This window comes from Gordionus sp. m RMFG-2023, chromosome 5 (assembly GCF_954871325.1).
Source record: "Gordionus sp. m RMFG-2023 chromosome 5, tfGorSpeb1-WG-v2, whole genome shotgun sequence".
In the NCBI taxonomy this organism is placed as follows: domain Eukaryota; kingdom Metazoa; phylum Nematomorpha; class Gordioida; order Chordodea; family Parachordodidae; genus Gordionus; species Gordionus sp. m RMFG-2023.
Window position 1 is genome coordinate 18,242,638 of NC_088779.1, and position 144,179 is coordinate 18,386,816.

The 144,179-nt window shown below is 27.5% G+C and overlaps 2 protein-coding genes and 1 long non-coding RNA gene across 14 annotated transcripts; 2 read left to right on the top strand and 1 right to left on the bottom strand.

Annotated features, from left to right (window-relative positions):
- The first annotated feature begins 664 nt into the window (after positions 1-664).
- On the top strand, positions 665-36,122 carry LOC135930578 (bromodomain adjacent to zinc finger domain protein 1A-like). 4 transcript variants are annotated; one of them, XM_065467413.1, is made up of 24 exons: positions 665-786; positions 1,226-1,501; positions 1,546-1,623; positions 1,670-1,883; positions 1,936-2,086; positions 13,212-13,360; positions 13,708-13,930; positions 14,244-14,387; positions 15,355-15,544; positions 15,766-15,881; positions 15,950-17,148; positions 17,256-17,371; positions 18,391-18,494; positions 18,547-18,609; positions 20,916-21,229; positions 22,534-22,745; positions 26,239-26,444; positions 26,581-26,784; positions 30,182-30,361; positions 31,385-31,531; positions 32,199-32,365; positions 34,652-34,808; positions 35,243-35,397; positions 35,553-36,122. In XM_065467413.1, exons 2-24 carry the CDS (start codon positions 1,422-1,424, stop codon positions 35,871-35,873), a joined length of 4,890 nt encoding a protein of 1,629 aa, XP_065323485.1. In that variant the 5' UTR covers positions 665-786; positions 1,226-1,421; the 3' UTR covers positions 35,874-36,122. The 4 variants fall into 4 exon arrangements, with proteins under 4 accessions (XP_065323485.1, XP_065323484.1, XP_065323482.1 ...); XM_065467412.1 differs by lacking the exon at positions 665-786 and adding an exon at positions 935-1,185 and having other exon boundaries at positions 13,212-13,345; XM_065467410.1 differs by lacking the exon at positions 665-786 and adding an exon at positions 941-1,185.
- LOC135930580 (uncharacterized) lies at positions 7,286-8,051 on the bottom strand. Its single transcript, XR_010572812.1, has 3 exons — positions 8,019-8,051; positions 7,922-7,976; positions 7,286-7,399 (listed from the first exon to the last, which is right to left on the bottom strand). It is a non-coding gene; the product is annotated as an uncharacterized LOC135930580 (long non-coding RNA).
- A 4,758-nt stretch (positions 36,123-40,880) lies between the features above and the next one.
- On the top strand, positions 40,881-94,002 carry LOC135930579 (polyphosphoinositide phosphatase-like). 9 transcript variants are annotated; one of them, XR_010572810.1, is made up of 19 exons: positions 40,881-40,991; positions 41,030-41,128; positions 41,168-41,291; positions 41,335-41,491; positions 47,487-47,647; positions 47,862-48,038; positions 48,092-48,261; positions 52,337-52,471; positions 52,520-52,653; positions 52,771-53,115; positions 57,235-57,404; positions 79,797-79,970; positions 80,121-80,186; positions 81,609-81,756; positions 82,275-82,497; positions 88,431-88,621; positions 92,961-93,150; positions 93,667-93,857; positions 93,914-94,002. XR_010572810.1 is itself a non-coding variant. In XM_065467418.1 (18 exons), exons 1-17 carry the CDS (start codon positions 40,929-40,931, stop codon positions 93,115-93,117), a joined length of 2,694 nt encoding a protein of 897 aa, XP_065323490.1. In that variant the 5' UTR covers positions 40,881-40,928; the 3' UTR covers positions 93,118-93,150; positions 93,667-93,942. The 9 variants fall into 9 exon arrangements, 7 of the variants coding, with proteins under 7 accessions (XP_065323490.1, XP_065323488.1, XP_065323492.1 ...); XM_065467418.1 differs by having other exon boundaries at positions 93,667-93,942; XM_065467416.1 differs by lacking the exons at positions 92,961-93,150; positions 93,667-93,857; positions 93,914-94,002 and adding an exon at positions 91,031-91,408 and having other exon boundaries at positions 47,862-47,938; positions 47,984-48,038.
- The last annotated feature ends 50,177 nt before the right edge of the window (positions 94,003-144,179 follow it).

Below are 144,179 nucleotides of genomic sequence, written 5' to 3' on the forward strand. Positions count from 1 at the left end.
TAAAAATAATAGTAAATTTTTTAAAATAGTAAAAATAATAGTATTTCTTAATATAGTAAAAATAATATTAATTTTTAACGTTATAAAAATTATATTAATCTTTTTAACGTTATAAAAATTATATTAATTTATAAGTCAGTTTAGTTTATTTAGCGCATTACAAATATTATATTAAAAGTTTTATTAAATATTTTGTAAGAAAAATTTCAAGGGAAGCTATGCTTTCCTTGCTTCTATGGACGCTTCATCACTGCTTTACTTAGCCATTATCCAATTATAGCAATTACACAATCTATATAAAAAGTGTTAATTGATTTTATATATTTTGACTTCAGAATAGGTAGGATAAAAAGATGCTTTTTAATAACAATTATTCATGCTTTTTGGGAACTTGTAGTTCCAATTCCCTTTTTATAGAATGAGTTCTTTTAAATATATTTTTATTACATTATAGTATGATTGGAATATGGATATTATAAAATATATTGATATATTATAGTAGATTCAACTATAAATATATAATTTGAAATAATTAAATATATACTGTAACAAATTTTCTGAACTCATTTAAATTGATCGCAAAACTATGGTAGAAAAATAAATATAAAAGTTATTAGGTGGACACATAAATTAATATATTATTTAATTGACCTATAAATATATAATCTGTTTAGAATTTATCTATAATTTATTATTAGTATAATTATAATATTATTTTTAGTGTCGAAACTATTAATTAAAAATAATTTAAAAAATCAAATACGCAAACCTAGAGAAAGTAGCACGGTATATTCAAAATATAATGATATGATGTTATTAATATTTCGTATAAATAATATTGTTTTCTATACTCCATTCAAATATGGTGTACTTTAACGATTTAAATCTTATCATATCAATAATACATATTTCTACCATGTTGTATTAAATAATTTTTTGAATTATATAGAATCACTAGATTCATAAGGAATTATATGATTTATAATTCAGCTTATATTGAAAATTTGCTATAAAAATGTAAATAATATAAAAATACTTGTCAATTTTTTGAAAATAACTTAAATATAAGTGTATGCCTTTACTAAAAAAACAACCATTTGTTAAAAAAGGAATTCCTCTTGATCTTAAAGAAGATGAAGAAGTATTTTTTTGTCCCTTGACTCAAGAAATATTTAGAGATTATGAGTAATATAAATATTATTAATACAATTATTAAAAATTTTAGAGAATTTTTTGAGAGAATTATTGTTTGTAACAGCCTTGTTTGGACTTGTTCAATATCTGGAAGATTTGGGCTCACTTATCATGAGGCATTAGAGTCAGAACAAAAGGCTTTAAAATGTCTTGAAAGCTTCCCTGAAAGTTTGCAAAAACCAATATTATACCTTGCTTCCTTAACCCAACGTGGAACACTCAATGATATGTGTGATGATGTATTTATATTTGCTAGAGACCGATATTTTGTTGATGAAACAGTTCACATTACTATAAATGGACAAAAGTATGCATATTATAAATTTTTAGAAATTATAATAATTATTTTAGAAAAATATGTCATATAGTTAAAGTTATACCTCCTTCAAAAGAGGAAATCAGCAAAAGTTTAAAAAATTCATTTACATCGTAATCAATATTACTGTTGAATAAAGTTTAAAAATAATTTATTAAGAAATCCCAATGAAATGATTGATCCAAATAAACAATTCCATCCTCTTGCAAATTTGTATAAATACCTAGTCAAAGAAATGAATGCTCCAAATACTAAAAGTTTAATTGTTAAGGCACATAGTATTTGTAGACAAAAAGGCTTATATACAAGAGTCAAAAATAAATTATTTCTCAAACAACATACTACACTTGAGAAAAGGACAAGAGTTGTTAAAGTAAATATAATTTTAATTTATAATTTATAACTTGATTTTATTTAATCTATAGGAGGAATGGGTTAAAAAATATAATCTCAACAATTTAGAATTTTCAAATATATTCACCACAGAACTTCCAGAGTTTAGTAATACTCCATCAAAAAAATTATATACCTTAGATTCTACAGAATCCAAAGGGGATATTGATTCTTCTAGGAATGGTAATCTCAAATTATATCAATTTTTATTTAAAAAATAAAAATTATGCATATAATTATTTTATTACTCATTTATATAGCTAATAGAGCCTTGTATCAGACCTATTTTTTTATCTAACCAAATCCAATCCAAATATTATTTTTTTCTAAGATCCTTACAAAATTTTATTTTGTTATTTTTGAAAATAATATATATAAAAACATTAGGAAAATAAAATAATTTTAAATCAGGTCTAAAATAACATTTAAAACCAAGAGCCAAATCCAACCAAGTATTAAAATGTCAGTTCAAGTTTGAATTTGATCTATAGGCCTTAATAACCAGTATCTCGTGAACCCAGTTTCTTTATCATCTTTAACAATTCTAGCTAATTCCAATCAAAAGCATTCAAATTCTCTATCACCATATCACACCATACTCATTAGTAATTTCATTCTACTACCAAATTTTATAATTTAGAGAAACCAAATAGCTTTCTTTTTATGGTCTTTCATAATGGTTCCAAGAATAAGAGAATTTTGTGAAGTCCACATTCATTCCTTGTAATCAATGTCACTTTTTATTTACAACCTTTTACCTTAACATACTTTTCTTCCAGATTAAGTTCTATACCTTTATATAAAAGTTACTTTTAAAATGTAACTAGTTACAGTTACTAGTAGTATTAGCCCAATATTTTAGCCAAAAATATTATGCAAACCTGGATTGCTCATAGTTATAAGAAAGGATTATACATATTTTAAAGAAATCTCAAAGCATGCACAGTATTATTTTGGTTTATCAAATTTAAAATTAGAAGTGTACAGATAGCCTTTTTGGAGGCCAATTAAATCCATATTATATATATTAAATTGATATTGACCAATTACAGATCTGATATCATATCTGATTATGTATTTTGTAAACATACCAATCGTTTTAATTTTTAATGCATACAGCTAGTGTTACAAAATTGTTCCATTTGAGTTGATTTTTAAAATGGCTAACCCACTATTTAATCCAGAAAAATATTACACAAGTCTGAAGATTTTGCTCACTAGCACAAAGGTTTGGGCATCTATTAATGAAATTTCGAAGCTTAGGTAATATTTTTTGGGCTAAAATATTGAGTGGCTCAAATGAAGCGATTTTGAATCACTACATATACATATTAACTATACCATAACATAAGTCATTTAAATTGATCAGTTATAGTTTATATTCATGGATCTAAAAGTATATAAAATATTTTTATTGATAAATCACTTAATAAAACATTGATCTATTTACATCATAAGTAACATGCAAATATATTATGAAATTTGCAATAAATTTTTTAAAAATTAAGGAGCCATTTTATCGGATCGGAAATTTTTTAATATTGGCCGATAACCGATATTTTAAAAAATGAAATATCGGCCCGATTTTTCTGATAAATAAATATCGATACTACCTTATTTAAAATTGTCTAAACTGAGTCGTTTAACAATACTAGTTACTATTTATATTCTTTAAAAAGTAACTAGTTACATTATAATTTTCTTTATAATTGATAATATAATGTCTTTTTTTTATAAATTTTAATCAAAGGCATTCAAATGAAAATATATAATTTATTTATCAAAAAATAATTGCATTGAAAGAAATACCAAAGAATAGAAATTTTTTAATAAAAATTTGGGCATAATAAATTTTTACTTTCCTTTAATAAACTATTTTCAAAATTTTTGTCTAAGATTGATAATAATTTAATATAAGGAAAATTACGAAGTTTGGATTCATCTAGTAAACAAATTTGGGTCATTATCAAGCTCCTTCTAAAAACAACGCTCTTTCAGAGCTAGTTGAGGAGGCTCTGGAATTGCCAGATAATCTTTATATTTTCAATAATATTGGGAAATTTTTTGAAATAATTTCCACCAGTCTAGTAGATATAAATTCTCAAAAAGGATGGCTTTGTTATTATACTTGCATATTTCTAAGCTATTATTATTATGACTATAACCAACCTCATATATTTTATCAAAAAAAGTCACTTTCTTGGATTTATATTATGCTTCATCCAACGAAATTGTAATAATTATTTATTTTATATGTATTATATTCAACCGTTTATTATTTTTTTTAAATATCAAACAAATATATTTAATTAAATATTTGATTTTATGTTGGTATTGTAAAATAAGAATATATTAGTATTGGTCTCACCTCTACACTACCTTAATGTGACTCGTTATACAGAATTTATTATTATTATGAAATTAATTATGTATAAAATCATACATAATATAACCAAAAATAATAAAAATATTGTATCTGGATATTGGCCCGATCTGACATTTAATATCGGCCCGGTCGTAAATTTTTTAAAAGATAATAATTTAACCCACCACTATCTAATTATCTTTTCATATAGATACCCTCGCTAGTCCTTTTCTTGACAAAAATAAACTTAGATATCCCTAATCCTTAGTAAATCACACTTATAATAATCTTACATTATAGATATTTTAATTATAGTTTGTCGTTCTATAATATTCATTACTTTGGAGATTACTAAGATAGCTGACTCAATTCTTATTATAAGCTGATAATGCTAATGAAAAAATTCACTTTTAGACATCTAAGAATAATTTAATAAATATATTAACAGTATAAAACCTAGAACTTTGATTTGTGTCATATAACTGTTTTGAATTACTTATCTGGGATCTTATGACTTTACCTTTTAAAAAGTGGAACCATTTATAAATTAGAGAAGAAAATTTGGTGTCAATGCTTCCTTCTTTAGATTTCATAGGTTTACCTCTCACCCCACCCCCTGGAAAATTGGAACATACTTATAGTTTATGTTATACTACTACCTTCAAATTTAATATCTATATCAAATGGCTCACTAGAAGAAAAAACTAATCGTATTATTTTAAATTTCTGAACTGGCTATAAAAGCAATCTCTAGGTCAAACCCAGATCTATTGCCTACCACCGAAAATCTTCGTATAACTGTCTTTTTTTAAATTATCAATCTACATGCAACAACTGCTCCAACATTATTGCTATCAAAAACTACCACCCACTACACGGTAAATTTTTTAAAGGATGACATAAGAATACTAACTAATGCCTCCACGCCTTCCTTGGAACTATCCAAGGCATATAAACCATTCTTTATATTTAAAAACTATATTTTTTGGGAAAAAATAAACCTTGTTTTTTATCGTTTTTTAAAAAATTTTATTAATATTTTATTGCAAATTTTTTATTTTCACTATCATTTAAATAAAATTTAAAAATAGGGGAGACTGGGGTAAGGTGAACCGATTTTTACAAAATTGTTTATAGCTCCTGGGTTTTTTTAGATAATATAAAAAGCAATATATGATTGGATACCTAAAACTATACTCTATAAAGGTGCCTTATAAAAAAATTCTAGAATATAATCATTTTTTTGAAATTTTATTTTTTGTAAAAGTCGTAAATTTGCCCAACAAGCCCCAATAGCGGGGTGAGGCAAACCACTTCAAGGGGCTTCCTAAACCAATGGTTTTTTAGGCCATAATAAATTGAAATGTATTTTTTTTATTAATAATGATACATATACTATAATTTTATTCTTTTATTGTTAAAAATATCATAATACATATAAATTGAAGCTAATTATATATAAAAATTGAAACTTAATTTTGGTTAATTTAATACACATTTTGGACATATAAAAAATTTATCAAAATTAACACATGTACCATGTGCCCATTCGGGGCACATTCTGCACTGGTACCACTCTTCACCATTATGATGTTTGATATATTCCATCTTACAACAAACACAAATATCTTTGTGAATAATTTTTTTCTCTATTTTTCTCTTGTTAATATTTTCTTTTTCCATTATTTTCTTTTCTTTCTCAATTATTTTCTTTTCTTTCTCAATTAATTTCTTTTTATAAGGAGATTAATATCTCTGCTCTCCTTTTAACTCTCTTGACTCTTTCCTTTTTGGGATGAGGCAAGGATATTGATAAATTGCACAATGGTCCAGGAATATTATCTAAATGAACATAAGACGTAGATGGAGTATCATTACATATATCTAAGTTTCTATTAGTATTTAAAATATCTTTTAATACCAAAGATACTGAGCTTGATTCTAATAATGGGCTTTTTGGAAGTTCACATATAGAATCTCCATAAACTGAGGCCACATAATCTTCTTTATTGAATATATCTGTATTCAGTGGATATATTCCACATGCTTTAAAACCATTTGATATATTGAGAGGTGATGCTGCTAAAGGCAAGACATCCTTAATAACTGATGGAATATCATAAATTGTAAATAATTTTGAAGTGCATTATTGTAATATTTTTTGAGAGGCCCAAAAACAGACCGATCAAGAGGCTGTAATTTATGGGTGCAATGGGGTGGCAAAGATAATAGAATTATTCTCGTATCTATACAAAATTTGACAGCTGAATAGGAGTGGTGTGATATATGATTGTCAAGGATTAATAAAACTTTGGACTTTGGAGTACACCGAGTGTGTCTAGAGAAATGCTTCAAAAAAATAATAAAACTCTTGCATCCATCCAGAACCATTTGATACCCCTATAGAGCCAGATGGACCATCTCTAACAAAATAGTCATAATATTTTTTTCTGGGAAAAAGAAACATTGGAGGAATTGTATGACCAATTGCATTTACAGCAAGCGCTAATGTTATTAAGGTACTCCTTTCTGCGGAAGTAATAGATCCTACCTGTTTTTGACCCTTTTGTGCAATAATCTTGGATGGGGTTTGAACTGTGGTAAGTGCAGTTTCATCCATGTTGTAAATTGCCATACATTCTAATTTATGTTCATCTAATATTCCTAAATATTAAATGTAAACATTTACTTAACAAGTCATTTAATAAACTTTTATATAAATCAAAAAAGTATAGAACATTTTCTTCATTAAATCCAGTTGCCCTAGCCATACTTGTAGCTTCAGGGGATCTTAAGGAGAGAGTAGGATTTCTTGACATAAATCCTAAATACCAGTCATGGCCAGCCATTTTGTCCTTCCAAGATTTAGGAAATTTTTTCTTCATATTTACTGCCATTTGTGGTAGGCTAATATTTTTATCTACAAAACAATATAAAACAATGAAGAATAAACTATACCTTTTTAATTGAAAGGCCATAAAAAATTTGGCTAGATTGAATCAGATATTTAGTTATATCTCCCTCTCCTTCTTCTGTGAATATCCTCTTTTTATTATTTTGTCCTACACTAGTAAGTATGCCACTTTCTTGATATCTCTTATAATATCTCATAAAGTTTGATCTAGGAATACCTAAAATAAAAATGTCAAGTAAAATATATAATTATTTAATTATAAGTTTAACATTTAAGAACATAAAATTTAAAAATGATAATCTCTTTACCATTGCCATTTAGATTTTAGTAGCATATTCTCTATTATTAAATATTGCTAAAATTTGATTTTAATGTTTAAGAATTACATAAAATTAATACAATAATACTATACTTCATCTAAATTGTAATCAATCTAAAATATAAGATCATTTATAAATTACATTTAATAAAAATATTTACATAATTTCTATTATTAAATATTGCTAAAAATTGATTTTATTGTTTAAGAATTACATAAAATTAATACAATAATACTATATTTCATCTAAATTGTAATCAATCTAAAATATAAGATCAGTTATAAATTACATTTAATAAAAATATTTACATAATTTCTATTATTAAATATTGCTAAAAATTGAATATATTGTTTAAAAATTACATAAAATTATTGTGATTATAATCTTAAAAATAAGACAGATAATGTAGATAAATTTACCTGTAAGTTGGCTAGTCTTCCTTGTTGATTTACAATTTTCATATACCCTATTAGCCTAATTACAATTATAATATTAATTCATTAAATTTTTATATACTTCTAAATAATTATCAATATTAAATGATTCTCCTATATTAATTTTTTTGGATTTATATTTTCGCATCATATCGAATAATGTAAAAACTTTCCCAAATTATAGAAGAGTGTTTAAACTTTGCTATAAAATTTAATTTATATATAAATGAATATATTTTTTAATAAAAATTAAAATTCTAAAATCTTTAGAAAATTTCATCAAAATTTTATTTCTTAAATAAAATTTTTAATAATTAATCATTTCAAAAGATTTTTTTGTCTATAGATGTAAACTAATAAAATCTATATTAGGATAAAATTTTAACCTTCTAGTGTTTATAATTTTAAAATAATATTAAATGGTTTGCCAAGCCCCACGGTTTACCTAACCCCAGTCTCCCCTACAATAAATTTAACAATATAAATAATAGACAATCGAGTATTCTCATGAACATTCTTTAATTGAAATATAAATTGGTTATATTGAATTTTGTGAACAAGATGATAAGGGGCTGGTGCATGCTCATTGTTGATGTTAAAAGTAAAATATCATCATTTTCTGCTTGAGCATTTATCTTGCCTACACAGTTTATATTATGATCCTTTAGAAGGAATTTTTTTTTAAACTGCAACGTTCATCCTATCATTTTACAGATTTACCAGTGGAGTTAAAAAGTTTTTAAACCGTGAACCAATGAACTAAGCTTTGAGGGTATTTTCGTAGAAGTTGTTTGGTGCGTACCAGGCGGGCAATCTTATTACACATCTGTTATAGTGTTATTAAACGGCTCGATTTGAGCCGATTTTTAAAAACGGCTAATTCAATATTTTAGCCATAAAAATATTCTAAGAATCGAGATTCGTTAATAGCTGTTCAAACCATTATGCCAACTGTGAGCAAAATCTTAAGGCTTGCATAATATTTTTCCTAATAAAATATTGAGTTAGCCTTTTTTAAAATTGGCTCAAAATAAGCCGTTTAACAGCACTAATTTATGAGGTCCTGGACTTGTTTCTTTTTTAAACATTTCAGCTAGTTATTTGAGGATAATTTGATATACTAAAGTTTATAAAATGCCAGTTTTCGGGATACTTGTCGAATTGTTCGGCGGGTGCCAGGTCTTCTTGGCTCAATACGAGTGTTCAACAGAATCAACATTTTCCATAGTACGAGCTATAGGTGGTCTACCACCACCCCGTTTTTCTGCTGATCCGATAGCATCAAATTTTGCAATCATTTGATTCAAGGCTGCGATAGACAAGTAACTCATAGTCATCTTTACTCAAAACCATTTTTTTAATCGTCTGCTTAAATGTAAAGTAAAAAAGCTAGAAATAAATTTTTACAAGTCGACGTTATTTCTTTTTAAAGAAATGTTAATGAAATACAATCCAGATTATATTAATTTAATTTGGAATCCTTTAAATATTACATATAATGACAATGTATTTTTTTTAGTACCAATGATATTGAAAAAAATGTTAGTGCACCTCTGTTTAAAAGTCTCGCTCGTAACATTTAATCGATGGATTCGATCAATTTGCAAAACGAAATAATCATTATATGGGCACATAATTATAAAATCGCTTTTTTCAATATGACTAAGCGTATGACACAAACTTACAATCAAAAGTGTGACCATTGTTGATTTATATAAACGAACAAACATCTCACTAATTTAGGCAACGAATTAATCGAATAACGCCGATTGATAAAAAAAACAAATATTTTGAAATAGACATTATAGTTGTACGTTTTTATGATTGCAGGATTATTATAATTTTTAGAAGGGAGAGGCTTGGTATCTGTAATCCTCATGAAATATTTATAAAATTCATGGATGATTTTATTGATAACATGATTGTAATTTATAATAAAAATATTATAAGTAATATAATACTATAATAAAGCTATTTTTTTTAACATAAAATTTTTATAATTCTCTCTACTCTTTGCATGGCATTGGATTTGGTAATCATGTTAATAACTATATAAAATAATCGTTAAATAAATATATATATTTTTGGTTAGCATAATCCTTGACAATTCCAAAACTTTGAAAACGATTACCATGTAATTTATACTTGATTTTATACCACGCCCCAACACTAATAGATGGCAATTTAATGAAAAATAGTTTTGTTTGCCGTAGTTATTTATATGATAATTATAAGTTACAATTATTCAGCGAATCATCTTTTAGGAAAAATTATAAAGTGACAAAAATTTACAACTAATACGAATAAGGATTGATTATTTTTATTCATCAAATTTTTATTTACATATTGTGATTTGAAATTCACGAATCGAATATGAAATATGCAAATCATTTTCGAATGAGCGCGTAACATTAAATCATATCTCATTATGAAAATCTAACATTGCAACTTCTTCAAAAAAATCATAAACAGGGATGCACCCTTTCACATTGTTTTATTTTATTTGATCTGGATGAGTATGCAGAGGGGTCACAGTAGTTTTTAGATTTTCTTTTTTTATGATGTTATAAAACGTTTACGATATATAATTCAAACATTGTGTGTTAGTTAACCAATATAATTTTTATTATAGTGATTTAATTTAATTTAAAAATCTGTTGTTAAAAGTTACTTTGAAATATAACTAGTTACAGTTACTAGTTACATTGGTAAAAATATAACAAGTTACTAGTTACAGTTACTAGGTACATTGGTAAAAAATAACAAGTTACAGTTACTAGTTACAGTTATATTTCAAAAGTAACTAGTTACATAATAAGTTACTTTATACACCATTCATAAACGCATTATTTATTTACTGATAAAAAAATTAGAATATAATAATTATAATCAATTATTTGAAAGATTATACAATTTATTTATATAAAAAAATAATTAAACCGAAAAAAAATATCGGAAAATAGAATATATTTATTAGAGACCTGCAGGCCCGGCCCTAAGACCGGCCCGGGAACACAGGCCGGGGACGTATTTTAATTTTTTTTTAAAAATAAACTCAGGGCGAGCCTGAAATTTTTTTAAAACTAAATATCCTGTCAGGCCGTATATTTTAAAGCCAAATATTTGAAATCGCCATTATTAGCTATAAAAATAAATATAATATATTTAAAAAATCCGTGCCGGGTCTAAAAATTTTTCTTATTAGTAAGTAATGATTACTAATTTAGTAGTTTATTCAAAAATTATTTAATTCTAAAATAATCTAAGTTTTTGTCGTTCCTTATACTAAGTTCTATGATTTAATTTAGTAAAATTAAAAAAAATACATTTATATGAAATTCCATAAATATTATGAGCAACTTGAGGGCAAAAAATATGGAATATATTGTGCTAAATAGGTAAAGAAATATAATATTAAAAAATAGGTTTATTAATTGAATTTGGTTACAAAATTATGAAACCCAGCAATGTAACAATTTAAGAAAATAAAATCTATTTAGACGGGAAATTATATTATTGTTGCATACCCTTTGTGAACACAATCAGACATTTAAACAATTTATTTTAAAATTAATTTATCATACCCTTGAATCGGACTGCCCACCTGAAAATTTTATTGTAATGGACAAAACTAGCTTTACCCATTTAAGTTCACTCATTGGAGGTGAAAGTGCTATATTTCATTTCAGAGATGAATTTCTTGTCAAATTCAATAGAATACCAGTTCATCAGGCTTTTTATTTATTTAAATACCTTTTATTAATTCCTAAAATTTTACATGCCTTTCGTTCATCAACAATTTTCATGTCCCTTGAAATATTATTAGACCTGAGGTTCATTATAAAAATACTCTCGAATCCATTTTAAGTAAAATTCTCTTCATTCTTTAGTATGCAAGCTGCCCTTCCACCAAAGCTAGGTGGTATAGGTATCCATTCCCCCATATCTTTAAGCATTTCAGCCTTTTTATCCTCTGTTGCTTAATTTCCATAGACACTCTCGAAGACTTGGATACTATCGAATCCACATCATATGGCAACATTAAACCTCTGGAGCAAAGGTTCTCCAAGCCGCTCATATCCAAATTTAAGACAAAGAGACTGGATACAGCATTGTTGAATACTTACACTTCAAAGATGCTCAAAGAAAATCTTCATCGCTCTTTCTCCCCTTAAACCCAACCCCGAGTATACAGACAACAATACGACTCTTTTGCTGGATCAAATAATTCTAACCTCAGCCATATGCCATCTTGGCTACGAATGGTTTGAAATTATACCTTCTAATTTAGGCCTGTTTATTAACCAACGAAGAACTTAGAATAGCGATAGGTCTTCGTTTTGTAAAATCGTAACGTCGACATCATGTGTCCCTTGTGAAACTCATATCGATAATCTTAAACACATCCCCCCCCCCCCCCCCCACATACTGTCGTTTTTTAAAAGGCAAATTATCCAGGCACTATGCCATCAATTCGATCATCAATAGAATCTTGAAATCCGCAAATATTCCTTCTACACTGGAACCCTCTGGCTTCAGTCCTGATGGAATGACGCTAGTCCCTTAAAACCAAGGTATACCCCTCGCTTGGGATTATACATGTGGTGTAGATGGTTTTGCCAAATCTTTTATATCAACTCTATCACGAAAGCTGAAAATAAATAAATAAATATAGCCACCTTAATAATCTTTTGTTTGTTCCGGTAGTCTCAGACACCTGTGAATCATTTGGACCCCAAGCCCTAAATTATTCAAAATAATAGGGCAAAGGTTACGTTTAATCACAGATGATAAGGCTTCTACCTACGACAAAGAATATCAATCAAAATTTGTCGATCCAAATGTATATCTTTTACATTGGTCATTAAGCCCCTCCGACCAAACCTAAATACATTATTTTATTTAAGTTCTCTTCTTTTAATTATATATTTTTACATAGAATATAGATATAGTATTATAATTTTAATAAATAGTTATATTATTTAAAAAAAACATGTTAAAAATAAAATTAATTACTGAAATATATTATTTAGATTTATAAAATATATATTAAGTAATTAGTTACTTCTGACAGTTACATTTCAAAAAATATAATAGTTACAGTTACTAGTTACAATTTTTAAAATATAATTAGCTACAGTTATTTTTTTTAGCAAAAATGTAACTAGTTACTTTAACAACATTAATATCTATAGATGATTCTATTTTTTTATAAAAAATAATTTGCATTTGTCTTATATGCATTCAAATAATTTTTAAATAAAACAATTAAAAGCGAATACAAAGGTTTCTAATAAATCGACGCTGTTAGTGTCTTATGAACATAACAATAATGAAATTACAAAAAGAAAATTAAGCCCCGAAGAAGAAGCTGATAATCAGAGACTTTTGGATATGGAACAAAGAAAGGTTGAACGTGAACAAGTTATTTATTTTCTATACAAACGAATAAGTTTAGTTGTTTTATTATAATTATCTCATCAATTATGGAAAATAGTAATTTACCTCATAAGATGGAAGTAAATTTATATATTATTTTTCTTCTTCTAATTTTATGATCATTAATTGTTAAACCTTGTATATATATAATTGTATTCTATGTTTCTGATTCTTTCACTATTTTCTTTGGTGATTTATTGCATCGCTAATTTTTTTATATAAAAATTTTTTGAATATATAATCAGTAAAATATAAATTTATCGTATTTTGCTTATGACTTTGTAAAACTAGCTTATTTTTGAAGCCCCTTATAAAAAAACAATTTTTATCAGAAAAGAGAAGAAGTTAAAGCTAAGGCTGAATATCTCAAGGCCTGGAATAAGCCACGGGATGATTTAGAATGCGACGACCTTAAACCATTACCCCCTTCTTCAAAAATTCCCACCTATCTCACTGGTCAATGCTTTGCCGATGCATTAGTGGTTTTAGAATTTATAGCTTCATTTGGGGAATTGTTAGACGTTAAAGATAATTTTCCTGATGGGCTATCTTTTGGTAAATCAATAAGATCTATTTTTATGATTACTGACTCATAAGGATACAGTATATAGACAGATACAATTATTATCTTATAATAACATCCAAATTTATCTTTTTACTAATTATAATACAAGATATTTTTTGAATATTTATATATAGAATATTTCTTTTTCTAACTCTCTTTAAAATAATGAAGTATCAATTATAATAATATTAATAGAATAATTTATGAAAACATAATAATCTTCATGTCTAATTTAAGTTCTTTAAAATTATTAAACATTGAATGTTATTACTGAAGAATGGCTATGAAATTTATATTTTAAAGATCAAATAGAAAGAGCGCTTTTGTCCGACGAATCTAATGGGCCCTATTTTGAACTTTTACAATTTTTCCTCTCTTCCATATTCCATTTACAATCAGAAGAAGAGCATCCTAACGAATTTCAAAATGAATCAGAAGAAATGACCGGTATTTGTTACTTATTACTTGATAATTTGATTGATTTTTTTGAGACAATTATTTAGTTGAAATACAAAAATTTTAAGTTCACACCAAATATCAATATAACAATGTTTCCCACTCTGAAAAATAAAATGTATAATATCTAATTATTGTTAGATGTTCAATATCTCTATTTTAATTACCATCGACCTACCTCTTTTTGCCTTCCTTCTCTCTATTTTTATAATTATTTTATTTTGTAATCATTTCTTTAGGGCTGTGCCGATATTAAATATCGGATCGAATCGGCACAGATATTTGGCGTTTTCCAAAAATATCGGATCGGGCCGATACCTGGAAAAACCGATCCGATCTTTTTACTTTTCTTTTTTTAGTTATATTATGTTATGTATATTTATTTTACATTATTATAATACTTTCTAAATAATTTTTTTATAAACAATGCAAATGCACAACACCCTCTAGATTTTATTTCTTTTTTAAATAGATTCATATTTTAAAAGTTTTTTTTATAAAAATAGAAAGGAACACCCAAAGTTATATTTATTTTAAATCTTTTTAAATAATGACGCCAATTTTATTATTTATATTTTAAATAAAAGAATTTTCTCATATTTATTTTAAAAAATCAAATATATTAAAATTTTATATATTAAATATTTCAATTTTAATTTGTACCAACATAAAATGGATATATTATTAAATATATATTTTTTAAATTATAGTCTTAATTGTAGAAATAAAAAAAAATTAAATTAAATGTATAATTCGATTTTTTGCATAAAAAATATTGATTTATTAATTACATTTGGTTCAAATGGGGGTGGTGAAAAATCAGTATAAATATCGGAGGTAACGGATCGGTGAAAAATATGTAAATAGGCAAAGCCCTATTTTTTTTGATTGTTATTTTTATGCTCTACTTATTATTTACAGTTGCTAAAAAATTAATATAATTTATTCATTCACCAAGAGGAACTAAAAAATCAAAACGAGCTAGTGAGAAAAGCTACCCTCAGTTCCAACCTTGCTAAAATAAGATACGGTCTTACTCTAAAAGAATTATTGAGACTCGATAGCAATGCCCATAACATGAGCGAGATATTGAGACTACACTTGTTGGCATCTGGAGGATTGGGTCACCACAAAAACGCCCTCTACAGGTTTTATAAAGATATTTTAAACATTGACATTGCTTGCTTATGTATGCGAAAATAAAATACACTCACAAATCACACAATTAGGGTGTTTTCTTATAGAAATTAATTTATTATTGTGAATTGTGACGTGCATAAATTTATTATATTAATTTTTTAAACATTTTATATTTAAATTATGTATAAAATCTTCTCGATGCTTAAATATATTAATTATGTAATAATAGGTATCAACAAAGAGGAGCTTATATACCTAAAGATGATCCTGGGCTCGAGCTTAAACTGATAGATCCTGTTTTAGTCAAACATCTTTCAACCACTTTTGTATTTGAGTTGACACCGGGTAGACTATCAAATACCTAATATGTCTGTTTAAATTAACTAAATATATATTATTTTATTAAATCACAGAACAAAAGGGAAAAATTTTGTGTACCTTGATTAGCCAGCTTCTGACCTTCGTAACCCTTAGAGAATATATTGAAGAGAACTTGGAAAAAGTTAGGAACGTCAAAATTGATATCAGGACTCATAACTCTTTAGTCAACCAAAATAATAGCCCTAATTTAGTCAATGACGAATCATGTGTTGGCGCATTAGAGGGAATCGTGAATGTTACTAATGAGACTTTGGAGAGTGACAAAAATAATTCATCCCTCCCAATGAGCAAAGAAGAATTGTACAACAAGCTAGACTTTCACCAGACGAGAGGTGCACTTTTTCCTTTGGGTAGAGATCGCAGCTATAAAAGGTTTTGGATTCTCAACGTCTTACCAGGCCTCTATATCGAAGATTTTGAACTAGAACCAGGGGAATGTGTTACATACTCACCAACGCCCTTGTACTTCCCATCAAAAGACGTCGATGGTTTTAATGAATCACTAATCCAAAACGATAAAGAAGAAAAATGTGATATCAAAGTTAAGCCAGAATATGTGATGGACAATGGACTGGGATTCGATATAAATAAATTTATGAATCATTTGTTGGTTAGAGTTGATCAGAATGTTAATAATATAATCGACCAGGATAGATGCTTGCCATATATGGTTATTAATCGAAAGTTGGATATTTTGGAAGAATTAAAGTCTAACATAAACAATAACTACACATATAGCAGTGACAATAAATCTCGAATTATTACCAAGGAAGAACCTCTCGATGAAGACCTGCTTAGGTTGGAACGTATATTGTGCACAGGTTTCAAAGCTGTCTGCCCTGTGCATTCAACCAGCGAAATAAGAGAACGGCTTCAAAAATCTCGCTCTGTTCCTCTTTGGAGCTCTTCAAATGATAATGCAAGGTCTATTTGGTCGGTTTTCAGCGATCATGACGCTTACTCATCCTTGCTTAATTGCCTTAACAAACGCGGTTTTCGAGAAAAATATCTGAGAGCCATCTTGTTAGAACGGAAACTCAAGGTTACTGCTTCCATTTCTAAATGTGACGAAACATTTTTGATAAGAAAGGGAGCTATACCTACTTACGATCATCTCGATAACAAAAATGATTATATCGGAAACATAGGCAGAGAGGCAGAAATAGAATTTCGGGATTCTTTATTGGATCTCGAAGAAAGAGTGTTTACCAGTGGTCTAGGCCATATATATGTAAATATATTTTAATTATATTATTTGGATATTAGAATATCATAGTTGTATTTATCTATAATTTTTTATATTATAATAATAATTTACATGATATTTTTCATTACAAGGTTACGAATAGAAATACATGGAGAATAGCTTTAGAGGAAGATAAATATGACGATGAGATATTTAATGAAGTGCAAGATGTTTCCGATTATGATGAGTCATTTAAATACGAAATCGAGTTAGTTAATTTTACATAGTATATTTGATTGTTGATAGTTTAGAAGCATTAAACCAGATGAGTTTGATATCTATCAAAGACCTGTAGAGGTATTATTTGCTGAATATGTAAAATTACCATTATTAGCTATAAAAATAAAAATTATTTTAAAAAGATCCGGACCAGGCTGCTCAAATGGTACCTCTGCAGATCTTTGATTAATAATATCAATTATTATTTTTTTATAAAGGAAACATTTAAGGAAAAAATTTATATAATTATTAAAAATTTTTTTTATTCATTTAAATAATTTAATTAATCTTATTGAGAATGAATAAATTTTAATATTCTTTTCTATTATTGGCTTATATAGTACTTGACTTAATAAGAATTATTTTAGGGGCCTAAGAAAAGCCGATTTTTACACCATTTAAATTTAAAAAGATCGTATTATATTTTTATCTATTAGTATCGCAATAAGGAAACGCCAAATAAATAAATTAAAATTAATATCTTTTGGTACCATTGGTATTGGCACATTTCTGGTTTCAATCTTATAGCAAAGGTGCGATTAATTATGATGCAATAGGGGGTAAATCGCAATCGAAATAATTTGCATTAAGATTAAAAATGTTAAGCAAAATAATAATTTTATTTTATTTCTTTTAAAATTCAAATATATGCTTGTATATATAATACAGTCATATATTCTTGGTCAAATAAATTAATCGATAATATGTTAAATTGACGCCTCAAAATAAAAAACATTTAAATGGACATGTAAAATCAAAATAAAATGTGAAATTAACGCCTTAGACGGTAAAAAATAAAGATTTACATATCAATTGAAAATTGCAATATATTATTTTACAATAATATAACAAATTAAAATTTAATTTATAAAATTTATATTGATTAAACTTTAAAAACCAAATTTTATGTGCTAATTTACATTTCTTCAGAATCAATTTACTTGAACACTCTAGCTTTCTTTTATATTATATATAATATTAAAATTTACTGAAATTAATTTATAACAGAAATCCTATCGAAGTGGATGAGAATCATAAATTAAAATGTTTTGCTAACTGCCTTCTTCAAATATCCAAGGGAATAGACACCAGATTTCTTCAATGCCCTTTGGGTTAGTTATTTATATATAAACATCATTAATTTTATAATTTCTTTATTGATAGGGGAAGATGAAAAAACAAAACAAAATAGGGTGAAAAACGTTCTTGATGCCAATGCTAAAAATGGTAAAAAGTTTTTAATTTATTTTTTATAAAAATTTAAAATTTATTTCATTTATTTTTATATATTTATACAATGATTCATATGGGAAAACCCTGCATCTCCGAAAAAAATATATCCCCCCCCCCCCCACTATAAAGTCATAAATATAGTAACTAATATGGTTAGGGTCCACCCCTTCATATAAACATTATGAAAAAAAATCAAGTGACCTAAAATGGCCACATATATATTTGAAGCGATTATATTATTTTGAAACGATGTGATAGATTAGACAAATAAATTAAAATATACTTTTTATTTTTTAAAAAATTTAAATATAAATAAATTGCTAAATTAATTTTAAATTAAATATAAAAGAATATAATATTAATAAAGAAAATTTATAATATAAATCAATCAATTGAGAATAAATTTATTATGATTCAGAAATAAGAAAATTTATATTATATTACAATGCAAAATTATATTTACAATATTTTAGCAAACTTTTAATACTCTAGCTCTATTAATATATATAATAGACAGCAATTTTATTTGAATTAATAATTAAAAATACAATCATTTTTTGCATAATAAAGTATTAATTGAATTAAAATTAATTTGATAACTCATTTTCATTAATAATATCTAATGATTTTTAGATATTATGTAGTAAAATATTTTATAATAAATTAAGGAGCTTTTATTTTGTAATCTAATAACAGAAAGGTTCACAGATTTAGAATAACCAGCTAGACTTTGAGAGTCATCTTTTTAAACTGGAGTTTTAATTTGAAAATTTGAATATTTAAGATTAATTATTAATTACAATTATTTACCTTGAACAGGGAGGTTCACAGATTGAATTTGAAAATAACTAGCTACACTTTGAGAAATATCTATCTAAATTTGAGTTTGATTTTATAATATGTGGTAAAATATTTATACCTAAAATTTGAGTATTTAAGATTAATTTTAATCACAAATATTTACTTTGGATTGATTTACAAGTTTCGAAATGTTTATACTTTAATTTCTAATTATCTAAGTTTTGATATTTATATATGATTTCCCTCCTACCTCTTGAATCTTCATAGTTACCTCAGTTAACTAACATATGGGTAATCCAATCTTTGGTTTGGCTATTTTTTTGGGAATCTAGTGGCCATTTATGGGAAATTTATCAATACAACAAAAACACCTATTCCATAATTAAAATACGAACTAGAGGGACGATACTACTAACATTGATCGATATCTACATATAAATATTTTTATGAAAAAAACATACTTAATTACTTATCCACCTTTTCTAAATCCGTAATTTTTTATTATTTTGAAGGAAATTTATCTTTCTCTTGAATTATTAATATTATAAATCTTTGCTGATTATGTGTTGGGATATCATGGTGTCTACCAATTATAAAATAAAAATTATAACTTCGAGATTTTTCTTTTCGGATTTTTATTAGTTTCTCTTATTTTTTTTAGATTGGGGCTAGTCAAATGAAAAATATAAAATTTTCAATTCTCTTAAATGTGAACGAAAAGTAATAAAAACATTTTAAAAAAAATATCACTCAGAAAAAACGGGAAAGCATGAGTAAGCAATTTTTATTTTCTTTTTGTGTTAAATAAAAATGGTCTAAAAAAATCACAGTTTTATAAAAAAATAGATTGTTGCAATAAATAAATTTCAAAATGGAATCAAATAGTTATTCAACCAACGTTTAGAGGGCTAAATAATTTGTTATTGTCTGATACTGGTCGATATTCATTATTGATGCATCCTGACTAAAACTTATTCAAATACGAATTGAATAATTTACCTATATAATTATCCGAATTGAATGTGAATAGTAAATTTTTGTTAATCTTGACTAAAAACTACCATGAAAATTAATAATAATTACGAAATAATTAAATCTATAATTTTTTAAAATCTATTTATTTGTTGTAAAGGAAATTTAGAAATAACATTTAATTTTTTTATATGGGCTTCATCTTTTGGAATTTTTATTTGTCATTTAAAAATTATATCTAAAGTGCTTATAGAATCCAATTTAAAAAGGAGGCTATGGGCAAATGTTGAATTATTTAACTTTCAGTTTAAACAAAATTTTATATGGCAAATTTTTAAAATCAGCTCCTCATGAAAAGTGTCAAGTCTTGAGTGTGAGCACACAAATCCTGATTTGTAAAAATATGCCCTGTCAACATCCAAAGCATGACAAAATATAATAGGGCTATATTTGATTAGTAGAAAACATACCTATTTTTGTTTGTTTTAAATACTATAATGAAAACTTATTATATTAAAAAAAAATAGAAGCCAATGTTTTTACTCAAGTAAACGATACTAAACTAGACTCATCTATCTTTAATATCAAAGAACAAACCCTTTTAATACCCCCGATGACTCAATTCCACAGGAAATGGGAACACTCTCTGCATCAACGATTCCAAAATTTATCTCAACTATTTTTGCATTTAATGGTGCTCGACAAAAGCATAACATGGTCTAAATCTCTCCTTAAAGTCAGATGCAAGATTTGTCGCAAGAAAAATAACCCTGAGCAGCTACTTTTATGTGACGGTTGTAACAAAGGTCATCACACCTACTGTGTCAAACCAAAAATCAAAGTTAGTTTTTTTAAATAATACTGTATATCGTCAGTCTGACTGCAAAACTATCTATCTAACTTATTAGAGATGAATAGTGCTATTGAAATTTACTTTTTAAATAACTAGTTACTAGTTATATTCTTAAAAAGGTACTAGTTGCAGTTAAATTTCAAAAGTAATTAGTTACTTTGTAATTAATTTATATAACAATAAAATTTTTACAATAATGAAAATTACTTAGAGAAATAAATAACTACACTGAAAAAAAAATATGCCACAATTCGTATTGAAAAAAATATATGAATAAAACACGATAAATAATTTATTTTTGACAAAAATTTAAGATTAATAATTTTTCAAGTGACTTTAATAAACTATTATCAAGATTTTTGTCCAAACATTCTACAGGAGCGCTTTATATAAATGGGACTAAGATTAATTTAGAATTTGAGAAATCATAAATTATTAAATGATATATATATATTTTTTTAACATAATTAGGGTGCGAATCTATTAGTATAACAGTTCAGTTCCATTCCAAATTTTAGTTTTAAATTTAAAAATGGATTTTGGTTATTTTTGAATATTTATACAGGTTCTTTTTGGGTTAACAAGAAAAAGAAAATAAGTTGAATTTCTTAATTTTATAAAACATTTCAAAAATTGGTATGAACCGATAAATATTTATAACGGTAAATTTCTCTCCTCGCGAAACTTTATAAGGTTTATTTTAATTTTGCAATTCAATTCAGTTCGACACTTGTAGAATTAGATTAATTACTAAATATTGCTCACTCTTGTCTTATTCCGATTTTTCTTATAATTTATATATATTTAATATTGGAAAGGATATAAATTTTAATCCAGCAACTATCAATAAAATCTATATTATTACTGACAGTGGACCAGTCACCAAATCCATAACTAAATTTTTTTAATAATACGATTATTTACAAATAATTTTATGAATATGTTTTATTATTCGCCATTTCGAATACGAATATTCAATAATTTTTGGATAGGCCTAAAGTAATTAGAAGCCAAAAACAGCAATATATGAAATGATGATTATAAATACTTTATTTGTTAGTATTTGGATAGTCGATATTTAGGTTTTGTGAAATAATTATGATAAACTATATTTGACCAATTTATTTGAAATTTTTTGATATAGATAGAAAGTTTTCTCTTTTAATCTGTAGGAATTACCTTAAATTATATATAAAATTTGTATGTTGTTTTTTAATATAAAATCCTTACTTGATTATTAAACATAATACTAAAATATTTATCCATATATATATATATATAATCCATAATAGAAAATTCCAGATGGTGACTGGTTCTGCCCTTCTTGCAAAAAATCCCTTTTACCATCAACAAACAAAAAAATCAGGCAATACAATCATATTATGACCACAAACCAATCCTCAAATTACGAATTAGTCGACGACAATAGCGACGCTTCTAGTACTTTAACCAACAATACTCAATTCACGCCTCATTACAATAGTGAAGATGACAATTATAAAAAGTTATTGTAATGCTAAATTTGTCATTATTTTTACACCTTTGCTACCAAGCGTCTTCCTTTTTTTGGTCTATAGAACAGAATTAATATATAGTGCTGTAAACTTTACTACAAAAAGGAAACGCGTTACCGTTACTCGTTACCATTTTACAAAAGGAACGCGCGTTACCGACTTGTCAAAAAAGTAACGGGCTACGTTACTTAAAAAAATTAAATGTTATATATAATGCAAAAAAATATTTATTTTTTTCCGACAATATATAATAAAATAAAACTATACAAAAAGAACATATAAGATAAGATCTTTTTATAATAAAATTTTCATATATAATTATAATATGAATAAAATTATATTAAAATAACATATTATAAGATAACATTTTTATGTAACAATTTTTTATTTATTTTTAACAATTGATTTTCAAAATTTTGTTCAGATACATGAGCGCTTAGTACTCAACACAACTTTCACCGTGCTAAACACACGTTCAATTGGCGCAGAGGATGGGAGTGTGGTGTTATATTTAATAAACAAAAATTTCAATTCGGGGAATTTATTAAAAATATTTAAGGAAATATCTTTAATTTGAAAAAAGCTTGAAAGATAATCTTCACAGAGTCATTCATTTCCTCATTAAAAATTTTTTTATCATTATCTGAAAATATTCTAGTGTGTGTGTGTTGGATAAAGGAATCAAGCCTGTTCTTTCTTTATCAATATCTTTTCTCAAACAGGAAATAAGTTCCAGCATTCTTCCTTTATTGACCTCTAATTTCATCCAGGGCCAATCCAGTTTAAATAGTGGGTGAATTATTGCCGATAGTATATAATCATCATCATAGATGTGTTTGAATCTATTGAAAATATGATAGTCAAAATATAAATTATAAGCAATATCTATGGCTTCCAGGATTGAATCAATAAGCAGCTTACAAAACTTAAAATTAAGCCAATTTTTTAAGTTTTGATATTATAATGGTTATAGTGGGAGTGAGATATCCCAAAATGCATATTTTCTTCGCTCTCTAAAATTGAAAGAGCCGTAGCTATCGGTTCCATAACCTATAAAATCATATATATACATATCATATTTTAATTAACACTAATCATACAATATTTATCTATGAACGACTTGTTGTTATCTAAAAATCTCTGTAATCCAGATTTCTCGCAAAATTCATCAAATTTTTGGTAATTCACCTTAAGACTATTTATTAATTTTACAGAGTTATAGAAAGAATTCCATCTTGTTATAACAGGTTTAATCAAATATCTTCCCATATTTTCCTTAAAAATGGCTGCACAGTTAGAAGATTGCTCATGTTTATTAGCTTACATTTAGGAAATGTAATTTTTTAAATAGTTTTTAATGGACATCGTTGAGTGCCTTTTCAGTGTCAATATATAAGATTTAAAGTGTGTGCTAAACAGGAATGATGCTTAGGTAAGTATACAATACTATCATTAATATTTTGATCTTCAAATAGATCAAATAATGGCAGTAGAACTATTTCATCATCCGATTCCTCTCCTTGTTCATATACTCTAATAAATTTTTAATAAATATATTATATAATTTTTTTTACTTGAGGGCTTTTAAATAATTTCTAGCATTATAATAAAATAACAATATGATTATAATATGTTCTTTTAATTAAAATTTTTAAAAGCAAAACTTAATTATAATAAATTCTTAGTCATAATATTTATATGTTTTTTATAAAGGTATTGCATTTGCAAAAAAAGTTATTTATATTTTGATAATATACTCATTTGTATTAATTATAAATATAATTATTAAATTATATATATTTTTTTAAATACCATTAAGAGTATCAAGAATACTTAAATTTTATTGTAATCTTATTTTTAAAAAAATATTTATGTATAATAAATTTTTAATATAATAATCTGTATAAAATTTATACATTTCAAATTTATTTTATTGTGTACTATCATTAAAATAAATATATGGTTAAATAATAAGATGCTATATATATAGTATTTTAATAATAAAATCTATAATGAAATTTAAATAAATTTTTTTAAAATCATTTCATGATTAAGTTTTTATATGTTTAAAATAATTATATATTAATTCATTCTATACCTTCAAATGTTTTTTCAAGTTTGAGCTACTTGACATTGACGTTGAAATATTTGCGTTGGGACATAATATACATTTACAAAGTGTAGACTTGGTGCCATTGATTTTCTTAATTGGTTTAAAATATAATTCAAATTGGGGCCATGGAAGGGTTAAATCTTCTTCATCTGAAGAAGTAAGTATTGTGGACATAATATTCTTTTAAAATAAATTATAAATTAATTAATAATATCATTATATTTACTTTGAATTTTGATTGAATATTAATTTCGACTGATAATTTAACAACTAGAATTTAAAAAAAATGTTGGAAGTGGTTGATATGAATTAAAACTCGGCTTAAATTATTAATATTAAGAATTAAAAATAAATTAAAATAATTTTATAATACAATGTTTTTCTTTTTATTGATATTTTTTAAGAAAAAATATAAAGTAACGAGTAAAATAACGTTTTGCGTTACCGTTACTCAAAAAAAAGAAATGCGTTACCGTTACTCGTTACCTTTAGATAAAGGTAACGAATGGCGTTCCTTTTCTTCAAAAAACGACGTTACTTTTTTGACGTTACTTCACAGCACTATTAATATAAGAACATGTATTTTTATTTTAAAACTTACATTAGGCAATTGATATGAATTGTTTTGCAGATTTATTAACAATATTGAATGAATTAGAATTCCTTTATATTCTAAAATTAACTTTAATTCTATTTAAGGATTATATAATTTTAGGTATAAGTGTATTAATGTTCATATAATAATTTATTTTTAAAATAGACCTAAATCGGTATATCTTTGCCATCTATTATTTATTAAACGATTACTATATATTAATTTCAAATTCAAAATAATTAATGATATATATGTAGATTAATTATTTTATATTATGATATGCTGTACAACCATCCCATGATTAAACATTTCTACATTACAGATTTATACAATAAATTGATAATTATCTTTTATTATTGTATTTGTAATAACTTTTAATATTCACACTCATTTATTATTCAAATGTAAATTCAATTTTTTAAAAAAGTTTTCTTTTCTATTACTCATTTTCAGAAGATGAATGATATTAATTAAGGTGACATAGATGGTTTAAATAAACATGCTATGAAATTTTTTAAGATATGCCCTCCAAAAAATTAATGAATATTATCTTCTAAAAAAAAGAACATAACTTATCCAATTCTATGAATTCAGCCTGAAAAATGACGCGTTCAGTTTTCGACTAAATTGGAACCTAACAGAACTTTTTTTTTTACCACAAATTTGAGATTGATTTACTAATTTATCCAATATCAAATTTATATTTTTCATTTAAAAAAAATATAGTAAGGCCATTTTTTTAAAAAAGCAAATAATTTTTTTTAAACGGTTTTAGAAATCTCGTGACCCTTAAAAAGAATAACCTTAACACCGTGGCTGCCAATTATCCATTCTATTGTTGTATATGTGGTGGCGATGAAAATTTGACCCAATGTTATAAATGCCCCACATTAGTTCATCATCCTCAGTGCTCTGTTTCAATAGACGCTAAAAACATAAATAAAGATACTTTCTTATGCCATAAATGTAGCATAGACAAAGGTTTTTTTTATCAATGATTGTCATTTCTTGTTTTTCCTGTGTATTTTATATATTAATTTTTTTAAAACTTAAAATTAATTATTTTAACATTGTTTATCATTCGATTTGTTTGTCATATCCATAAATAAAATACCAGATAGTATGCTATCAAAATCATCCTTCGAAGAAATGGATATAGGAATACTATCTAATCAAAGTTCCTCCCAAATTTCCTTGAATGATGCGTCCGATACCACTTTTTCTATCACTCAGACCACCAATAACTTAGTCCTGAATAAAAGGGGCAGAGGTAGGGGGAGGGGGAGAAGCAACCTTAAAAGAGGCGCGTCTGGCGATATAGGTTCGTTTATATTATATATTATATTTGTCATGATTAATGTTGGAAATATTAATGTTCCTGTCTAATTACACTGTGTGACACGAAAAATGGGAGAAAATAAAAACAATTTTTGGTGCAGAATTTGACGCTGAGTTCGAATCCGTTTTCCAAATTTTCCCTACACGTTAAGTTTTAAAAATTACCGTAAAAAATGGTATAATTTAGGTCTTTATACGGATATATTTTAAAAAGTATCGAATAAAAATCCCTGAAAATTGGTGATAGTGTTAAACTTATATTTCTTTATAAATTTACTAATTTTTATAATTTTTTATTGATTGGTTTTTGAGAAAAATGGTAAAGAATTTCGTTTTGGGTCTTAAGTTTTCAATTTAAATTACTATCAAAATTATTAACTTTAGAAGATAAATTTTATATAATTTTGCTTCAAATATGCTCAAGATTATATATTAATTCTAATTATGTTTCAAAAGTACTCTATGCCATGAAAATTCAACCAAAATCTATAAATTAAAAAAGTTGGTAGATATTTTCGAACTTTTTAATTTGTACACTTTTATTAAATTTTCTCTGCATAAAGCATTTTTAAAGCAAAATTAAGGTAATATTTATCTTTTTTAGTTGTATTTAGTAATATTTTATGCATTTATGATCAATTTATACCAAAATCAGATATCTGTACCCACTTTTTTAATTTGTAATCGAACCTTTTTGAGCAAAATTCATTTAAATGCAATAATTGGTAATTTTTTCATATTATTTTTTAATATTTATCTTTTTTAGATGTATTTAAGAATATTTGTTTTTTTAATCAATTTATATCAAAATATATGATTTTCCAATGGAGTACCTTGAACCCATAGTATGGGCAATAAATAATAATACCAAATAACAAGTAGGAAGAAAGGAGAAGAATTATTTTTTTTCGTGCTTAATTTTCATTAACATTTAATTTCTTTCATTAATTTTTTTTTTAAATTGGATTTTAAATATTATTCAAATTCCCTCCTTATATAATATTCTACAAAAAATTAATGCCGAGGTCCCCTTGTTTAAAGTGTGTCTCTAAATTTTGTTACATCTCTACGAGCTATATATTGCCCGCACAAAAATGTCCAATTTCTCCAATCATTCAAAGGATTTATGGAATTTATTACAATATTCCACTCTACGATTTGATAAACCATTTTGCCCCTAATTACATATTTAAAACATGTTATAATTCTTTTAATTCATGGGTAAATGGAAAACGGTCATATTTGCCTTATTCGAAACCTGCATTTTGGCACGTAGCAAGAAATCGTTTGTGGGATTGTTATTTTTGCTCGATTAGTACATTTGGGTTTAACAAAAAAAAATAAGAAAAAAATTCGTTATCCTGAAATTTCGTCAGTTGTTTATCCGGTAAAATATAATATGCATACAACAGTTCCTTTTTCTAATAGTTCGCAACTGGAAAAATTACGTTGCCAGGACAATGACAATATTGATCTTGAATATCATCCCGAAGAGGATTCGCCATTTATGTCACAAGAGCAACTAAATGACAACCAGAAATTTACAACTTTCAAAAAGAAAGTCCGAATTTTTAGCCTCAAGGCTTTATGATTTTAAAATTTAAAAAAATGGAGTTCGAACTTCATACTGATTCGGTGGAGCATCGTTTAAAAATTTATTCTCTTACGAATTTTTTTTATACTATTCCAACAATCTAGGTCAACTTTTTTTACAACTTAATATTGAATTGGTGCCCGATGAATGGCGCTTGTTCATCTATTCAAGCAAAAACAGTTTGAAAGCAGTTTTGTTTCATAACGGAAATTTTAAGCCATCAATTCCCATCGTCTATTCCAACCAGTTAAATGAATCATATGAAAATATGAAATATTTATTGTATTTAAATATGAGAAATATAACTATTTCATTTGAAATAAATTGTTTGGGAATCGTACCGTGTGCAGTGTAGCGAAGAGAACGAAAGCCACAAATAATAAATATATTAAATATAAGCTATATTAAAAAAGATTTTATAAATAAAGGTAAATTTAAAAAATATAGGTTGTTTAAAAATTGAATAAGGATTTTATAAAAAAAAATGTATAATAATAATAAGGAAGGTTTGCTGCAAAAATTAAGATATGTTTTTAGTTGTAGGGATCAGAACCGAAGTTATAAACCTTCAAAAAGTGCTAAAAATGACCTTTTTGGCCACCTTAACCTAAAATAAATAAAAAACCTGACGTGCTAGAAAAAAACTGACAGCGGATTTAGAATATGCATATAAAAAACTGTCTTAAAACATGTTTATTTTATTTTTTCCCCAAAAATCAAGTCGAAATTGTGCTATTTTTGGATATTGACATTTATATTTAACTCCATAAGCGTTTTTGTTGACTGCTAAGTAAAATCCAACATATTCAAGAAATATTAAATTCAATTCTAAACAGAGACATGGAAAGGAACTTCTGAATACGTTGTTCCGGGAAGGGAACTTGTGGAAAAATTATGGAACGTGAAAGAAATGAGAACGGTGAGCCCAGGAATGTTCCCGGAATAGTTTTAAAAAGTCCCGAAAAATAATTTTAAAAATTTAATTTATTATATATAATGACTCATTCATTAATTTCGTTTTTTATTTTCTTAAGTCCAGTGGCTTGATTTTAAAAATTTAGATTATAAGAAAATTTTTTAAAATCATATTTGAAATAATTTTAACTTTTTTATTATAAAAGTAATGTTAGATAATAATAGTTTAAAATTTCATTACATAATATTGTTACTAGAGATCTGCATCTATTTTTTAAAAATAATTTTTGTTCAGGCTGAGTCGGGCCTAACTTTTTATTAAAAATTCTGGGCCTGGCCAGGTCGGGCCTTTTTTAATATGATATCATTACATTTTGTCAAATAAATTGATATATTTTAAAATCCTTGCAAGAAACAAGGCGCTAATATTTTTTATTTATAGAATATTTGTTTTACAATAAAAATATTAAATTTTTCTATATTTAGATAAATTCGGGTCAGGCCAGACTGGCAGATAATTTCATTTTTATAATTTTTTTTACTAGTGAATGGGTTGGGCCGGACAAATTTAAAAAAAAAAAATTCTGGCCGGTCCTGAGAAATTAGATCCGATGCATACTAATTGTTACTAAGTTGACACTCAAATTTATATTAACACTCCCTCACAAATATAAATAACAATTTTTTATAATTAATATTCCATATTGTAAAAATTCATATAATATATGATAAAGTAGAAATAAAATTAGAAATTTTTAGGAACCAAAACATGGAACAGAATATATTTTTTTGGCTGGAACAGGAACGGAATAAAAATGATATCCTTGGGTTCTTGTTTCTAAAATAAAATTTTAAATAAAATTATTAATAGCAAACCAAAAAAACCTTAGGGGCGGTATGAGTAGGGCCAAAATTACGCCATCCCCAAGACGACTTTTAAAATCTTCAAATGCTGCATCACCTGATAGCTCCGCGACACTTACTAATAATGTAAATCCTATCGACTATAACGATATTGCTAGTACCCATTATCATGAACATGAACTCAATGGTATTTTTTAAAAATGTTTTTATTAATTATTATTTTTGTTTATCTCCCTTTGGTTTGGATAATATGAGTTATGATATTCATAAATTATAAGAAGCACTGATTATATAGAAATATTTAAGCAATTTCAGAGACCTGCAGAGGTACCAAGCCCAGGCTGGTCTTGTAAAAAAATATATATCAATTTGACATAGTAACTTATGAAATTATCTGCTTTATTCTAAAAAGTATTTTTAATTTAATACCAAAGAAAAGGATTACATTTGTGTTCATTGCAAAATATATTTTATTTTATAATGTGGTATTTTTGATTAACTAATAATAAAAATTATAATATTTAGTCTCTAAATTAACTATTATATTTATCTAAGGATATATGCATATTAAAGTATTTGGTTATATTTTAAGTTATTTTTTATGTTTTATAAAATTTGATATCTATATAAAAAATAACCTGTAGTATTATTTCGATTTGGTTATTATATTGTATTTGTTTACGTAATAAATTTTTTCTTTATTATAGCTTATGTAATTTTTGACTAAAAATGAAAATTATAAATTATTTTTGTAAGTATTTTATTTATCTAGTATAGTAGAGTATATATGCACAAATTAAAATTGTTTGATTTGACTAAAATAATTAGTAAATAAACTATTTTACTTCTCCTTTATAAACTAGTAAGTATTTTCTACCTAGAGATATAAATGGCTTTAATGGAAATAGTATATATTAGAAGTGAAGAGAGTGATATATTATTTCTAAGATACAATTTTTAAATATATTATAATAGTAGAGTTTTAAAATATTTGACTTGGCTAGGGTTTATAAAAAAAATTTCAGGCCAGCCTTGCTTGGGTTGTTAAAAAAAAATTTTTGAAGGCATGGCCTGGCTTTATTTTATTTAAAAACTCGAGCCGTGCAGGTATCTGGTCCATATAAAGTGCCTCGATATTTCAAAAACTTAATTTCACCTTTTTCTTAAAAATATTAATAATGCTTAAATGTTCATCTAATTTATTTTTTAGCCTTCTACAGTAGATCTGGTCGTAAAATAAAACGTACATCAAAATACGAGGATTCTATACAAGATCTGATCAGTATAGAAGATCCACAACAACTCCTTCAAATGCCACAAACTTTATCAAATTCTGCTAACTTTCATCACACAAATAGTTTAACTAAACCTTTCGTTTCTATTTAGAATGTTCAAATAATAATATATTTTTAAAACGTTAATGAAAGCAAATTAAATATTTGTTGAATTTCGGTGTTTTTGTTATAATTAGCAAGATAAATATATTCAATATAAATATAATAATACCTTTAAAGATTCAATTTTATTACTCCAATTTTATTAATCCAATCTTGTTAATCCAAATTATGTAAAAAAAAATTAAATATAATGAATGAATTATCGATTCACAAAATACGGGTTTTTATATGTTAATGAAAAAAATTAATATTCAAAAAAAATTTTAAACGCAAAATTAAAATAAACAATAGTATTCTCCGTACATTCAAGTTCGTTAAGGATAATTTTTATATTCATCTCTCATTTTAATATTAAATAATAAAATAAAAAAAAACTATTGTTTTTCATTACTTTAACAATATTGTATCTCTTTTGCCGATTATTTTTTAATTTAACTAAAAATTTTAAAAATATTGTATTTACTCCGATTTTGAGCAGAGTTTTTTTGGTTATTATTATACTGGAAAAATCTCCTTTTCCCCAAGAATTGAAATAATTGGTTATTTTATTATTTAGGACATAATTTTTTATATAATCAATGATTTTAATACTTATTTATCACATTTGTTTAATATGTGGCATTTTCGCAGTAAATTTATCCAGTGGCAAAAGGGGTCGTAAGAGAAAATCAATTAACGATACCTCTGAGAATCCTCTAATTAATAATAAAACCCCTAACCTACCTGATTTTAATGTTCAAGATACGCTTAGAAAACCTTCCATCGTAATTAACTCCATATCATCGTTTCAGCTGGTAAAATCTATTAATTAATTAATTGATTCATAAAAATATTCATAAAATTTTTAATTTTACAATTAGATCAGATTTAAATTACAATTCGTTCAAATTAGTTTTCCTCTAATATTGATTGCTAAGCTCATTTTAAAAAATTCATGCTGAAAAAAATATCTAACCTTATATATTAAAATGGACTAAATATAAATATCAGAGACCTGCAGAGGTACCATTTGCACGGCCCGGCCCGGTATTAAATTTTTTAGGCCTGGCCTGGCCTGGCCCGGATATTTTTTAAAAAATTTTTTACAGCCCGACCTTGAAGGCCCGGCCTGGATTTAAAAATTTAATGCCCGGCCCGGCCCAGATATTTTAAAAAAAAATTTTTTACGACCCGACCCAGCCCGGATTTAAAAAATTAAGTCCCGGCCAGGATATTTTTTAAAAAAAAAATTTTAGGCCCGGCTCGGAATTTTTTAAAATTATATTCGACCTGGTATATACAAAAATTCACCTATGAGGTATTTTACCATATTTTTCAGCGAGTATTATTGCTTATTATTTAAAAAATACATGTAAAAAGCTAATATTTTGAGAATATTATATTGAATTTATAAAAATTATAAAACTGTTATTTATAAAAATGGATATTTTGAGCATATACTATATTTTATATTGCATTTATAAAAATAAAACTAATATTCATAAAAATGGTAATAATATTTTAAGCATATACTATATTTTATATTGCATTTAAAAAAAATAAAACTAATATTTAATTTATAAAAATGGAAAATATTTTGAGAATATAATATATTGTATTTAATTTATAAAATAAAAATAAATACTATTTAAAAAAATGCATGTATAATAAATAGTATTTTGAAAATATAATCTAATTGCACAATATTAATAGAATTTATTTTATAATATAAATTTTTAACAAAAGAAGATAATTGTATTATATAATATTGTAAAAAAGAATAATGAAAAATGTTGGATTAAAAACTTTCATGACTCAAGGTAAATATAATAAATGCAATAAATATTTGACAGTTTGCAAAGTAAACAACCAGCATGATTGACGAAACCCTATATTCAAGAAAGATATTAAAAATTCACAAATTATCATGAAGAAAGAGAAGTATATCTACCTTTTCAGGTTGAAGATTACTTCTTCTTTCTTCAAGAATTCTCGTAGTGGAAAAATTCCGCTCACAGCTTGCACTTGAAGCAGGAATTGCCAATTTTGCTAAAATTGGAAATTCGCTTTAGTGAGCCGCCCACCACTCTAACAAATTATCCACCTTAAATGTTTCATCTATTTTTTTATTTATGTAATTATAATATTCATCATCGGGTATTGACATATTACCAGAATTACCATCGCCCCATTTGTCATAAAACGATTCAGTTTGTTTAACAACAGTCGTAATTTGACTGGTCGATGGTATTTCATTTACTTCCTGAGCCTCTTGTAATTTAATATAATCTTTTATATAGTTTTCCGTCATCTTGCGATCTGTCCCTGACTACATACGTAATTGCTTGAATTTGGGACAGAGAAAAAGAGAAATAAAATGATACTTGTGTAAAACAAATTTTTCAATTAAAAAATGCTTTATATTAAGTAAGATCAATTTTATTTCTCCTTTTTCGCTTTGAAAGGTATTACAAACTTCAAGAAGTGATATTCCTTTATTTGATTGTTTTGGTAAAATATATTCTAAAAATTTAGATATGTATTATAAAAAAATATATTAATAATACTTGAATATTGGGGCTTATTTAAGATATTCCTTTATTTGATTGTTTTGGTAAAATATGTTGTAAAAATTTAGATATGAATTATAAAAAAATATATTAATACTTTGAATAAATTTGCAGGAAATTAATAATTAGATCGATCTGTGGGTGTTAGGTAGTGTTAACCATCACTCAATATATTATTTTAATCATAACTGTAATATAATATAATCTTATAACCATTAACTCATAATGTAAAAATTTTTATAAAAAATATTAAGGCCCGGCCCGGCTCGGCCCGGGTTTAACAATCTTAGGCCCGGCCCGGATATATTAAAAAAAATTTTTTTTAGGCCCAGCCTGGCCCGGATATGTTTATAAAAAAATTTTTTTTAGGCCCGGCCAGGGTATATTTAAAATACGTCCGGGTATAGGGCCGGGCCTGCAGGTCTCTGATAAATTTAAAGTATATATATATTTAAACAAATATTGTTTAAAATTTATTATAGTATAAGCCATCGTTTTAATAAAAAAATATTTTATCAATATTTTTTCCAGATAAATTCATGTGAAACCCAGCACACACCCTCTGATAATTCTCAATCTCGCCTTATTCAAAATACTGAATTTAAAGTCGTTAACGGCATGAATGATGAAGATGTAAGCGATAATGGAGAAGACTTGAATGACGAATCTGATAAACTTGAAAATCGTGGTAAAAAAGGAAGATGAAATATATTGCATTTTAACTATACATGACCTAATTTTCTATATCTTCGAAATTTATTTTGCGTGCCTATATATATTTCTGGAATTTGTGGATATGGAATCTTTTTATCTTAAATCATCTTCGAGAACGATTAAATTAAAAAATATTTTATCCAAAATATATTCCAGCATAAATAGAATATACCCCTCTCCCAGACAATTTTCCCATGAACTTTTGAACTATAAAAATTGTATATCATATGTTGTAATACATTTTTAGCAAAATTAGATTTTTCAAATTTAAATATTAGCCTCAGGTTTTATTAAAAATCAGACGTGTAGATTTATAATTGAAAGATTCATAAACCCTATTGATTCCATATTCTACTATACGACATAATCTACTACAAAAATATATTTATTTACTTTTTCCAACTCAAGACTCGGCTAGCAATGTTAACAGTAATTCCTCGACATTTTCTCGATCACAAACCAATGGATTTAATCGAGAACAAAAACATAGAGAAGAAATCATTCAATCATTAAAAAAACATCCTGATAGTTGGCCTTTTCTCAAACCCGTTAGCAAAATTAAAGTAATGGTTTAATTATATCAGTTAGTAATTGACTTTAAAATCAACTATTATATAAATTTGAAACTGTTTATTTTTTTTATTAATTACTACATTTCATTTTCACAATATTATTTTTAAATATCATCACTATAATTCCTTTTTATTGCCTGAAAAAGGTTCCCGATTACTATGTCATAATCAAGAAGCCCATGGACCTGGGAACTCTCAAATCCAGAGTGGATAGCATTTATTACCAAGATATGGCATCTTTCTTATCCGATTTGCGGCTAGTATTTACGAATTCCTGGCTTTACAATAGCGAAGATGCCCCTGAATACAAAGCGGCTTTAGGATTGGAAAAATTTCTGAAATATCATCTCAAATGTTTATGTCTTATTCAACATTACCCTTCTTCTGAATCAGACATCCACCGAAATGCCACGGATAATTTGAAAGAAAAGATAGAAGATTCATCATTGATTAATGGGAATTTATGATGAGTGCATAGTTGTGTTTTTTTTGGCTTAAGAGTTAATGATAAATAATTATATCGTAAAATGTTGATAAATATTTGTTTCATATTTGCAATCATTATAGTAAATATATATTTAAAGATAAATTGTCATCATATTGAATTACGTTTCAAAAGAATAGTGTTTAAGCACACGTATTATTAATATTTCAATTTTTAAAATACTATTATAATTTTTTTTATTTTTAAATCTAAAATAAAAGGTTTCAATGCATATCAAAAAAATTAAATTCGAAAGATACATATTATGATATGTGAATGTTCGTTAATTTAAATATTACTCTAAATAATCTGGTCCAGATTTTTTTTAAAAAGATTTTCGGTTTTGCTCTGGTTTTATATTTTCAGATCTGGCCCAGTTATTTTTAAAAAAACTTTTCGGCCCTGCCTGGATTTTTAAAAATATACATTTATATTTAATTTTTATAAATAATAATGGCGATTTAAAATATTTACATTTGAAATATATGTCCTTGCCTAGGTATTTTTTTTTTTTAAAAATTTAGGCTGGCCCGGGATTTAAAAAATAATTTCTTAGGCCTGGCCTAGATATATTTAAAATATATAAAATACGGCCCGATCCGTGTTTCTTTATTTTTCTAATTATGATTTAAATATTGAGCCTGGAGTGAGTTAACTTAATCCTACTAATATTTTGATGCTACCTCTTAAATACGGATGGCTGTTAAAAAACTCTCCTAATAAATATGACAAGTTTTTATTTGCATAAGTTTGATAAATTTTTTAATGATTTTCAGAGATGTACCGATACTTTTAATATTTTTATTACATACGGAATATAATACTAGAAAAAGCATATTGATAATGAGAGGGCCTGAGAACTATATCAGAAACAAGGTTAAGAATTTAGGAATTGATAGATGGCGTAGAGGCAGACTCAAATTATTAAACCCACAAAATATACTTTTTCCAATAATATGACTTTGCGATTACCTAATTTCTTCCAAAAATAACGTTATAGCCACTATTTTTTAAATGTAGCATAATCACTAATAAAAATTTTTTTTTTATTAATAATAATAAATAGAACATTATAGTCCTAATTAGAGAACTGCAAAGTAATTTTTTCGCAACCCGAGCCCGAATTTAAAATTTTTTTTGTCCGAGCCCGAGCACACATTTTTTAATCCGACCCGACCCCAGCCCGACCCGAATAAAATTCTGCAATTTAAGTTTTAATATTATAATAACCAAAAAAAAATTTTGACGGCCATAATCTATTCAAGATATATATTAAGTTGCATTTTATTAAATTTGTAAAAAATATTATAAAACGATTAATATACAAGCGAATTTAAAAATTATAACGATTATATAATAAGCATCATTTATGCGAATATAGATATGATGTAAAAGTTAATAAATATATAAAAAATATAATGAACATATTATATTATATATTGACCTCATCAATATCATTATCAAAATTATCACAAAGTGAATAATTATGATATATAAATATAGAGGCGTCCAGTTTATCTGGCTTTAAACGAGTCCTTCTCTCCTCAAAGGTCCTACCAGCAGCTGAAAACGCCCTTTCACTGCTAGCCGACGAAGCAGGGATAGCCAGGAATTTAAGAGCTAAAATACTTAAATTTGGAAACTCTTAATGGTTTGTTTTCCACCATTTTAAAATATTATCGTCATCAACACATAATTTCGGATTTAGATATTTTTTTAGCTCGTCAACTTCGGCGCTAGCATCAGAATACGCATCGTCAGCCTCCCATAGAGAGAAGTCCAAAAACGTATCTACCACCTCTGTAGTTTCTTAAGAAAAAAATATTCAATAATAATATTAAGATATATATTTACATTATTATTTTTTAATAATTTTACATATATGATGATTAATATTTTTTTTGATATATGATATTTTTTTATAAAATTTATGTAATTATCATTATTCAACATTGATTTAATAAAATTTGAATTTTATTTATAAAATAATTAAAGGAAGTACTGAAAAAGAAAATTTTATTTCAGTAATTTTAGGAAAATTTGTCTAACTTTTTTTTGGAAGTAAATATTAATCTAAGATTTTGTATTTATTATCTCCAATATTTTTTAAATATATACTCAAAATTTTAGATCTCAATTTTTAATATGTTTTGAGATATATCTAATCAAAATTTGGGGTAAAATAGACCCCACCTTTGTAGTTAAGGGAGTTTTTTCTACCTTTGTAGTGAAGGGTTAAAACAAATGTTAAAAAAGACAATGTATAGGCTAGATAAATAATAAATAAAACTTACATAAAATATGTCTTATCTTGTAATTTACGAGAAACACAATTTAGTAATAAAATAGTTTGGTATCCGGTTGTTAGGTTTATAAAATAATAATTAATAATGACATGACATGTTAATATGATTGACATTTTAATCCTAAAATGTGATAAATATTAAATAATATGATTTTATAATTAATATTATAAATTATACTAACTATTTAAGATATTAATATTATTATATATATTTTCGGGTCGGGTCGGGTTTTCGGGTCGGACAGCTTTTACAACCCGACCCGAACCCGAGAAATTTTTTTTTGATGTCCGAACCCGACCCGAGCCCGAGGCTCGGGTTGGGTCGGGCTACGGACAGCCCGTGCAGTTCTCTAGTCCTAATTATATATTTTTTCAAATATTTGCAATAGAAATTTTTATTAAAATTTGAAATAAAAATTCTAAAAACAATAAAATTTCATAATAAAGGTTATATAATATGTATATTATTCAAACTTGTACTAGATTTTAAAGGAAGATACCTCGATAAACGTTCTAGATAAGAACATCTTTTCTCCCAAAAACTTCACTCGCCAAACTAAATAGCAGGTGTATCCAGGAGGAGGGTGGAGGTTGGCTGGGAAAAATAACCCCTACGGAAATTTGAATGTTCTAGCAAATATCATTCTAAGCTAATAACCTCAAGGATAAAATATATTACTAATTTGAAAGAAAAATTATAGCCTTTTTATAAAATAAGTGAAAACCAAACTGAAATTCTGACATGTTGTTTTGGTATTGTTAATTATTTAGTTGTAGATTTTCAAGTTGATTCTTGTTGTACTGTAAATGTTACCAATATTTTTTAAATATGATACACGAATCCTTTAAAAAATAGGGTGTTATGCTTAAATATTATTTTAAAATTTTTCAAATAAAAATATATATTGATTGTTATCAATATTTGATCAATATCAGTCCTCTTTAAATTTAAAGAGTCTCATCTATTAGAACTCCTTCTTATAAAATATAATATCTATCTCATCCAGTTCTCCCATTAAAAGCATAAGCGCAGCCAAGATTTTACCAAGGAGAGGGGAGCATCAATATGTAGCCCATAAATTTTTTTGGATAACATTAGTCCGCTTATTGTGCCTTTAGCTCACACATTAAATATATTAATTTAAACTAATATATAATATATTTTAATTTGTAGGATGATTAACACTCATGACAATGAGAAAAGAGATGGTGAAACTTAAATGATAGAAATAAGTTACCCTGTGTTACATTATAGGAATTAATAAATTAAAATATTGGTTATTGAATAGTAATATATTTTAATTTATATTGCATACATTCATTATATTTTTATTTGGTTAGGAATTCGGGAGGGCCTCCTTTGATCGTATTATTTTGATCGTAAAATGGTCCATTTGGTCCATTTTAGGTCAAAATGAACGATTTTTTCATTCATATGAATTTATAGGTTAGGGTTAGGGTATTCATTTCTTCTTTTAACAAATAGTCTTAAATTATCAGCTACAGTATTAAGCATAATGTTTTTAAATGATTTTAATTTACCGCGATTAAATAGACCAATCAGAAAAAAATGGACCAAATTTACGATCAAATGACTTTACGATCAAAGTTAGGCAAATCAGGATTTAAATTCAACTTGTATTACTTTTTATGAATTCAAATTTATCTTTTCAATTCAACTTTTTATTTTTGTAATTCAACTTATATTACTTATTATTTTTCGTAACCTTACTTTTTGTTTTTATATATATTCTAATTTATATTTATAGAAAATATATATATATCTTAAGAAAAGAGAAAGAAGTTAGTTGATAAAATATATTTTCACTGACTCGCACCTAGCGCCATATCGTTAGTGTCCTTATTCTTTTCACCCTGAATCAAATTCAATTTTAAAATTTTAGATGGAATTATTTAATAAATTATCTAGCATAGAAGATTTGAGCTAAAAATGGATCTGCATATTAATTTTCTTGAGAACTTTAGTAATTGTTGTTCAGGGGCGTCACTAGTTTTTACAATCAAGGAGACCCAAAGAAAATATTTTCAAAATGACCTATTTTTTTAAAAAGACTTTTTTTTAAAGATAACCTTTTCAAAATGACTTTCCTTTTTTAAGTACAAAAATGAATTTAAATTTTCAGGGGCCTTCTCAAATTTTTAAGGGGCTCGAGCTCCCCTCCCCTTAAGGAAATTATTGATGGATGTTGGTTTCTTACCTAAAGTATTTAAAAAAAGGATCTCTGAAGATACAATCCTATGCATTTGGACAGAGGCTAATCGGGTTGAGAAATATAGAGCACCTGTATGGCTCTTTTGCATTTTATATAGTTTTTTTGAATATATTTTTTAAAATAGTTTTTACATCACGATTCATTTGCAAGAAACCAAAAATATATTGAGGTAAATTAATTAAATTGCATTTTTATTTTATTCATAATATATCTTATTAGCATTTTTCAGCATATTTAACTAACAAGAAGCCTAAAATTTTCGATTATTCATTATTTAATTTTGATACAAGATCTTCCAAATCATTTTAGCTTAATATTGTATTCTAGATATTAAATAGACAAAATTGCCTTGCTCATAAATTATTCCTCCGTTTTAATTTATAAACCACAAATATTTTCGGTTTTTTATACCATTCAATCAAAATAAAAGCACCTATGTTTATATTAGACACAGTATTATCACGATAACATATCATATGTTAATTTCAAAAAAATCGGAATGTTGCATTATTATCCAATTATATCGGAGATACAAAGAATATATGTCTATGAAACTTATACGGTTGTTATTATAATACTAATTTATAAATAAAACTTTAGAGATTATATTTAATCGGATCCGATTATAAAGAAACCAAATTTCGTATTTTAAAAATTGACAGAACTGAAGAAAAGGATTTAATAATTCATGAGGAGGAGGTTATATATTTATTGAATCATGGAATATTTTATTAATAGGTTTCTTATAATTTTGAAGAGATTAAGGAATTACTTCAGATGGTGGATTTAGGAAATAGAACTAAAGTAGCTCTAAAAAATCAAAACAAACTCTCAAAAAATATATCAGCATTTGGAATTATAGGTTTAATTATATAAAAAAAACCATTAATTTATATGTTTCTTAGGATTTGTGAAATTTCTTTTTGGCTATTATGTTATATTAATAACTAAAAAAAATAAAGTTGGATTTATTGGCCACCACAACATATATAAGATTGAAGATACTTATATGTTGTATATACCTAACAATCAACAACCACTTCAAAATCCAGAAGAACAAAAGTTAATATTTGTAAAGTTTTAAATTAGCCCATTAAGGAGAGAGTATATAGGCCAGCATCAAAATAATAGTTTTAGAGTCTATTTCTACTCATTGCCAACAATCTCAATCATACTTATCAAAAAAAAAAATGTTTATAAAATTTGCATAAAAGTAAAATTACATACCTTAAATCTTATTTAAAATATGTTATGGGTATAAAGAATCCCCATGAACCAAGAATCCTTAAAAATCCACTAGTAAATATGCACATATATAAAAATTTTATGGATTCCTGTTCAGCTCTATAATATGATTTAGAAAATATTTTTTTTAATTTAAAAAAAAACTGATAAATTAAAAACATCTTTTTCATGACTAAAATAAGAATCCTTACTAATTATGGACATATAAAAAAATTAAAATGGATTCAAATTTATCTCTTCAATGTGATTAAGAAAATATAAAAATTATTTTTTAAATTAGTGGAATATTGAAAAAATACTATTTTTTTTGACTAAAAAAAAATCCCCAATTAAAAAGCCTCAAATTTAAAAAATAAAATATAAAATCATATGTAACTCTTTAAGAGGATTAAGAAAATATTAACACTAATTTTTTTTTAAAAATTTAAAATGTTGAAATAATATATATTTTTTTGAATAAAATAAGAATCCCCTATTAAAAAGCCTCAAATTTAAGAAATAAAATAAAATAACTTTTTTTTGACTATAAGAATCCATGATTATAATTTATAAATTTTACATAAGTATTAAAAATATTAATTGAATCATTATTTGAAATAGAAAAAATTATTAATGGAAGGCATATTTGTGAAGAATTTTTCCCAAAAAGGTATCTATTTCATGCATACATTTATTTGATGCATGTGGTTGATCCTGCAGGGCATTTAATCTTTCTTTTACCAGCAGATTTTGTGGCAGATTTATATAAGGCCAATTTAACTTAAATTTTGGGTGAATTAACTGTCATACAGTGAAGTAAATTTATATTAAAAAATGATAATTAATTTATTATTAAATAAGTGTGCATTCATATGAATCAGATATCTGTAAAACTCAGCTCTTTCAAATTTTACAGTCAGGCCTGTCCCATTATCTCTATAGTATATATATTTGGGTCATATCATAAATATTGATTAAATTTAATATTATATTTAGACTTAATATGCAAAGAAATGAGCATATTGTAATTTATTTAAATATATTAATCAAAATATTTGTTTAATAATCAAAAAATCCATTAAACTTTTTATGCCTGTGCTGGCCCATTAAAATTATACCAGATATCAGAGGATTCTGGCCTGCTAAAAATATTTTACTAAATTTGCCAAGATCATTGCAATTTTTTAATAGATATCAATCAATATATATAAAAATTTATTACCTGCTATAGGCCTTAATTTATCTATTAGAATGGTTAGAACTGGGGTTAGATATGTTCTATAATATCTTCCCATTCCAATGTCTTTAATGATGTTGCCAAGGGTTTCATAACTTTAATATTTAAATTCTAGTTATTAAAAATATTGTATTACTGATGCATATTCTTTCATAAAGAAACATTCCTCTTGCCTAAACATTGTTTATTCAATTTGATTACAAAATTCTACTTCTGAAAACTTTTCGGACAGCATCTTATCCATTAATTCCATTGACTGGGATATCATTTTTTTTCCTTCTCTGCATCTGTGGTTGCAACTAGGTTCAGATTATGACAACAACAACATTGATGAGGCTAATAGTAAAATTACGCTGTTAACCCTAGGGTAACTTTTTCTAAATATCAATATAAATCACGTGATTATCGGAATCTATGAGTCGTTTATTTGGGTCACAACAGATTATATGTCATCCTAATAATTAATTTCAAATCCTCACTATCTTTTTCATTTTTTCCATAAACTCTTGAAAAAATATATAATTTATTTTAGATAATTTTTTTGTTAAATATAAATATTACTTAAATGCCTTTACAAAGTTGGTGCCATTGTCAGTCCATAATCATTACCTTATAAATTTTATAAGTCTTGTAAATATTCATAATTTCCTTAGCCAAAACATCATACGTTTGCTTTCCAACTATGCGCCTCAGTGCCAAGGCTGCTGAGCTTCTCTTGAGAGTTAGTAGGTCCAGGCAATGGGCAGTAACTTCGAAAAAGCCCTAAAATAAAACATTATAAAATTAATATAAATATAATATACCATTGATGACCACACCAACAATCAGTAGTGGTGCATACAATGAGACTAGAGACAAATATCTTGTGTGATTTGTGGTCATATCTGTTAAGGCAATAGATATTTTGTTGCTTGGGGAAAATATTTTAATCATTTACTCAAATCAAGGAACATCAACTAGTGATAGTGGTTTGAAGGTGCCAATAATAAATTCCATTATAAACTTGTCAGATGTTTTTTGTGATATTGCTGGCAAGCAATTTAATTTTGTTTGTTTAGATTTGCAATCACTTTGGTTTCGCAGAGATTTTTTTGTTTTTTTAGAGAATTTATTTATGTGTTTGGCAATGTAATTTTTGAATTCACTATGTTTTCTCTTTATAGTATGTATTAATAAATATGTCGACATTTAGATTAACAAATAAAAGAAATTTAGAAATAATTAATTGCTTCTAAATAAATGCCTTTAGAGATTTTAACTACTAACCTTTGAAGAACATTTTCTAAATCATTTCGAAGAGCTGCCCATATTTCTATATTTATAAAATTAGGATATAATTAGTGATAATTTGTTTAGTCACGGGAAAAGGTTTTTTTGATACTTTATTAATTTACCATTTTTAAAAAATAAGTATATAAATAAAATGATAAAACCTACTAATAAATTATTTTCTTTATTGCACTTAGAAAATGTGGTTCCTGTAGTACTAATGCCCATTTTTTAGAAAATATCTTATTGACATTCTTCATGAAATAATCAACAGTCATATCATCAATCTTACCAAAAGAATCTGTTACTCTAGGTATTGCTATATTTAAAAGATTACCATGGAAATTCTTAATATCCAAAATTTATTCTGACATTTTTTTGCTTGGTTGTTCTACTTAATTGGTATTATTAATGACAAAAATACTTTTAATTCTGTGAGGCCTTTCATTATGAATCCCTTGAATTATTTGGGGTTGAATATCTTTTGTGTTTAAATATTATTGTTAAGATTGATATTTGAGATTTTTTTATACCATTAGCTCACATTGTTTTCATTTAATATTATAATTATAGCTCTTTCTTTCTTGATTTAAAAAAATATCTTCTTATTTTTGAACAGGTTAACAAGGATACTTTGCTGATGGAGAGTAAAGTATATATTTAGTACTTTCATCTTATTTGTAGTGTAACTCTTATAAAATAAAGTATTTTAGTATTAAAATAAAATATAGTAAATAATCATATATTTCTCTTTATTTTGATGACGGGTGAATCAGAAATTTCCCCTTTACTTGATAATGGATGAATCAAAAATTAGCTTATTTTATGAGGTGTGAATCAGAAATTCATCGTTACTTTGATTGGTTTATTAAAATTATTATTATTATTTTTATACAATATGTTAATGAAGTGTATATTTAGTACTATCTTCAATATGAACAAATAATTAAAACATATATGTGAATCAGTGTTCGACAAATGGCAAAAATCTCAGGCCCGGCCCAGTGAGAATTTAATGCCCAGTCCGGCCAAATTTTTTCCCGGCCATGCCTAGTTTCAGTTTTTTTTACTAAAGTTTCCCACCGGGTTTTTGAAATTTTTTAAATACAGGGCCTATATTTGTTGTTGAACCAAAATAAACAACTATTTATAACTTGAGGAGGTTAAATTAAAAACATTAAACTTTATGGATTATATTCTATGAAATATCAGAATTCATCATATATATATAAATTTTCTGCATTACCTTGCCAATTTATTTTTTTGCCTGGCTCGGCTCAAAAAAAATTTTCGGGCCCGGTATTGCAGACGATTGATGTGAATATACTTTCTTCAATATATCGATTACATGATATATGAAAATGGCTATAATATTTTTAAATGCATTTTTATAAATTTATATTTAATTATTTATGATCAAATAATTTAATCTTGCTAGATTTGTAGGGCCATACTTCTGTTTAGTATATTTAATTATTTTTGAAAATATGCTTCTTTACATCATTTTGCATCTTATATTCTTTAATTCAATTTTTTATAAATTAAGGCCTTTCCCAAAATACTCTGCAAAAACCCTTATGCAATAATAAATTAAAAATAAAAAGGTAAAAAAATGTAGGCGAAAAGATTTTTTTATTCGGCATATAAATACAAATTTTTTAGATATTATGAAATTGCTAGTCAACATGACCTACCTCTTAATGCTTCATTCCCCTTAATATTTTTAGAAAAAGAAAGAATATATTAAATACTATAAAAATATTGATGACATAATATTTTAAAAATGAATACTGAGTTTGGCATTCAGAGTAGAGAAATTCAGATCTAAGTAATTTGGCAATAAATTTCTACGAAGGTATGCCAATGCGGCTACAAATACGAATGTGTTTAAAATCTATAACCGTTAAGTCATAAAGTATAAACGCTTATTATATATATTTTTTTAGAATTCTTCTTTCATATCTTTGTTTTTTTTAAAATTGTTTCTTCCTTCTATTTCCCTCTTTTTGCTCCCCTAAAATCCATCTCCCACTATCACGCAATGGGAAGCGAACAGCAATGCTGACTAACAGGAACTCTGGGGCTCATATATTTTCGACGATGTATTTTTTTTACCTCATACCTCTGAGCAAAGTGCCATTCTTTCTCTGTATGGACAATGTATAAATATCTCAAGCAGGATTTCCCGGCTAAACCGAAGCATCAGGCAATTCTAATTCTTATATTTTCATTATCTTGGCCTTATATTATAGTTTTTAGATATATAATGAATATTTATATTCTATTAAATATGCAAGTTTTGTAGGGCAATAATAAATTGTCAGGGGTATGCAATAAAAAATATAGTAAGCAAAATTGATATTAAATTTTTTCGGTCATAAATTACAATAAAGAAGTAAGAATGTGTAGACCAAAAATTTCTGATTTATCCATGCAAACAAAGTAGAAATATCTAATTTACCCGCCATTCTTGACGTGTTATCTGCTAGTAAATATTTAAATTTATTGTTCACTTTCTATATGATTTCCTAAATTTAAAATTACTGCTTATTAAATAAAATATAATGTCACATTTATATCAAATACCCTTGTAGAAGTTTAACGAAATCTTGCTAGTATTGAAAATTGTTAATTGTTAAAAAAGTCTTATAAAAATATATTAAATCAAGATTTTTATGAAAAGTATTTTAATTTATATACTTTTGGGTGCAAATAAATATTTTTTTCAATGCAAATAATTTTTTATATTTAACCTTTATTTTAACTTGTAAATGTAACTAGTTAACACTAAAAAATAGATATTAATATTATTTCAGTTAATCAGTTTAACTTTAGTTTATAAATTTAAAAAGTTGACACTAATTTGCTTAAAATTGATAGGATAAGTATTTTACATATAGTAGAAAGCATTTTCGAAAAATCAGATTTTTAAATTTAAAAATGCACATAGCAAATTACTCCTATTTTATAAAAGATATTATACATTTTGCTCAATTTTTCCGATATCACATATTCATATTTAACAAATTTTCAAGGAAAAAGATAATCTAACCATGCGAATGATTATTTTTCTTAATCCTGTCTAATCATGAATTTACTCACTGATCATTAAAATAAGGCCATGCAGGGGACTCCGAGGGGCCCCAAAATCAGTATTTTAAGGAAGATTTGCTCCACTAGTTTATATGCCCAGTATGCTCCAGATTTGCCCTGAAATTTTAGTGGTTTTCACTCAGTTTTTTTTTAAGAAATATATTAATTGTTTAGATGTATATTTTATAAAAATTTTAAGATAAAGTGAAAATGTTATTTAAAATAATAAAATAGATTTGTCAAAATGTTTCAAACAATAGATTTATCTAGCAATTTTTACTTCAGTTACAGCTATGATCTGACACATTCACTTCAATACAATTTTTCAATATTAAAACAAAAAGAATTTTTTGAGAGACTAATTGAAAAAGATGCTGCCAAACTTAATAATAAAAGTAAAGAATTTTAATAGATTAATTTATTCATAATAATTGAAGTTTCAATGGTATTAATAATCTTTAATTTTTTTAAATTTAATTTTGAATTGTGCACTAGATAAGATCGTAATTATTATAATAAGATAGAATCTTGATTTGCAAATTTTATGTTTCTTTCTTCAAACTTTCTTTTTTTTGGCAAACTATTATTTTTATTATTATAAATTAACAGATGTAATTGGATATAAAGTTAAGCCATGTTGGCAATATGTTTGGAATAGACATTTATTAACACCATGGCATCACAAGGTTCATTTTGACTGGTGTATTCATATCATTCATGGGTTTTTAAAGCAAACCATCATATCTGTTTTTGGTCAAGATATTGTTCTAACTCTCCTAGCAAGAAGTTTTATATTCACATCAATTTATTCAATATCTTATATTTCTATTTAAAAAAAGGGTCAAGTTTTTATGCCGGAACTCGATACCTGAAAAGAGGAATATCCTTGATAGGAGGTTACACTGCAAATTCGGTCGAGACTGAACAAATATTAGAAAATTTAGCTGAAAGCATGTCGTACTCATCATACGTGCAATTTCGTGGATCAATACCCACGTTTTGGTGCCAGGTCTACATCGGAAATTATAACATTTTAATATAATTTTTTCTATTCGGGTGATATGCTAAACGCATGCATGATGTACATTCTGCTGTTGTTGCAAGGGTCAGACAGCATGGAAGAAGTTCAGAGAAATGTCTATTTTAACAAATAAAAACGTCTCTGATGTTAAATGAAAAAGTTTACGTAAGCTGTGTGCGGATTTATTTAGTTTATGGTGGCGAAACATCATGGGCTATGAAACAGCCCATGAAGAAGCCAAATTGGAAAAAACAGAGATGCGTATGATTAGATGGATGTGTGGGATATCTCTGAGAGAGAGAAAAACTAGCAAGGAATTGCTAGCAAGAATGGGTATAGAAGTGACTGGAGTGGTAATGCGGAGAAATAGACTAAGATGGTTTGGGTATGTGGAACGGGTAAAGAATGCACCTCGATGGAAGTAGGAGGATCAAAACCTAGAAGACGGTCCAAGATGACGTGGATAAAGGTGATAGCAGCGGATATGAGAAAAATGAATCTTATGAATATTGATGCTCAGGACCGTCAAAATCAGAGGGAAAATTGGCCAACTTTGGTAAACCTGGAAATCGCCATTAAACTGAGAAGATAAATTGATTAATGAAAATCACGGTTGGGGCTGTCCAATTCTCAATTCCTACAATCCGATTTATGTTAATTCTAAAAGTTCTCTTCCTAAATTCTATTTTTTTTTAGAATTCATTATCATATAATATTGATCTCAATCTTACTACAAACAATGTATAATCGAATTAAATCATATTAATAAAGCGTATTAGTAAAAATCGTGGTATTTCGAAAAATAATTTAAAAAAAATTTTTTTTAGTTCAAAATCACATATTTCCAAATTCTTTAATTTATTCAAACATTTAAATATCAATGATTATTATTAGTTCTAAGTCGATTTTGTTCTTTAAATTCTCTTATACTTGTTATAATTATACATGTGGAAATCTCCTTACCAATCATTTACCCAATAAATTTAAACTTATTTAATCTGCAACTCTTTTTTTCAATCTGAAATCCAACCTTATTCAATATGCAATCACATATTTGAAATAATCCTTTTAAAATACCAAATTTTGTTCATGATAATTTCTTTGTTTAACAGATCCATCTACCTAACCGTTTTAAGAATATTACAATAACTCAGTATTATAGCTTCGATTTTCCATTTTTTTATATGATAAAAATAAAGCAATTTAACATTGCATTTATATATACTTAAATAGTAAAGGAAAGTTAAAATTATTATTTAAGTTGATAGCCTTATAAAATAACATAAGTAGAAATTATATTATTAAGATACTTCCTAAGATATAAAACCCAGTATAAAAGAATCATAATTCTTGGGCCACCAAAAATCAATTGTAACTATTCTGGCTTATCATTTGTGTTGCGTTACTTCTCGTAATACTTTCCTAGCAGCAACAACACATAACGGTTTTAAAATTAGAAAAATTTCACTAGATCACACACACACACACCACAAACATCATGATCTAAATTATTTGTAAAATTAAAACCTCCCCATAACCAAATCCAGAATATCTAGAGGAATTAGGATTACATTGGTGAATTCCTGTCATAACATATTACTATTCCAAACAATAACCTAAATACATTGGATAATTGGAAAAATATCCTTTTAGCCATTCATATTTTCCAAACTCCTGTTAAAATTAAACAATTTATCTGCATACAAAAGGGAGAATTGCTGCAAATCCCTTTGCCCCAAAAACATATATCACAGCCCCATATCAGACAAGCAAAACAAAACTGATTTCAAAAAAATTAACACTGAATATTTTTGGACCCTAAAAATTTTATCAGCGATAAAACACTGTGCAAACTTTATCAACATCCTCTTGGTCACCCAAACACATTCATATCTTCCAAAGATAATCCCATTGACTTGACTGAAAAAAGGTACGAAACTCAATACTATTTTAAATATTACAAGTGGCCTTGATGAGATGAGGTCAATATAGCTCTAAAACCTTCTTAAACCCTTACTTTCCTCCGCATCACAAATTTAAATATTTAAAAAAATATTAATACTCCTAAAAGAGTCATTCTCTTTTTGGGAGGGAGCCAGGCTAATAGCTCTTCGGAAAAAGAAGGGGAGGGGTATTGTTGTTAAACGGCTCGATTTGAGCCGATTTTTAAAAACGGCTAACTCAATATTATAGTCCGAAAATATTGAGTATATCAAGATTTCGCAAATAGATGTTCTACCTTTGTGCCATCTATGACCAAAATCTTCAGGCTTTGGTAATATTATTCTGGATATTGACTTTAAAAATCGGCTCAAATCTAGCCGTTTAACAACAGTAGGATGGGGTATTCGCTCAATTGCTATAAGGTCCGTCTTTCAACGTCTTATATTTGCGCGGATTAAAAGTTTACTCAGTTCTACGCTCCAACCTTGATAACTTGAGCTACTTGAATTGTAATTAAAAATGAAACAAATATAAGTATCTTTAAGCTTGACTTCAACAATGCATTCAATGCTATCCATTGCTATCATTTCATTTCTATCTTTATTCAGAAAAATACTCATTCGAAATATATAATAGATAGTTAATCCTCCAACCTCCCTAAGTCTAGATATAATAATACACTCTTAGCAAAGGATTCAGCAAGGAGACCTACTGGGGCCCACTCTTTTTTGCCTGGACTCAAACAATAGTCAATCAAATAGTTGATTTTTACAATCTAACATTAGATATTTGTTATTTAGACGACGGAATTGTTTCTTAAAACCGGCAAGTTACTCAAACTACGGATCATGGACAAACTTGCTATCCTTACAGAGATTTCATTTAACAGGGACAAATGGGAGTTCTATTCATCAGACATTTATTAATCCCGACATGCCATTCGAACTATCAAACACAGCTATCACGCATCTCGGCCCACCTGGAGGCTTCATCGCCATTAATAATTTTTTAAATAACATTAGCACCAAATAGTCACCGGAAACAACTTCTCTCATCTTATCTGCTCGCCAGACTTTCTTATCATTCCAAAGCTTACCCATGCTTTCCATTCGGCTCCAATATTTGCCAATATCTACATACGCAGGGATTTTGAATACCAACTCAAGATTTTGCTGGAAGAAATCTTTAACCTGACATTTCTTCCTCTTGTCAGCTTACCCAGTGATTTTAGGTATCGTTGTTCATTTCCTCTATCATTCTCATTCTGGCTTTATTTCATCAAGACTGACATGTTCTAACTTGAACCCAGTTTCCGTGCTATATAATGGTCTTCAATTGGACAAGGCTTTGATAGCTCAAGACCTAGATTCACTTTCAAATCTTCCTCGCAAAAAGACTAGAACTTGGCATTATAACCCATTCATTGATTATATACTATTGAACGATCTACTTTGACTATGAACAGCCTGTTCATAACAATAAAACGGATATGAATGGGTGCCATACCAAATTAAAACTCAGTCCTGGGTTTATCCCCAAGAACTATGGATACATATAGGGCTCTGAACTAAATGTCCAATAGTTACTCTTTTTTAATGCACTCGTTTTATACCTTTATATATTTTCTTAATGTTGTGATTATTGAATTAACAAAATAATATTTTAAAATATTAATAATATGGATTAAGAAGTTATCATTAAAAATATCAAGGTTTAATATGTCCATGCAATGTAGTTTAAGAGAATATTCATTTATTGATTAATTTGTTTTGACCATTATTTATATTCTCTATAATGATTTGTGTAGCAATAATAGTATGTTAAAGGTATTTAATCACTAACCATTTAAAATTTTTATTATAAATCCTCACGGGTTAGTCCTTAAATTTTTTGCTGGCTAATATTTGCCCGACGTTTTTTTAACTGATCAAATGAACATTTTTGTTGATCAAATAAATTTCTATTCAATACTGCTATTCTCTTATTTATGCTGATTATATATTAATTTTATACTAATAAATTTGGAAAAAATATATATTGATAACATTTCATAAATAATACTTGTAATTATTCGCCAAAATAAATTAGCATTTATTTTTAATTTTACCTGCATTTGTAGGAATCTTCAAAGATGGTCCCCAAGCCTCCTATATTATTAAACAATACCGATCCATTTTGTTTAGCACCTGGGACTCATTTTCATCGTTTAATGAAACGGTATGGAACCCCTATTATTGTCTTGAATTTAGCCAAAGTATTATTCATTCAATTTTTAAAATTCTGAAAAAACTCCTTTTTTTAGAACAGAGAAACTAAAAGGGGAGAAGGAATTTTAACCGAAGAATTCATTAATTCGATATGTTATCTTAATCAGTTTCTACCGCTTCGCCATAAAATTTTATACCAAGGTTTTGATATGGCCAGAATGAACAGGAAGTAAATTTTGATATTAAATATACATCAAATATTATATGAGCGAAGACTATATTTAGATATTATTTAATGAAATATTCGATTCTCAATATTTGATATTCCTCATTTCTCACCGTAAAGCAAATCAATTGACGTTATCAAAAAATTGGAAGAAATTTGTTACGACTACATTATCAAAACCGATATTTTTTTAGCCACCATTTCCTGCTCCCTCTCTACTATCAAATGCATGTCTCGTCAACAAAAGGGGGTCATAAGAAGCAATTGTGTCGATTGCTTGGATCGGACCAATACCGCTCAGTTTGTGATAGGCAAATGCGCCTTGACTCTTCAATTGGAAGCCCTTGGTGTTTTGGATGAACAAGATCTAGAAACTTACTCTGATATTAATTGCGGCGAGATGGATAACCTAACTAGGAATGGTGGGCGATGCCGTAAATTGACCTTTGATAGCGACATTATAAGGTTTGTATTGAATAGGAAAATTATTATTGTTTATCGATAGATGTATATCAGAGTTGTTAAAAGATACTTTTTAAATGGATCTAGATACAGATACATCGTCTGAAAAGTTATATAGATATAGATACAATTTTTATTATACTCTTATATAAGGTTCGCATAAACCTAATATAGGATTTTATTGTGAAAATTCATGAAATGAGCTAAAAAAATTTATTGACTCGATATCACATTTATCAAAATATAATTAAAATGATTTTTAGCAGGGATGCGAACCCGGCTAAATTTTTGCCCAGGTTCGGTTCGGTTTAAGGTAAAATAAAAATAGGTGGGTTCGGGTTCGGTTCAAGGAAATATTTTTGAACCCGAGTTTAAGAATTTTTGAATTGATAAAAAAAATTCTATATTTAAATCATAATTAAAAAACTAGACATAAATTTGGCATAAAAAATAAATTTTTTATTTTATTTATATAGGCAAAATATAGTTAAAAATACAAAGCACAGTCATGTATCAATTTTAAAAATTTAATGACATATTTCCTTAAATTAACAATATCCAATATAATAATTTTTACTTAGACTTGTTCACTTTTATTTTCCCCTAATTAATAATCATTGAGAATAAGTTAAAAATTAAAAATAAATGGCGTAAATGAATTTAATTGTTTAAAATTTATCAACACTCCAATAGGAATTTTTGAGAATAAATTAAATAAGTTTTAAAAATGGCATAAATGAATTAAGTTGTTTAAAATTTATTAACACTTCACTTAATTGGAAATTAGATATTATAAAATCTCAATTAAATTACTAATATTTGTATTTACACAAATATCTTAATATATGATTTTAAACAATAAACTGAACTGAACCTGGATTCAAATAAAATTCACGGATTCGGTTCGGGGTTTTGAAAATTTTATAAAGGGGGTTCAGGTTCGGTTCGGGTTTATTTTTTCCCAAAAACCCGGGTTTTCTTCTCCGGGTTCGGATTCGGTTCGAATCCCTGATTTTTAGAATATAATAAATATATGATTAAATGATAAATAATTATAAAGTTTCAGTAATCAAATATTTTCAAAATTTTGGTCATTAAGGCATCCTCGTTTATCTGTAAAGACATTTTTAGCTACACTAAAAAATCTTTATACCGGGGCGCTTGAAGGGATTATGGTCTTATATTTTATGAATAAAAATTTTCTATCAGAATATTTTTAAATATACTAAAATCTCGACATTCTTTTTGAAAAAATTATTTAAAATTTGATGAGTATAGAAATTTAAATCATTATTAACAATCATATCTCCTGATGTGGAGTACTGAAAATAAATCGGATATTAAATTAATTGTTTTTTTCACAGGTTATTTGTTTGCAATCAGTTGAAGACCTTGATAATTCATCAACTAATCTTTGTATTAATTGTTTTTTTATTAACAGTGTTTGATGTCTTCTCTATAAATTTAAAATTACTATTGTAAACATTTATTTAGTATCTATACCCTTAAATGTTTTACAATGTTGCAAGTTGAGGTAATGCTAATTGAAATTTTCGTATTTTTTGGTAGACATGGCAAACATTTTACTATCAGAGATTTGTTTTCTTTATTTTGAGATATTATTTTAAAATATACTCTATAAATTGGATATGGAAAAACAATGTCTGAACTTTTTGATGCTTCATTGATTGATACTTCTTCCTCTTAATCACTATTAATATTGAATAAAAAATATTTTAAAATTAGTATAATAAAATAAAATTAACCAATTCCATTGAAAATAAAAATGGCAGATTCCTTGAGATGCATTGTAATATCAAAATTTGTCTGGTTTATTGATAAACTCGGGCATAATATTTAATGAATAGGGGAAATGTGCCATGAATGGTCATGTTTTAGCTTTTTTGAAAAAAAGTATTAAAAATTATGTTTAACCAAACAAATTTTAGATCTAGCCTAAATATTAATCTTTAAAATAAAATATGAATCAAAGCTCTATGTATAATACTTTAGGAGCTAAATTAGATTGTGTAAAAGTTGCTTTTCTGGCCAGTCAATACATAGGCCATATACTATGTGTTAACTGGCCATATTTAAGAATTTTATTATAAATATGAAATAATACAATATGAAATGTAAAAGACCTATATTAATATTTTTACATTTCATACTTATATAATTAATTATACACTAATTTAATTAGTATTAAAATCTCAATTTATTACCACATCTATTTAATGATAATATTATAAATTAATATCTTAACTACACATTCTTAAGCTTGTTCATCATTTTATTCCACCAAATGTTGTTTTGCAAGAGCTTTTTATTTTAATATGAATATGTGAATGTGCGAATTGTGGCCAATCAATACATGGCCAGTCCATACTCACCTCTATTATTATTAAGCGCCTTTATATGGCTATTAAATAAAGCTTTCAAAGTCTAATTTTTTGTGTGAATAATGCTAAATGCCTAAGGATAATATTTATATAAAATATCAGTAATCTAAATTAGTAATTTTTTCACCAAACAAAAAAATGTGTAACGTGATTTTTCCAGAAAGAGGTACTAAGAACAGTTTATTTGAAATATTTTTTTATTGAATTGCTCTATTCAATAAATTAACTTAGGTAAGGTACATATCATAAATATACAAAATTTAAACAATTATGGGAGAAATTGGTCCAATAGATAAAAAGTTAAAGGGTGGTAGCCAGTCTTCACACATGGCCATTTATGGCACATTTCCCCATTTATATATATATATTTTTATATATAAGTTTTAATATTTCATACATATATAATTTTTTTATAGTGGTCTTTATATTTTTTAATATATATTATATATTTAAATTATATGCTCATATGAAATAAAATGAATTTTGCATTCAAGTATTTTTATTTATAATATAAAAAAGCGTTAAAGGTATATCAAAATGTATCTTAAAAAATATCTAAAAACAGATACAGATACCTCTAAAATAATATCTAGATACAGATACTTTAAACAGAAATCTATCTAGATACACATTTTTATATACAACTTTGATGGTTAATAAGAGTATTCTATTTTTTTTTAGAAACTTGAAGCGAAACAACCAATTGGAATATTCTTATATAAAAATGCAGTGTAATTTTCAAATATTTATTGCAATATTTCTTGTACGTTTTGAAAGCATATCTAAATTCCTTATTTGTCAAAAGAATGTAATATGAATATTATCAAGAATATCTTTTAGCGCTTATAATATCGAGCTCGACCTATTTCTCTCGAATCGGATTAGTGCCCACTAATTTTTTTCTCATATCGGGTCAGACCTAAAAAAATAGTACAAATACAGGGATCTAATTATCTGTATTTTAGGAAAGAAAAAATGAATACTATTGTGCAATTCTCTGATTCAAATTGGATCGATAATAATTAATAACGAACATTGAATAATGGGAGATGGTTATATAATTAATAAAACTATTTTTATCAATATCTAAAAAATATATAAATTCTTCTGGATCCAATCAGATGTGTTTCCCACTATATTTGATCCAACAGGGCCATCGTGTAAATATAATCTTTGTATGGTTTTCTTTTAAATTGTAGAATACCTTGATAGCATTAATGGCTAAACATATCGTGACTAATGTTCCTCTCTTCTGAAGTTATGGGATAACTATTTGGCTATTTCCTGTGCTATATCCTGCTAATGAGTTTCGATGATGGTAAATTCACTTTAATCTGCATTACAATTATAGGTTCAAAATCAAAGTGATAGCAATTGCAATTCATTAGCTTGAATGCCGTATAGTCTAGCTTTAGGAGTACCAATTGAAAGTTTAGAGTGTTTTTTCCTACATTTTTAATAATTCTCAGTATATTTGTAGGGTTGGTGAGCATTATAAAATTATCAAGTTAAAAAAACAAATAAAGATCAAATATATTTGTCTGACATGGCTCCTATATGCAATATAATTATTTCTTTTAACATTTTTTAATTCGATTGGAAACACCTTTTATTCAACATTTTTTGTTTTAACCTTTTAAAAATTTTCAAAATCCTTTTTTTTATATAATAGGAAAAAAAGTGTAATGATTTAATATTTGTATTACATTATCAATATTAGAATGCTTGAAGATTTATACGAGGAACAAGGGGACGTTTTGGCAATGCAATATGGAGGTTCTCAATTAGTACACAGAGTCGATACCTACAGGAAAATTTCTCCGTCTTGGACCTATCATTCAAGAGACATGATGCAAACATTTTCAAGATATTATAGCAACGCCTTTTCTGGTATGATATAATATTAATATTGAGTTCTTATCTGAATATCGGATCTAAATAATAATCACCATCTTTACCTTTAATACATATATTAAAACCAATCTGATTTATATATTTATATTCTTATAATACAAGATATATAAAAAAAGGCATAACAATTTTTTAAAAGCAGAATATAATTTTTCTTTGTTTCCACTTATTTATTATATGATCTAAGTCTATTGGGGTTAATATTTATTCGATATGGGCGAAGGTTTGACATAAAGAATATTACAAAATTTCCGTTTGACTCATGGATAAATACTTATATCTATTAAAGATTTTATTATTATATATTTGCAGCGTATCTTAGATAAGCTGACATTTTTATTTGTTATATACAATAAAAATAAAATCTTATCAGCCAAGTCCTTTAATAATATTTTACCTTTTTTTTCTTCATTAATTGTATTTATCATGATAAATATCAATCAGGGTTTGAAAAAATATCTTCGCCCAAAATTTTGAGATTTTTTATATTATAATATCACATGGGATTTCTTATGAGATTTTTGTTAAAAAGATCTTTTGGTATTAAATTTCTTAAGATTTTTTGTAGTATTGCTAATCGATTGAGTCGAGTCGACTTAGTCGAAAACTGAGCCTAAGTAACTCGACTCAAGTTGTGAACTCAAGTCATGATTTCAAATTAGTTTTTATTATTAATTAGCAATACAATTATTTTTTTTTACTTTAGACTTACAACTTAAGTCGTGAATATAAGTTACTAGCATTAATTATTATATATTTATTTTTAGTTAAAATAATTTAAAGATTTTATTATATTTTTCTAAAAAAGAATTAACTAACTAAAAAATTATTATAAAAAATTAGTTATATATTTACAAAAACTATTTCAATAAAATTAAGGTTACAGACTAAAATAATCGTAAGTTTCTATCAATATATTAAATTAGATTATATTCAAATAATATCAATTAAAGTTATATAAAATATCTATACAAATTTAATCAATTTCCATTATTTAACATTCTCCCTCTTCTGAGATGTTAGAGCTTGTTGTTCAAATGGTCTGTAATTTTGGCTGTTTTCGTAATAGCACCCATTATGCGTTATCGTTGGCTTGATTCTATCACGTTGGTTTGTTAACATCGTTTTTTTTAGTTGTGCTTTGGTTTGTTTATATCGACTTGAGTACGTTGGCTTGTCGTCGTGCTCCGTCTTTATCATTATCAATTTTCAATATTGTTAATATCATCAGTTGTAAAATTATTATTATAAGTAGGATGTTGGAATATATGAATAATTGGAATGATGTGAATAATTAGATATCGGAATAATAAATCAACAAGATTGTTGTATCATATTTTAATGTTTAATTTATTTTTTTGCGTTTTAGTGTTAATTTTGTTTTTGTTTTTTTTTATATTTTATTTTTATATTTGACTTTCATATGTTAAGTAACATAATCTTTTAAATAATTAGGTTTTCACCTAATTATTGGTTATTGGTGTTACATTCCATTTTTAATACGTCCACATTTCCCTCCTTTAAAGAATTCTTAGGTTGAGAGTCGTGGTATATAAATGTATTATAGCATTTTCTTTTTCTTAACTGGTCCAGATGTCTCCTTGTAATGCCTTTATCTGTATTAACTTGGAACATAGTGTCACTTTCCTTCAATGTGATTGTCCCTTTGTCCCATGTATCATTTCCCTGTACTTTATACTACACAAATCCCCTACTTTAAAAGTTCTAGTAAATTGTAACGTTTTATCAACTCTAAATTTCTTTTCTTCTATCGGTTTAAATAAGTCCCATTTTATTTTATCTATATTTAAATATTTATTGTAATGTGACAATTGTCATGTTATTTTTTAACATATTTGAAATCTTTGACAAAAAAGGGTAAAAATTATATTATAAAGATGCTAAATTATAAATTCAATGATGATTTTTTTTGAAAAAATGACAATTATCATAATCTGTATTTTTAAACATATTAGTTTTTTTTGACACTAATGGCAATATGTATTTTTAACCTGTTAAATTAATTAAGATATGCCATATAATAGTGACAATTGTCATAATCGTTATTTTTAAAGTTTTTAAATATTTTTAAAGTAAATATGTAAAAATATATACTGTAAACTTGTGAAATTAAAATTTCAGTTAAGATGTACCTCAAATAAGTAACAATAGCCATAATCGTTATTTATAATTTTCTAAAGCAAGTAGGTAAAAATATAGGTTGTAAATACATTAAATTAAAATTTCAGTGAAGATGTACCTTAGATGAGTGATAATTATCATAATCGTTATTTCTAGTTTTTTGAATTTTTTTGACGCAAATGGGTAAAAATATATATTGTAAATATGTTAAATTAAAACTTCAGTGAAGATATACCCTAAATAAGTGACAATTTAATTATTTATAAAGTTTTTTTTAATTTTAAACCAAAATTAGCAAAGAGGAGGTTAATTTAAAATTTTACCCCAATATGATTCCAATGGCTACAAATTGATTTTAATAGTAGGGTATAAGTGTTGCGGACAAATATTGTTTTATAAAAATCATAAATTACTTTTACACTTGCATGACGATGTTCATCTTATTTTTATTTGACGTAAAATATAAACTTGCCTGCTCTGAATTATATACAAAAATAAATTATAAAACAAAGATTTTACAAGATTACTAATAAAAATAAGAAATAAAAAATGTTTAAATTTAAATTATAATAAAATATCATCACATTTTGCGATTATATTTATTTATTATTTAAATTCATATATTTTTTAAAATTATTATTTTGGAAAATAAATAACCAATCCCTCCTCCGTCTCTCTCCCATTGTTATTTAAAATTCATTACATTAAAAAAATATAAGCTTATTTTTTTAAACCAAAGTACAGTTGAAGATTTTAGGCTTTCCTTTATTATAATCCGTTGCCTTTTGATTGAGGTTTATAAATTTTTACCATTTTAATATTCTTTTTACTGTTTATATATATTTTTTAAACTTTTTATTATAAAATTGTAGCTTATTATACAATTAGACATTACTCATTATTAAAGAATTTTAAAGAAATTATAATCAAATATTTTATATATTTTATCTTGATGTTTGATTGATCCTTTTATTGTACTTGGGATAATGGGTTGTGTCTTTTCTTGCCTTTTCTCAAATATCTTTATTTGAGCATTATGAATTTTTTTTTTAATTTTATACAATTTGTGAAACCTTAGATAAAAGCTGTTGAAAAGCCTATAATCTTATATTAAATAGATATTTACTACATATCTTCAAAATAATATATAGATTACACAATATTTATTTATTTTGTAAATATATAATAACTTTATCACAATACAATAAATAAGATACAATATATATATAAATAATATATTTTATATTGTAACACTAACATCCCAATTATTTAGACAAATACAATATTTAAGAGTTGTCGTCGACTTCCTATTTCGCTTCTTTCATCAAAGAATCTACGGCTTTGCTGAAGGCTCTATCACTTGGAACGCTTGTCGTTTGTTGTGCAAGGAACTCCTAAGCTATCAGCGATAAGGTTGGGTAAAAATCACTGTTTTTGGCCCACCAATCAAGTATATTGGTTGAAGCTGGTACAACCGGTTTTTTGATGTATTCTATAATTTCATCTTTTCGAAATTCATAAGCTTCCCTAAAATTTATTTATATTTACTTTCTCAATTCGTTATGCATGCAGACCGAATAGGGCTGTGTTTCTATATCATTTAGTGAGAACTCATATACTTTAGCTTTTTGCGATGGCCACCCATAGTCTTTATATAGTGATTTAAATTTTTAATATAATCCTCCTTTGCTATAAAATTAGGCATATATTTTATTTTAGTTTTAGAATCTAACGTTGTAGATATATAATTGTTAGGTGTGCTCATGAAGTTTTTATATCTTCCACATTTTATCAACATTTCACTTGCCGCATTTTTAATATCACTATCAGGATGATTGTTGGAAGCCTTATCATAAATTTTCTCCATCTTTGCCATAAATAAACCGTGGTTCCAATCGTAGTTGTATCTGACGATATTTCCAGCATTATTTTATAAAATGGCTTTAAAAAATTATCAACTTCATTTAAAAATTTGGGCTCACTATCGTTTATATCGAAAGGCTCTGTCATACATTTTTTTTCCTAGCTGTTTAATTGCATCCAAATTCTATACAAATTAAATATATTATTATGCTATGTTATTTCTCAAAGAAGTTCAAAATTGTAAAACTATATTTTTTGAATATTATTGAATTAAATAAATTATGGTTTAAAAAATAGGGAAGACTGTGTAAAAAAATGATTCGGTTAGACCTAGTTCCCTTTATATAAAGTCAAAATTTTGTAAAAATAATTACCATTGACCATATATCTTTTAAAAGAATATGAAAGAGTATAAAAAAATTATCTTATAAATTACTTTGTTCACTGTTGATATCATTATATATTTTGAGTTCCATCTGGTTACCACATCCAACAGAATCCTCGAAATAGTTGCATGTATTTTTGTAAAAGTTTGGGTGAAGAATTTAGCATCTTTACAACGTTAGTTATTTAATGATTTTTTTTATCTAGGTCTGAAAATCCCTCTTTAACTATCAAATTTATAACATGTGCTAAACATCGATAGCTCTATACGCCTGATGTATATTTTTCGTGAAACTTTATGAGAACATTTAGCAATTTATCTATATAATAGATCTAAAACGAAAATGAAATATATCCCAATTTTATAGCAAAGGAGGATTATATTGAAAAAATTGAATCACTATCTAAAGAATAAGAGTGGCCATCGCAAAAAGCAAATGTATATAAGTTCTCTCTAGATGATATGGAAACACAGCCCTATTCGGTCTGCATGCATGACGAATTGAGAAAGTATTATATAATTTTTGGTTATATTAATTTATAAATTTTAAGGAAGCTTATGAATTTCCAGATCTCGCGAGAGATGAAATTATAGAATACACCAAAAAACCGGTTGTACCAGCTTCAACCAATATACTTGATTGGTGGGCCAAAAACAGTGATTTTTACCTAACCTTGTCGCTGATAGCTAGGGATTTCCTTGCACAACAAACGACAAGCTTAGTGAAAGAGCCTTCAGTAAGGCTGTAGATCCTTGACAAAGAAGCGAAATAGGATGTCGGCGACAACATTTAAATATTGTATGTGCCTAAATAATTGGGATGTTAGTGTTACAATATAAAATATATTATTTACATCTATATTGTATCTTATTTAAATATTGTGTTATAAAGTTATTATATATTTACAAAATAAATAAATATTGTGTAATTTTATATATTATTTTGAAGTTATATAATAAAAATCTATATAATATAAGATTATCTTTTTAACAGCTTTTATCTAAGGTTTCACAAATTGTATAAAATCAAAAATAAATTTCATAATGCTCAAATGAAGATATTTGATTATATTTTCTTTAAAATAATTCTTTAGTAATGACTAATTGTATAATAAGCTACAATTTTATAATTAAATAAGGTTTCAAAAATTGTATAAAATCAAAAAAAAATTTCATAGTGCTCAAATGAAGATATATGATTATATTTTTTTAAAAATAATTCTTTAGTAATGAGTAGTGTTGTTAAACGGCTCGATTTGAGCCGATTTTTAAAAATGGCTAACTCAACATTATAGCCAGGAAAATATCGCTTAAGCGTCGAGATTTCGCCAATACATGCTCAATCCTATGTGCCATCAATTAGCAAAATCTATAGGCTTAAATAATATTTTTCTGGATAAAATATTGAGTTAGCCGTTTTTAAAAATAGGCTCAAATTGAGCCGTTTAACAACACTAGTAATGAGTGATGACTAATTGCATAATAAGCTACAATTTTATAATAAAAAGTTTAAAAAAAAATATATAAACCGTAAAAAGAATATTAATAAATTCCTAGATTGGATACTAATCTTTATGTCTTAAAAAATGATAAAAATTTATAAACCTTAATCAAAAGGCAACGGATTATAATAAAGGAAAGTCTAAAATCTTCTACTGTACTTTGGTTTAAAAAAATAAGCTTATATTTTTTTAATGTAATAAATTTTAAGTAACAATGGGAGAGAGGGACGGAGAAGGGATTGGTTATTTATTTTCCAAAATAATAATTTTAAAAAATATACGAATTTAAATAATAAATAAATATAATCGCAAAATGTGATGATATTTTATTATAATTTAAATTTAAACATTTTTCATTTCTTATTTTTATTAGTAATCTTGTAAAATCTTTGTATTATAATTTATTTTTGTATATAATTCAGAGCAGGCAAGTTTATAATATTTTACGTCATATAAAAATAAGATGAACATCGTCATGCAAGTGTAAAAGTAATTTATGAAATTTATAAAACAATATTTGTCCGCAACACTTATACTCTACTGTTAAAATTAATTTATAGCCAATGGAATCATATTGGGAAAATATCAAATTAATCTACTCTTTGCTAATTTTGGTTTAAAATTAAAAAATCTTTAAAAATAACGATTATGACAATTGTCACTTTTCTATGGTACATATTCACTGAGTTTTAATTTAACGTATTTACAATTTATATTTTTACCTATTTGTTTTAAAAAAATTTAAAAATGTTAAAAATTAACATGACAATTGTCACATTAAAATATTATCTTAAAAATATCATTTATAATAACATAAAAAAGTTTAATATAAATATTTAAAAATAAATTATTAAAACCACATCTTTTAATATACTTAAAAAAATAGATAATTTTACAGGAGTTGAATCAACATACTGCAAAAGAGAATATTTAAAGTTATTTGCATAGAGGGGAATTCAATATAATGATAAATATAATAATTGCAGTTATTTATAATAGTACAATAAAACTACGCATACTTTATAAAATATTAATTAATCTTCAACAAAAAAAACGAAAAACATTAAATTGCAACATAAAAGTATAAAAGCATCTTAATTTCGCAGACATTACTGATCCTCACAGCGACAGTACCCACTTGCCACTCTTGAATTGAACCCTAAAGTTAATTTTCTACCATTTATTCTTTTAAAATCCGGACTCACACTTGGTAATGTAGGTGTACCATTATTGCACTTAAGCAAATATTTATTATCCTTATATAAACACAAATTACTAAAAAATAAAAAATTTAATTTATGATCTATCTCTTGCTTATTAACCATGTTTACATCAAAATTGCATTTTATTATATCAAATTCTCTAATCCAATCTTGACCACATAATGGTGGTCCCTCAAAACATATGCTTTACAATTACTGACTTGACCAATGATTGTTATAGGAGAACCTTCATATGAGAACAAATTTCTCGAACAACTTTTCAATTCAAAATTTTCATAATTCGCAAGTTTTTCAAATTCTTTGATGGGTAAGAATGTCACGGAAGAACCAGTATCTATCAAAAATGAAAAATTGAGATTATTTAGTTGCATATCAATAATAAAGTCATTCATAAAATTAATATTATTTCTTGGCCTCAGATGATCAAATAATTAATATTAAAATCAAATGTCGTTTTAAATTGGAACCTTAAGATTTTGACAATATAATACTTTTTGGCCACATTTTACACTTGGCAAGCATTGGATTAGTTCCTTCAATTAGGATGTTAATGTAAAACATTTATCATATTTGACCATGGTAATGATAATTCATCTGATTTTGGATTTTCAGAATCAGATGATGAGGATTAAATAATAATATCATTAAATTAAAATATAAACAATAATATTCAAATTAATAAAATATGTGTTAAAAAATTGAAATGTGAAAAGGAAATACACAGCCGATTAAAAAATATAAATAATACTTTTTTTAAAAAAATTCGGAAATATTAAATTTTTCAAATAAATAAAAATAAATATATTTTTAAAATTGAACGAACGTTAAATTCGAACGCGTTCGTCATAAAAAAGGAACGCGTTCACATTCAAAGTTCGTCAGAAATAAAAGGAACGTCGTTCATCATTTTTTTCAAAAAAACAAACTTCGTTACACTAAAAAGTCTATATGTAAAAAAAATAACTATTTATGGTAATATTCATTTTTTATTTATTTTGTTGCATTTTAAAATAAAATCATTTCTATACTATCAAAGTATAAGTTAAAGTCTATAATTTATGTAATAAAAATAACTATTTATGGTAATATTCATTTTTTATTTATTTTGTTGCATTTTAAAATAAAATCATTTCTATATTATCAAAGTATAAGTTTCGCATTACTAATTAATCTCTCAACACTAGCACTTGAGGGCGGGCAGTATTTAATTTTTTATACATATTTTTAATATAGGGAAAAATCATTTTTTAGATTTAAAAAACGCGTCTAGGGGATTTTCTATTATGTTAGTATCTTTTATTTCAAAAAAATTATCAGATCTGGCAACAAAAAATTGTTGCACTAGGGAATAGAGTTTTAATCATTATGGTAAATGATGTGATTGTATATTAATTTCAGACATTGTAAGATATTAATAATATTTAGATATATGACATTTAATAATCCTAATATAATTGAACTTTTAATTTAAATTTAAATTGGTATTTTTTTATCCCCCCTCTCTTCAATATGTATTATAACGAATTTAAATGCATTTGACATTTTTGTATTATGCCTTTTCCGGATAAAACGGAGATTATTTTTACCTTATAAATATAAATACAGTAAAACCTCTCACTCGAGAACGAATCTATTGTTCACGGTTATAACGATTATTCACTAATCAAGGCCAAAACTGGCTAAATAATAATTTTATTCCGATATATAAAATTATCAAATATATATATACTTATGAGTTCGGAAATTTCCCTGTTTTAATGTATATTACTATAAATAAAAATTTAAAGGGAAGTCAATAATTTTTTTAAATAATGATTATTATTCAAAATTTTAAGAAAAATATAGTATTTTAAATGTTAAAATAAATGAAAAATACATAGCCAAATGCTTGCACTAACTATAAGACCTTCAATAAAAATTATGGAGAAAGGCTACATATTGTGCTTCCCCCCTTAGAAAATTTACACTATGATGAATGGTAGCTCTATTGTTAAAAACTATAATTCAACGATATTTAAAAAAGGCCTTAATAAAGTTAAAATATTGATACCTAATTTTTTTAAATATAATAATTTATTATTAATAATAAATTCAAAATTTATCATATAACTCAAATATAATTAGTATAATTAGTAAACAATTACGAAAAAAAAAATCATAATAACAAAAATAAAAGCGAAAGCAGCAGAAATTATTCCAAACCTCCTTCATCTAATCATCAGGAGAGATCGAATTAATAAAACAAACATAATTAGCCTTAAGAATGGCTATTGCGATCCTCTGCCTTAAGTAAATCCTTCGCGAGGCTTCCCAGAATTTTTCTGATTGGCGGCCAACGTCTTTAAAAAAGTTTTTAGCCAAATCACCATATGTAGTTAAGGTGGAGCAAATGATGGGTATGAATATGTAATTTGAGGAATCAGCACTGTATTTGCTGATCTTAAAATTTTGAGCTCTGTTCAGAGCGTCCTTGTTAAAATTAGAGGGGGAGTTAGTCTAGACAAGAGAAGTACCATATTAAAAACTTTCCTTGAGACCATAGAATACGTGTGACCCCATCAGGACGCCTACTATCGGAAAATAAGCCAGAAGGCTCCATTGAGGTAGGAAAACCAGCTGAAGAGATATAATTTGATTGCATTTCAAATGTCGAGTTTGCCGGCCGGGATTACGATTGCAATGTAAAGGATGAAGCGCCATATTGTCATAAACAGTATGACATTTGCTGCATTTATATGGTAATGAAAAGGGAATGTTGAGCCTGATAGATAAAGCATAACTGAGCTCATGGTTGTCCAATTCGAGTTTGAGATTGGTAGATGGAATAACATCTAAAAATTCATATCCCCGATCTTTGATAAGTTCAATAAATGTGGATCTAGCCAATGGTGAGAGACTCGAAATAAGGTAATCAACGGAGTTTTTTACAAGTGGTAAATCCCAATCCTTCTGCTTCACGGAGATCGGAAATAGAGTTGAGGCTGTGATGGATTTTGCCCATTCTATCTTAGCTGTATTCAAAAAAGGATCGTGAACCGACAGATGTTGGTCAATTAATATACGTGCCTGAAGGTGGCTGTCAATGAAGGCATATATTGAGATCGATAATGGGGATCTTATACCAAGGCCACCATGTTTGGAAGGAAGTGTGGCTTGATGCCAAGCTATGTCTGTAAATTTGATATTTAAGCATTCGCTAAGGATGACTTTTATTCTGGTTTCGAATCTCACTAAATGCTCCCTCTCTAAAAATAATGGGCTCGATCGTAGGGCATAAAGGATTTTAGGTATGTTGAAGAAATTCCGAATTAAAAAAAAGGCCTTGTGAGCCGAAAGACAAGGAAGAATGCGTTTTAAATTTTCAAAGATATCGTCCATATCGCTAAAAAAAGAATTCACTGACTCCTCAACAAAGGGAGAGCCCAAATGTGATAGATTTTTCAAGGGGACATGCTTAAAACCAAAAACGTTTTGCGGAATTGTATTAATATCGCAGTATTCAGTTTTGATTTGATTAATTACGAGTCCGAGGCTGTCAGTAGAAGTCTTAATAATATTGATAGCCTTTATCACCTCTGCAGATTCGCCAGAAATGACCCCATCATCAATATACCATAAGTGTAAGGGTAGCGTGCAGTCATTGTTTATTTTAGTAATCAAATCATGGATACCAAGGCAAAATAATATGGAGCCTAGGGGATCACCTCTGAATACCTTCGGAAGAGGTTATGATATGATGGCCAAATACCAAATGTGATGGTTTCTTATAAGACGAGAGGATATAGATGGTGAAAAGTGGGAAAAGTATTATAAATTGTGAGATTATAACTTGTCTATGAATACTATTGTAAGTATTTGTAAAATCGATCTTTACAAGATGTTGAGCAGCTGTGGTATTTTGAGCATAAATGTGCGTTATACGTGCAGCTGCTTCACAGCCTGAGCTGGTATCAACCCCAATTTGCAATGGAAGAAGTATATTAGATACTTGTGCAGAAATTCTGCCTGCTATTAATTTGAACACAATCTCCTACATAAAGCACCAACAGCAATAGGCCTAATATCACCATTCTTTTTTCTCAGGGCGACAAATTTGGCTCCAAAAAAAAGGGCCCTTGCAAAATCTGGGACCTCACCATTAATTGTTGCATAATTGAGTTATTTTATCCAATAAAGAGGTTTGACTGTTGAGGATGGAAGTAGTTAAATCCAGTGACGAAGCCTCAAGTTTACTACTAGGGAAGCAATCCCTCAAGTTTACTACTAGGGAAGCAATCAAAAAAATTTTTTATTTTATTTATTAGTCAAACCATGAAAAATTAAGATTTATAAATAAGCGGAATTCCTCTTTGTTTTTGAGTAAAATGATCAAGTACTGAATTATAAAAGTTATTACTGATTTTAAATTTTTCAATAATTTTTTTTCAATAGAAATCAAAGCTAGATTCGATAATCGATTTTGACTCATTCTGTTTCTACAATAAGATTTGATTATATTTAAAGATGAAAACCCCCGTTCTGCACTTGTTGTTGTTGCAGCCAAAGTTAAAATGAATTTGCATAATTTAAAAAACTCTTTAAAACTTTTCATCAAATCAGTATTAATTAAAAATCCAAGTATTTCATAAACATTTTTTCTCTTTCTAAATTCATCGTCACGAAACACTACCTTTAATTCGGTTTCCAGCTTGTGTAAGTCGAAAAATTGAGAATAAGTGTCATTTAAATTCTCTAATAAATATTTTGGGAAATTTTGATTAAATATTTGAAATTTACTAATATCTAACAATTCGACGAATTTGATATTTTTTAATGTATTAAACCGAAAATCAATTTCATTGATTATAGTATCTATTATTTTAATTATCAAATTTTTATAAAATTCTCTTGTATTAGACAATCCGGATCTATTACGTTTTTTATCTAAATTGTCTTCAATATTTTCCTTTACATTTAAATTTTTCCAAAAAACATCAAAGTTTTCTATGTTAGATTTAACTGAATTTCTGAAATCGTTAATACTTTTAAGACAATATGATACATCGTTAATTTTAGTTTGAAGTATATCAAATAGTGAATCAGATTCTGGAAAAACTTCTTAAAAAAATATAACAAAATTAGAAAATTTGCATCATTTAATATATTTAAATAGCCACGAGATGTTATTAGAACATCATTATCCCAAACAATATCAGATTCTTCATCAATCATACTTTCAAAAAAAAACGACTAGATACTTCAAATAATTGAAAACTGTTTGAACCAGCCGACCATTGTATTCCCATCTTGTTGTAGCTACTCGTGGTAATCTTTTTTTAACATATTTATCAAATTCTGCTGTACGCTTAGATGATGTACTAAAAAAACTGGCTAAACCAGATAAAGTTGCAAAAAAAACCTTACATTCTTTAATTTTGCTGCAAGATTTTGATAATATAAGATTTAACTTGTAGGCAAAACAATGAATATAAAGTGCAGAAGGATTGACGTCTCTAATTTTTGCTTGCAGTCCATGTGAATCACCTGACATAACAGCTACGCCATCGTAACTTTGACCTATCGATTTTTTCATAATTTTCTTATCATTCAAAAATTTAATGACAAATTTTGATAAAGAATTTTCATTACGATGCATTGTAACATCAAAGAATTCAATAAATCTTTTATATAATGTCCCGTTATTTAAAACATATCGAAGAACTACAGCCAGTTGGGATTTATTATTTATATCAATTGTTTCATCTAATATTATTGTTATAAATTCCGTTTCTTCCAATTCATATTTTTTGGTATAAGACATATGAAATGAAATTAATTATATCATTTTGGATATCACTTGATAGTCCAATAAAAGTTGTACTATTTTCTAAATGATGTTTTAATAGCAAATTTTCTTCCGCGAGTAAATAAATTAATTCAATATAATTTCCTCTATTTACTGAATTAGGTGATTCATCATCACCACGGAATGCGAGCTGCTGAACTCCAAGAAAACATATAGAATTGATTAAAATTTTCAATATTTCTCTATTTGATTTAACTTTCGAATTATGCTGTTCGATTGATATTTTGCGCATCGAATCTATCATATTTTCAATACGAATTTCTCCAAATGTTTTTAATTGAATCATCGACTGCAAATGAGCTGTTGATTCTTCATGTCGTTTAACTGCCTTTGAAAAATTATTCATATCGAAAATCCTCTATCATTCCAAACATATTTTTCCTTTGGAAATAATAAGCATGACCAACAATATAGAGAATTAGAAAATTCACATCCAGTGAGCCATTCATATTTATCGATAGAAAATTACGAATGCAAGATTTTATTTCTTTTTTTAAATTTCTTAAAATTGGCTTTGGTCTTCCTTTTTCAATAATTAATTTTTTGGTATCAAAATTTCTTGAGCTAAATGATAATATTAATAAATTTTCAATAATACAATTACAATTATTAAACATTAATTTAAAGAAAAAAAATTTTTTTTTAAAAAAGTAAGAAAAAAAATTTAATATAAAAAATTTATTTTTCTTTTATAAAAGAATAAGCAATTTTTTATTTGCTTCCCCAATGCTTATTTTTTAATCGTAAAATTAAACAATATCATAACATGATTTTCTATTTATTTATTGAAAAAATAAGCAATAATAGATTTGCTTCCCTCTTGTATATTTTTTTTAACGTAATAAAAAAATTAACCAAAAAAATATCGTATGAATCATGATTTATTAGTATAGGAAAATAAGCAATATTAAATTTGCTTCCATCAGGTATCCCGTCTTTACAGAGAATCTTTTATAGAGAATGCAAATATAGAGAAACCTTTATAGAGAAAACAATTGTAGAGAATGTCGTTTATAAAGAATATCGTTTATAGAGAATGATTTTATAGAGAAACTTTTAAAGAGAAAACAATTATAGAGAATTTATAGAGAATCTCATTTATAGAGAATGATTTTGTAGAGAATCTCGTTTATAGAGAATGATTTTGTAGAGAATCTCGTTTATAGAGAATGATTTTATAGAGAATTTATTTTATAGAGAAACTTTTAAAGAGAAAACAATTATAGAGAATGTCGTTTATAAAGAATCTCATTTACAGAGAATGATTTTATAGAGAATCTCTTTTATAGAGAATGATTTTATAGAGAATATTTTTGCAGAGAATTGTTTTACAGAGAATTATTTTACAGAGAATTGTTTTAGTGCGAATTATTTTATAGGGAAGGATTAATTTTATATTGAAGAATTTTACAGAGAATGATTTTATAGAAAATGAATTATTTTAGAAATAAATTTTCTCAAATATGACCATTTACCGTCTAATTCTTTTTTTTTGGCACTTATTAAATCAGATTTAATCTAATATAATTTATTAAAAATATATTTAAGGATATTTATTTGGAAAATCTACTCATAAGAAGCTAGGGATATTTAATCTGGAAAATCTACTCAATAAGAGGCTTTGAGTTTTTTTTTAATTACAATGTAGAATATTTTATTATTATATATATTTGATGCGAAATATCAAATACATTTAGAAAAGGAAAACATCAAGCTTAAGAAAAATTTCCAAAAAAGCAATGTCCTACACCATCACTTGGAAAGCAATAAATAAGATAAGTTGGAAAAATTAAGTTATTCACAAAAATAATAAAATTAATTCAAAATAGTTCCATAATCCAAAATATATAATTTTTATTCATAACAAATGCATATATACATTGTATATAAATATAAATTTAATTATATAATTTAAAAATATAATTTAAACATTTAAATTAATATTGTGAGACAATGCCCTTAGGTAATCTAACATGGGCCTTGAATAGGAATCTTCGACTATTCTATATACCCGTTGAGCTCTTTCCCGATATTGTTTCTTTGAGAGTGGAGCCAATAGTCCCAAAGAATATTGCTCTAATTTATAGCAATTAAGGCTATCTTCATCTTTGAGAGCTAAAAATTAAATAAGATTTTTAAAATATTTTAATATAATATATATTTCATACTTTTGATAAATTTCCAAATCGTTGGATGATGGGAACTTATATGGGAAGAAAAACTCCGGTGCCAACCTTCTACTGCATTGTTGGTATTTGGAGCTCGCATCAGAGTGGAATCATAGCAATTCCATAATGAAATACTAAACAATGGGATCTCCTCTCCATTGCTATCATTTTGCCTATCCATGTCTCCTCGAAGTATTCTATCAAAGGTTGGAGAATATCCCGCCTTTCTTGATAGAATTCGGAACCAACCAGCACCTCGAATCCATGGATTATGTCATCCACTGGCACATATGCCAGTGATAATAACATCTTAATTTGTAAAGCAAAATTAGGCTCTGTCATATATGACATACAAATTATTGCATTTTTTTGAACGGCGCGCCATATGCATTGAGACATGTGGAAGAAACATCCACGGTTATTAGCCAACGGAAAAGATTGGTTGAAAGCTGATATGGTTGCCAATTCAAAGTCTGTCATTATAGACCTAGGATCAAGATGAATTTCGAAATTTTTAATTTTTTCGAAAATATTTAAATAATTTTGATGGCGACGCGACGCCATAAGGATATAAACGGCAGGAATAATTGTGTCGTATTTCATCCCATGGATGGTATAAATTTGTTGAAAGAGTGGAGGGCATGTTTTGAAGGTGCCATCTGCGTACCATTTGTCGCACGTTGATAGGAACTGTATATTTTTCACTGTTGAAAATATTAGGCATCGATGATCATGGTGACCGCTATCATATAATAAAAATTGTTGCCCGTTATTATTTATTTGATATTCAATAGGGATAATTAGGTCAATTAAATTAACAGGAACAGTAGGCGCCCTTCCTACTATGCGTCGTTTTCTTTGAATTGTTCTTTTGATTAAGGAACAACTTGGCATTCTCCCCATAGCTGCTGTAGATATATTGGTTGTTATATCCGCTATTATATTATTGGGTAGAGTTTGCGAGGTAGTTGCCTTTTCCTTTATTTGATTTATTTCTTTCCTTGCTTCAATTTCGGCAATGTCTGGAACATGATTATGCATTTGATTATGAAATATAACTCCAGATTTTGTCCTTGCCCTTCTATTGCACTCCTCCAAGTGGAATTTAACACAACGCCAATAACTTGTATCGTTAATAAGCTTTTCTCGTTGAAATATAAATGATTCAAAAATTAGTAATTGATTGTTTTGACTGCTTAAAATAAATTCAGCCATTAAAATTTATAAGTTTTTTAAAAAAAATTTAGATTTCAAAATTAATGATAATTTTTCTTAAATCCTATTATATATAAAATAAAACTTAAATAATTGTAAGTTTAAACTTTTATTCAAATATAAATTTTTTTTATTTCCATTTTATTTTTAGATTTTTTTTTCTCAACAAGAATTATATTTGTCCATATTTTCTGTGTTTTATATTTTTACATAAAAAAAAACAAGACAGACACCGTCATATAAATTCTCGGAACCCTTGAATAAAAAAATAGTAAAAAATAATCTTAAAAAAAATTATTCACGTTCCTGATTTGTAATTGCTTATGAATAATTATGATAATATTTTTAAGTTTCCTGTTGTTATTTTTTTTAAAATACGCTGAACAATTAGAAGTAGTAATGTTAAAATTATGAAAATATTTCCTTCTTTATCGCCTCTTATTGAATAGATTTTCCAGATTAAATATCCTTAGCCTCTTATTGAGTAAATTTTCCAGATTAAATATCCTTAGCCTCTTATTGAGTAGATTTTCCAAAACTTTTATTATAATTTTTATTTATTTGTATTTTCATAGAGCAATTCTCAATCAAATATAAATTTTTTTTTATTTCCATTTTATTTTTAGATTTTTTTTTTCTCAACAAGAATTATATTTGTCCATATTTTCTATGTTTTATATTTTTATATAAAAAAAACAAGACAGACGCCGTCATATAAATTCTCGGAACCCTTGAATAAAAAAAAGGAAAAAATAATCTTAAAAAAAATTATTCACGTTCCTGATTTGTAATTGCTTATGAATAATTATGATAATATTTTTAAGTTTCCTGTTGTTATTTTTTTTAAAATACGCTAAACAATTAGAAGTAGTAATGTTAAAATTATGAAAATATTTCCTTCTTTATCGCCTCTTATTGAGTAGATTTTCCAGATTAAATATCCTTAGCCTCTTATTGAGTAGATTTTCCAGATTAAATATCCTTAGCCTCTTATTGAGTAGATTTTCCAGATTAAATATCCTTAAATATATTTTTAATAGAAAGAGCTCAACGGGTGTATAGAATAGTCGAGGATTACTATTCAAGGCCCATGTTAGATTACCTAAGAAGGGCACTCACAATATTAATTTAAATGTTTAAATTATATTTTTAAATTATATAATTAAATTTATATTTATATACAATGTATATATGCATTAGTTTCTATTAGTGCTTTGCTTTAACTAGTAGAGTAGCAATTTAAAAAAAAAACTATTAGCAACAAAGCCAGCCTTACGCCAATTTTTTTAGAAAATTTTGTCAATATTTAGTTGCTTTGTGCATTATTTTAATCTGCATGGCCCGGCCCCGATTTTTTAAAAATATATTATATATTTTTGCCTAGTTAATAATGGTGATTTAAAATATTTGGTTTTAAAATATATGGCCTGGCCCGGGTTTTTTAAAAAAAAGCTTTTTTGACCCGGCCCGTGCATTTAAAAAAATAAAATTTTAGGCTCGGCCCGGGTATATTTAAAAAAATTAAATTACAGCCCAGTCCGTGTATCCTGGCCGGATTTAAAGGGCCTGTAGGTCTCTGATTTATAGTGCGCGTTTCTAATTTCCCTGATAAATCTGATTTTACCAAATCTATTGCGAAGAGAATCTACCCTGGGAATTTCATACGATTTCGCCAAAATTTTTTGTATTTAATAATTTATAATGAAAATCTATATAATTTTGTAAAAATTAAGGTAAGGGCGATAGTTTGATGGGTATTTTGTTCTATTTTTTGCATTTTATTGAGCGCGTTTTATTAAATTTTAAATCTGATTTTGCCGAAAATGCATTCCAATATGTGTAGAATACCCACCCTAGAAATTTCAGAAGATTTTATATTGAACTTCTGAAGAAATTTTGATTTACATTAATCTGAAATTTATAAGTAATGTTAGTAGCCTAAAAATCAGCTATAATTTGGTTTAACCGAAAAATCGCCTAAAACTAATTAGACAAAATGTAGGGATTGGGAGCTAGGCTAATCGCCCATCTGCGTTATGCAGCACTAAGCCTAGCCTTTATTAAAATTATTTTATAAATTTATTATGTAACGATATATGACGAGTGATTAACCGAGCTCCTTAGCCGATGCCTAATTTTTGACTATTCGTTTTCGCCTATTTTTATGCTAAGCCTAATTATGCTTAGCCGATTTTTTGGCCTAAAAACTTGGCTAACCGTTTTGGAATTACCTAAAATTAACCGATTGCGCAACATTAAGGGTGGGTATGTTACACTTATTCAGGTGCATTTCTTGCAAAATCAGATTTTAAATTTAAAAAACGCACTCAATTAATGATTTTAAATGCAAATAACAACAAAAAATAAAACAATACCCATCAAACTATCGCTTTACCAAAATTAAGTTAAGATCACTAGAGTACTGTCTAATATTCACATGGTAGAAGGGAACACTAGGGGGTGGTTAGATCAGTGGCGTAGCTACGAATTTTCCTTAGAGGGGGTCCATACATATAAAAGCTGGGGGGCTTCACCCCCAGACCCCCTTTAACGGGCCTTCGGCCCTTTTGCCCGGCCTTCGGCCGGGTTTATCTTATAAATCATAATCATATCTTCTATAATATATAATAAATATATTTTTTAAATGCATCAATAATATGTTATTATAATTTAGTAGATTATTCTCAATGACTTTATAAACTATCCAGAATAATTTCAATAGTAATATAATATCCTTCCACAAACATCAAAACAGAAAAATATAATTCATATAAAATCACTTTTAAGTCTTTTGAACGTATAATCTAAAAATAATTTTTGCTCTGGGAGGGGTCCAAACCCGAAAACCACCCCCGTAGCTACGCCACTGGGTTGGATCAATTTCTGTCGAAATCATCATAGGTCCGAAAATAGTTGTACTGAATTTACAAAATACAAAATGATAGTTCAAACTCTTACCTAAAAATTATACATCGACAAAATTTAAAATAATACACCTTTTTCTCTAAATTGATTTTAGTAAAATGATAATTTCTTATTACAAGCCGTAAACTCCTTATCAGTTTAGAGAAAGATGAATCAAAAAGTTTAAAATGTTTTTTATAGGTTTTTTGCACTTGTTAAACATAACGGAATTCCAAATACAAACTACCCCTTTTAATTTCAATGTCTAACTTGAATTATAACCCCTTACCCTGTGGTAAAAGGTCCTGTTTAACATTGTTTGAATTGTTAAGTGTCCTTTTATTATTGGTAGATAGATCTGGTTATAAGCAAGTATAATTATCATTAATATTTAAATTTCTTCGTATCATTAGGACTAATTATTTATTCAAACTTTTCTGTTGAAAGGCGGGGGGTGATTTTTTCAAATCCCGCATAAAATTTTTGAACTCTATAATTGTCCCATATATAATATTTCTCTATAAAATCAAGATCTACAAATAATTCTCTACAAAATAATTCTCTACAATGTAATTTTCTACAATATAATTCTCCACAAAATAATTCTCTATAAAAGTAATTCTCTTTAAAATCATTCTCTATAAACAACATTCTCTATAAAATCATTCTCTTTGAAATCATTCTCTATAAAGGACATTCTCTATAAAACCATTCTCTATAAACGGCATTCTCTATAAAATCATTCTCTTTGAAGTCATTCTCTATAAAGGACATTCTCTATAAAATAATTCTCTTTAAAATCATTCTCTATAAATTATATTCTCTATAAAACAATTCTCTATAAATGCATTCTCTATAATTGTTTTCTCTATAAATGTTTCTCTATAAAATACATTCTCTATAATGGTTTCTCTATAAAGACGTGGAACCATTTTATAACATAGTAAATATAATAGTAAATTTTTTAACGTAAATTTTTTATCGTAGTAAAATATTATAAATCGTTTTAACGTTATAAAAAATATATTAATTATTTTAAGGAAGTAATTTTATTTTTTTTTAGCATAGTATAAAGATTATATTAAGTTTATCTAAGAATTTTGTAAAAAAAATTTCAAGGGAAACAATGCTTCCCTTGCTTCTATGGACGCTTCGTCGCTGGTTAAATCATGAAGATATAAAGGTTTGATACCTTCAAATCCAGGAGCCGCGTCTTTCTGAAAAGATCTCACTGATTTAAATACTTCTCCCGATGTGAAAATCGGAGAAGGGTGGTTCTTAGTTTCATTAATCATTATAACTTCCAGTGTCTGGGGATGCTTGTCTAGTAGTCTTTGGTATGACACTGCATCTACTGGAGCAAGTGTGTCAAAAGAGCTACATAATCTGAGAGCACCATTAATGTCCAAATTGTTTATTTTGTTATCGATTAGCTTCACCTTGAAATTTAAATCGTCCTGTTTTTTGTTGCTGGTATGAGTTATGATATTATGTGGTTCATAATTAGCATTATAAGATGCTTTAATATTCCTAGTGAAAGAATTACCATTCGCTGCAGGAATTTGGAAAGATTTGTGACCAAATAAAAGGAAGGCTGACCACGCATCCTTAGAAGAGAAGTTCTTTAATAGCCTATCAATGCATTGGGCATATTTGGAAGAAACCACTTGTCTGGCACCTCTTGGAATTCTGGAGATCAAACGAAGTCAAGGAATTGGTCAATGAAGTAATTAGTGATATGAATGTCAGGATTAGATTCGAGAATGTTTGAAGTTGGATTAGATTCGAGAATGTTTGAAGTTGGATTAGATTCGAGAATGTTTGAAGTTATAATATCATCACAATTTGATGTAGATGGAATAGATAAATGTGTCAAAGGGTTTAAGAGGGAACTGTGAGGGATTGCTAGAAGAGAGGTGGAAGGGACAGAGCCAGGAAGGGGGCATCTTTGTCCATTCACACTATGGGCCCTTAAACGGCCATTTCCAAGTATTAATATAGAATTTCTGCATTGAGAACAGATATTTCTATCCAACATAATATGTGGTCTACTATTGGGTGTCATAGTTTCATCATTTTTGGATGCAGGCATTTAAGAATTATATACATTCATAATTTCAAATTAGCATATGTTGTTTATCATTTGCCATGAAAGCAGGGATTTATCAATATAATTTTATGTATTCAAACTTTCAAATTAGAAGTTGTTGTTCACCATTTGCCATGAAATCAGGGATTTTTAAATATAATTTTATATATTCAAATTTTCAAATTAGAAGATATCAATATTGAATTTCATATATAGATATAAGAATAATCCAAAACTTTCATGATTAATGATATTATAATTGATATTTTGTTGAATAAATAATTCTTGAGTAAATGATTACATTTTGCATATATAGACATAATAATCATAAATCAATGATTCATATTGTTGATATAATTAGATATAATTTCATATATTGATGCATTGTCCAAAACTTTCTTGATTAAAGATATTATATGAGAAAATTTTGTTGAATAAATTCTTTTGAATATTTATCATAATTGTATATTTTGTTGAATGAATAGAACACGAGTTAATTAACTTTCATCTTTCATTTTTTTAATTATGTTGGTGGAAAATTTAAATCATGTCAAAATTTTGTATAAGAATGATCCAAAACTTTTGATTAATAATATTATAATTGGATATTTTGTTGAATAAATAATTCTTGAGTTAATGATTACATTTTACAAATATAGACATAATAATCATAAATCAATGATTCATATTGTTGATATAATTAGATATAATTTCATATATTGATAATTTTTTCTCGCTTTAGATATGGCGGCCATTTGTGGGAGATAGATTAGATTCTGGCAAAATTTTGAAGCTTAGATATTTTTTTTTCTAAAATCTTGATTTAGCCTTTCAATTTGGCTAATCCAGGTTTTTTAACACCTGAGTGGTAGCTTTAATTGCGCGCAATACTCTATCATTAAAAATAATATTTTCCATTAAGTAATACTATATGATCCTTAAATTTCCTGCATTAAATTTTAATCCAAGGTTACAATTAAAGTATTTATTTAATTCTCTAGAAATTTAGACTTATTTTTTAAAAAAAATTTAAAGATGCCGAGAAACAAGACGCCATAAACTTATTTTTAGGAGCCTACGTGCCTTCCATACATTACCCTCCTGCTATATGGGAAATGACCAATGATTTTCATTTGCACAATTCGTCACAGGCCCAATTTATAGATAACTTTGTTAACCTTTCCGAAATTCCGGCCAAAGATTCTAAAGGTTAGTAAGATTGTTATAAATTTTGTTAACACGCGTGTTTAATCATTTTTTTGATTGCATAATTAAATTTTGCATATATTTATTTATTTTTTATTATATATTAATACATTTTTACTCCACCATTTAAAGATATATAATTATGTTTTAAAGATAGATCCTTTTGCAAATGGTATGACAAGTCCGTTTTAGAGTGTCTTCCTATGCCATACGAACAAGGTATAATCAATTTTATTTAAAGTTATTTTTTTTTAAGGTATATTTATTTAAAACCATATTATCTATCTATATTGGAGATCTGCAAACCCCAGCTTGTGTAATTTCGGCTCTTTTTAAGAATTTTTGCGTAAATTCTCCTTACGGTTCAATTTTTTCCCGGTCCGTTAAAATTATTTTCCAAAAATCAGACCCGATCCGTTAATTTTACCCGCCCCAACTTGTTAATTTTTTTGTATCTGGCCATTACATTTTTAATACATATTTCATTCCTAATTTCAATTATGGCTTACATTTATCCTACGTGGCTATCTATATCTTTCTAAAACAGCCGTTTTATCAATCAATTATGTTTCAAATCTATTATGTATTTGTAATATCATAAATAACTTGTTTTTTTGTGAATTAGATTAGACAGCCCTTAAAATACAAAAAATCAAATAGTACTAATCAAAATAATCATGAAATTCTAAAAAGTACATCAAAATTTTAATGCTCTGGCTGACATATTAAAATTTTACGAAAAACAGGGATTTGCGAGGCCCTGCCTAATTTTTTATATATAAATTTAAGATTTTAAATTTTTTGTGCACATTTCCCGGATAATTTTTTGCAAGGTCTGGTCCTGTATAAATTTTTTGAGATTTAGTCGGGCTTTCGGACGGGTCAGGCTTTGCAGATCTTTAGTCAGCATACTTTAATATCTGTAACCAACCACAGAACTTTATTTTTTTTAAACCTTAATACATAACATCCTTAATATTATAGGGTTTTAAAGTCTCTTTTGGTCGAAATTGAATAATGGTCAAGATCATATCCATAGAGGTCTTCCCGCAATCATCTTCATTTTTTTTATTAAGTCCAAAATTGATTTTAAATAGATATTTTAATATTTTTTATTTACTTGAACTCAGTGTTTTAGAAACAAAATTAATGCTAATTACTCTTTCTTCTTTTTTCAAATGATTTTAATTTTGGATAATATTTATCAATTTGATGTTGCACCTAGATTCATAGGAACTGATCTAGATAAAAGTTTGCCCTATTTTTTCATTACCCCTCAAACATAGTTAAGGCGAACTCGCGGCAAAATATATAAAATATGCTTGGTGTATTTTTATATACTTCGCCGCGAATTCGCGCTAGCTCTGAATGAGGGTAATAGGTAAATAGCGGGTTCATTAATTTTTTTCTATAAAATTTTTGCACCTTTTGTTCCCCTAAAAAATTGGCTCATATAAAAATTGATTGATTGAATTGGAACCCTGTAATAATCACGGGACGATTATGATAGTTGTCAGTTTAAAAGGTTAAATATTTAAATGATATTTTTATTTCCAACTTTCTCACTGAGTATCTTAAATTAGAATCTTATTATATGTATTTTTTTTTATTCTTTAATTTTGAAAAAAAAAATATACATAGTAAAACTCGATCCCAATGATATTCAAATCGAATATATGAAAAACTTCCACGAAAATCAAAGAATCGATTCATATTACGATTTTTATAAACCATACGAGTATTCCAGTTTTGAAAGTCTGTTTTTCTTGAATGCAGTTAACACCATAAGGTTATTATTTTCCCTCTTTAAACAAAAATAAAATTAATAATTTAATTAATATATATATGAATATATCCTTTGGAGATGTACTGAAACGGGTGCGAATCTACCCCATGAAAATATATTTATAAATAAAAATTTTTTTTATATCAAATTAACAAAGTACTTACAAACAACACAAAAAAAGGTAAACGCGTAAATTTTTTTTACATAAATTTAAATAAATTTTGAATTAAGTTTACAATATATGTATAAGAGATAATAAATATTTTTTTATAAGCTTCAGTATCTTATACCCTGACATTGAAATAAATAAAAAATTGGGTCTACTAGTGAAAAAATTGAGCAAATACATCTCAAATATTCTCTAACCTTGTTGGAAATTTTCATTGATACCAAAATAATAATTACCCTTAAAACCGATTTATTTATATGATAAAATAAACCAAACCCCCATAGTTGTCTCTTTTAGCTATTAAAACAAGAAATTAACATTTCACATTTTAATGTCCCTCCTTTAAATACAGAGATTACATGCCCACGAATTCTAAACAATATTCTCCCTTCATTTCGAGAAGGCTTATACAACCACACCATTCGTTTTCTTTTGTTGAAATCGGGCCGGCATTAACTGTTATCGCGAAAGATAATCAGGAGACCCTAAATAATAATGAGACAGAATATGTTATCTTGAGTTCAACGGGCAATGATAATAACTTAGCCGTTATTAATGATAAAAAGCTGATTAAGGTATTAATTTATATGTCATTTTTAATATCTGGGGTCAATAAAGATATATCGTCGTTGAATTGTAAATTACTAATTAGATAATTTATTATATATATATATATACAATATTTCACGCGGAATAACTTGTAATAATAATATGAAAACGGTTTAGAATTTATGATGACAAATCGTCTTTATTTAAAGAATTTAATCAATTGGATATAAATATCTGTTACTCCACCATATTGAAAGAATAAAATAGAACGAATATGGATGAGAGTATTTAATAATAATCTCTTTTTATATATAAATATTTTGAAAGAATAATATTTAAAAGAATATATATGGTATTATTAAATAACAAATTTTATGAAGTAAAATATAACTGATATCAAATTATAATCTAAGATAGAATATATAAGGGAAATGTGCCATGAATGGCCATGTTTTTGCTTTTTTGAAAAAAAGGTATTAAAATTTATGTTTAACCAACCAAATTTTATATCAATGTGTAGCCTAAATATTAATCTTTAAAATAAAATTTGAATCAAAGTTCTATGTAAAATACTTTATGAGCTAAATGAGATTTGAAAGTTGTATTTCTGGCCAGTCAATACATACTGTATATTGACGGCCATATACTATGTGTATTATTTAAGAATTTTATTATAAATATGAAATAATACAATGAAATACTTGTAAAAGACCTATGTTAATGTTTCTACATTTTTAGTTTTATAAAAAATTATTTATGCACTAATTTAATTAGTATTGAAATCTCAATTTATTACCACATCTATTTAATGATAATATTATAAATTAATATCTTAATTATCATTTTACTAAACATTCTTAAGCTTGTTCATCATTCCATTTCATCAAATGTTTTGCAAGAGCTTTTCATTTAGTATGAATATGTGAATGTGCTAATTGTGGCCAATCAATACATGGCCAGTCATTACTCACCTCTCTATTATTATTAAGCGCCCTTATATGTCTATTAAATAAAGCTTTTAAAGTCTAATTTTTTGTGTGAATAATGCTAAATGCCTAAGGATAATATTTATATAAAATATCAGTAATCGAAATTAGTAATTTTTTCATCAACAAAAAAATGTGCAAAGTGATTTTTCCAGAAAGAGGTAAACAGTTTTTTATTGAATTGCTCTATTCAGTAAAAGAACTTAAGTAAAGTACATATCATAAATATACACATTTTAACCAATTTTTAGAGAAATTGGTCCAATAGATAAAAAGTTAAAGGGTGGTGGCCATTCTTCACACATGGCCATTTATGGCACATTCCCCCTATATATTATTTTTCGCTTTAAATGAAACATTTGTCAAAAGGTAACATTAAACGTAAATGTAATTGAATCAACACAACTTTAAATATATAATGTAAAATAAAATGAACAATCAAGTTGTATCATTACAACATGCAATATCTTCTGACTAAAATTATTTACGAATCAGATAAAATATGCTCATAATTCTGAAAATTAAAAAATATCAAATTTTACAGTAAAAATACTATTTTTTTAAATGAGAATAAATTGTAATATTTTTAAAAGTAACTACTATATAATTACCAAAAAAATGCAAAGTACCTAAATATGTATCGTTATAAATCCTTTTTAATTTGGGCCAGACTTAAAAACATAAAAATTACTAAAGAAAACCGAACCTGATAAAATACTATTAACCCACACCAAGTTTATTTTTTAAATTACTACTGAAAAAATATTGGATCATTTTCACTTTCATTGGCTTTTCAAATTTTTATAGAGCCCAAATGATCAAAATTTTTAAAATCTGGACCGGGCCTAATAATATGAAAATATGGGCGGGACTGAGTAGTGAAAATAGATAACCAGGGCTAAAAATTTGACATTTGCAGGTCTCAATTATTTATAAACAAAATTATCTAGTTAAGTTTCTTTTTAGGATGTAGTATTATAAAAGATGACCACACGAGTGTGAATTTAAATTAATAAAGATTTCAAATCAGTAAAAAAAATTTTATCGTGTTGATTAAAAAATTAACTCTTCCAGTTCTTAAGGCTTATTTCTTAACAAAAAATCCCAAAATTTTCTATGCCTTAAGATCCACTGCTATCTTAAAATTTACCGGAGAAAATGCCATTTTTTCTATAATTTTGGGTATTTTTAATCATCTTTCTTCTAACCGTTTACGATTTCTCTTATGCCAATTTTTTTTATTTTTCTTCTCTTTTTTAATTATTTTTTTAAAAATATAATTTCATTATTTTAGCCGTTATATTTCTTCAATTCTCTATTTTTTGTCATTTTTTTTAATAATTTCATGTCTTCAATTTTTTTTTACTTTCTTTGACAATCAAATTTGTAATTAATATTTATTAGATCTGTACGCCGATGTATCAATCGACGGCGGCGGTATTTTCTAATTTTTTCATCGGCGTTCGGCGGGGACGATTTCGCCGCCGTTTACTAAATTGTCAGCGGCGGCGTTATTAAAATGAATTCATTTTATAAATCAATGTATTATATTTTTTTATAATTTATTTAGGCGCTCTTTTCTAACTCATAGTTAATATAGTTTAATTCTTAAATTATTTCCAGTCTCACTCCAATTTAAATTTATGTATTTTCTCATTATCAGAAATAGATTAAGGAATTGCATTTTTACTCAGATCAGATAAACAACACATATTAATAATATTCTATTGATTTTTATTATAAATTGGGAAATATAAAGTATGAAATATAATAAATCAGAATTCAGATTTAGCGAAATTATAATTGCCATGAATAAATAGTATAGATTCGTGGAACATCTGATAAAGTAGGCCCAGCCCGAACCCAACCCGGCTTAAATGGGCTTCTGGCCGGCCAATCGGATTCGGGCTGGGTCGGGCCTTCAAAATTTTTTTAAATATATTTAAATTTATCAATTTTATGTTGAATTTTTTATGTAAAATAAAAATATTTGATTTTATTTATAAAAACAAGACGCCATATATCATATATCTTTTATTTTTACTAATTATAAAAATTAATTTCTATATTTAAATAAATTCGGGCTGGGTCGGCAAAACTTTTTTAAAAAAATTTCGGGCCAAGCTTGAAAAATTAGGCCTGATGCAGATCACTAATAAAGAAGTCCTTTTTGCATTAAGTATTAATCCAGCATAGAAAAAATTATTTCGCTGGGTGTTCTGGTTGCAAGTATAAAAAGAACCTGCCTAGATAAATTAGCAAGTCTAGGAAGTTCCATTCGCCTTTTCTTCCAAAAGGTTAATGCATCTTTTTCTGGGATATTATGTTGGCTGAGCAAAATATGACATTCTTGATCTAAATTTATAAACTTTGCTTGGAAGGGAATGTTTAGAGCTATTTTAGCTATATAACAAATGGCTGTTTGCCCATTATCTTCAACTTGAATCTCATTCTGTGCATCTATCATGCTCTAAATGTCTAAATAAAAATTTAGGAATTTTTTTACAGCGAATACTTTCTAGCATAATTAATATGCTGTGCCAGCGGGTAGGGCAAAATTTTAAAGTTTTTGCATTAATTAGATTGGTTGGTGCAATGCCATTTCTATTATCCGTCTCATCAGACATATCAAAATGGTCATCAAGGTATGGATCAGAATCATCAATATCCAAGATATGACCTCTCTTATAAATTTACTGTAGACATTTACGATGCTTAGCCTCAATTTCATATTCCAAATCAGCTACTCGATATCTGAGGACTGAAATAATTTCTTCAATTTTTTAATGAGAATATCAATTCTGGCAACTTTTTTCATCAACTGTAACCAAATTATGAAGTCTATGCCCTAAGCATAAATGATGCTCATTCCCCCAATCTGACTCTTCTTTTTACATTGACCACAGCATCAGTTTCCATTTGTATTATTTTGACTTTAATGGAACTCCTCATCAATACTATCAATCTTAGATAATATGGTTTCCCCAGTATGCTTTTGTGTCACATTTTTAGTTGCCAAGGTAAAATTTAAATCAAAATTTTCATCTAAATGATGAAGACTAAATGTAAATGATCGGTCCATAAATCAAAAGTGATAGAATAGAATTTTGTACCTGAATCAGTCAGATTTAAAACACGCACCTTTAAAAATAAATAAACATCTTCGAGTGCACCCCGACTAATGGTGTCCTATTAGGCAATTCTGACGAGGAATCAATTATCTTTCTATTATTTTTATTAATCATCTTATTTAAATACCTTTAGAAAATCAGTCATCCCTTTATTGTTTATAGAAGGCATCAAAACATAATTTCGCCCTATTCGATTTCATATTTATTTTATACATTAAAAAGATATTTAAAAACATCAAAATTATTAGAGCTGGAATGAAACAATTAAAAAATTTGATTTAGTTTTCTTTTAAAACAAAGTTTTAGATAATTAATTTAATAAATTATATAATAAGTTTATACATTAAAAAGTTCTCAAAATAGAGCTGCCAATAAACAAACTATTAGTTTTGAACTTCAAAAGAGAGCTTAATATAATTAATTTAATAAACAATTTAAAATGAATAATTATAAACATTAATACTAACCTAAGAGCCATTTTTTATCTTTTATATTGTTGCTACAACTTGGTGTTTTGGCTTTAAACATTTTTAAACTTTGATTGATTTATTATTATTAATTTTTTCTGATATTTTATGAACATTAACTAAGTGCAGAGAATGGTTAATTGTTATATTTTTACTAAAACATTTTATTTCATAACTAAAATATAAATTAAGTCTAAAATTAAAATAAATTACTGTGAAAATGGATTATGTTTATCCGAATCTTCCTCATCTTTTTTCCCCCAATTTTAAGCAAGGTTCACAATAAATATAATCAGGCATTATGCTTTTCTTATTTTCATTCCTCAAAATAAGATTTTCAAAGTACCTCCAGACATAACTTGATTTATGATTAGTAGAGAGAGTTGTTATTTCTTCATTGTATATAGGGTTTAAAACGTACAAGTCATACAAATAATCAATATGCATTGTTTGTGGAAATGAAATATGATATAGGAATGAATGTAAATGATACACTATTCTATTATATATAGCAATAGAATTCAATTCATATTTTAATTTTATTAATGTTAATATTCAAATTTAAATAATAATTTAATATATAAATATAATTAAACAGCATTCTAAAAATTAAACACGCCACGCCGCAGCCACAAAAACTCGCCGATGATCTCAATCGGCGGCTGTTCGGCAGGAATAAAATGGCCGGGGGCGCACAGGTCTAATATTTAATATTAAACTATTTTATTATAATTATGATATAAAAACAAAAATAATATTAAGTAAAAATTCTCTCTTTTACATTTACAAATAACACTCTTTTTTCTCCTTTATATTTTACTATTTATAATTTCTAATATCAAATTTATAATCTTCTTTATTCACTTCTCGCTCTCTCTTTTTCTCACTTTCTTTAATCAATTCATCTTCATTATTCTAACTTTGAAGACAAAATCTTTCCATTAAAAATACATTTTCTATTGGATTCCGATATAAGCTATACGGCGTTAAATACTTTATTATATGTCCTTACCTTTCAATTTACCTTTCTCATCACAAAAATCATGTTTATCATATTAAATTAATTTCATTTATAAGATTAAAGTAATAAATTATTTTGAAACTAAAATGAAAAGAAAAAATTGAGAAAGGATAACAAAAATAGACATGAAATTAAAGAGAAATGTGATTGTAAAAAGTTACAAAAAATTAAGAAATTAAAACTAAAAATAACCATAAATTAAAATGGTAATCACATTTCAGGAATATTAAAACGACAAAATTTTAGTTTCCTTATTTGATTAAAAATTTTCTTTTTTTTGATTGGACCTTTTCATTTTTGGGGAAAACCTTGAATCAAAATGGCTTTTTATATACTTGTTTTTTTTTATTCAAGAATGGAGTTGGCCCTTTTTGTCCTTTGCAATCATTAACAAGTGAGGATGAGAATTTATACAAAGCCTATGTTCGGATATTTGAAGAAATTTGTTTTATAAGACAGAAACCAAATAAGATTACGGATTCAATGACAGCTATTGACAACGACCGAATTCCTATTATGCTGAATTCTTTGGTTCCCTCAACCAAGTAGTTACATATTATATCATTTTTTAAAAATATTTCAAAGTCTTTTTAAATAATATTTAAAATGTTAAAGGTTCTCTAATAACTTTTGTATCATATCAAAGGCAATCGGGTATAAAGTTAATAATGCTCTTCTAGATAAAATTAGGAATTTAATAAAAGGGAGATAGATACCAAACGATATAGTTAGCAAATGTATAGTACGAGACATCAGCTAATTTTGGCGAATAGAATGTAAAAAAGGGTATATTCTATCCTTTTAAATAATATATATGGTCAAGTAAGCTGCGAATTCTCCAAAATATGTGAAGCATGATGGCGGACCTGGGAGAAGGCCCTTAGATGGTTATATTACTCCTGATTGCTTGAATGGAAAACCTCATCAGTAGCAATCTTTCATTGAGAATCTGCAAATTTAAAAACTTTAAAATGTAGATATTTTATCAGCTTGGAAAATGATCGAAGATGACTTGTAACCTTCACATCTATTCAAAACAAGGCTTTAGCTACAAGTAAAATAAAAATATTTCTGATTTGTACCAAATTAAATGCAAATCGAATAAGTTGAACAAGAAGGATGTACAGCGATGAGTGCAAATATTAAAGCCTACCGATCTTATTGGCCTCTATACTGTTGAAATATTTCGTCATATAATAGATCATGCATGCTCTACAAATAAAGGTCACACTTGCTACATTAGACTTCCTTTTTTCCTACTACATTTATGCACCCATTTCTGGCAAATGGTGCTGAATTTCTAGCAACGCCTTTCACAAATACACCACAAGGTTGGTCGCCCAGATTCCTCCATCTTTAATCCCCGCCAATTGTCACCTTTGTCTTTATTGCATTCATTTTCAGACCATTTGATTCCTTCCGTAATTTTATCCCTCAATTCTTCCTTGCTGTTTGCCATTAATACAAGGTTATTGCATATAATAGTGCCCATGAAAGTCCTTAATCATCTTTCTATCTACCACATCCATTACTAAGATAAATAAAGATGGACTCAACACTGATCTCTGATGAAGTCCTACCTTCACTTTCACTACCTCTATCATCCATCCATCCATACCGTAGTTGTGTTCACACATACATCACCATCACTACCATAATCAACCATTCTTCCACACCTCATTTTTTCAGTACCTATCTAGTAATCTTACTTGGCACCCTGTCAAACGACGCAGCAGGAATCGGTGGCACCGATGGTCTCTTGGCGTTTCAATACGAGTCTACTCTCCTTCGAGGACACCGATTTTGTAAATGATGCCTGGACTGGCTATGATAGTAGGTGCGAATCGGGTTAGTCCTCATCGGGGTTAAAACGGCTGCATCTTTTACGCACTAATTCAAATCATATTAGGTAGATAGATGAGTTTGTGAATTATCATGTTTAATTTTAATTATACTTTAATATTTTTTCTTTTTTTTTAAAAAAAAGAATTAATCAACACAAAAAAAATTAACAAAGTAATTTACGAGCTTTGTCAAACCAAAAAATTAAAGTGGATATGGGGGGTGTCATGGTATGGTAAGGATCATTAATTATAAAATTGGTGAAAAAGTGATAATTAAAAGTTATTTTTGGAATTATATCAAAAGAAATGTTTTATGGGATGAATTGGTGTAATTATAGAATTATTATTGGTAAAAAAGAAAGGATGAAAAAGTATAAATATCCTTATTTTATTGGGAAAATTTATTTAAAAAATTTGTTTTATTATAATATAATCGTTTTTTGAAAATTGTATATTATTATTGTTTTTTTGACCTTGGGGAAAAGATTTAAAAAATTGCTTTGAATATAATCGATAATTATTAATATTTTATGTTCCGATTAAATAAAAATTAAAAAGAATTTCAAAAACACAACTAAAAAGATTTCGATACTAATAAGAGTTCGATATAACTGTATTTTAAAAAGAAAAAAAAGATCGCATATATATATTAAGAATATAAGGAAGAATCTATAATTATTTCAATTTGTTATTTTTACTTAAATATGTAAAACAATTCTAGTTTATAAAAATTTTACTTTTAATTCTGGATTTATATAAAAATGGAATATTAAAATCAAACATTGTCATATAATTATTCTAAATTACAATGCTTTAAAATTGGAATAAATATGGCAAATATTAAATTTTGATAAAGTATTTTTTTGTCAATTATACTTAAACAAAAGTTTATTAATAAGTTTCACAATAAAATAAATGTTTAATATAATTAGATGAAAATGTTCAATTAACTTCTAAAAATATTATTTTTATTATAAAAAAATGATTTCTGACAAGGTAACGGAAAGCATTTTCCTAATTAATCAACGATTTGAATATTTTAACTTTTTATCCAAATGTTAATATATTTTTGAAATATATTATTTTATTGAATAAATTTTTACACTTTAGATCATATCCAATTTTACACATATCCGACGAGACACCACACAAAAATACTTGTTTAAACGTTGAAATTCAAAATTTATCTCCCTTTTCTTTGTTAACTTATAGCGAATCGACACGATTATGCCAGAATGATGGACTCGTTTTTCTTAATTTACATCCCAGTGTTTCTTCAAAATCTTGTTATGAAGATTATCTGAAAAATATTTATTGTTGAAATAATGTTTTGTTTTACATATATTTTATTTAAAATAGTATATGTTTCGTATATTTATTTATAATAATAATTAGTGTTACCATAAGGAGGGTTCATTAAAAATTCACAAACTTTAATGTTAGAGTATTTGACCTGCCAAATATACTTTCAGTCAATTCATCTTATTTTACTTGCCTTATAAAAAAAATTAACCCTCTGTACAATCGCATTTATTTGTTTCATTTTCCGTGCATCTACTGGTTAAACCTACTTGATTAATTTTAAAAAATATTTTGTAAATACTTGTAAAATATTAATTCTTTAAAGAGATTAGCAATGTAGGATGTATATTTTCATTCTCTTTTAATATGATGTTTAATTTTTTCTTAAAAATGAATATTAGATTCGCTGCAATTTTAGCGAATTCATTCCCTGACATTTTTTACATTTGGTTGAGTTACATACATAACATAAATATCAAAAATATATAAATTTTAATGGAGACGACAAAGCTTTTATAAAATTTAATAATTATTAAATATATATGAATATCTATAATATTTTTCCTCCCCTCTCCACAATGTTTTACTGATATTATTGCTAAAATTAAATAAAAATATTTGTTATTTTTTGAATATTTTATATAAATTATGATATGGATTTTTAATGGTTCAAATCAAATACATGATACACGAATTTAAAGCGTGTAATCCCTCTAATGTTGTGGATATAACAGGATACAAGATAGGCCTCATTTCTATCTAATTAAATTTTTTTTTAAATTTATGGAGAAAAATGATCCCTATACCCATTTGTGCAAACCGTAAGTGCTTTTATGTCCATTGAAATAAATTCGAAATAATAATATAAAGTGATTTAATTAAATGTTTTTCTATTTTGTCTATTATAAAAATAAATTGTAGCTTAAAAGCAAATAAAAATCAATTTATATTAATACATTACAGTTCTACCCTCTATAAATTGAATTCATCATAACAACAATGGGGGTTTCGAAGCTCTTTTTTCTAGAGTTGTATTTTCATTATGTTCTGCAATGTCCAAATACTCAGTTGCTGTTATATGTGTGTTTCCTTAGCTTGTACGTGAGCATCCCTCAGTTGGTCGAGGGGGGGGGGATTTTTCATAGCTTAATGCTTGTTTTTTACAATACCCTTATCGCACTTTTCGTTAAAATACTGTCCCTTCATGCCGTCTCGCAGTCCTTTCGTTTTCTACCCAAACCTTTTGCTTCCCTTCAAATTCACGGGGCTCAACGTTTCTATCTTTATAATATTTTTGTTTCCATAACGCGTTTTCAGTCTTTTCTCTCTTAGATAATTTCCATTGATCTAACGTCGTCCTGAGCGGCCTTCGGGATTTACCGGTAGTTGCATTTGGAGTATTTCGGTAATTATAACATTCGCTAAATTTAAATGGTCCGGAGTCCCACCTCTCCTTCCAGAATAGAAACGCGTCTTCATCATACGTATATAACGCTCAGCCAAACCATTCGATTTGGGGCTATAAGGTGCCGATCTAAAATGTTTTATATTGTTTTTAACTTGAATTCAGATCCAGTAAACTGAATACCGTTATCTGAGACAATGTAACGAGGTAAACCAAATCTAGAGAAATAATTACGCAGATTATTTATTACACTTGTCGAATTAATATGTGTTAAAATTGCAACTTCAACCCATTTGGAGAAAGAATCTACGCAAATTAACTAATACTTTCCAGATATGGAGCCTGTCAAATCAATGTATATTCATTCCCGGTAGGAATGTTCCAATTGTATAACGGCACTTCTCTGGCTCCCGGCCTTCCTTCCGGACAACTCTTGCAGCTTTTGACGAACACTTCAACATCACGATCAAGATTCGTCCAAAAGACATAGTATCTGCATAAAGATTTCATCCCCACTATCCCAGTATGTCCTTGATGGATAACATTCAAAATCTCTTTTTTTAGATTATCAGGAATAATGATTCTATCATTATAAAATAATAACCCTTCGTAAAAAATATTATCTTTAATTAAGATGAATTTTTTTAAACTTTCCGAATAATTATTAATAATGATTTTTTTATTAATTTAATGATCTCTTTTAGATTGCTATCATTGATCTTTTCACATATAACTTTACTTAGTGTGAAAGATAAATCTTCTATTAAATTAATTTTTACTTTTCTAATTTCATCTTCTAATTTTTTTTTAACTTCACTAATTTTTTCTCTCTCTACCCCCCAAACGGGACAGAGCGTCGGTACATCTGTTTTGATTACCCGGCCTATGAATTATCTCATAGTCATAATTTAAAAGCTTCGTCGCCCGCCGTATTAAACGGTTATATTTAGGTCTCTTTTATCACCTAAGATATATTTTATTTATGATCTAACCAAAATAAAATGTCTTCCATAAATATATTGATGAAACTTCTCGATAGCAAACATGATCGCCGAAGCCTCCCGATCAATGGTGGCGTAATTCTTTTCAGCCGCTGAAAGTGTCCTCGATGCGTAAGCAATCGGTTTCTCCTGGCCAGTAAGAAATCGGTGTGCAATAACAGCTCCTAGACCATCTTCAGAAGCGTCACAAGAAATCACGACAGGAATGTTGGCTAAATAAGGAATTATTGTATCTTCTTTTGATAATATTTTTTAAACTCTATTAAATATTTTATTATATTTAAGCTGGCCAAAACCAACTCACATTTTACTCGTTAGTCGGTGTAAAGGCGCTCAAATAGAATGTAAATTTTTATATACGATTCATGATAATTTACCATCCAGAAACGAACGTAATTCTTTAATATTAAACGGTTTTTTACAATTTTTTATAGCATTAATCTTATCTTCTGTCTGGTGAATTCCGAATTCGTCAATAATATCACCTAAATAAGTAACTGACTTTTCTCCAATTTTAATTTTATCTGTCGTCATTGTCAGTCAGCCTTGTCAAATCTTAATACTTCTTCTAGATTAACTATATGATCAAAATTATTCTCGCCTGCAATAATTACATTGTCTAAAAATACACTAACCATAGGAATTCCATTTAATAGGTTTTGCATAAAGCGCTGAAATATTATCGAAGCGCTAGTCGGATTCTTTGGTGTCGGTAATAATCGATATGAGTCGAAATTACTAAAAAGTCCCTATATTCTGGACTAACTCCGAAATGTAAAAATGCATCTATTAAATCGATTGTTGATATTTGTCAGGTCCGATGTTATGTGTATCGTGTTTTAGGTATAGCGTGTCATTTTGTATGATAACCATTTTATTTGTGATTAATATTTGTTGATTTTTTTTGCGCACTCATTCTTTTAATTTTTATTTGTGATTAATATTTTATTTGATTTTTTTTGCACATTCATTCTTTTAATATACTAGTAGAAAGCCCGTCAAAAATGACGGGGAATGAGATTTTTATTCATTTTTTTACGATAGATGTCATGCCAGATCCCTCACAATATTAGGTAGCATATAATTATAAAAGTTTATCCAGCCCAGCTCAACTCTTAATAATTTGTTAAAAATATTCCCATGTCAGGTGCAAGCTAATATAAATTTTGAGGTTCCAAGCCCAGTCGTATCCAATATAATATGAAAATTTTTTCCCATCTAGAAGATAGTTAAATTTTTAATTGATTTATCATCACATGAAGGGGAATTATATGATTTACCAATAAGTTTAAGATGTAAAAAAAAACATGTGAATTCCGTATTAAGGGAAACTGGGAAGGCCTGGGCAAACCACTTATTAGAGAATCATGACAAATAAAATAAAAATAACCGACTCTTATACTTTTTGGTAATTTTTGTTTATTATATAGGGTTATTGTAGCTTTTCAGATAAATTTAATGTTTGTCTTGCATTTCTCAAATTACTTGTCTATATCTTATTTTAAATTAAAAAAAAATGCTATCTATTTAAATAAAAGTGCCATTAAACACTAATGAAACTTATATGCAAATTATATAAAATATAAGATAAAAAAAATAAATAAACCTCCAGAGGAGTTAATTTCAAGTATAGTTTTTTATTATTTTGGCTACCAGTAACTCTAGAACTGGCAAGGCGTTTGTTTATTCGTCATTATTTTCTTAGCTTATCTTTAATAGATTCATCAAGTTTTGTAGCAATGTGAGGGATTAAGGTTGGGTTAGCCTAGACAAATAAAGAAATCAGGCAAAAAATATAAATAAACATTATTATTGAAATAAAACGAAAATTTTTTGGAATAGATATAAAATCATATATAAAATTATTTATAATAAAAATAATGTACTATGTATATTTTTTGTTATACAAAATAATCAGCCGGGATAATAGAGCAATGGTGGATCCGACAAAATGGTAAGCTTTTAAAAAAGTAGGATCCTTAAAAATTGTTATATTAATTTAGTTAAATTTAAAAAATGTACTTTGTATAATTTTCAATTAGACAAAATATTCATCAGAGATAAAAGGGCATATTGTGCGGCCCGACAATAGGATACTTAAATAATATAAAATTGTTTAAATTATAAAATAATATCATGCTAAGTAATGTTCATTCTTCGTATAAACCGGGATTAATCGGATATAACCTCATGATATACCACATTGGTTGTAGTTCTTGTTTTATCATTGGTTATAATCTTTAATTTATGAGGAGAACCGAGACATAGCCACATATAGCTGTCTATGTGGAAAAACAGGATGAGGTAAATAGATGCCAACTTTGTTGAACGTTTGTCCCTGAGCTTTATTAATTGTCATGACAAAAGCAGGTCTCACGGGAAATTGGCGGCGCTTAAAGGAAAATGGCAAGCCAGAATCTGTAGGAATTAAACTTATTCTAGGAATGAGAACTTTAGTACTGAGAAAACTACCAGAAACAAATTCCGCCTCAATTATATTTGGTAGCAAAGAAGTTATAATCAATTTAGTCCCATTATTCAAACCAGAAGCAGAATTTAAGTTACGCATTAATATTATAGGTACCCCGACTTTGAGTAAAAGTTTGTGAGGTGGTAATCCTGATATACTTAAAGAGTTTAAAAATTCAGTGGGATAAAACGTCGCTTCATCCTCGGTTATCATTTCAGCAGCACTTATGTATGTAATTAAATCTCCTGGAATTTTGTTAATCAATTTAATATTTATAGAATCGACATCTACGTTTTTAGGGGTCAGGATTTCATTTTGAGGAAATGATGTTCGGTTTAAAGGACGTATTGTCTTTGTCTATATCGTAAACAAAAGCAATAATATCCTCGATATCATTGGAAGCTATACAACAATCTTCAGGAATTTTTGTTTTATACCTCGAGCCATCAAATGTTTCTTAGCCTTCACCAACTCTTAAAAGAAATTTTGAGTATTTATTATTAATAAGATAATCATTTGCTTCGTGAAATTGTAGAAGTCTCATATTAATACCTAACCTTAATGGCACTATATGCGACCATAAATAGGATCGTTTTAAAGTTGAGTTAACAATGTCGCATCTTCCACCACCGTGAAGTTGGCAGAACGACTTGAGGTGCAAACAAAAATTTTGCCATTATTTGGAGCCTTAATTGCACCTAATGGCACTTCTATCCGGTCATCAGCAGAATGAACCGTTCTTGAGTTATGAGCAAAATAAGGAAAGTGTGAAATTTTGATTCTGGCAGAACGACTTGAGGTGCAATTAACAAAAGTTACGCCATTATTTAGAGTCTTAATTGCACCTAATTGCACTTCTATCCGGACATCAGCAGAATGAACGGTTCGTGAGTTATGAGCAAAATAAGAAAGTGTGGGCATTTTGCCAAAACCGAAAATAAAAGAGATCCTTTTTTGAAACTTAACAATAATGTAGTATTTGATTTACTCTTTAATATTCTCAAACCCGGATATCCGTATGTATAACCGTAACCGAGCTATACCTATTTAAAAAACGTGAAGTTGGCAGAACGACTTGAGGTGCAATTAACAAAAATTATGCCATTATTTAGAGCCTTAATTGCACTTCTATCCGGACATCAGCAGAATCAACCGCTCGTGAGTTATGAGCAAAATAAGAAAGTGTTGGAACTTTGCCAAACCCGAAAATAAATTAGATTACCTTTTGAAACTTGGCAATTAATTAATTTACGCTTTAATATTCTAAAAACGGGATATCCGTATCATTAACCGCAAGCGAATAATATTTATTTATCTGAGAAGAGTGAAGTAGGCGGAATTATTTATAAAAAGTGAGGTGCAATTAAGGATACTTATGCCAATGTGTAGCCCTTAATTGAACATTAAGAACCTATAAACGGCATATCAGCAGAATTAACGGCTAGTGAGTTATGAGCAAAATAAGAAAGTTTTGGCACTTTGCCAAAACCGAAAAAAATTAAGAATAACTTTCGAAACTTGGCAATTATTTAGTATTCAATTTGTGGTTTAATATTCGTAAAACGGGATATCCGTATCATTAACCGTAACCGAGTTATATTTATTTATTTGAGAAGCGGAATTCTTTGTAAATGTGAGGTGCAATTAGCGATACTTATGCCATTGTGTAGCCCTTTATTTGAACATTAAGAATCTTTAAACGGCATATCAGCAGAATTAACGGCTATTGAGTTATGAGCAAAATAAGAAAGTGTTGGCACTTTGCCAAAACCGAAAAAAAATTAAGAATAACTTTCGAAACTTGGTAATTATTTAGTATTCAATTTGTGCTTTAATATTCTCAAAACGTGATATCCGTCTCATTAACCACAATAGAGTAATATTTGCTTATTTGAGAAGCGGAAATAGGCGGAATTATTTATAAAAGGTAAGGTGCAATTAGCGATACATATGCCAATTTGTAGTTTTTTAATTGAACATTAAGATTCTTTAAACGGCATATCAGCAGAATTAACGGCTAGTGAGTTATGAGCAAATTAACAAAGTGTTGACACTTTGCCAAAACTGAAAATAAATAAGAATAACTTACGAAACGAATCTTCTAATTTATAGTTCTTAACATAAACTTATCACCTTACTTTTTATAAATAATTCCGCCTATTTCCTCTCAAATAAGCAAATATTACTCGCTAGCGGTTAATGATACGGTTATCATGTTTTGAGAATATTGCACAAATTGAATAATAAATAATTGCCATGTTTCGAAAGTTATTCTTAATTTTTTTCGGTTTTAGCAAAGTGCCAACACTTTCTTATTTTGCTCATAACTCACTAGCCGTTAATTCTGCTGATATGCCGTTTAAGGATTCTTAATGTTCAATTAAAGGGCTACACATTGGCATAAGTATCGCTAATTGCACCTCACATTTACAAAGAATTCCGCTTATTTCCGCTTCTCAATTAAATAAAAAAAATTTTTTTTTCTCTTTAGCTTTCATCTTTTCTGGTGGTAAGCTCCTTCAACATTTCTCTCCACTTTATGTTATTAATACAATCTCTTTTATCTAATTTATACTTCTTTATATTGGCTCTAACTTTATGGCCCCATTGAAGTTTTGGCCTTCCTCTTTTACGTTTGCCCATCACTTCCAAACTCTTAACTTTATTTCCTATGTTGTTCATAGGCCTTCTCATTGTGTGCCCCTACCACCTAAGTCTGTTTACCATTAACTTAGTCTTAATGGGCACTACCTTTAAACTACTTAATATTCTTGTACTGCGCACTTTATCCTTTCTTGTTACCCCAGCAATCATCCTCAGCATTCTCATCTCCATGGTTTGTAGACTTCTCTCGTCTGATTCTTTGGTTGGCCATGTTTCCGAACTATATAGAATAGTTGGTTGTATTATGGAACTGTAAATTTTTCCCTTTAATTTGTGTGGGATTCTTTTATCAAATAGCACTCCAGATCAGTGGCGTAGCTAGGAATTTTTCTTAGAGGGGGTCCATACATATAAAATCCTGGGGACTTCGCCCCCAGACCCCTTTTAACGGGCCTTCGGCCCTTTTGCCCGGCCTTCGGCCGGGTTTATTTTAAAAATCATAACCACATCTTCGACAATATATAATAAATATATTTTTTAAATGCATGAATAATATGTTATTCTTTATAATAATACTACCCAGAATAATTTCAATAGTAATATAATATCCTTTCACAAACATCAAATCCAGAAAAATATAAATATTAATGGTATTTATTTGATATAACGTCACTTTTAAGTCTTTTGAACGTATAATCTAAAAAAAAAATTTTGCTCTGGGAGGGGTCCAAACCCGAAAACCACCCCCGTAGCTACGCCACTGAATTAATCTATTAACAATTGCCCTTTATTTTCAAGGTTAATGATTCTATTACACTAAGGAAAATATTAAACCCTTTATTACATATGACTACTAATAGTTAAGTGTATTTTTAACCTAACTGGTGTATATTATTTTGGAGTAGAAATTTTAATTGTGTCTTAAAAGTAACATTCTCATTTTATAAAAATCATCTGTTTAAATAAAAATTCTTATATTTATTTCAAGTGCGAGTATTTAATGTTTCCTATATTTCAAAATTGATACTTTTCATAATTTTTAATTACATTTTTTTTTATACAAAATAATGATATTAATATTTAAATAAACATAATATCCTCTTATTTATTTCCGTTTTTCTGGAAAAGGCACTTCATATATCTACCCAATAAATCGAAAAACCTAATTTCAAATTTTGTTACAAGACTTATCACAAAGTTAATGACAAGGCTTACTAAACCTCTATCACAAATGTCTTATACGTCCCATCAACAAAGAGACCTCATTACATGAACAAATAAAATCACACATGGATAATTTTGGCAATATCCAAATGATTAACAACACCCATATCAATAAAAAGCAAGTAGATGATATAACACACAAATGTAATATAATATCAAATAAAATAGATCAAGGTGACTTGGTGATGCGATTGAACTTAGATCTTCAGATAACCATCTTTATCCTATTAATGAAGAAACTAACAACTATTAAAATAACTGCATCCCGAGGCTTCCATAGATAATCTACCCATTCCCCCCAATCTACCAGATTATAATTTTTACAAGTGAAGAAATAGTCAACGTTATCAATTCTTTCAACAAAAACTCAGTAGGTGGTCTTGATGGTTTCAGACCCTCTTATTTTTAATATTTAATTAATTCAAAAAATTCTTCCCATAGTTCTGTCATAACATTTTTAATAAGGACATCCCAGAAACTCACCAAATCCTTTTTAGAGAACGTCTAACTGCTTTATCAAAGCCAATGCTAGTATCTGTCTCATTGCAGTAGGCTCCTTTTCAGAAGATTAATAGTCAAAATCATAATAGAACATATAAAACATGATCCTGTCTTTAAACTCTTATCAACTAGGTTTCTGGATTAAGGGCGAATGTGAAATATTGCGGCTATTATTTTAAGAATATATATATAAAACCCGCTATTCATGAGGCCTTTTTTTTACTATGACATATGCCTGTTAACCATTCCATTGGTTTACATAATAATACTTATTTTCAAAACATATACAAATATTTAATTTATTTTCACGACATATATTCTAATATATCTTAAACTATTAATAATCCCAGCAATATATAATGGTTCCTCCTCTTATATGCCCCCAAATTCTTAAAATAAACCAATCTGGTAGTATAAAATGGTTCCTCCATTTATAGACCCCCATTGTAAAAATAAATAACTTCTATTAATAATGTCTAAGCAATATATAATCATATTTTGTCATTTATTATATTATGCATACAAAATAAACTGGCATATAAATACAAGACATTTCTAAAAATAATATTTTTTGATACAAAATCTATTTATTACAGTATAAACTATATTCGATTGCTGATATAAAAAATTTTGCGTTTAAAGAATTACAATTGATAAAAAAGTTTAATTAATATATATGCCTCAATTGATAATGGTTTTTAAAAACACATAAGGCAATATAATTCTTAGCAACCTACATTGACAAAATGTCATGAAACTAATATAACTCTGTTACCATTTTACACAATCTTTTTTAGAATGGATTAATAAGGAAAATTTTATAAGCCTAACCAAATCAAGTAATTCTCTAAGAAGAGAATATAAACGACTAATCCAAATCAAAAAACTATATGGTGGTTAGAGCTTCCTCTTAGATGTCATGATGGAACCTAGATAAGTAATCAATATAATTATTGTGAGATATTAAATTTCTAAAAGATCATCTTCCATTTTTAATGATATATAAACGACTACAGAACAGACCATTATTGCTTATCTAAAATATGCAATCATATCAGTGGCGTAGTTATGAATTTTCCTTAGAGGGGGTCCATACATATAAAAGCTGGGGAGCTTCGCCCACCAGACCCCCTTTAACGGGTCTTCGGCCCTTTTGCCCGGGGCCTTCGGCCGGGTTTATCTTACAAATCATAACCATATCTTTGATAATATATAACAAATATATTTTTTTAAATGCATCAATAATGTTATTATAATTTAGTAGATTATTCTCAATGACTTTATAATAATACTATCCAGAATAATTTCAATAGTAATATAATATCCTTCGACAAACATCAAAACCAGAAAAATATAATAGATATAAAATCACTTTTAAGTCTTTTGAACGTATAATCTAAAAAAAATTTTTGCTCTGGGAGGGGTCCAAACCCGAAAACCACCCCCGTAGCTACGCCACTGCTCCAGATAAAGATCTCCACTTTAGCCACCCTTGATTAATCTTACTCTTTATCTCTTTTTCTATTGTGCCGTTTGTTTGTATAGTGGAGCCCAAATATTTGCAGCATTGCCGATATCTGCCATTCATTTATAACAATACTCTCTGTTTCATCTCCTCCTATCACCATATACTCCGTCTTTTCTCTATTTACTTTTAATCCGTGCGTTTCTAGGATATTTATCCAACTCACTAGTCTTTCTTTCATTTCATCCTTAGATTCGGCAAGTATCACAATATCATCTGCAAATATCATATTCCACGGGACTGTTTGAGGTATAGACTGTGCTAATACATCTATTACTGTAATGAAGAGAAGTGGGCTGAGAGCCGACCCTTGATGAACTCCTTCGGCTATTGTGAAGCCTGCTGAAGTACCTGTTGTGCTACGGACCATTGTTGTATGGCCCATATACATATCCTGTATTATTCTTATATATTTTTCGGGAACATTTTTGTGGCGTAGCACCCACCAGATAAGTTTTCTTGGGATTTTATCAAAGGCCTTTTTTAGATCGAGAAAGACCATGTGTAGCTTTTTGTTCTTTTCCCTGTATTTTTCACTCATTTGCCTAATTGCGTGGATAGCATCGGTTGTTGATCTTCCAGGCATAAAGCCAAACTGAGTCTCCTATTTCGATTATATCTTTTAATCTTTTTTCTATTATTTTTTCGTATAGTTTTAGACAGTGTGCCATTAGTTTTATGCCCCTGTAATTTTGACAATTATGTGGATCCCCTTTATTTTTGAAAATAGGAACTAGATAGCTCTGCCTCCATTTTTGGGGAACCTCTTCATTTCCAAGTATCTTATTGTATAGATTTGTGAGGAGATGTATTCCATCTCCTAGTGCTTTAAGGCTTTCTATTGGAATATCGTCTCGACCCCTAGCTTTGTTGTTTTTCATATGCTTGAGGCATGTGATTATTTCTTGTTGTATTATAGGTTGTACAAGGTTTTGATAAGGGGAGTGTTCGTCTAGATGCAGTATGTGCTGATTATAGTTGAGAAGCTCCTGAAAATATTCTCTCCATCTACTCGTTATTTCTTTTTCCTTTATTATCGATTTCCCATCTTTATTTTTGATTACTTTCGGAGCTTCGTTTATATCTCTAGAGTTCTTTTCTCGCTGTTTGCCTAATCTGTATATTTTATTTTGCCCTTCTTTGGTATGTAGATCTTCGTACATGTCATCGTATGCCATAGATTTGGCTCTAGCCACCGCCTTTATAGCTAATCTCTTGGATTTTTTGTATCTTGTCTTGTCATCTGCGTTTTTGGATTTGTACCATATTTTATAAAAGGCTTTTTTCTTCTGTATAGTGGTTTGTACCTCTTCATTCCACCACCATAGTTCTTTGTATGATTTGTTGCCTCCTCTTGTCAAGCCTAGTGTCGATTTGGCAGTGTCTATTAATCTGGATGAAAGGTCTGTCCACATTTTTTCACTGACTTGTGAGGAATCTATTGTTTCAATGTTTGCATTGATTGCAAAAACATCTGTCATTGTTTTTAATTTGCCCCATTTGATGCATGGTTCTAGTTTATAAAAAAATTAAATAAATATAACTCGGTTACTATTAATGATACGGATATCCCGTTTTGAGAATATTAAAGCACAAATTGTAAACTAAGTAATTGAAGAACAAGCAATTAGAATTGTAATAAGTTTACGTAAAGAACTATAAATTAGAAGATTCGTTTCCTAAGTTATTCTTATTTATTTTCAGTTTTGGCAAAGTGTCAACACTTTATTAATTTGCTCATAACTCACTAGCCGTTAATTCTGCTGATATGCCGTTTAAAGATTCTTAATGTTCAATTAAAGAGTTACACACTGGCATAAGTATCGCTAATTGCACCTCACATTTACAGAGAATTCCGCTTATTTCCGCTTCTCAAATAAATAAATATAACTCAGTTACGGTTAATGATACGGATATCCCGTTTTACGAATATTAAAGCACAAATTTAATACTAAATAATTGACAAGTTTAGAAAGTTATTCTTAATTTTTTTCGGTTTTGGCAAAGTGTTAACACTTTCTTATTTTGCTCATAACTCACTAGCCGTTAATTCTGCTGATATGCCGTTTAAAGAATCTTAATGTTCAATAAAAGGGCTACATTGGCATATGTATCGCTAATTGCACCTTACTTTTTATAAATAATTCCGCCTATTTCCGCTTCTCAAATAATCAAATATTACTCACTTGCGGTTAATGATACGGATATCTCGTTTTGAGAATATTAAAGCACAAATTGAATACTAAATAATTGCCAAGTTTCTAAAGGTAATCTACTTTATTTTCGGTTTTGGCAAATTACCAACACTTTTTTATTTTGCTCTAAACTCACTAGCCGTAAATTCTGCTGATATGCCGTTTATAGATTCTTAATAGGGCTACACATTGGCATAAGTATCCCTAATCGCACCTCACTTTTTATAAATAATTCCGCCTACTTCACTCTTCTCAGATAAATAAATATTATTCGCTTGCGGTTAATGATACGGATATCCCGTTTTTAGAATATTAAAGCACAAATTGTAAACTAATTAATTGCCAAGTTTCAAAAGGTAATCTAATTTATTTTCGGTTTTGGCAAAGTGATAACACTTTCTTATTTTGCTCATAACTCACGAGCGGTTGATTCTGCTGATGTTCGGATAGAAGTGCAATTAAGGCTCTAAATTGCAAAGAATATGGGTGGTGACGATATGGTGCGAGGTTCGAGTCAGTAAAAATATATTTTATTAACTTTATTGACTAATTTCTTTTTCTTTTCTTAAAGTATTTATACGTTTTTATAAAATATAAATTAGAATATAAACAAATATAAAAAATAAAATAATATAAAAAAAGTAAAGTTAAACCGAAAGTTATATAAATAAGGTTACGCAAAATAATAAGTAATATAAGTTGAATTACAAAAATAAAAAGTTAAGTTGAAAAGATAAATTTGAATTCATAAAATGTAATATAAAAATAAAATTAGATTACAAAAATATATAATTATAATAACGCAACATTCTCCCTCTTCTGATAATTTCATCGGAGAAGTCATAGAGAGTTTGTTGTTCTAGAAGTTTTTCCCGTTTCGATTGTATTCGGTTTCTTCTTGGTTAGCGCATAAGTCTCAAATGTTCTCGTAGGTTTGATGAAATCGTTGAACGTTATCGTTAGCTTGATATCCTTATCGTATTTCTCATATTTCATAATTAATCCAGTCGAATATTGGAATTTGGAATAAATCGGAATATATAATTTGGAATAGTTGATCAAATCAAATATATGAATATGCACGAATAACATTTTGAATTTCGAAACAATAAAATATGTAATAAGGAATGATAATTTAAGGAATAAGGAATAAAATCCAAAATAAGGAATGATAAATGATTATTATATTATTTTTTAGGTGTTAAGTTAATCATAGCGTTTTATACTTTTAGCGTTTTACATTTTTTGCGTTTTACATTTTTTAGCGTTTCAATATTTAATTAGTAGCGTTTTAATATTTAATTTATTTTTATTTATTTTCAATCTCCGAGGTTAAAATATGCAAATAAAATATTATTCACATTTCCCTCTCTTTAAATAAAAAATTTAAATTTAACACCCTAATTTTAATTCAAAAAGTGTTATTTTTAATAAAAATTCTTCATACTTTCAAAAGCTTTATTTCAAAAACATTTTTATCATATTAAGTATTACTTATAAGAATCAATCCCTTTTAATTCATATGTTTTAATTACATTTTAACATATTTAAAATTAAGTTTTATCTTCTTGTTTAGGATTTTTAATGGTTTATTTTTAATTATATCTAAGAATTCATCTTTAGGTTTAGTTAATTTACAACAATTCCATTCAAGAAATCAAAAAATATCAATATTATCCATTATGATTTTACATTTTAGTAATTTTAAAAATTTATAACATGCCTTTATCCTGGCATAAAATTTTAATTTATAATACTTCTTACGTGGATTAGAATAATAAGTAACCATCATTGGTCTCACAAAATAGAATTCATAACCTATCGTTCAACTTCCATATCAGTTCTTCCTAGGTTGTCACATTAGGTTAGGTGCTGGCTATTATATTCCAGTCCAACATCCAGAGCCGGGACACCATAAAGAAAGAAGCTTTTTGCATGAAAGAACGTACTAAGGTTTGATTCTTGGTCATCTCAGTAGTTTAGGTAGTCACAATAGATAAGGTAGTCATAACATCACAATAGATAAGGTAGTCATAATAGGTAGTCATCTCCATGGTTAAGCACAAGGTAGAGTCATAATAGGTAGTCATCTCCATAGGTTAAGCAATCAACACAATAGGTAGTCATATAAATAGAGTCATCTCAATGGATTAAACAATCATCACAATAGGTAGTCTAAATAGAGTCATCTCAATGGATTAAACAATCGTCACAATAGGTAGTCTAAATAGAGTCATCTCAATGGATTAAACAATCGTCACAATAGGTAGTCATATAAATAGAGTCATCTCAATGGATTAAGCAATCGTCATAGATTAGATGGTCATCTCAGCAGATTAGGTAGTCATCTTTTTCTAGTCCACCACCCAAAGGGCACCATGCAAAGAATATGGGTGGTGACGATATGGTGCGAGGTTCGAGTCAGTAAAAATATATTTTATTAACTTTATTGACTAATTTCTTTTTCTTTTCTTAAAGTATTTATACGTTTTTATAAAATATAAATTAGAATATAAACAAATATAAAAAATAAAATAATATAAAAAAAGTAAAGTTAAACCGAAAGTTATATAAATAAGGTTACGCAAAATAATAAGTAATATAAGTTGAATTACAAAAATAAAAAGTTAAGTTGAAAAGATAAATTTGAATTCATAAAATGTAATATAAAAATAAAATTAGATTACAAAAATATATAATTATAATAACGCAACATAAATAATGGCATAATTTTTGTTAATTGCACCTCAAGTCGTTCTGCCAACTTCACGTTTTTTAAATATATAGCTCGGTTACGGTTATACATACGGATATCCGGGTTAAAGAGTAAATCAAATACTACATTATTGTTAAGTTTCAAAAAAGGATCTCTTTTATTTTCGATTTTGGCAAAGTGCCAACACTTTCTTATTTTGCTCATACACGAACGGTTATTCTGATGATGTCCAGATATAAGTGCAGTTAGGTGTAATTAAGACTCTAAATAATGGCGTAGCTTTTGTTAATTGCACATCAAGTCGTTCTGCCAGCATCAAAATTTCACACTTTCCTTATTTTGCTCATAACCACGAACGGTTCATTCTGCTGATGTCCGGATAGAAGTGCAATTAGGTGCAATTAAGGCTCTAAATAATGACATCAATTTTGTCAATTGCACCTCAAGTCGTTCTGCCAACTCCACGGAGCTGTAAAATCTGTCTAAAATCTCCGCCAAAAATAATAATTTTACCACCAAACGATTTATCTAATTTCATTATTGTTGTGATGTCCAAATTGATCGCTATCTATTAACTAATCGCTATCTATTAAATAAAAGATTAATTTTTTTTTGTTCTTTATATTAAATTAACTTTAACCTCGCGGACTCGTTTTACAAAATTAACTCAATAATTCGATATAAATTACTTGATAGATTTTGTTAACTATATAAACTTAGAAATTTATTGTACTTACGAGTGAAAATATTTTTAAAATAAATTTATTAAATAAAGTTTTTATTATCACTTTCTTAATTTTGTTCTTCTCCCTGCCAACCTTAATAATTATATTCTGAAATGATTTATCCACGGCCTCGAATATATGTTTATGAGTCATTGATAATTCGTCCCATATTATAATTACCGATTGTCTTATCAATTCAGCTATTTGGCTTTAGTAAGGAATATTACATGAGGAACCATGAATACTTAAGGGGATGTTGAAACGTGAATGTGCAGTACGGCCATTATGAAGAAGAGTTGAAACAATGCCAGAAGATGCAACAGCTATTGCAATTTTACCTTGAGCTCTCAAGTTAAATAATATTGTATTTAATAGAAATGATTTTCCAGTTAACCAGGACCACCTAAAAAAAATAAATTATGGGATGGAGTGGAGGGCAAGGACATAATTTTGATATAGATAATATTGTGATCCCGATTAAATAAATGGTAGTTATCCAAATATTTTTTATAAATATCATCAGTATCGTAGGAAATTTCCTCCCGAATAAGGTGACACCTAATATTAGCTGTAGCAGATGGAGATTGAATGAATAATAAAGGGATAGACATTCCCAAAAAATCCTTAAGAGATTTACCATTTTGAATCAAAATTTGATTGATGTAGCATAGCGCGAGATTTTCGTTGATAAGGTTATCCGGCTCTGATGATATTTTCTTGGCAAAATCTTCATAAAGATAAAATTCAAAAGAATTCCATAGACCTATAGGATCTCTCGGCTCACAATGTAATAAAATAACAGAAAATAACTGGCGCAATTGATATGGCATCTTAAATGAAAGACCTTCCTCTAAACAATGGTTCCATTCCGCATCATCTGATAACAGACCACGTCGAATACATGCATCTTTAAAAGTATTACTGACAATTCCATTAAAAGAGCGTAGATCTTCAAAGAATGTTGGCCCAGCTACATAATTAATTAATAGTCTTAAATAAAAAACCTCACCCTCTTTAGGAGAAACTGTGCGTATACGGCTAATATCCTTATCACCACCCCTTTGTCGTTTTATCCACTGTTTAGATAGAGGTTTCCACACATAATATCTTACAAAATCTGCATAAATATATTGTCTGGCATCTGTGTCAAGATCATTATTTTTAAACTATTCGGTTAATTTTGTACCAAGATTTTTAGTAAAGATATTATTTAAATCAGTATTTGATTGAAAAAGGATCAAATGTTGATTAGGTAGATGAAGGTCTAAACGATAGACTGCAGGAGAATGATCCTGCATTTCAAAATCTAGAGTACGCCATAGCGATTCTATTGCGGATATATATCGAGTAGGCCTATTCAAAAAAATTCGAATATTCGATTCGATTCAAATAATTCGAATAGATACGAATAATTACGAATACGAATAATAAATTATTTGTTTTATCCGAATACGAATAATCATTTATTCGATTTGAATAAAACGAATTATTCGTAATATTTAATAAATTGCTTTTTTTTTAAATAATCTAACATTTGTCATTTCTATTTGATAACCTGCCAATCTGACAGATGATGTGTTTATAAAAAGACTAGCAAAAAATTTAATTTATTTTTTCAAAATTAATTATATTAAAAATTACACAAACCAAAAATATATAAAAATATATACAAACCAAAGGTATATAAAAATATATTATATCTTTATAATAAAATATTGTTAGCTAGCCTAATTATGTTAGAGGAGAATGATTTTGATGAAATAGTTATTGACAAAATTTCTTAACAAAAAAGAGCGATTATATGGAATCAATATCAACTCAATGGTGAAAAGGCTGCTTGCAATCATTGCAAGAGCATTATTAAATGCAAAGGCAAAACAACATCGCCTCTTATTAATTATAATAGGTTTCATTCACATCTCTGTAAAAACAGTAATAAAATTGACACTTTTTTAAAGCCTATATCACCTTTTTCTTTATCTAAAAAAATTAATTATAAAGATAACTTACTAAAGTTATTTATTAATAATAATTTATCTTTTAAAATTGTTAATTCACCTGATTTTAAAAATTTTATAAATGATCTTGATTCTTCTATAAAATCAATAAGCTCCTATACTCTTAAATTGCATATGTATAATGAAAGAACAGTTGGTAAAGGATATAATATCCAAAAATAAAAGTCAGATTAATTTTTCATAAGATATTTGGACTAGCCCAACTCAGGTTCCTTTTTTAGGGTTAACAGCCCATTTTATTGATGATAATTTTAAAATAAATAACATAATTTTGGATGTTGCTCCAATAAATGAACAACATTCAGGTGAAAACATATTTAAAGCCTTTATTAAAATAATTAAAAATTATAATTTGGAGAATAAAAATTTTTATATAACTCTAGATAATGCTACTAATAATAAAACATTTATTCATACATTTTCTTTAAAATATCCATCAATAAAAATAGGGCACATTCGATGCTTTGCTTATGTTATTAATTTAATATCCAAAGAAATTTTAAAAATTTTAAATCCATCAATTTTAAAACTACGAAACATTATTAGGATGATACGTAATTCTCCTAAAAAATTAAATTTATTAAAAAATATATGTAGTTCACTACATCCTCCTATAAATTTTTTAAAACCCAAATTGGATTGTGAAATAAGGTGGAATAGCACCTACCAAATGATTGAAAGGGGCTTATTGTTAAAGCCTGCTATAAAAAAATTAGTTAATGAAGTTATAACTAATATTATAAGAAAAACAATTATCAGAGGTAAACTAAAATTTATAAATAGGTAAATAATACTTTATTAACAAAACATACAGGAGGAATGGGACGATCTTGTAAAAATTAAATCTATCCTATTGCCTTTGTATGAGACTACAAATATGGTTTGTGGGGAAAATTATCCTACTTATAATTTGGTTATACCCTATTATATTCTAATTCTTGAACACTTAAAAAATAAGAAACCTTGTTTCCATAAAACCTCTAACAATGATTTCAAAGTGGCATGTGATAAATTATTGGGCTATTACAATTTAACTGCAGATGATGCAATAATAGCTACAATATTGGATCCCAGGCTCAAAATAAAATATTTTAAATCAATATCTCTTGATTATGATATTGATATATCCAGGTTAACAGACAAGTTTAAAGAGATTTACAGCAGATATACAGGTATTTAATTTACCCCTATTTAAATACATATCATTTTATTTTATAAGCTGCTGATAATTACAACTGCCAAAATAAGAATGAAAGTCAACAAAACAGGCGTGACATTGTTTTTAAACAAAATTATGTTCAACTATGTGAAATCGATTTTTACCTGAGTGAACCAAGATCAATGAGTGATACTGATCCATTAATGTGGTGGAAGACAAATGCACATAGGATCCCCATACTCTCAAAAATGGCAAGGGATTATTTATCTATACAAGGAACATCAACTGCGTGTGAAAGACTTTTCTCAGTTGGCACTAATTTGTTGTCAAAAAACCGCATGTCGTATAAAGAAGAAAATATAAGAAAAACCCTTTGCCTTAAAAATTGGCTTAAAATTATAAATTAAATGAATAATATAATATTTTAATTTTGTTTATGACTTGATTATATTTATTTGTCATCGGATTATTATAATTTTTTCTGTTTGAAATCAAATTTGCAATAAAAAAATTTGTCAATATATTTGAAATTGATTCATTTTATTAAGAAAATTCATTTATTCGAATAATTCGATTCGAATACAAATAGTAGATTTTATTATTCGTACGAATTCAAATAGTAAATTATTCTTTAAACGAATCGAATACGAATAATGCACTATTCGATTCGAATACGTTTTTGAATAGGCCTAATATCGAGCATCAATGAACTGGGTAGTTTCATCGACATTATTAATGGAAAGAGATGCAGTAGTTCTGTCATGGCTTTTGTAACAATACTTATAAAGGTATTTTATGGACTAGACAGAAGAACAAATTTCTACATTTATATGTGCATTATATTTTTTTGATAAATGTTTATTATAAGGAATAATCCAACGGTTGTTAAATATAAATCCGTTTAATTTTTTTTGGAAGGTAACGCCATCATTTCGTCGCCGATATAAAGGATAACCATACTTATCAAGAGAAGAGGTATCCACAAATGATTTAGGATATTTTTTTGAGTATTTTCCATCAATCATGCAGGGACTATTAGGAAATGTTATACCACATGGCCCATGTGTATTAAAATTGCTAATAATTTGAAACAGCTTAGGCTCAGTTATTTCGTTAGGAATCTCAGCACAAACTACCTCATCATAAGTAACAGCAGTTGGTAGCCTATGAGATTTATCTAGTATAAGGCACATATGGCAATGAGGCAAACCTCTTTTCTGGAATTCTATGACATCTATATTAGCGATTACTCTACCAAGAACATGATAATAGAGCAAATCCTTTTTTAGACATTTTAATTTTTGACGAAAAACGCGACAAACTAAATCTGGGCGGTCGTTTTGGGTCTGATGAGGAAATAATTCACTCATTATTTCATCCCATTTAGGGTTGCAGGTGAAAGTAATGAATAATGATGTCTTACCAAAGCAGCGTACAATAGCCATTGCGTCCTGATAAAGCTGATGCATATGCCTTGGGCCACCGGTAAAAGAAGAAGCCAAAATTATTCTTTTGCCAAGATTGTTAGCATTAGTATCTCCCTCTAAAATAGCATCATGTAAGCCTAGAGTTCGGCGCGTAATTTGGATTGATTATTTTTATAGTCAAAACAATAGATTCTTTATTATAAAATTGTTTCCTATAGTCTTTTATAATTATGTCATTTAACTACTACTAATATGCAATTACATTGACCTCCATAAGATAATATAAAATGTAAGAAATATATAATTCAAATAGCGTAACCTTTTAAAATATATATAAACATTCAAATATAACATATACTTTTTCCCACCAAGTTAAGATCGTCTATCAATCTTTTTATTACCAAGTTCAAGTTCATCTTTTAATCTTTTTGTTGGCTTTCGTTCCCTTGTTGGATAACGCGGTTGCCTTCCTTTTTGATTTGGTTCAATTGGTATTATTAATTTGGGTTCGTCTGGTTCTTCCCTTATTCGTAGTTGATCTGCGTGTTTTAGTACTATTTTATCCTTTTCTTCTACGTTATACGAGAATTTTGCTTGTTGATTTATTATTTTTCCTTCATGCCATCCTTTTTCAAGTGGATTTTTTATCCAAAATAATTCGTTTTCTCCAAAATCTCTATGTATGCCTTTGTTTAACTGATCGTGTTTTACTACAGAGGTTTCTAATTTTTCAGTAATTGATGGTTTCACCCAGTCTAATAAAGTATTTAGTCTTCTCCCCATAAATATGTTCGGAATTTCTATATGTAACTAATACTTCATTAAGGCATTTCTCCCTATCATTTGATTGTTCTCTATTAGCAAAATACGGATTTTTTATAGTTTGTATGCATCTTTCAACTAATCCGTTACTTCTCGGATGGTATGGTGTAGTTTTTATGTGTTGTATATTCTTATTTTTGCACCATTTGTAAAATTCATTTGAAATGAATTGTGGACCATTGTCTATGACAATTTGACGTGGAACACCATATCGTGTAAGCCATTTTTCTAATCTATTTATTAAATTTTTACTTGTGGTATCTTTGATTCTATCGATCTCTATCCATTTTGAATATGCATCGATTCCTACCAGCCAATAAAATCCGTCTAGTGGTCCGGCAAAATCTAAATGTACCCTTTCCCAGGGTTGTGCTGGCGGATTCCATGGGTATACGGCAACTTCTGGTATATCTCTGCGATGTTTTTGACACCCAATACAGCTTTTTCGACATCTTTATCTAATTTTTCCCACCATATATAATGTCTCGTAATGGATTTCATCGATGTAATACCGGGATGACCTGTATGTAATATCTGTAAAACTCGTTTTTGTAGTGAATATGGAATTATTAAGCGACCATTCCAAAATAGGATACCGTCATCATTTTCTATTTCCTATTCTTGTTCTAAAAGCTTGTAATTCTGGTGCTTGATTTTGTATACTTGTACCATTTAATAATATTTTTACTCTTCTTAAAATTGGATCTTTCGCAGTTTCATCTCTAAGTTCTTTTCTTGATAGAGTTAATGTGTCATAAGTAAGATTTCGTATATATTTCACTGTTTTATTTACTTATTTTATTATCATTTTTCTCTATTGGGTTTCGCGATAAAGCATCTGCAATAATATTAATTGCGCCATTCTTATACATTATTTCATAATCATATCCTGATAATTTATAAGCCCAACGTAACAATCTTTGGTAAGGCGTTTAAATCTCTGTTATCCCCATATATTATTATTAAATGTTATGGTCCGTTCGTATTTTAAATTTTCGTCCATACAAATAGTTATGAAATTTTTCTACTCCGTTTACTATGGCTTTGGCTTCTTTGTCGATTGTTGAATAATTCTTTTCAGCATCTTGTAAAGTTCTCGAGGTGTAAGCTATTGGGTATTCGTTACCATTATCATATTTTTGCAAGAGTAGCTCCAAATCCTTGGTTTGATGCATCTGTTTCTAGTATTAACTCAAGATCCGGTTCATAAAATTGTATAGTATTGTGTTCTGTTACTATTCATTTTGCTTTTTCAAATAACGCATGATCTTTTTTAGTCCAATTCCATTTAACATTTTTACTAGTTTTATTATGTAATTCGGCTATGATTCCATGTAAGTTTGGTATGAACCGTGTATAATAGTTTAATATACCTAAAAATGATTTTATGTCATGTCTATCTTTTGGCGTTGGATATTTTTGTATTGCTATTATTTTATTTTATCCGGGTGTATTCCATTTTGATCTATTATGTATCCTAAATATGATACTTTTTCTTTCATAAAATTTATTTTGCTTGTTTTGACTCTTATCCCGCATTTTGTAATTTTTTAAGGACTTGTTTTATATTCTCAATATGTTCAGTATCATTTTTTCCTGTGATTATAACATCATCTAAATAAACTGCTGTATCTTTACAATCAGCCAGTAAATCATGCATATATCGTTGAAATATTATTGGTGCTGTAGCTATACCAAAAGGTAATCGTAAATAGCGGTAGTATCCATTTGGTGTTACCATTGTTAATAATTCTTGCGATTCATCGTCAATGCTCATTTGTAGGTATGCATCTTTGAGATCTAATGTTGTATATTTATTTCCATTTGCTATTTTTGCTATTAATTCTTCAAACGTTGATAGAATGTGATAGTCTTTTAGTAGAAATTTATTTAACGCTACTTTAAAATCTCCACATAATCGTAGTTCGCCTAAAGTTTTACGTACCACTACCATTGGAGTACTCCAGGTTACTCTTGTTGTTGATGGATCTATTTTCTTGATTATATTATTTTCTTCCATACGTTTCAGTTCATTTTCAATTTCTACTTTTAAAGGCAACGGTACTCTTCTAGCTGGCAGTGCAATTGGTTTTGTATTTTCTTCCAATTGTAGTTTTACTGGTTCGACATTTTTTATTAATCCTAATTTATTGTCAAACACCGTAGCAAATTCTTTATATAGTTTGTCAATATTTACGTTACCATTATCATTGTATTTATATCTATTGTTGATCATATTGATTTTTACATTTTTGGTAACGCTAAGTCAAATTCGATAATCCATGGAAATCCAAATAGAGCTGCATCATTTGTTTGTGTGACTAATAATGGAAGCCATTTTATGTTATTATTCAATTGTACTTTTACATCAGCTTCACCCATAATTTTTATTCTATTATTTCCATATGTAGTTGGTGCTTTAGCTCTTCAAAGTTTTGGCCTTCCTATTTTATTCCATATTATTTCATTAATAATGGTTACTGCCGAGCCAGTATCATATTCCATTTTAATTATTTTGTTGTTTATTAATACCTCAATTGTTGGATGTTGCCCATATTTGTATATTTTTCTTATTGAGACATCCGAATCGTCTTCTTTATTATTGTAATTTGTTCCGTAAATCTTTTCTTTAACTTTACAACATACGGCGAAGTGGTTTAGTTTCCTACATTTGCTGCACAATTTTCCGTAAGCGGGACAATTTCTTATAGTGTGAAACCGATTACAGAAATAGCATGGTTTTCTCCAATGACTATTAATATTTGTATGGTTGTTATTATATCTGGGCACTAGTTCTCTTTTTACATATGCTTTATTATCATTTTGATAGTGCCGTTTATCATTATCATTATTATTATACTGCCGATTAATTTATCCGATTATTATTATCATGTTTATTCGGCTCTTTGATTTTATATACCATTTTAGCAGTATTATTTATTTCTAAGTCGGCTCGTTCCATCGCTAAAGCCAATTCTACCACTTTGTTTAAGCTTAACGGTCTTCGTCTTTAGTATCTGGATATCTTAATCGTAGTTCTTTATCCAGTTGTGACATCTTTAGTCCGGCGATTAATTGATCTCGAATTCTCAGTTCTACATTGTCTTCAAATTCGCATCTTCGGGTTAGCTCCTTTATATTTTTTAAATAGCTCATTACGGATTCAGTAGCCCCGCGACTTAATCTAATGAAATCAATTCTTGATGCCAAAATAGTTCTTTCATCTTTATATAGTTGTTTTGCTATTTTATATATGTCAATCCATCCTACCTCCTCTATATTCCTAGGATAGAGTAATTTTTTGATATCAGTTATAATGTTTATTCCTCCATAAGCTATTGGCGTCAGTTTGAGGAATATTTTTCACATTTAGTATATATTTGATATAATCAACGTAGTCCTCGATAGAACAATCTTCCTTTTTAAAGTCCTGGAGAATAATTTTATCCATAATTTCTAAATATATATAATTTTTGTTTTTATATACTAGAAAAAAAATTAATTCTATATATTATTAAACTTGACCGAAGACCGAAAACCGCGCGACTTAGATTTTTTTTTTTATTTCGTCGCCATTTTTTATTGTCAAAACAATAGATTCTTTATTATAAAATTGTTTCCTATAGTCTTTTATAATTATGTCATTTAACTACTACTAATATGCAATTACATTGACCTCCATAAGATAATATAAAATGTAAGAAATATATAATTCAAATAGCGTAACCTTTTAAAATATATATAAACATTCAAATATAACAATTATTACTGTCATAATTGGGAGACTTTGATTTGTAAAATTTGATTTTTGGTAAAGTCAGTATGTATTGCGTTTGATGAGTCATTTTTATTTTTATAATTTTATGTTTTAGTTTAATTGCGTTAACATTTTATTTTGAGATATATAAAAGTTAATTATTGTAAAGTCATTATGATGGGATAATTTATAATTTCTAAAAATGTATTTGAATCTTATAATTTTAATTTGAGGCATGATTAGGTGCTTTATAATTGTAAAAGAAAATATTTTTAGATTGTTAAATTTTAATTATTTATTTGTGATGATTATTGCTTCCCTATAAAAGGGAAGCGAAATTGTAAATTATCAATTCATTTTTTTTTGAATTAATTTTTTTTAATTAATTTTTTTTTTACACAGTTATTTTTTTTCGTTTTAAAAATTATAATATTTTTATTGGTTAAATAAAGAAAAATTATCAAAGATAATTTGTAGTAAATTAGTAGTTGCAAGTGGACAACGTGATAATTACGTATAAAATTTAATCGAAGCGTATCCTGTTTGGCATAATTGTCGACGATAAATTGGTGAAAAAGACGTTTGGATCTTAAATTAACATTCTCATCATCCTGCCTGACCATAAAGCGATAGGCATAGTACTCTCTGCAGGTAACATATTTATTAGTTGAGTTTCTATAATGAATGGAAGGGTGGTATCCAATATCGCCTCTGGGAAATAGAAGAATATATTGCAAGGGATCGTATGAGGAATGGAGCTCGTTAATACGTCTTAAGGGACCAGTTATAGTTTTTAAGATAATATCTCTATGGGCTATATAATGACTGCCATCACCAGGTAATAATACTGCTATTTCAGATGAGGTAGGTTTATTGCGATAACGCATGTCAAAACTAGGAGTAGATTTTAAGTTTAAGGATATGTTAGGAAATTAACGATCATAGAAGATACTCTCAAAAATTGAGAAGCAGAGGGGTTGTAGGTGTGAACAATATCCTGCAATTCCATTAAAAGACAACGATCTAAAAACGGAACCTGGTTATGTCTGTTTTCTACCTCATTTATACTATCATGTATATATAATTGGGCAAATTTAGGTGTTTCCCCTAATGTTGGCAGGAGTGAACCAATGCGATGATGAACCTGTCCATTAATTTGAAATGTATAATTACCTGAATTGGATAAATTATTATTTATATTAACTCCTAGTGAAGTGAATGACAGTGCGGAATTATATGCTCTTATGTTGTTAAAAAGTGGGATGATGAACAATGATCCCCGGTAAATAAACGTAATAAATTTGGTGATAATTTGGAAATTTTATATAAAATTACCTTCCGATTCAAGCAACATGTATAAAATTGAATATTTCTATATGAGCTTTTTGATAATTTTTCTCCATTCCACATTTTAGCATTGCAGAAGGCGCATATTTCTGTCATGTTTCCTATATCTAATATAGGTGAGTGGTGGTCATCAAATATATGTCGAAATATGCATGGTAGATGTGCCATAGGGAATGTGGTAGTGGTTATAGAAATATCAGTTGAAGGTATCTGGGTGAATATAAAATAAACCTATATATATAAAACATTAAAAACCTGCAGGGGAGTTAATATCAGGCGTAGGTCCTTATTATCCTGCATACCTGTAATTCTAGAAAGGGTAAGGGGTTTGTTGAGTCTCCATTTTTTTCTTTGCTTATCTTTAATAGAAATATCATGTTTTGTAGCTATGTGAGGGATCAAGTTTGGGTTAACCTAAAAAAATAAGGAAATCAGGCAAAATTATAAAACATTATTATTGAAATATAACGAACATTAAAATACTGTACTGAACCTGTAAAGGAGTCAATATATGCTTATCTCTAGTAGTTGGGAAGCTATCATCAAAAAATAAAATTTGTCTAGTTGGGGACTTAACAAGACTATCATGTTTTTCTGAACATTTATTTTGTATTTGTTGATTATTAATGGTAGATATATCAATATTTAAACAATTATAAGGAGGAAATAAAGCAGGGTTTGTTATCTAAAATAAAAACAAATAAAAAATTTTTAAAAAATGAATGCGTTAAACTTGCAGAGGAGTCAAGATTTGGATCAACTCCCTAGAAATAGTGAGAATATCATCAGAAGCTAAAATGGATGTATTCTAAAAAATAAAAAATATAAGAACATTTATGCTTTTTTAGTATATATATATATATATATACACTAACTTTATTATGTGTTGTTAGTATATTTTGCTGGGATTCACAATCCTTATAGCTATTCTTTTGTTGATTGACCTGCCATCTTTTTCTTTCATTAATGACGGATAAATCACCATCTGTACAATCATTAAATGAGGTTAAGACAGGGTTTGTTATCTAAAATAAAAACAAAAGAATAATTTAAAAAATATAAATGCATTGAACCTGAAGAGGAGTCAATATAAGGTTCAACTCCCTAGAAATAGTGGGAATATCATCAGAAGCTAAAATAGATGTATTCTAAAATATAAAAAAATATAAGAACATTTATGCATTTATATATATATATATATATAAGGCTAACTTTATTTTGCGTTCTTAGTAGATTTTGTAGGGTCTCACGATCCCTAGTGCGTTTCATTTTTTGATTGACCTGCCATCTTTTTCTTTTACTAATATCACCACCTGTACAATCATTAAGTGAGGTTAAGACAGGGCTTTTTATCTAAAATAAAAACAAAAGAATAATTTAAAAAAATAACATCGAAACTGATGAGAAGTCAATATACCACCTGTACAATCATTAAGTGAGGGTAAGACAGGGCTTGTTATCTAAAAAAAACAAAGAATAATATAAAAAATATAAATGCAAACCTGAAGAGGAGCCAATATTAGGTTCAACTCCCTAGAAATAGTGGGAACATTATCAGAAGCTAAAAAAGATGTATTCTATAATATAAAAGAGTATAAAAAATGTTGCGTTATAATCTAATTCTTTATTTTACTTTTTGTTTTTTGCATTTGAACTTTTTGTAATCTAATTTTTATTATTTTTTGTAATTTAATTTTATAACTTTATTGCGTAACCTTATTTTTATAACTTTATTTTTTATACGGCGTAACCTTACTTTTTATATTTTATAATATTTTTACTTTTTTGTTTTTCGTTTGTATTCTAATTTGGACTTATAAAAATGTGTATAAACGAAGTGTGAAATGGAAAAGATAGTGATAATAAAGTTCAATATAAATAAACATATTTTTTACTTACATGCACATTATCATGTTACTTTGCATGGTGTTCCATTATAGGTAAAAGAATCTCACCTAATGGATAATAAAATGTTTTTCTTTTTTAAAAAAAAAAAATAATAAAAATTTTTTTTTCTCCCTATTATACAAGAAGATTGAAAAGTAAATTCATTTTTTTATATTATGTTCTCGTTCAAGATAATTAATATCCCCTACCATATTTCAATCTATGATATCCTTTTCGACTTAACTTACAAATGTGACGTTAATTATTCCAGAATAAGTGGTACGGAGGACGTTTTGTTTGAATTCATAAATTTAAGAGACATGATTAGTTGTTTCGAATTGCTAAATGGGAAGAATTATATCTATAGTGACAATGATTTCATCGAATTAATTTGTATATTTACCAAAACATGAATAGCTATACCAAAATTTGAATTGCTAAAATAATAAATGTTATAATTGCTTACATATATGTCTTATTAATAAAACATGGAAATAAAACTAGAGTTTATACATAAGATTCCTAAGTTAGTGGGTCCTCTTACCGAAATTTATTTAGACAGAATATTAAATTACTTTTCCACCAGTACATTATCGGACTCTATTAAAATAAACACTTTGCTTAATAATTTATCCGATGAGGTTTTTGACAATATTAAATCAATTTGTTCTGATACCGACATTCTAGTTCTTAAAATTGTGATTAAAAAATTAACTTACCTTTTACCAGCGCAAGATATAAATATTTTAATTAATAAATTTAATCTTCTTCAACAAAACTCATCGGAGAGTTTTATGCTGTGGTACATTAGAGTATCGAAACTTAATAAAAAATGTAATTTTTTGACGACAGTAGATTAAAAGAAAAACTACGTACTTCTACTTTAAATGATAAGATTAAATACAAATTCTCTAAAAATTTTGACTTGACGTTAAACCAGATGGTTGAATTAGGGGTGAAACTGGACTCTAGTAATATTAAGTCAGAGGATAATAATAGAGGTTATATAAATAATGATAAAAAGTCCGATAAAGATAAAAATTTTTATAATAAAAATAGAAACGACAACAATAATTATTTTAGACTTAATAATAATTTTAGACCTGATAATAATTTTAGAAATGATAATAATTTTAGAAATAATTTTAGAAATAATTTTAGAAATAATTATGATAATAGAAATAGAAAACGGAAATTACAATAATAATTTTCGATACAATTATGGTAATAATAATAATTCGAGATACCACGATAATTATAACAATTATAACTACAACAACTATCGCTATAACAATAATAATCAATCGAATTATGGTAGAAATAATACATGGTATAATAATAATCAAAGAAAACAAATCCAATACGGTGACGGAAATCGTAGCAATTACCAATCTTATTACAACAATTCAAATAATTATAGAGGTAATGATAAAAGTCAGAGAAAGCAAATACAATATAATAACAACTCAAATAATTATAGAGATGGCGACAACAATAATAGAAAGCAAATACAATACAACAATGATTACAACATGAATATTGAAGAAATTATTGAAGAGAAAGTTGACTCTACAAAGAACAAAGATGATAATGATTTTAATGTCAACAATTTATCTGGTGACATGATTAATGACAAAGATAACGCATTTATGACTACTTTAAAAGTGAACGATATTGTTACTTGTATGCAAGTGGACACTGGATCCAAATACACTATTATACCTCATGGTCTTGCTAAAAAACTTGGTATTAGAGATCTTAAGAAATCCGAGTTACAACTCACCGCTTGACGGGAATTTAATCAAAATCATCGGCACTACTCAAGTTAAAGTGACTTATGATGTTATCTCAAAATATTTACAAGCGGTAGTCGTCGAATCAAGTAAAAATGCCTTGTTGGGACGTAAGTGGATCAATGCTTTCAAAAATATTTTAAATAAATTTATAGCAAATATTGACACTAATTACGAAGAAGAAATAAAAAAATTGATTAAAGAGTGTGAATCGAAATTGACTAATGGGCCAATCAACAAAGCAAGTGTCAAGTTACATTTAAGAAGTGATGCCCAACCTAAAATTATACCGCCTAGACGTATTCCTTATTCAAAAATTGATCTTGTTAGTAATGAACTTAAAAAATGGATACATGATAAAATTATTGAGCCAGTGAATGATGTCCGATGGGCAAGTCCTGTTACCGCTGTCTACAAAGATGATAGGAGCATTAGGCTTTGTGCTGATTTTAAGGACACTGTAAACCCAGCTCTAGAAGATTTTAGATACCCTCTACCACGAATCAACGATCTAATTGCTAAACTTTCAGAAGGAAAGAAATTTACGAAGATTGACTTTAAAAATGCTTTCTTATAGATACCAATTGATAAAAGTTGCAGAAATATTTTAACCATATCTACGCATAAGGGGTATTACCAATTTACTAGACTTCCTTTTGGGCTTAAGACCTCATCTGCAATTTTTCAACAGATTATGGATCAAATCTTTGGTAATATGGATGACGTTATATTTTATATTGATGATTTACTTATAACTGGAAAAAACGATGAAGCCCACCTTAACAACATAAAAAAAGTGTTTGATAGAATATCATCGTTTGGGCTAATACTTAACTTTAATAAAAGTGTGTTCTTTAAAAACAAAGTGAGGTTCCTGGGTCATGATATTGACGCTAAGGGGATTCATGCTAATCACGATAAAATTGAAGCAATAATTAATATGCCAGAACAAAAATCAGCTGCTGAATTATCAACATTTCTGGGAATGGCTGGCTACTATAGAAAATTTTTGAACAATTTTGCGGAAATTGCCGATCCTCTTTATAAGATTGTCAACAAAGAAAAATGGGCTTGGAACCTTGAACACTCTAAAAGTTTTAATGATCTTAAGAAGTTAATTAGTCTTCCACCTGCTTTGACATATTTTAACCCTGAATTACCTATAGGGATAGCCACTGACGCATCGAAATGTGGTTTAGGAGCTGTACTATTTCATATTGAAAAAGATGGTAAAGAAAAACCTATAGCTTTCGCGTCGAGAACTTTATTAAAATCTGAAATGAACTATACCAATATTGAGCGTGAGGCTCTCGCTATAATGTTCGCTATAAAGAGATTCCAGGAATATTTAATAGGCACAAAATTTACAATTATTACTGACCATAAGCCTCTAGTTCACATTTTTACCAAGGGTCTTAAGGATAATAGCACCATGTCGTTAAGACTCCAGAAGTGGAATATTACATTAGGAGGATATGATTTTAATAGAAAGTATAAAGCCGGTAAATATAATGTTGTTCCTGATTGTCTCTCGAGATTACCACAAGAATGTCGTGATGAATATTGAAAATATAACCATAATAAATGAATATGAGGATTTACCTATTAACTTTGATCAAATTCGTGATGAAACTTTGAAAGATATGGAATTAAAACAAGTCATAAGTGATATTAATAGCAACAGGCCTATAATGAATAATATTTATAAAAACATTGAATTGGAATTAAGTATAATTAAGGATTGTCTTTACAAAAGCAACAAAATCATAATTCCGTCTTCTATGAGAAAAAATATACTACAGTCATTACATGAAGGTCACTTGGGGGCAGGAAAAATCAAATCCTTAGCCAAGGATTACATGTGGTGGCCTGGTATAAATAATGATATAGTTATGGAAGTGAAAAGTTGTGATGATTGTAACATATATCATGATAATCCTATAAAGATACAAAAACCATGGGTTTCGGCAACCAAACCGTTTGAAAGGATACACATAGATTATGCGGGTCCGTTTTTCACAAAAAATTGGTTGATAATAGTCGATGCCTACAGCAAATTTCCAATTATTATTCCTGTTAAAAATATTACGACTGATATTACTTTAAAAGAAATCTTTAAAACTATTTCGCTATATGGAATACCTGAAACTATAGTTACTGATAACGGCACTAACTTTACGAGTAACGATTTTGAAAAATTTTGCAACAATTTTGGTATTAAACATGTGCTTACATCTGCTTATCACCAGCAATCCAATGGCCAGGTTGAACGCATGGTTAGAAGGTTCAAAACACATATGAAAAGGAATATTAAAATTGACCCAGATATTGAACTTAGCAAATTTTTATTTAATTACAGAAATACGCGTAATGATACTACAGGAGTTACACCATCTCAGAGAATGTTTAATCGAGATATTAAAATTAAATGGGACTTATTAAAACCGATGGAGGAGAAGGAGAATAAAATAAACGTTACTTTACCACGAAATAGAACTTTTAACGTAGGAGATTTTGTTTGGTACAAAGTACAAGGTGATGATAAATGGTGCAAAGGTATAATCACACATAAAGAAAGTGATATGATGTTCCAAATTAAGACTGAGAAAGGTATTTTGAGGAGACATTTAGATCAAATAAGAATTAGAAACTGTTTTAACACAATTATTAACTATGACTTTAAGGATTCTTTTAAGGAGGGAAGTGTGGACAAAAATATAAAAATTATTGATAATAACGATATAACACCTATTTCTAGACCTGTGCGAATAAAAAAAAAACCTGTTTATTTAAAAGACTATGTAACTTAAAATATAAAATAAATATTAAATCGCATAAAGTAAATTAAATATTAAAACGCTTATATTAAAACCAAAGAATTAAAACGCTGAAAATATTATATAACAATCTTATTGATTTATCATTCTTCATTTATTCTTATATCCAATATGATGAACTATTATTTCTTATTATTCGCAACTTATTTATGATAATAATAACAACTGAGTACTATCAAACAAGCTATGATTAATGGAGACAACTTACGATAAGGATATCAAGCTTGCGATTTAAACAAACCAACGTGCAAAATCGATTTATACAAACCAACGATTGGGACAAGCCAGCGTTATGATGATTTGTGATACAACTTGATTACCAAAACGATAAACCACTTGGACAACAAACTCTCTGTGACTTCTCCGATGAGATTATCAGAAGAGCGAGAATGTTGCGTTATAATCTAATTCTTTATTTTACTTTTTGTTTTTTGCATTTGAACTTTTTGTAATCTAATTTTTATTATTTTTTGTAATTTAATTTTATAACTTTATTGCGTAACCTTATTTTAATAACTTTATTTTTTATACGGCGTAACCTTACTTTTTATATTTTATAATATTTTTACTTTTTTGTTTTTCGTTTGTATTCTAATTTGGACTTATAAAAATGTATATAAACGAAGTGTGAAATGGAAAAGATAGTGATAATAAAGTTAAACATAAATAAACATATTTTTTACTTACATGCACATTATCATGTTACTTTGCAAAAAAATATAAATATATAAGGCTAACTTTATTTTGTGTTCTTAGTAGATTTTGTAGGGTCTCACGATCCCTATAGCGTTTCTTTTTTTGATTGATCTGCCATCTTTTTCTTTTATTAATGACGGATAAATCACCACCTGTACAATAATTAACTGAGGTTATGACATGGCTTGTTATCTAAAATAAAAACAAAAGAATAAATAAAAAAAATAAATGCATTGAACCTGAAGAGGAGTCAATATTAGGTTAACCTCTCTAGAAATAGTGGGAATATCATCCATCAGAAGCTAAAATAGAGGATTAGGGTTAGCCTAGACAAATAAAGAAATCAGGCAAAAATATAAATAAACTATTGTTGAAATTAAACAAACATTAAAATAATGTAAAACCGGTAGATGGGTCAAAATTAGATGCATATTTCTAGTAGTTGGAGGGCTATCATCAAAAAATTTTTTTAGGGGACTTATCAAGCCTATTATGATATTCTAAAAGTTAAAAAATAACCTGATGAATGTAATGTTATTAAGATTAAGGTTAATTAATTATAAGGTAATTAAAAAATAAGATTAAAAAAGGGAGGAAAAAGAAGGTATAAATTATTATATTAAAAAATTAAATGTAATGTTATTAAGATTAAGGTTAATTAATTGTAAGGTAATTAAAAAATAAGATTAAAAAAGGGGGGAAAAAGAAGGTATAAAATATTATATTATAAAAATAATAAAAATTAAATTAAAGGAATTGATAAGGTTTGGCTATCATCAGAAAATTTTTTTTGGGGGACTTATCAAGCCTATTATGATATTCTAAAAGTTAAAAAATAATATGATGAATGTAATGTTATTAAGTATAAATAGGTTAGGATAAGAATATTTAAATATTTGAATATACTTGGTTATCTTCTTAATTATTGATTATGAAAGAAAAATATGAGTACAAAAGATTTCATTAATGTGTAATTGATAATATGAGATGAAAATTGATAAGGTAATCTAAAAAATAAAGAAAGGATTAAGTGAAATAAAAAGTTTCATTCATATTTACAAATTTGAGGGAATATTGTTTTTATCAATACATCCATGTTAGGTACGTGTACACCATCAATTCCAGTCATCTATATGAATAAAATAAAATAATATCAACAAATAAAAAAAAAAAAAAAAATACGTACCGATGACATGACGTAGCGATGACATGACGTCACGATGACGTAGTGAGGACATCGGAAAATTATAATATAGATTATAAAAATTGCTATTTTTAGATTAATTAAATTATTAATCAATTTATATTTATTTTATAGTAGATATATATATAGATAAAAAAAGGAAATAAAAACAGTTGTCGTTTTTCCGGATTTTTTTCATCATTTGATTATTGTTGTCTATTTTTTTAAAAAATTTATTTTTTTTGGTTTTGTTAAAAAGAGAAAAAATTAAATTTTGTTCAAAAGAAAAGAAGAAAGAAAAAAATATTACAAGTAAGAAAAAATTATATATTTTATTGTAAAAGTGCAGTAAGAGAATAAAAAAGAATAGATAATTAGTTAGAAAGACGAAAGTTGGTATTAAATCGTTATCTATCGCTAGAAAATATCCGCACTGCACCGGATCTCTTTAAAATATTAACCGTTGGCGTAACCCAAGTAATTGGAGGCCTTCGTCTAAATGTCTGTCCAACTCAGCTTCAACGGTTAGACGCAACGGAAATGGAATTCTTCTAGACGGTAGCACAATTGGCATTGTATTTGGTTGTATTTTGATGACGGCTTCCTGTAATTTTATTTGTCCTAATTTTTTTTTAAAAACTTGAGGAAATTTTGAAACAATAGTATTTAAATAGTAATCTTTCATATTTATATTATTAATACGAACTTTTTCAGGAAGTTTTATATCATCTTTAAGAAAGGACATTCCAAAAATAAGGGAATTCTCACCCTTAACTACCCAAATAGGTAAAAATTTTGAAATATTTTTTACTTCGACCTCCACTAAACATTTACCCAACACTTCGATCTTGATATGATTATATCCTACTAGTTTATAAGCACATGATAATGGTAGTTTGACTATGCGACTCCAGGTAACCTCATTTTTCACACTACACGCCGCGCTTATTAAATTCCATAGTAAGCTGCAGCCCATTTATCTTCACATGGATTGTAGCTTATTAGCAAAAGACAGGCGAGATGTCCATGGTAAAATCATTTGTTACACTCTTTTGCTATGTGGTTTGCTTTTCTGCACCGAAAGCATATTACTTTTTTTGGCTAAAATTAGGTTTAAAACGAGTATGACTAAATACTGTCTTGCTAAAGTGTCTTGCTAAAAAGCAATTAATCATAATCAATCATAATTTGATGATATAATATCTTTTAAAAAAAAAATTTCAGAAACATTTTTTTATTTTACATAAATCAATTTTTTATTAATTAAAAAATTCATATTAAATATCAAATAATTTAAAATTCTATTTTTACTTAATATTATTGGAAAAAAAATATATTTACTAGCTTATTACAACTTAAATTTTATTTTTCAATTACAAAATTTAACAAATTTATATCCATAAGAGGGCGTTAGATACATAAATATGAAAATATATTCTTAGGAAACCAGAATAAATATTGGATAGCGCTTTTTTGTATTTGGGTGTAAATACTTGTGAAAAACCTAAAAAAAATTTAAAAAATAGAGGTTTCTTTGAGATTTAATTAATAAGTGGGTTTAGAATCGAAAAATAGTAGAAAGTTTGTAAGGAACATATTGCTGGCGTTATTGATCAAAATCTCTTCATTTTTGGTTTATACGTGTATATTTAGGTGTTAAACATTATCCTAAAAAATATTTTAAAAATATTATGATTTGACCGAATGCCGAGCTTAAAACCGACCACTTACTAAATATTCGATCTACCAAATTTGGTAGTAATATTATTTGGAAAAACATTTTTGGTTTAGATATATATATATACGTGTAAATCATAATCCCAAAAAATTTTTTAAAAATATCTTAATTTGACCGATAACCGATTTGAAACCGAAATACTGTCTTGCTGGCGTTATACATAGAAAATTCTTCATTTTTGGTTTATACGTGAACAATAACGTGTTAAGCATTATCCTAATTAATTTTTTGAAAATATTATGATTTGACCGAATGGCGAGCTCAAAACCGACCACTTACTAAATATTCGATCTACCAAGTTTGGTAGTAATATTATTTGGAAAATGTTCATTTTTGGTTAATTTATCTATAAATACGTGCAAATCATTATCCCAAAAAATTTTTAAAAAAAATATCGTGATTTGACCGATAACCGATTTGAAACCGAAATACTGTCTTGCTGGCGTTATACATAGAAAATTCTTCATTTTTGGTTTATACGTGAACAATAACGTGTTAAGCATTATCCTAATTAATTTTTTGAAAATATTATGATTTGACCGAATGGCGAGCTCAAAACCGACCACTTACTAAATATTCGATCTACCAAGTTTGGTAGTAATATTATTTGGAAAATGTTCATTTTTGGTTAATTTATCTATAAATACGTGCAAATCATTATCCCAAAAAATATTTTAAAAATATCGTGATTTGACCGATAACCGATTTGAAATCGAAATACTGCCTTGCTGGCGTTATACATAGAAAATTCTTCATTCTTGGTTTATACGTGAACAATAACGTGTTAAGCATTATCCTAATTAATTTTTTGGAAATATTATGATTTGACCGAATGGCGAGCTCAAAACCGACCACTTACTAAATATTCGATCTACCAAATTTGGTAGTAATATTATTTGGAAAATGTTCATTTTTGGTTTAAATATCTATATATACGTGTAAATCATTATCCCAAAAAATATTTTAAAAATATCGTGATTTGACAGAAAACCGATTTGAAACCGGCCCAATGACTAAATGCTGGCGTTATATGTGGAAAATTCTTCATTTTTGGTTTATATGTGAACAATAACGTGTTAAGCATTATCCTAGTTAATTTTTTGAAAATATTATGATTTGACTGAATGGCGAGCTCAAAACCGACCACTTACTAAATATTCGATCTACCAAATTTGGTAGTAATATTATTTGGAAAATGTTCATTTTTGGTTTAAATATCTATATATACGTGTAAATCATTATCCCAAAAAATATTTTAAAAATATCGTGATTTGACAGAAAACCGATTTGAAACCGGCCCAATGACTAAATACTGTCTTGCTGGCGTTATACGTGGAAAATTCTTCATTTTTGGTTTATACGTGAAAAATAACGTGACCTTATCCTAATTAATTTTTTGAAAATATTATGATTTGACCGAATGGCGAGCTCTAAACCGACCACTTACTAAATATTCGATGACTATCCAATTTTTCTCGGCCCAGTTTATTTGCATGGAAATGCAGATTATCAAACTTATAATAATTTCTTTTCAGATTTAGAGGGAATTTTTAAAAAAAATATTAATAAAAACAATATAATTTTTGGGGCAGATGATGAAAAAGCTCTACATACCTCTATAAAACAAAATTTTCCGAATTCTGTGCAATTATTATGCACAAGACATATAAAAGAAAATATTAAAAATTATTTGAGAGATAAAGAGGGGGTTCCCGAAGTAATAAGAAATAAAATAATATTTTTAATTTTTGGTAACAATGGCTTGATATTTTCCAATTCTGATGAGATTTTTTTTGATAAACTTAATAATTTACGAAAATTTTGCGAAAATATTCACTACTATTTTTTTATAGAATATATTAACATTTATTTAGAAAAGAATTTGTACAATAATGTGTTTATCCCAATAAAAAATAAAATTATAAGTGATTTATGGACTAACAACAATTGTGAGTCCGTCCATGAATCATGTATTTAAAAGTTATACAAATTGGCAATCAAGTAATTTAATTAATTTAATTGATATAATATATAATAAAGTACAAATACAAGAAAAAGATCTCGAAAGAGCTTTGATAGGAAAAGGAGAATATTATTTGGCTGAGGGGTATAAGTCATTTCAGATAGATTTATCAATTTGGGAGAAATTTAGTGAGGAGGATAAAAAAAAGAGGTAGAAAATTTAACAAAAGGAAGTAAAAAACAGGAAAGAGAAAATGTCATGTCATCATGCGGGGAATTAATACTTTTAAAGCCTAAAAATTCTAAAAAACCTTGTCAAAAAATTAGAATAAAAAAAAATAGAACAGTATCAATAAAAAAAATTAAAATTGAAAAATAATAAGGCCTTAAACGTCGTACTCTTTTTCATATATATCAAATCAATTTTTTAATTTTACAATAGATTTTTGTATCGAAACAATGCTTCATCCTAATCATAGTTTTTTAAGAAAATTTATTCACATCGCATACAAATATTGATTTTTTTTAAAATTTTTTTTCATATCGTCACAAATACCAAATTTTTTAAATATTAATTTTTTGTAACTTTTATTCATTGATATCGTCACAAATACCAAATTTTTTTAAATTTTTTTTATTGACATCGCATACAAATATTAATTATTTTTAATTTTTATTCATATCATCACAAATACCAAATTTTTTAAATATATTTTTGTAACTTTTATTCATTCATATCGTCACGAATAGCAAATTTTGTTAAATTTTTTTTATTGACATCGCATACAAATATTAATCTTTTTTAATTTTTATTCATATCATCACAAATACCAAATTTTTTTAAAATATTTTTTTTTACATCGCATAATTTAATTGATTATTCATAATTTCTATTTTGTTAAATATTTTTTAAAATATATGAAGAAATGATGATATATATAGATGAAAATACTAGGGATATCTGATACTCGTTTAATTATATTTATTTTTCGCTTTTGTTTTTAGTATAATTATTGTATCAAATGTCTTTTATCGACATTAATTTAATAAAATTATATTTTATTTTTTGGATTAATATAATATTATATAATAGATAAAAAATAAAATATTTATTAAGATAAAGAATTTTCTATGGATAACGACAGCATTGCAGTATTTCGGTTTCAAATCGGTTATGGGTCAAATCACGATATTTTTAAAATATTTTTTGGGATAATGATTTGCACGTATTTATAGATATATTAACCAAAAATGAACATTTTCCAAATAATATTACTACCAAATTTGGTAGATCGAATATTTAGTAAGTGGTCGGTTTTAAGCTCGGCATTCGGTCAAATCATAATATTTTCAAAAAACTAATTAGGATAATGCTTAACACGTTATTGTTCATGTACAAACAAAAAATGGAGAATTTTCTATGTATAACGCCAGCAAGACAGTATTTCGGTTTCAAATCGGTTATAGGTCAAATCACGATATTTTTAAAATATTTTTTGGGATAATGATTTCCACGTATTTATAGATAAATTAACCAAAAATGAACATTTTCCAAATAATATTACTACCAAACTTGGTAGATCGAATATTTAGTAAGTGGTCGGTTTTGAGCTAGGCATTCGGTCAAATCATAATATTTTCAAAAAATTAATTAGGATAATGCTTAAAACGTTATTGTTCACGTATAAACCAAAAATGGAGAATTTTCTATGTATAACGCCAGCAAAACAGTATTTCGGTTTCAAATCGGTTATCGGTCAAATCACGATATTTTAAAAATATTTTTTGGGATAATGATTTTCACGTATTTATAGATAAATTAACCAAAAATGAACATTTTCCAAATAATATTACTACCAAATTTGGTAGATCGAATATTTAGTAAGTGGCGGTTTTGAGCTCGCCATTCGGTCAAATCATAATATTTTCAAAAAATTAATTAGGATAATGCTTAACACGTTATTGTTCACGTATAAACCAAAAATGAAGAATTTTCTATGTATAACGCCAGCAAGACAGTATTTCGGTTTCAAATCGGTTATAGGTCAAATCACGATATTTTTAAAATATTTTTTAGGATAATGATTTCCACGTATTTATAGATAAATTAACCAAAAATGAACATTTTCCAAATAATATTACTACCAAACTTGGTAGATCGAATATTTAGTAAGTGGTCGGTTTTGAGCTCGGCATTCGGTCAAATCATAATATTTTCAAAAAATTAATTAGGATAATGCTTAAAACGTTATTGTTCACGTATAAACCAAAAATGGAGAATTTTCTATGTATAACGCCAGCAAGACAGTATTTCGGTTTCAAATCGGTTATCGGTCAAATCACGATATTTTAAAAATATTTTTTGGGATAATGATTTGCACGTATTTATAGATAAATTAACCAAAAATGAACATTTTCCAAATAATATTACTACCAAATTTGGTAGATCGAATATTTAGTAAGTGGTCGGTTTTGAGCTCGCCATTCGGTCAAATCATAATATTTTCAAAAAATTAATTAGGATAATGCTTAACACGTTATTGTTCACGTATAAACCAAAAATGAAGAATTTTCTATGTATAACGCCAGCAAGACAGTATTTCGGTTTCAAATCGGTTATAGGTCAAATCACGATATTTTTAAAATATTTTTTAGGATAATGATTTCCACGTATTTATAGATAAATTAACCAAAAATGAACATTTTCCAAATAATATTACTAGCAAACTTTGTAGATCGAATATTTAGTAAGTGGTCGGTTTTGAGCTCGGCATTCGGTCAAATCATAATATTTTCAAAAAATTAATTAGGATAATGCTTAAAACGTTATTGTTCACGTATAAACCAAAAATGGAGAATTTTCTATGTATAACGCCAGCAAGATAGTATTTCGGTTTCAAATCGATTATCGGTCAAATCACGATATTTTAAAAATATTTTTTGGGATAATGATTTGCACGTATTTATAGATAAATTAACCAAAAATGAACATTTTCCAAATAATATTACTACCAAATTTGGTAGATCGAATATTTAGTAAGTGGTCGGTTTTGAGCTCGCCATTCGGTCAAATCATAATATTTTCAAAAAATTAATTAGGATAATGCTTAACACGTTATTGTTCACGTATAAACCAAAAATGAAGAATTTTCTATGTATAACGCCAGCAAAACAGTATTTCGGTTTCAAATCGGTTATCGGTCAAATCACGATATTTTAAAAATATTTTTTAGGATAATGATTTCCACGTATTTATAGATAAATTAACCAAAAATGAACATTTTCCAAATAATATTACTAGCAAACTTTGTAGATCGAATATTTAGTAAGTGGTCGGTTTTGAGCTCGCCATTCGGTCAAATCATAATATTTTCAAAAAATTAATTAGGATAATGCTTAACACGTTATTGTTCACGTATAAACCAAAAATGAAGAATTTTCTATGTATAACGCCAGCAAGACAGTATTTCGGTTTCAAATCGGTTATCGGTCAAATCACGATATTTTTAAAACATTTTTTGGGATAATGATTTGCACGTATTTATAGATAAATTAACCAAAAATGAACATTTTCCAAATAATATTACTACCAAATTTGGTAGATCGAATATTTAGTAAGTGGTCGGTTTTGAGCTCGCCATTCGGTCAAATCATAATATTTTCAAAAAATTAATTAGGTTAATGCTTAACACGTTATTGTTCACGTATAAACCAAAAATGAAGAATTTTCTATGTATAACGCCAGCAAGACAGTATTTCGGTTTCAAATCGGTTATAGGTCAAATCACGATATTTTTAAAATATTTTTTAGGATAATGATTTCCACGTATTTATAGATAAATTAACCAAAAATGAACATTTTCCAAATAATATTACTAGCAAACTTTGTAGATCGAATATTTAGTAAGTGGTCGGTTTTGAGCTCGCCATTCGGTCAAATCATAATATTTTCAAAAAATTAATTAGGATAATGCTTAACACGTTATTGTTCACGTATAAACCAAAAATGAAGAATTTTCTATGTATAACGCCAGCAAGACAGTATTTCGGTTTCAAATCGGTTATCGGTCAAATCACGATATTTTTAAAACATTTTTTGGGATAATGATTTGCACGTATTTATAGATAAATTAACCAAAAATGAACATTTTCCAAATAATATTACTACCAAATTTGGTAGATCGAATATTTAGTAAGTTGCCGGTTTTAAGCTCGGCATTCGGTCAAATCATAATATTTTCAAAAAACTAATTAGGATATTGCTTAACACGTTATTGTTCATGTACAAACAAAAAATGGAGAATTTTCTATGTATAACGCCAGCAAGACAGTATTTCGGTTTCAAATCGGTTATAGGTCAAATCACGATATTTTTAAAATATTTTTTGGGATAATGATTTTCACGTATTTATAGATAAATTAACCAAAAATGAACATTTTCCAAATAATATTACTACCAAACTTGGTAGATCGAATATTTAGTAAGTGGTCGGTTTTGAGCTCGCCATTCGGTCAAATCATAATATTTTCAAAAAATTAATTAGGATAATGCTTAACACGTTATTGTTCACGTATAAACCAAAAATGAAGAATTTTCTATGTATAACGCCAGCAAGACAGTATTTCGGTTTCAAATCGGTTATAGGTCAAATCACGATATTTTTAAAATATTTTTTAGGATAATGATTTCCACGTATTTATAGATAAATTAACCAAAAATGAACATTTTCCAAATAATATTACTACCAAACTTGGTAGATCGAATATTTAGTAAGTGGTCGGTTTTGAGCTCGGCATTCGGTCAAATCATAATATTTTCAAAAAATTAATTAGGATAATGCTTAACACGTTATTGTTCAAAAAATGAAGAATTTTCTATGTATAACGCCAGCAAGACAGTATTTCGGTTTCAAATCGGTTATAGGTCAAATCACGATATTTTTAAAATATTTTTTGGGATAATGATTTCCACGTATTTATAGATAAATTAACCAAAAATGAACATTTTCCAAATAATATTACTACCAAACTTGGTAGATCGAATATTTAGTAAGTGGTCGGTTTTGAGCTCGCCATTCGGTCAAATCATAATATTTCCAAAAAATTAATTAGAATAATGCTTAACACGTTATTGTTCACGTATAAACCAAAAATGAAGAATTTTCTATGTATAACGCCAGCAAGACAGTATTTCGGTTTCAAATCGGTTATCGGTCAAATCACGATATTTTTAAAACATTTTTTGGGATAATGATTTGCACGTATTTATAGATAAATTAACCAAAAATGAACATTTTCCAAATAATATTACTACCAAATTTGGTAGATCGAATATTTAGTAAGTGGTCGGTTTTAAGCTCGGCATTCGGTCAAATCATAATATTTTCAAAATATTTTTTAGGATAATGTTTAACACCTAAATATACAAGTATAAACCAAAAATGAAGAGATTTTGATTAATAACGCTAGCAATATGTTCCTTACAAACTTTCTACTATTTTTCGATTCTAAACCTACTCATTAATTAAATCTCAAAGAAACCTCTATTTTTTAAACCAAATACAAAAAAAGCGCTATCCAATATTTATTCTGGTTTCCTAAGAATATATTTTTATATTTATGTATTTAACGCCCTCTTATGGATATAAATTTGTTATATTTTGTAATTGAAAAATAAAATTTAAGTTGTAATAAGCTAGTAAGTATATTTTTTTCCAATAATATTAAGTAAAAATAGAATTTTAAATTATTTGTGAATATGATTAATTGCTTTTTAGCAAGACAGTTTAGCAAGACAGTATTTAGTCATACCCTAGGGCTAATAATAAATCTTTTTCTTTATTTTAATCAACAATAATTTTTACTTTGAAAATGAATTCTATATTATATGTAATCCTGAATGTTAACTTTTTCTTTCATGAATTCTGGAATATGAAATTGAGTAGGTTCTTCATTTTTCTTCATAGGCATAGTATAATTTTAATCTTTTTATTTAAAATAATTCGTTTTCGTAGAAATGACTTGAAATGAATCGTCGCTAAAGGAAATGAATTCGAAATAATAATATAAAGTGATTTATTTAATATAATAAAATATATTTATATGTTTTTCTATTTTGTCTATTGTAATAAATTGTAGCTTAAAAACAAATAAACAAAATCAATTTATATTAATAAATTACATCCATAATTGTCCTAGCACTATCATTTAAACGTCTATAGGCTAGATAAAAAGGATATTGTACTACACCCATAAACTAGGGATTAATTTTCAGGTGAGATTGGGCTTATTTTAAATTAGAATGTTACAAAATTAAGGTAACGTCATTAGGTTAGAGATGTTGAAGCCTCGAATATCCAAACGTGTTATCGGGAAGTTACATACTGAAGGATAAATCGCCATCAGTGGTCTTCGAGTTATTTGAAATATTTCAATTTAATTTTTACTTTTTCAGTCCCATAAATTATTTTATATAGATATTCAGTTATATTATATCTTCTGTCGTTTTATACATCCACAACCTTTTATAATTGTATGCTTTTCCATTGAAAGAATATAGCCAAGTTATCAAATCGTGAGGTAAATTTGGATGGCATCACTTATAATATAGGCTAGACGTTGATTCCATCTTTCTTTAGGGACACGTGTATCTTCCCCAAAATTTCCCACCGATGTGTTATATTATCAGCGCTCTTTTACAAATGTTATATTTATCGTACTTCTGTATGATTATTATCTTCAATGCCAGGATTGGCTCTAAAATGTTTTTCCTGGGTCATTATGCGCATATAAATTATTGGGGAATAGATTAGGAAAAGACGAGATGATAGCGTTTTAATCCCGGAGGCTTTATTTATCCTCAACTTATTTATCACGAGGGTGATCTCTTCCATAGAGAACAAGGTATGGATGGAATTACTGTGTCAATCCCAGACAGTGTCTACATGGCCGGGATGGATAGGAGACAAATGTCACCAAAATATATTGGCATTTTGGGGGTAGGTATAGATTTTTAAGGGTAAATATTTTTTTGAGGGGTAGGTATTGATTTTTTTGGAGGGGGGGGGTAGTTTTTGACTTGAATTTATTCTTTTTAAATTAAATAATTGATCGATTGATCTGTCAATTAACAAATAATAAAAATATATAAATTTTTTCTTTTTAAATTTTAAGCCTTCTTATTAATTTTTCACGATATTATTTACAATTTCACACGTAAAATATAAATATTTGTTAGTTTTCTAAAAGTATGAGGTCAACATATATAATTAATTTTATTAATAAATTACAGTAAGAATAAATCATTTAAAATTTTAGCAAAATAATATAAATTTTATTATTTAAAATAAGATTTTTGATAGGTAAACAAATTTTAACTATATTCTTTATTTAATTATTAGCAAAAATTCAACGTTATTAAAGATTTCCAGATTATGATTATATTTGCTTTTCATTCAATAATCAATCCCAATGGAGTGGACCAAACAAATTTTTTATTAATTTAACTATAGCATCTTTTAGGTGGTAGAGGTAGATTTTGTAGGGGGATTTGTTTCCATCAAATTTTCTGCTATGTAGACCCTGATCCCAGATTCGACTGATGCTGGTTTTCTAGAGTCAAAGTATAACAACTATAATGCAATTCTAGTTAGATCAGATTATAAAATCTTAAAAAACAAATAATGAAATTAGAATATAAAACATTCTTATTATAATACCTATTAATAACAATATTTAAAATTTATTAATAATTTTAAACATAATTACGTGATACGTGATATATAGCGCTTTTGCCCTCTAGCTTTGAAGGTACAACAGAGCTACGCTAGGTTTTCCTCATTTCCATCTAATTGGAACTAATTTAATTTGGGTGTAAAAGTAAAAATATGAGGAGCCCTCCACGGCAAGCCGCACGTACTTGTAGGCGCGACATTTCGAAAAAAGTTACTTAAACCTCTATAAGCTTATTAAAAAGGAATAGGGCAGGAAAAGAGCCTATACCTGAGAACTACAGTATAATTTAATTACTTTAAGGGTAGGTGGTGGCTGATTTTAAGTTTTAATTCTTTAGTCTAAATATTTATGATTGCTATCAATATTGAGATTTAATACGTGATACGTGATATATAGAGCATATGCCCTCTAACGTTGAGTATCAACAGAGCTACGCTAGGTTTTCCTCATTTCCATCTAATTGGAAACAAAGTTAATTTGGGTATTAAAAATAAAATATGAGGAGCCCTCCATACGTTTGTGGGTAAGCCGCACGTACTTGTACGCTCAACATTCCGAAGAAGTTGCAGACGTCCATTGGCTTAAAATCAAAAGGAGCGGGACAAAAAAAGGAGCCTATGCCCAAGAACTGCAGTTTAAGTTAATTACTTTAAGGGTGGGTTATGGCTGATTGCTAGTTTAAGATTTTATAAAATTAAGATGAAATAAAGTACATACCAGTTTGCTATTAGTCCTAATTTAGAAACGCCAGAGTTGATTTTGGTGATTCAAAATATAAAACACTGATGATTATTTCATTTGAAATATCTTTCCTTTATCCTGAAAAGTTTTTTAATGGAATTTTTGCAGTTATTTAATTTAATAAATTGTTTCATATTTAAATTTAACTCCATTATATCTTTTATGGTCTTATAGTACCAGAGGGATTTGTATTTTGTATATTCTTTTTTATCATAGGTGTAAAGCCAAGTAATAGCATCATGGACAAGATTTTGGGATAGAAATTGAATACGGCGTTTCCACAGGGTGATGTGTATCGGAGTATGCTTAGATACTCTCCATAAATTGTTGTTTGATATAACCTTCGGATAAAAAATTCCATTTATGATTCTAAGGCAGTTATTTATAAAGGATTGGAGTCTCCTATTTTCTGTTTTGTCGTCATATGTCATAAAGCGCATACGCCCTCTAAACGTTGTAGGTACAACAGAGCTACGCTAGGTATTTCTCATTTCCATCTAATTGGATTAAATAAAATTTGGGAAAAAGATGAGAAGCCCTTTACACGTTTGTGGGCAAGCCGTACGTATTTGTACGCACAATAGTCCAAGGACTATTGTTTAAACGTCTGTGGGCTGGTCTGAAAAGGGAGGACCAGTGTAAACAGCCCACACCCAAACCTACAGCCCTATAGAAATTAGAGTAAAAGGGACATGAGGAGGCTTTCTAGATAAAATTAGCATTTAAGAGGTTTATGTACAAAATATAATGAGTAAATAAGAAGTGAAACCTGTGCTCATGTTGCGGGTATCTGGGTTTTTGAGGAGGGGAGAGAGTAATTGTAAAGGAGGGGATATTATTTCAGATAATTGGATTTAATCCTAAGGAGTTTATTTATGGATTTTTTATTCTTATTTAATTTGGTAAATTGTTTCCAATTTAGGTTCAGGTCTGCTACGTCTTTTAGAACTCGATGAAACCAGAGTGTCTTGTATTTGCTATATGATTTCCTTTTGCAGGTGAAAAGCCATGTGAGGGCGTCGTGGGCCAGGTTGGAATTTGGATGTCTTAGTATATGAGCCAGAAATTGGATGCGTTTTTTCTTTAGTAGAGTGTGAATGGGAGTATGTTTAGATTTTTTCCATAAGTTTTCATTGGAAATTAATCTTGGGTAAAAAACCCCATTTATGATCCTTAAACATTTGTTGATAAAGTTTGGCATCTCCTATTGTCGGCTTTAGTAATCTCCCATGTCTCGCAACCATAGAGCAAAATTGGTATTACTATAGAATTGAATATCCTAAGTCTAGTATTGACAGATATTTCTCTGGTCTTCCATAGTTTAAAGTATTTATAAAAGGTTGTTCTGGCCTTTTGTATTCTCAACTTTAGTTCATCTTTACATCCTCCTCTATTATCTAGAGTGATTCCTAGATACTTCACTTTCGTGACTACCTTGATAACATCGGATACAATTACAATATTTTCGAAAGGGGGAGTGTGTTTTGCTGGGAGGATCATAGTCTTATTAAAATTTATCTCCAGCCCAACTCTTTGACGTGTAGATTTTAGTAGTAGAATAAGGTTTCGGGTTTCTTCTAGGTTTTTAGTAATAATAACTACATCATCTGCATAGGATATGATTCTGTTTTTTAAATGATATCTGTTATCCTGGGGTGAGTTTAGTTCTAGTAGATCTACAGCATCTAGGGTATCCTTCAATATTTTGTTCATTACAATGTTAAACAGGATAGGAAAGAGAACACAGCCCTGTTTAACTCCTTTATTTATTCTAAACGGTGGGGAGGTTATATTATTAAGTCCTCAGAATCCTAATTATGTTTCCGTCCACTCCAACTTCTGATAAGATTCACCAAAGAGCATTATGATTGACATTGTCGAAGGCACGTTTAAAATCGATAAAGGTGAAAAGGAATGGTAGTTTATATCTATCGCATTTTTGAATGATGATTTTGAGGGTAAGAAAAGGCTCCATAATATTTTTACCAGGACGATGCGCACAAATATATTTAACGGTTATGCGATGATCGTAGATTACGGGTCTTGAGTAGGACTATAAAAATCTTGGACGCCGTCGATGTAAGTGCAATAGCCCTGTAGTCACGAAAATTCGTAGGGTTTGAGATCTTGGGGAAGTTGCAAAGAGTGGAGAGATTCCAATCTTTAGGAGTCATCCCCGAAGACCATATTTTGTTGAAGATAATGAGCAAAAATCGTGGTATGGTGTCTAGTGAAGCTTTAAATTGTTCTCCTGTAATGTTATCTGGCCCGGGAGCTTTGTGGTTTTTTAGTTTCTTTAGAGCAGTGGTAATTTCATTAAGTGTAAATTGGGAGGTAGATTGAGAAGAAGTATATTGTTCACGTGTCAACCTCACGGGTTTCCTGGATTCGAAGATGTTCATGTAGTAATCTGTCAAGAGTGCCATTTGATCCTGGTCGAATATAACTTTATTATTATCTAGCCGGATGGATGGTAACTCTCTAAAAATTTTTGATTTACAAAAATGCTTGAGTTTGTTATAGGCGTCAAAGAGTCTGTTTCCTCGCATGTCTACATCAATCTCATATGCTTTCCTAGCAGTAAAGATTCTTCTGTCGCTTCTTAGAGATTTTTGAATGATTTTCCAAAGTTCCCTATCAAAGCAGTTACTAGAGCGAAGCTCCTCAATTTTTTGTAGGGTATTTGTGGATATCCATTCATTCCTTCAAGGAATTGTTAGTTACTAAGACTTTGCTTGCTTCATGAATGTCACCTTTAAACAGCATCCAGCATTCCTCCAAAGTATTAAATTGGGATATATTTACAAACCTAGTAACCTTTTCTCGAAGTTTCTGGTCAAAAAGATCTCTAATTTCGGGCATTTGGAGGTTCCTCATACTTTGTCTTCTAAGACCGTTTGTTGGTTGGTGTGGGGTGTAACTGGGTCCTGCTGAGACTCTCCTTAGGTTCCTAATCCATATCTTGGCCTTGATCATTCTATGGTCTGATATGTTAATACTCCTCATGGCTACTACGTCCTTAAACCACCAATGAACATTCGATATGAAAAAGTCAATTTGTGATCTGTAACCCCCTCTTTTAAAGGTAAAGGTGTCCGCCTCCCTATGAGAGAAAAAGGTATTTTCAATTGCAAGGTTTTTACTACTACATAGATCCAGTATTTTCCTGCTATCCTGGCAATTTGGCTGAACAATAGATGCATTACCGATGATCCCCCTTCTTATATAGCTTTCCTCCAAACCAATTCTAGTGTTTAGATCACCCATCAAAATAATGTTGTATCTTTAGGGTAAGGTATTGATAATATTTCCTAGGTCATCAAGAAAATGTAATCTATCTCTTCTGTTCGGAGGTGCATATATATTCACCAGAATAGTTGGTCTGAAATTGGTGTTAACGTATAAAAGCCCACATCTTTCCGATATAGGTACAAATTTAACAATATAATTATATATTTTTTTGTTTATCAGGAAGCCAACACCAGACCAGCTGTAAAGAGTAGTGCCTGAACCATACATTATGAAATGGTTAAACGTGGCATAGGTGTTTCCCTGACTATGGGTTTCCTGTAATGCAATTATATCAATTTTCTCATCTGTCATCATTTTTAGTAAAATAGCAAGTTTATCACGTAGACCATTTATGTTCAAAGACGAGATAAGTACATTTAGTTTATGCATGGTTCAACTTAAATATATCAACTGGGTACAATGAGATTCTCCACCGAGTTAAAAGTATGAGTTCTCAGCAATATGTTGTAAAGAAAAAATAAGGATAAATGGAATCTCAACGTTGAAGTAAATAAATTAAAGTTAAATGGAAAAATATTTCAGTATAAGAAAAGTAAACTTTTCTGTTTTGTTGAATTCCCATAAGTCCCCTCCATTCAAGTCATAATACGTCTATCATTTTGAATTCTATTAAGTATAGAATATATGGATGAAAGTAAGAAATTTTTTGAAAATCGAGAACGGTTATCTCCAGCAGAAAGAATTTATTACAAAAGAGCACAGGGTGAATTGAATCGTCGCATCATAACGTTAGGAAATGAAGGGTCGAAAGTAAAACTATCTCGATATATACTTTTCTCTGTAGGTTTGATCGCAAGTAATAATTTTTATTGACGTTATATTTTAAAAAATCAAATAGTTTTTTCAGGTTGCAAAGAATTTTTTCGTAAAGTACCTAAATCAGAAGTTAGAAATCCTAAAGATGTTCCAATGTATTTTTTGAGATATAATGATTGAATAATTTTATGTAATTCATATATGTAAGATATAAATATATGAAAAACCTTAATATATGATTTATTGATTTTAAACAATGTATTTATTAAAGTTGTTACCTATTAAGTTATAAATAGTATTGTTTACGAAATCTATCTTATGCTTAATATATTTCAAATATTATTTATCTATCTAATCCTTATAAATTATATAATAACCTTCTGTGACATTGTGCTACCTTTCAGCATTTTTATTAGATAAAGTTATTAAGTTGCCGGATTAAACTTTTAGTTAATTATAATCAGAAATAATCTTTGATAATAATTAGGGGTGTACTGGATACCACTTTTTAGAGGCTGATAACATCTATAATAGTTATAGTTTATATTTAATTCAATTGCAATTCTAAAAGTGTATAAAATATTTTTATTGAAAAATCACTTATTTATATAATAAGTTATAACATTAATCCATTAACATAATAAGTAATAAACAAAAATATTATGAAATTTGAAATAAATATCTAAAATTAATATATCGAAGATTTCTTTTTAGAAATAAAATTTCCAACCTATCAGGTCAACCTGCAATGATGGGGACTATAAATATCACCAACTTCACTATAAACAAATTCTGATAGATACTTGTGGCGGGTGTTGCTAGATATTGATGAACAAGTTTAGATAGAATTGAATAATTATGGCAATTCAGAGCCCAATATTTCAATAGATGAGCAGGGATATTATCATTTAATGTTTTAATATTGGTTCATTGAGATAGTTCTCAAGGGAATAAGGGCAATTTTCATTGGTAGTGTTATTAGACTCCTCATTAGCTTTAACTGTATCAGCATAAGATCCCCACAAAAATATGCCAGTTGAATCTATTGCTGATGTTGATGAAATTTCAATGGTCTCCATATTTTGATTATCTTTTTCTAAATTGTTTAAATAATAAAATTTAAAAATTTTTTTTATTAAATAGATTTAATTCTTTACCTAGGCTGGATCAATTAATTTTCTCACAGGGATTACTGCCAAAGCATTCTGGATGTAGTTTTTGTCCATAAAGGTTTGATTGAATTGATAAAAAGACTGTTTAAATCTGGGATCCTAAATTGTTGCTATGAAGTATATTTTACCATTATAAATATGTAAAAAACGTTTAGTAAGATCTTTATGCACAGCATCTTTCATAGTTTGGACACCTTTATCATACTCACCATGACTAGCAAGCTCTTTTTTAAGTAATTCTACAAATGGA

Bases quoted from the DNA above. Each gene is read 5' to 3' on its own strand.
- LOC135930578 (XM_065467410.1), top strand. From the start codon at position 1,073: ATGCCTTTACTAAAAAAACAACCATTTGTTAAAAAAGGAATTCCTCTT. The intron at 26,785-30,181 runs GTTCGTTTATAT...AATTATTAATAG, and splicing joins AGGCGCGTCTGGCGATATAG to CAAACCAAAAAAACCTTAGG. The intron at 31,532-32,198 runs GTTTAACTAAAC...GTGGCATTTTCG, and splicing joins TAACTTTCATCACACAAATA to CAGTAAATTTATCCAGTGGC.
- LOC135930579 (XM_065467415.1), top strand. From the start codon at position 40,929: ATGTTGCATTATTATCCAATTATATCGGAGATACAAAGAATATATGTC. The intron at 48,039-48,091 runs GTTTTATATTCA...ATTTAAAAAAAG, and splicing joins TCTAACTCTCCTAGCAAGAA to GGTCAAGTTTTTATGCCGGA. The intron at 52,472-52,519 runs GTATTATTCATT...TCCTTTTTTTAG, and splicing joins TTGTCTTGAATTTAGCCAAA to AACAGAGAAACTAAAAGGGG.